Here is a 121,896-nt window from a genome sequence, read left to right as displayed (position 1 = left end):
ATGTGTTCGATTTTATTTGCTGTAAATTTTTTGTGAAGTATTTTTGAGTGCTCCTCGCACTATTGTATTGATATATTTTGCTTTGGCTATATTGATACAATATTAGACAGCAATTCCTTTTTGAGAATATAATCGTGAGAGCTGATGAAAAGATTATATCTTTTATTTTCCGGATTTTTTAAATATATTTTTCCTTTTTTTGGTTTTTTTCCTCGGATATTTTTTTATTAATATTATTATTTTTCTTTTTCCTTATATATATATATATATATATATATATATATATATATATATATATATATATATATATATATATATTTTTTTTTTATGTATATATTTTATATATATATATATATATATATATATATATATATATATATATATATATATATATATATATATATATATATATATATATATATATATATATATATATATATATATATATATATATATATATATATATATATATATATATAAATATATATATATATATATATATATATATATATATATATATATATATATATATATATATATATATATATATATATATATATATATATTTTTTTTTTTATGTATATATTTTATATATATATATATATATATATAATATTTAGATTTTTTATTTTATTTTATAACCGTCGATGAACAGCCGACCCAATTTTGGGTTTACTATTATTATTATTCAACTCCGTAACCCTGTAAATTTGAATCCATTGCAGAAGGCAAGAGATCTCTTGGATTGGGAGAAATTTGTCTTCATGGTGGACATTTTAATGGAACTAACCCGCATTTACGTTACACGGAGAGGAAAACTACGAAAATCTTCTACGGTAAGAGGACTATTTCCCATAATCATCTAGAAGAGGTTATGGTATTCCATGATCCGTCTGCCACTGAGGATATTTTGCGTCAGCACTGTGATCAATGCGAGCCGCTCTCTATCTCCCGAGCCACCACCGCTTATGATGTTAGGATTGAAAGAAAAGTGTAAGTTATACTACGCATTCGGATTGGTGACCACTAAAGTTTATGTGTTGTACAAGAAAATGTTAAAAGGTGGTCAAGTTTGGTCACAAAAGGAGGCTAGTTACATTATCAAATTTTTTATTATAAATTTATAAGGTTATGGGTATGTAGTTTTCGTAATTTTAAGGTGATCATGAATCTTTTAATGAGTTTTGGGCCAGTCTAGCTGGAAAAACTATAGATTACTATTGATATAGCTAATGAAAAACAGTAGTAAAAAACGAAGGTCGATTTGTATCGTAGTAGTATGCATAGTTACGACGAGTAATGTACAAGTTTAAAATGTTATATGTTACAGGGGGGGGGGATGTATAAATGTTGCGAAAAGTTTTTGAGCTCGTCTCTTAAATTGTCTTTGAATAATAATTTTTAATTCCTTTTTGAAGAGTGCATAAAGTTCTTAGAAATCATGCTAGATGGCAGCACTAAGAGCTCTTTCACCATGGACCCAAAAAGACCCAAAGCATTGCTTCGAAATATTTATGATAAACCTCGCAATTTGCGCCAACATATCTTTTTTTTACTATATATCATGCGTATTATTTTTTATCTTATTATTACAGGCTTTGGCTTGATCATGGAATATTGCTATTTCGGCTTAGCCCGTTGAAAGTTTCGTTCCTCGTGTTCATGAAATCTAGGATTATTCCAGCGTTAATTTTGAAAAATGTAATTTCAGAAGGGGTATTAAAATAAGGAATTCTTACATTAAATTTTCTTTAAGAAATGCAAGACCAGTTCACTAAATATGGCTTAATCATCCATGTTTATAAATTTATAACTTGAAACAAAATTATAACTTGTTTTGCTAATATTTCTTATTTATCATTAGAAGTTTGTTTGAAATGTTTACTGAAATTTTCTGAAACAGAATTTTTACATTGAAAAGTTTCAAACAAATATAGAAACTAGCGCCTTGGATGTTTTAAACTATTTGTAGAAATGTATAAAATGCTTTCATTTAATAATAAAAAATACGTTTTCGCTTCAAAATAATTAAAATTATTTTGTTCATATTGTAAAATTTACTGAATGATTGAGCAAAAATCTCTCTTATTATCACTTTGAATTATTATTAAATACTAGCCGCCTAAGGCGGCCAGCTGTCCGGCACGCTGAAGGTTTTCACAAATAAAGTTTTTTAAAACATAGCAGGAAATCTGAAGATTAGTGGACAATTAAAGTGTTCCTGTCCTGCAATTTTGTCTTCATATCCAGTTCTGCTGCAGATGTGTTATAGCTCTTGAGGATGTTTGAAATTATATAGCTACAACGCTTAAGAAGAAAAAAAACTAAAATGCTAAATACATGAAAAGAACACGAAAACGAATAAATTTTTTATGGTATCAATTTCTATTTCTATATAATTTTTTATGGTATCAAATTCTATTTCTATATCTGTTACGTCAAGCACTCAGGTATTATAATTTGATCTAGTTGTGCTTGTATAATTTTGATCTAGTTGCGCTTTCTACGTCATTTTGTTAACATCGTTTGGTTTGTTATTTCTAAGTTAACTTTCAAAAAATTGGCTGGCATCAGCATTTTTATTCTTTAAGTTGTTTATTTTTTCTTTTGGAATTCGTTCCTTTTTAGCAAAATGTTTTTCAACCTAATCGAATTCTTTGCCGACTGTTCTCTGTATATATAAAGAAAATAAAGTAAATATTTTTAAAGTGTTGTGAAAAGAATTTTTAGTTGTACAAAGTACTACAATATCGCTACAAAAATTATCGTCTTCGCTTAAGAAAAAAAATAGAGCTTGGAAAGAAGAAGAAAAACTTATTATAACAATTGGGTATAATATAGCCTACGTCACAGGTTGTGTTGTTCCTACTAAATTTAACCCATGAACGGCATTTTCTGCGAGCCTAACTTCAAGCCACAAATAAACAAACGAAGTGTTCGATCGTTTAAATAGCTGCTCGCCAGATTTTATTGCATTATAAAGAAAAGTTATTGAAACTAAATACAACTAAATAAACAACAACAACTAAAACAAATAACAACAACTACTAATAACAATAACTAAATAAACAACAACTAAATTCCATTCGTTTAGCATTGCGTCATATGTTGTTCCTACTAAATCGAAGTAGTTGTGTTTTTTTCATATTATACCCAATTATGAACAGCGACAAATATATCAAAGCGAAGCGTTCTATTTACGTATCGAATATGTTGCCACATTTTTAATACAAAAGTTAAACTTTTCTCCACTTTAATAAATGTAAACTAATGCGAACTTTACAATTAAATTATTAATTCCTTCGTATATTATTGGTTTAAGTTGTCGAAAATTAATATTTCAATTGTAAGGTTCGCATTAGCATGCATTTATAAGACTGGGGAAAAGTATATGCATTTTTTAATAGTTTTTTGAATATGGCTCTTTGAAGAAGAAAAAGCAGACGAAAAGCATAGACTTACAAAATGACTGATAACTAAATAACTAATCCAAATTTTTGAAAAAAATACTTCTTCATTATGTCAAAACACAATTATGTGCCGAGTTTCGTGCCTGGGCGAGGCTTCTGGGGCAATATATTGTGATTACAGACACACACACACACACACACACAGCTGCTTTTATTATTATGTATAGATGTTATATCAATACGAAAAAAAGTTTCGTTTTATTATTCGTTTCATCTTTGGATCAATAGATGGCAGCACAGCAAAACCAATGAAAAGCAGTTTAAAATTGTTTCTTATTCTCTTCAAACTCCCATTTATTTATTATATTATTATATTTTATAAATAGGTAAAATTGATCTATTATAAGGTTTTCTTATATTTTTCACACATTATTTTTCTGAAAACATAGTATTTAATTTTACATGTTACTTATCAATCAGATTTTTACAGCTCTAATTCAAAATATTAAATATTTAAAAAACTCTGCATTAAAAATTGTGTTTATACTATTTGTTTTTTTTTACTCACTGAATTAAATCATTTAGTGAGTCAAATCTGCATATTTCAAAGCTTTATTAAACAATAAAAAAATCAAAAGAAAGAATAAACTATTTCGACAACTTCTTTTGGAAAAAAGATAAAATATAAGAATGAAATTTTATGTGGTTTAAAATATTAGAATATTTCATTATAAACACGAAAATTTAATTATAAATGCAGAAGAAACATCTACTACTTGTCGTTTTGCAACACCGCCTTTAACTTTTGATTACTGCATATAAGCGATCTTTCAAGGATCTATTATCAAGGATCAAGATCTATTATTTAACGTATCGTGAAAAGGAAAAATTGATTAAATAAAGTTTGTTTTTGTGTTAAAAGAAATCTTGAAATATTTTGGGTAAAAACAATTTTATGTAATGAACCACTTCCCTCCCCAAAAAAGGACACTTTTTGAATTTTTTTATGCTGTAAAGTATATCATTTAAGATAATGTAAAAAAATTGAGCAAAAGAAAATTTGTTTTTGTTAAAAAAAAAAAAGAAAAAGAAAAAAACAAATTTTTGATTTTTTAATGCTGAAAAGTATATAATTTGACATAAGGAAAAAATTTGAATTAAAGAAGATTGTTTTTGTGTTTAAAAAATATATCTTGAAATACTTTGAGTAAAAACAATTTTTTATTTATTTAATGACATCCCCCCCCCAAAAAAAAGAACATCTTTTTTATTTTTTTAAGCTGAAAAGTATATCATTTAACTTAATGTAAAAAAGTGAGTTAAAGAAAGTTTGTTTTTGTGTAAAAAAAAGGAAATCTTGAAATATTTTGGGCGAAAACCATTTTTTTATTTATTTAATGACCCTCCCTAAAAAAGAACATCTTTCTGATATTTTTATGCTCAAAAGTATATCATTTTCATTTAACATTATGTAAAAAAAATTGAGTTTCAGAAAGGGCTTTTCTTCTAAAGGAAAATCTTGAATTATTTTGGTTAAAAAACACTTTTTAATTTTTTATAGGCGAAAAATAAAAAATATTGTTTTGATTTGTTTTACATTGAAAAATACACCATTTAACATTATGAAAATTAATTTATTTTCGAAACCTTTTTTTCAGCAGCTATAAAAATTCTGGAATTATTTTGGCTAAAAAGCGCAACTTTTTTTGACCGGAAAAAAAAGAAAAAAAGAGTGTCAGATTTTGATGGTTTCATTTGCTTAGATCGAGTATTGAAAAATAAAATACTAGAATATTTCATAAATATATATCTAATTTTTTTCTCTTATTGTATATAATTAGATAGCTTTCTAAGTGCAGAAATGCCAATTGATCCGGACATGCCAAAATAATTAAAAGAACGGTAAATAACTACAAACTAAAATTTGCTAGTAAATTTTGCTAATATAAAGTGGTGAATTATATAAGTCTAAGAATTATTTAGAAATAGTGGTGGATAAAAATCTACTAAATTGAATTTATTAAACCAAGAATCACAATTGATAAAATACCGCTTTAAAATATATATTTGCTGTCCGGAGCAAGTTAGCATCTCTGTAAGTGCTGTTGTATGTTTTCGTTCATGCCTCAAATTGACGCGTGTTCCTAGAGATAGGTATGTACGAAACGTCCGTATACCTAGTGCTAAAGACGAACAGGGTCATATTGTGTCCCAGTAATTGATAAAACGTCTATTAGGGGAGAAAAATGATGGTAATTCCTTCTAATTGTTCACAAAAGGCAGATAACGATAGAAGACTCAGCTATTAATAAAAAAAGGGGTGAATGGGTGCTTAGTTTTGTAGGAATCAGAATTTATAGAATGCTTGGGGTCATCAAATGATCCCCACGGGTCCTCTCAACTTAAAATAAAATACAATATTAAAAAAAAGTTATTTTCCTATTTCAAATATTTTTCGCTCACGTTTTGCTATTTAATTACACTATTATCAACAAAATTTCATATTATTTAGTTCGAACGTAAATTTGTTTATAAGAGATTCCTAAATAAAACTATTTTTTTATTTAGATTTTACAGAGATTAGATTTTAGATTTATTTTTATTTTACAGAGAGAATATAACCTTGTTTATAAATTTTTTAAAAATAAAATCTCATTAGTTCTTTGTGGGCGTTTCGCGACTTCAAATGTTCCTTATATTTGATCAAAAAACAATCATATATATTTCATATCTTATCAGCATATTTTAAATGTTTCAAAAATACTTTTCAGAGTAATGTAATAAATACTCATGATAAAATCAGAAAAAAGAACAAAAATTTTACATAAAAATTCATTAGTTTCTGATTTCAAGTTTAACTATAACCACACTAAAGATCCCATTAAAATGATTAACGATTTCAACTTGCATTATATATAGGCAATGCGTAAGAACAACGCGTGTGGCGGACTATAAATTTCCAATTATCATTTCTGAAAATCTAAAATCCGATCCTTGACCTACAAAGGGATCCAATGGAAAAATTATTGCCACGAAATGTTGGCGTTGGACATCTGAACTCGTAAAACCATCTGAAAGTGGGATATCTGGTAGCTCTACCTTTTCCTATAATATATTATTGCCGTTACCCGAACAGATGTTCTTTCACTTTTAATGGTGTTCAGCTTTCTTCATGGGCAAATGCTCCAGAACTGTTGACGTCAATCTGTTCTGAGATTAATGGTTGGTTACGAAATACGTTATATCTTTTGAGCGTGAATAATTTTGACATCACAAATTTTGCTCTATGGCTATTCAGTTCAGAGCAGAGGTTCGTAAATTGTGGTAAAGGATTCCAAGGGATTTCTTTTAGCCACTGCGGGAGTTCTGTGAATACAATTTAAAAATTAACTCTGTATTCCGCAACTTTTATTCATAAAACACGCTTAATAAAAAATTCTAGATACCCAAGACTTTATCTAATTAATATTACTTAACTTAGTTATTAACATTTATTAAAAATTTTAAATTCTGAGACTAACTAAATAAAATCTATTTAAAAATATTATAATAATGTATATTTTGAAAATATTTAAATTCCTTTTACTACATTTTTTATTCATCTGTATATTTTTATTATGCACTGGAGTTTCCTACCCGCTGCACTCTTCACTCAGCAGCCCCCACTATTGTTATTTGATTATAAAAAGCTTGTTTTATCAAAATAAAAAAAGAAAGTTTTTCAATTAAATGATCCCAGAATTTTTTTATTGTATAAATTTGCATATTATTGCAAATTTGGTGCCAAAGAATTAATTTCTGATTCAAGTAAGATTGCACGGTTCCTATTTGCATGGTTCCTATTTCAACTTATTTGGCTCATTAATTATTTTGGTTCATTAATTTTAAAGAATTTGCACGGTTCCTATTTCAACTTATTTGGTTCATTAATTATTTTGGATCATTAATTTTAAAGAATTTGCACGGTTCCTATTTCAACTTAATTGGTTCATTAATTATTTTGGATCATTAATTTTAAAGAATTTGCACGGTTCCTATTTTAACTTATTTCGTTCATTAATTATTTTGGATCATTAATTTTAAAGAATTTGCACGGTTCCTATTTCAACTTCACGAATAAACGTACTTCGTAAATTCTTTCATAGTTTTTAATTACTGTAAAAATTCATTAAATATTTTTTTTGGTCAGAGAAATTATCAAGCAATAATACAAGAAGATAATTTTTAATAATGCTTTAAAACCTCAAATAGTTATTTTGTAATCATTATTTCAATTGCATACATTGACTGTACATTTTTACATAAAATTTATCATGAAAATTAATATAACTCATAAATTTTTTTTTATCGTTTAATAATTCTTAAACGGCAAGTAAATATCTTAATCATACAATATTGTACTCTAAGGTAATGTCATACGAATAATTCATAATACTATGAAGAAACAATATTTTTAGCATTTCATTTTAGATTGTTAACAAAAAAGTAATGAAAGCAGAGAATAGTATTAAGAAGGGATGATAAGTAAATATTAATAGTAAATACCATTAATAAGATATAAATAAATAGTTTACAAGTTATAGTTATAGCTCTAAATAGTTATAGTTGTTCCTTGAGCGACATTTAACTTTAGGGCATTATTTAAAAGTTCTTGAATACCCGTTCTTTGTAAGGGGTAAGGAAAAAAAAAGCAAATAACCAAGCAGTATGCATTAATTGATACTACGCAGTCATACTTAAAACTAAAAGGTATGTACCGTCAGTTAAAAAAGTTAAAGTAATAATAATTATTATTTTTATTAATAACTGCCCTTGCTAGCTACTTTAAGTTCCTAAAAATAGAAAAACACTTTTTTAAAAGTTCAACTCATCAAAAGAATATTTAAAAATACTCTGAATCAGTTCACGCAACCTATTAAAGGGTGCATATGAAAGGCGTAATTAGTAAGAAACTATTTTCCTGAGAAAACATTTTTATACCAAACTAATCCCTAGCATTGTTTCCAGATAGATTATTTGCAAATCCTTAGTTTGATAACTGCAATATACGCAGAACATCTTATGGGGCTATTCAAATATTACGTAAGCATATTTTTGTCAATTTTGAACTCCCTCTCCCCCTTGTCAGAAAAAATAAACAAATCACAAACCTTCTCTTGAGCTTACGTAAGCAAGTCGTAATACCCCCACCTTAGATTATGTTTTAACTTTGACTTTTACTATAGTAATCTAATTTTAGTATCAAATTCAAATAAAAGATATAACTTTGCATAAAAAAAATACGCTTCAATTCATTTTGAAAACATTCCAATAGAATATTCTTTAGGAATCTTATGTGTTTTATTTCTGAGTTCGAAATTCTTGACCCCTGGAACATTTGAAATAAATTTTTCGCCGGATTTCAATTGTTTTTCAATTCGAAAATTTTTCCACGTCAAATTTGTATAGCATTTTTTTTTATTTTGATGTTTACGAAAATTAAAAAAATCAGGGGATTTTAATGCTTTATGTAAGCATTTCTAATACCTCTCCTTCCTGATGGTCAGCAAAAATAAACCAATCATAATTACTTCCTACTTTGCAATTGGGCTAACTAAAGCTCAAAAACACTTAATAAAATCACAAATAACTAAAATTCACCAGCATTTTTTGAAAAAAAATTCCGCTGTCAAGAATGTCACGAGAAGTTGAAGGTTAAAAAAAAAAAACTGTCAAAAATAAATTGACTCTTCTATTATTCTAAACTAATTTTTTCTATCAATATTCAATTTTTTTAAAAAATTTTGAACAGGAATATAATTTAAATCCTCCAGCAAAGTTCATCTGCTGAAAGAAGTTAAGTAGTCAAGAGCAATTTGTAATCAATAAATTTAAATAAATAGTTGTAGTTAATCACATTTGTAATAAAAAAATCATAATTGATTGCTAAAAATAAATAAATAAATAAAATAAAAAAATAAAAGAGTTTTTTGACCACTGGTCATGCGTTGGAGAACAATAGTTTGCATATATTTCTAAGAATTTTTATTGTCTCATTTAAAATTCCTTTCAAATAACGTGCTATGTTAGCATTTCAGCAATTCTAAGAACGCAGGGAGACCCATAAATTAAACTCATGCTAGTTAGTTTTTGTTTTATTCGATTCAGTTTTTCATGAATAGTTTGACCATAATGAATCAGCTTTGTCCCAAAGGCACGTAGGATTTGTCCTTCTGATCGCAGTATAAGGCCTGTTTGATTTAGTAGGCTGACGGTTATTCAAGGCCGAGAAGTAGGTGATATAAATGACATCAAAGAGCCAGGAAAAACCCCGTCAAAGAAAAGTTTAGAGCCTGCATTCTACCCCACCTGTTGGTTGGGGTGACTTAGGTTTTTCCAAGTAAGAAAACTTAATTCGCATCTAGGCCAAAAATTTTAAATTATGCAACTAATGAGTAATGATAAGGCTCATAAATAAATAATTTCATGACATTTAAAAAAAAAAAAAAATTATTTCTCTTGTTTGATTGGGAGTTTTATAACTGAAAAGTTACGGTTGATTTTTTATTTTTATTTTTTTAAAATAATTTCCCCCCTCCTAAACTGAGAAAGTTTAAAACCACGTTAGACGTGCAAAGAAAGACGTACTATTTACAGTCATGTTTTTTTTTTTATAAAAATTATTTACCTATAAAAATTATTTACCTATATATGTCTAGTGTTCTTATAAGATAAGCGTTATTTTCTTCAATAAGTAAAAAGTGATGATAGTACAATTTCATTATTAGTCTATCTATTAGAGAAACCATATAGTTCTGCCTGCCATAATGCATAATATAAATATTTATATCCCGATTTAAAATCAATACACAGTGCTTTTTCTTAAAGCCAGAGTGGTAGGTTACAGAAAGAAAAAAAACCTTGGTATTAGCAAATATCTGTAACACAGTGCACAAAAAGCTCCTAAGAAATCGAATTTTAAAAATACAACTTCTTTTTTTAAACATTCGATTTCTCAGGAGCTGTTTCACCGATTTCGCATGAATTTTGAATTTCGCTATGTAAAACTACATTCTTTAATATAATGTGAAACAATGTATACCTTGCTATTCAAATTCTTTTTCCAGCTGCTATTAAATAAAATAATAAAAAATATTTACTGAAAGTTATTTTTTGCATGAATTACCTTTAGATGAACAAGTTTTATGATTGTGTGCAAAACATTTTCGAGATATGGGGGAAATGCGCAAAAGTAAAATTAACATTAAGGGGTCTAAATTTTGGACCTATCTCCTTAACCAAACTATTAAGACAATATTTCCCAATTTACGGAAGCCCCTTATACTTTGGGGGTCAGTAATTGAAAAAAGGCATGTTTATTAAGAGAACGAACGTTTTTGTGTCTGATTACATGACTCATATTATCGTCTTCACTAATGAATTACCATATTCGAGGTCACCCCTCGAACCATTACGAATGAGCCCTAGAACATGAAGATCCGATTACTAGATCAAAAGTAATTCAGGGTGGTCTGTATTTTTTGTTTTTTTGCTCACTGTACAACACATTTTTGCATAGTTGTTTCTCATATATTGACCACTCTTTGTAAGTGGCCTGGATGGAAGTGGCGAACCCAAAAAGTGGTGATAAAAAAAAGAGCAATATTCAATCAAAAACGATTAAAATCGGCAGAATTCTCTCACTTGATTTTCTCAGGTTATAATTAATAAGAAATGCTCAGAGCCAGCTTAGCACACTGGCGCGAAGTAGCATTAACTGAGTCATCGAAATTAATAAGTCACGTAACATATAAGATTGAGATGGGAAAAGGAAGGATTAGGCGCCTAGCAATATAGTTAATATGAAAAGAAAATAGTAAGTACAATAGAATAGCATGAAAATTGCTATAAAATAAAATATGTACAAAAAATTAATTTTTGCCCTCTTCCAAAATTACTGTAATCTTATAAAAATTTATGTAACTAAGTGTATTTTCTGTTCTTAACAAAGTTAACACGAAACATTCCTGATCACCACTATAAATCGATAACTCATGATTATATTAAGGGTTATATTATAGTTGGGGGAATTTGTTGCATTTTAGCGGTTGCAGGCTGTTATCGTCATCCATCTTGAAGATTTTGACAATAAGGTAGTACTTTCTGTTAAGTACTTCTGTTCTAGTACTTCTGTTCTTGTTGTTCTCCCTCAAAATTATTAAATAGTTTTATAAATTTTTGTAATAATAAACTTTATTTCCTGTTTTTGAGAAGTTACCACGAATATTCCTGATCATCACAATAACTCGATAACTCATGCTAATATTAAGGGTTATATTATAGTTGGGGGAATTTGTTGCATTTCAGTGGTTGCAGGCTGTTATCCTCACGCCCATCTTGAAGATTTCGACATTAATGTAGTACTTTTTGTTAAGTACTTCTGTTCTTGTTGTGCTCTCTCAAAATTATTAAAATGTTTTATAAATTTTTGCAATAATGAAGAGTATTTCCTGTTTTTAAAAAGTTGACACGAACATTCCACAATAATTCGATAACTCAAGCTTATATAAAGTGTTATGTTGGGGTTAGGAGGATTTATAGTATTTTAGTGGTTGCATGCCGTTATCCTGAGGCCGTTTACGGCCCTTTCTTCATCCATTTTGAAAATTTTGACATTAAAGAGGTACTCGCTGTAAAATGGAATACAAACAGAAATATGAAATGTTATACGTGACGTGGAATGTTACGCATTCATATATTACGATTATTTTATTCATATGTAGTTGTGATTAAAGTTATTTCAAATTAATCTATATATATATATAGATTAATTTAGTTATATATATATATATATATATATATATATATATATATATATATAACTAAAAATAACTTAAAAACACAGGAAAATATTTTTTTACAAAGCCTTGCAAGTTGGCATCGCTGTAAAAGCATGAGATTTACTATCATTCTACACATAATTTTTTTTCCTCCGGAAAATTCGGAAGAGTTCGAACACATTCTAACCATCCTGAATCTTACAAATGCTTATTACTCCAACCGGTATTATTATTATCCAGTGTCACTGTCACAGGTCTACTATTTGCGTTGAAAAAAACTAAATAAACTTGTAGAAAGAATATGTGGTTCTATTTTCTTTTAGTAAGAAAATAGAAATAATCTATTGGTAAGTAATCTATTCATCTGTTATCTGTTAAGCTCAAATTTGAAAATCACCTATGCACTAATATATCTTAAAAATGATAAATAATTAATGCCTAGGGGAAAACTTATTTCATCTTCCGCTTTCAAAAAGAAAAAGAAAGCAGTTTGGTAGAAATACCCTAGTACCAGTTTATTATTTTTTTGGAGTTAATCTGAAAATTATTTCACAAGATTCTTGCAAGGCTGCCAACTACTACGTTCTTTTGCAAAATATTTTATAACGTGGTAGACAACTAAAGACTAAATCTTTCAGAACTTTTGATAATTTTGTTAATATTTTAATAGCCTTGCCACTAGCGAGTTGCAACAAAGTGGTATAATCTGTTGAAACATTTGCATGGAGTGGTGGGGAAAATAACTCTAATTTAAATTTACAGAACAAAGAATCAAACATTAAAACATACACTTAGCTATAAGCAGAATAAGTTTTCAAAAAAAAAAAAAAAAAAAGTACAAAAGTTGGCAGCCCTGTTGTTGGAGTGACAAGGGTTAAATCGTTTATGACCTTAAAATAGAGCTGTTTGTAACTTTGAAAAGAGGGTTGTAAAAGCACTTCATATCTTTTTTTTTTAATAAAAATAAGTTAAATATTTGACTATTTTTAATTTTAAATCATCTGCTACTGTTTAATTTTTCATATTAAGAAATAGTCCTGTATAAGCGGGGTGCCCACTAAATATTGGTACTAACTTTATAGAGAGGTAGGGCAGAAAGGATGGAGAATTGCAAAAAGGATGGCGCTTACCCAATTCTGAACTTATTCAAGTGTATTCGAAAAAGGACTTTTATTTATCTAAATTTTATCTAAATTTTAGGTGTTCTTCTTATTATTATCAAAAATTACATTAAATTAATTCTAGAAATAGCGAGAGAAGGTTCAGATTCTTCAGGTAGCTAAGATTCGAAGGCCTCTTGGAGCTAAACTGTTTGACCTAGAAACTGTCAGATTTAATCAAAATATTTATTGTTAAGTTGTGTACAATTTATAACCAAAGTTAAACAGCAGACCCAAATTTTTGGGTTCGCGATTACTAATGTTCAACTCCGTAGCCTTGTAATTTTGAACACAATCCAGAAGACAAGGGAACGCTTGGATCAAGTTTTAGGAAGAAATTTGTCGTATTAACGAACTTTTTTTATGAAACTAACCCGTATTTTCGTTACATAGAGAGGAAAACCTCCCACGGTTAACCTGATGACAAGGGGACTCTAACCCATGATCTGCCTATCATTAAGTATATTTTACGTCAGCACTGTGGTTGATGCGAACCGGGTGCGGCATTCAAATCATCCAACCATCTCTGGGATTCAAACCCGGTTCACCTCATTGGAAGACGAATGTTCTATCCCCTGAGCAACCGCGGCTCTAGTTGCGTACAATCCCATAATCATTCCTGAAAAGCCATAAATGTATAACTTTTATTGTAAATGAATTTTTTTCTAGATAAAGACAAATCATTCGTACTTGCCGCTCCACTTCGTAGACTTACTTTATAGCTAGTAAAGCTTCTAAACTAAGCTTCTAACATTATGCTTTATAACTAGTTTCAATAAAATTTAAAAATTGATAAAAGACCTGACAACATAAAAAAAATTACTCAATTTTGAGAATCCGAAAATCTTTAAAAGTAATCTTTCATTTTAAGATTGCTTTTTAAAATGTTTTGAATCATGAAAGCAATAATAAAAAGTGTTAGTATCATCGATTGAGTAATTTAAAGAAGGATTATTTAGAGTAACAGTTTTTTCTTAGATAATGCAGGCACCAAGAAGTTTAAAAGAACTATTTAACGATTTCTTCTTGATTTGTTACAAAATGAAAGACTCTTTAGGATTTATTAAGAATTTTTTTCAAATGCGCAAGAGGTTTGAAATTATTTTGTATATAAGCAGTTGGTTAAATATAAAAAGGAAATTTGATTTGGTCGTTTAGGGCTACTCATTTTCTACAATTGCTGTTTATTAACAATTGATAGAAAATTAAGCGTTTGACAAATTCTTAAAACATAATAACTCTTAATCGTATGTATTTTTGGAAATCACAATTATCTATCAAAATTATCTATAATTATCAAATCTATTAAATTTCATCATTAAAAAAGTATTTTTTGTCAGACATGAGAAATGGCCCGAATTCGAAGTCCAACCGCATAGGAAATTTCTTAACCAATTATTCTCTTCACAACCAAGAAAAAATTTAACGGGCACAGAGAGATTAATAGATTACGTTATTCGTAAAAGTAAATAGAAACCAAACATTCTTTCTACAAATGCATTTAGTCTTTTCAATAGAAATAGCAGACCTGAGAGCAATAATACTGCTGGTTGGAGTAATAAGTATTAGTAAGATTCATGAAAGTTAGAATGTGTGTCAATTATTGTGGATTTTCCGTAAAATTTTATTTTTATGCTTAAATTCATAGTAAACCAGTTATTCAGTATAAAAAACGTAAAATGTATAAGGTATAATAATTTACAGAGATCTACTACTAATGTTCGGTGCCTTTGCTCTGTGAGACTAACGGTAATTATCAAATAACTTTTATTTAGCTTAAGTTTTTTCTTTTAAATTTTTGTTTCAGTTTTTCTTCCTTGCTTTTTCTTTCACAGGTTAGCAATAAAAAAAGCTTTAATTTATTAATAGCTTTGTGCTTAGATATCAAATGCTACAAAATTTGGTCTTTATCCGACGTATGCCACACCATTTTTTTTTCTCTTAATCTTGGTGAAATTATTTCTCCTAGAGTAAGGTATACCACTGATTTTTAATTATTGTCAACATCTCGACACTTAAGGTAGCAACAAACAACTTAATAAAATAGGTAGCGGTCAAAATTCTTACCTAATTTTTATTATATTTTTAAAGTGCAAATGCATAAGTTAGTATTTTTGTATTTTTTTTAACAAAGTTGATTTATAGTGATTTTGCACGCCTAATAATATTCTTCAAAACAATCTACAATAATCTTCAAAAAATACTAAGCATTTTCTCGGCTTTAATAACTACTGCTTACAATAGAAAAATCAATTGTTATATCGTTATCACTTCAATCTCCATACCTGACAACTTTTACGCATTTGGCGTAAAATTTTATTTCTATATTTAAAGTGTTAGTAAAATGTAGGTTTCGTATATATTTCTTGTATTTATAAACTTAATTTATAATGTTTTTGACTCCAATTTTTTAAAAAAAAATTTAGCATACATATTAATAAGCAATACTGCCATGATACTCTGTTGTAGCTTATTCAAAATACAACGAATGTTTCTGCCTATAATTGTAATTTAAATTCCATTTTACTACTATTGGGAAAAATCATCCTCGAAAGGAGTAAAAGTTGGCAGGTATGAATCACCCACTTCAATAGAACAGAAGTAAAAGAGTTATGATATTTTTAGTCCCATTTTAGATGAAACGAGATACTTTCAGAGATGCCAACTTGCCCAGGATAACAAATAAATATTTTAAAGTGGTAGTTTATCAATTGCTATTCTTGGTTTAATAAATTCAATTTAGTAGATTTTCATCCGCCACTATTTCTAAATAATTCGTAAGCTTATATAATCCACCACTATGTAGTACTTATGTCAGAAGCAAAAACCTGTACCACCAGCAATTTTAACTCACTCCTAGATATAGAACTAATTGACGACAACACTAAAATTAGCCCCATCACTGCCTTTTTCCTTAGGGATATGTTGCCCTAGCACACAAAATACACTCAGCCCCAGCCGACTCACACGAACCCCCTCTCGATTTTTTGGTGCTAAGCACCCCCCTTCTTCCCATCTCCATTCCTCCTCACTACTCATCATCGATTTATTACTACAGATGAATCAGTAAATGCCGCTTCGCGGCAGCGCACCGAGATTTATGTGATTTCTACCATTCTACCAGTACTTATGTCATGCTATACCTTTTAAAAAGCAAGCAAAAATAGTCAAATATTTTCAAAATTTACTCTGTAGTTTTTTTACCGTTTTTTTAAAATTATTTTGACGTGTCCGGAGCAGTTGGCATCTCTGTACTTTCACTTTAACACTTCAAGTTATTTTACGTTTTCGAAATTTCTGCGATCCATACGAAACTGGTAGCTAAACTACTTCATTTGTGTTATGTTTTTCGAAGAAATTATCCATTCGCGATTACCGCAAACATAAATGATTTAGTATATACGTAATCAGTACGACAATCATCAGGCGTATTTTCTTTTAAATTGAAGTTGTAGCTACAGTGACAGGTTTGCTCCAACTTTTATGAAATCCTTTCAACCACTTTTTTAAAATTTTAATATTTAACAACTGTAATAAATTAGTTGTTGATTTAATTTGATCCAGCATATTGCTGTTAGCAAGACTCTGAACTACTCCTGTCTTTTTGCATTATTCTTACTTTTTTTAGCGTGAATGTAGAATATTAAAATTGAGACATAAGAAGAATAAGAAAAATATAAAACATTTTAATAGACTTTTACATCATGGTACATACAAAAAAGCACAACATGTTGGACAGAAGCATCAGTGTTTCCACGGGCAGTAAGATTTCTGTGGAATTACTTTATTGTATTCAATAGTGTCCATTAATTTAATCATAAATGTTTCAGAAATCAGACTAGCCTCTATGGAAATGAAGGAACAATTTGCTTTCTTCTTCGCAAGCCACGTGTTTTCAATGACTATTTTTTTTCTTCATCATCACGAATTTCAATGACTATTTTTAGAAGCCTCATCGAATGACTTAACATTTAAAGTAACTAAACACACATTTCTAATGACTATTTTTTGACTTCACACGTCACATATTATTTCGATGACTATGTTTTTGACTACTTTTTAACAACTTGCAACTAATTTTTTGTCTACATAGCATTTAACGACAACTCATCTAGTTAATGAATTTAATTTTTCCACTTATGTTTATTTATTGACTTTTTTTTAAATCTTTTCAGTTCTACATATTTAATTGATGACTGCTTTCTTTTAAAATTTGCAAGTCACATTTGTTTAAAAATTATTTTTAGAAATCGTGAGTAACAAATATTAATTGCTATTTTTCAGTTTTCATGAATAACAACTATTTAATGACTACTGTTTTGATACAGGTATGACTTGAACACTTATTCGAGCAGTTAATTGACTTAGTCATAAGAGCTCATTTGTAAATTATAAAATGATTTTAAATTACTAGTTTGGCGTGAAAAAGGAACCGGCGAAGAAAAAAGCAGGGACCTATTTTTAACAATAAGTTATTCAAATAACCCCAGAAAAAGATCAGCATTCACATCTGTTTTTCAAAAATACAACAAAGCCTGAACATGGACATTACAAAAAATTAAACAAAAGTATCTGAAATATTATTTACATTAATCAAAGTGTACAAGGAGCCACAACAATTCTCCTTAATCATCCGTCACTTAAATAGTATGTATATTTTCGAATTTCTACAAATCCATTTTTACAACATTCTGCATTTTACTATCACAGTACAAAATTTGATTCAGAAAGGCACTCAAAATTATTGTAAATAAATAAATAAATTTAATTAATAACAATTTCAAGAATTAAAAAATTAAGTTAATTATATGACAATTAATGAAGCTTTTTACCATGAAATAATTCAAAGCATTAGCTTTTTTTCAAACAAATAGTAATTTTTTAAATTAAACAAACATGCAAAGAGTAGCCGATTTTTTAAAAAACAAATATCGTAAATATCATCGTAAAATCATAAGAAAACATATTTAAATTTTTTTTTTCTTCTCCTAAAAAACATCATCAGAATTTTTTTATTTTATAAATTAATAATTTTTTCCAAGAAACAACAAATCTGTTCTTTTAAAAAAAATAAACAACTGTGAAGATTATGATAACAAAAATGTAAAAAAAATCATTTAAATGTAAAAAACAAATAATTAAAGTAAAATAGTTTACAAACATGAAACACATTTTTTGTGCGATTTGAAGTGTTAGATTTTAACAGCCACTCTCCGCAGATGAGATCTTTTTTTTAAAGTTCAGGAAGTAAAGAACTCATTTGCAGTTGGCTTGACCACCCTCTAGTGGTCATTGGAGTGGCTTTCTCGCTAGTTTCAGTGCTATTTACTCTGCACCAATATCTCCTAGTAATTTTGATGGTTCTGGTTCAGGCTCAGGTGCTGGTGCAACTTGTTGTGGCTGAACCTCCGAGGCTGATCCTTGAAAACCTGCTGGAGGAGGAGGCCTGTATGCTCCACTTCCTTTCAAGCTTTCATTAGGATGATCAGGGTTTTCTCTATGAGGGAATACTTGAGGTTGATTAGGTGGTTGATGACCTGGAATCTGCCTGTTGGGATACCCTGGCCTTACTGCTCCTCCTGATCCAGTAGCAACTGAAGGTCGTTGGTAATCTGGTTTATTATCTGCTTGTGTTAAAGTATTTTGAGAAGGAGAGGCCGTTTTAACTGTATGGCTACTTCTAGATGGAGTCGAAACAGGTTGGTAAGGGGCATTAGGTTGACCGAATCCAGGTTTTGGATAAACATCAGGTCCTCTTGTGTAGCTTGAACCATCTCCGTATTCTGGCTTAGGTTGCTTAGCAATTACAGATTGTTGTGATACTGATGGCTGTTTTGTCTTGACTCCCGTGCTTGCTTGTGGTCTGCGTTGTGGTTCATAGTTTGGTTGGCGAATAATTTCTTGTTCGGCTGGACGACCACAACCACCAGATACTGAAGAGCAGCCACCAGCTCCTCTACCGACTGACGGCCTTCTTACGCTTCCTGCCGGCTGTCTTCTTTCTTGACTCACTGGGTATGAACCACCTTTTATATTAGCGTTAGGGTGATCGATGGGTCTAGGACATCCTGGTCCACCTGAACCACCTGAGCAGGTTGGACGGGAAACCGGTCGGTTTTGGGATGGACTTTGAGTTTTGACGCGACCTGAACCTACTGCTTGAGGTCTTGGTCTTTCATAAATTTGATTATCAACTCTACTTGCTGTTTTTATATTTGTGGCTGGTAGTGAAGGTAGTTGAGGTCTAGAAACAACAACAGGTGCTCTGGGTCTTTCTGGCTGGGGCCGTTTAACACCCGAAGATGTAGAAGGTGATTTAATTCTCTGGGGCTGTTGGGAGGCAGTGCTCTCGTAACCAGTGCCTTTGATTTCACTTCTTGGATGATCTATGACTTGAATTGGAGGTTGATAGATTGCTTTTGGTGGCTCACTTGGCTTCTTTATTCTTTCTTGTTGAGGGACTTTATATCCCCCAGTTCCTGTAGCACTAGGTCTTTTATCACCAGTTGGCTTTACCGCGTTTACTGATACCTCGGGCTTTGGCCTAACGCCTTGGGGTGCAGATGGTCTGCTTATTCGGGTAGGTTCAAATCGGGGAATTTGGGGAGGAGGTTGTTGATAACCAGGGCCTCCTTTAATATTGGCATTTGGATGATCTGAAGGAGGTGGGAAAACTGGTTTAGGTCTTTGTGGTGGACGGGATTGTCTTCCACCTTCTGATACCTGAGGTCTACTGGGAGGTACAACTGCTGGTTTTTGTTGCTCTCTGATAATTGATGGAGCAACTGGTGGTTGAGGTCTGCCATAATCAGGATCAATAGGTCTTTGTGGTGGTTGAACGTGAGTTACTTCTTGCTGAATAGGACGTGGTGGTGGTGGAGGGGGAACATATGGCCTGGAAGGTGGTTGAACGTGAGTTACTTCTTGCTGAATAGGACGTGGTGGTGGTGGAGGGGGAACATATGGCCTGGAAGGTGGTTGAACGTGAGTTACTTCTTGCTGAATAGGACGTGGTGGTGGTGGAGGGGGAACATATGGCCTGGAAGGTGGTTGAACGCGAGTTACTTCCTGTTGAATAGGTCGTGGTGGTGGTGGTGGAGGTGGTACGTATGGTCTTGAAGGTGGTTTAACAGCAGTAACTTCTTGTTGAATTGGACGGGGTGGTGGTGGGGGAGGAACGTATGGTCTTGAAGGTGGTTGAACAGCAGTAACTTCTTGTTGAATTGGACGGGGTGGTGGTGGAGGAGGAATAAAAGATGTACTAGGTCTTGATGGCTCTTTTGGTTGTGGTGGAATATATTCTGTATCTATATGTTCTTGTTGCAGTGTTGGAGGGGGCTGATAAGGTCTGCTCACAGGTCTTTGTGGTTCAGGTTTAGGACTAATAGGTCTTTGTGAAACAGGATAACTAGGATAACCTGTACCAACTGGCCGACTTGGCTGTGGTACACGTGGCTGTTGTGGTATTCGTGGAGGTTGAGGAGGACGAGGTTGCTGTGGTACGTAATCAACATTTCCTTTAAGATTTGAGTCAGGATGGAAATCTGGTCGAATATCAGATGTAGGAACTCTTGGACGAGATATGCTGCCTTCAGGCTGGCGTATAACTGCGGGAGTCAAAGGGGGTCGTGATACACGTGGAGGAGATACCACTGGTGGGAAAACAGGTCTCGGCGTTTGTGGTCTGGGTGGTGGTGGTGGTGGAAGATATTCAGGCTGTTGAGGATTGTTGCCTTCAAATTGGTATCCAGAATCTTCTTCCTGTTGAATAGATGGTCTTTGTGGTGTTACTCTACCACCCTGACCGACAGCGGTAGGTTGTGAAGGATATTGAGGTTTCACATCTATTCTTGGAGGTTCAGGTCGGGGTTGAAATCGAGGAGGTTCTGGTCGAGGTTGAAATCGAGGAGGTTCAGGTTGGGGTTGTGGCTGAATTCGAGGAGGTTCAGGTCTAGGTTGAGGTCGGGGAGGGTCTGGCCTAAATATTGGTTGATCTGGTTGTATTCTCGGGGGTTGTGGCTGTGGAGGCTGATATTCATTAGGTCTTGGAGGCTGCACTCTTGGTGGTGGTGGTGGAGGAACAGTAACTCGAGAAGGGAAAGATCCTCCAGACGGTGGTTGTTCTGGCTGTCTAGGAAAATTTGGATAAGATGGCTGTTGTGGTTCACGGCCTTGTCCTACATTAAATACTGCATCTGGAGTTTTTCCAATATCAGCATTTACGTTATAAAATGATGGACTGTTTTGACAGTCGAAATTGTACCAGAAATCACATGCAAGAATTCTCTGATTAAAGTTCGTCCCTGGGCCACAAAGGAAGCTTTCTTGACGGTCTTCGAAGCAAACATGGTACACCTAAACACAGAAAGAAAGCAATTATTACAAGTATATCATTCTCAGCAAAGATAGTGAAATTAAAATTAAAAAATTAATTGGAGTTAGTATTTTGAGAACTGCTAGAATTCGAGTCTTATTATAACAAATGAAAGTTGAATCATACCTTTATTGACATATATTTTGAAATCTTTTTTTTTAATATACATTTAGTTAGACACAAATAAATTGAAAAAAAAATAACAGATTAAGTTTCTCGATATAGAGAGTGGTTTTTTTTGTAATGTATGCTGCAACAGCTATTGAGTTCATCATTCAGTTTCTGAAACTATCTGATACATTGCATAAGACTGGATTTCGAACCACTAACGAGTGCATTTTCCCATATTAAGGGGAAGTTTTGTTGAATTGTAGATTGTTCAAAATACATTTTTTACCCAATTCTTCTCTGTTGTTCAGCGCTTGAGAAGAGTTTAATCAAATTCATAGATTTTTTTCGACTTTATGAAAAATGACTCCATGATTGCCATGGTCCACTTTCTCTAAAGTCTGAGCAGCGTTGAATGTTTTCTTGTAACAGATAATCAAAAAATTCACCATCCAACTATACGCCTTGCCTTCATCGTGAGGCACCGAACACCGATGACGGTTCTCACTGTGCTAACTGGGTAGTTTATATTTATTAATAAATTCTACAATTCTTCTCAAAATTTATAAATAGTCATATTTTGTTACAAGCGCGAAACAAAAATCTTGTATCATGCTTTTATGTATAAAACTCAGCTGACGTAGAAAAAAATGGAATACATTTTGTGAAGAGAAAAATTAAGTTAGGTTCCAAAGTAGAACAGAAATTGTTACAATCTATTTTCAACAGCTGATTTTAGAAAATAGATCTCATAAGAAGGCAATTCAGAAACTTATTTTCGTTGTGGCGTGAGGTAAGCATTTTTGATTCAATCATTACCATTGTAGCACCAAGCAGACTATAGTACTGCCTGACATGTGTTCTACTGTACTACATGGTTTTACAATGAGATCAGCAGCTTACTACAACACTTTGAAGAAACTTAAAAGAGCCACCCAGAGGAATCATTGCGACCTGTTGAGATTACTAGTGACATTGCTGTAGATAACGCTCATCTTCAGAGTGCTTTTCGAACTTCACAGATGGGTGAGATTTGTGCCGAAGGTTTGGACAAGTTTGAAAACTTTGTAGCAAGTGAGTGGAAATAGTTATATATCGACTGTATTCAAAAATAGTATATTGAAAACTGACTGTATAGAAAAAAGTGCACAACGGTATCCTTCAGATGTAAATAAAAGTTTTTTTAGTAATCTATTCTGGTTTCAATTTACGGGAAAACGGAAGTCAGTTTCCGAATTGCACTTATATTAAAAAAAAAGCGCAAATATTAAGTAGTATTGTTTCGTAAATATAACTAGTATTTACAAAACGAACAAATTAAAATGTAATTTTGTACATTTTATGCAGCTGAAGTAGTGTGAAACACGTTCACATTCAACTACACGACTAAAATTACTAAAATATATTGAATTATTTTGCATTACCTGGCACTGTGTTTCCACATCAGCATAAAGACCAGGATTATAAGGCTGGGCTGAACAACTGAAGCTAGTTTGAGGAATCGTTGGTGTTTCGCCTTTCACATAGCCATCGTGCCTTGCGAGTACTCCATCGAAACCAAGAGAAGTAGCATCACCTGCATCACCTCTTGCTCCACCCTCGCTGTAGGATTGCTGTTGAAAAAAAAAATAAAAGTAAGAATGCTGCCAAAAAATATATAAAATATTGCGTGATTTTAATCAGTAATAAAATACGATATATATTTTAAATTTTCTTCCTCGAAAAAAAAAAACGTTTAATGAAACTATTGTTCCATTGACAATTTTTTATTCTTTGTTGACTTACTTACTTCAGCTGAGAGGGAATTTTTAGCCTAATTTCATTTGTTTTGCTTTAATAATTTTCCTATAAAAATTTTCAACCGAAATCTGGGAACCATGTTGGAGACTTAAAATAATTTGACAATATCGCGGTAAGATATTTGGAGAAAAAACTTTTTGGAGAGACATTTTAACGAAAATGCAAGCATAAGCATTTCAAACAGTTGCTGTCAGTATTTAAGAAGAATTTAAAATTTATGTTTTAAGGGTTGAAATTTAGCTTAGTGGTGAGAGAACCGAATGATTGTTCACCGAATGAATGAGCCCCACGAATTACTTCAAGAAGATAAAGTCAGCCATACTGTAAAAAATGCAGAATTTCGGTAATTCGGAGTGCATTATCCATAAAGCCATTTTTACCGTAAAATATAATACAATAATTTTTACAGTAATATTTATTTAATCAGAGTGATTCAGTGATTTTACGGTATTACTACAGGAAAATTACAGCTTAACATGTTCAATAAAACTGATTCTATGGTATCCTTTGATCTGGAATTAATTATTGATTAATTGTTTGATTCCTTAAATTAATCGTGGAAAAGGCATTCGTGTTTACCATAATATATTATTAACATACAAATCGGTATTTTTATTGGAAATTATTAATTTGAAATATCTTAAAATCAAAGTGGTTGCTAGAACTAGAAAATTCCAAATCAGTTTGAGCATAAGTGTGCAATTTTTTTTTATAATGATGCTTTCAACATGTTACAAAATGTTGCATTTTCGCAACAGTTGTTCGGAACGGGCTAATACTGCGATGATGTAAGATGTTTTTTACAAAAAAGTAGTACACATATGTTTTGTACAAAGTGAATATTTCTATCTCTTAACAACTAGTTTTAGCTTTGAAAAAACATTGTGGCTAAAATTCAGATATAAATACACATATTATAAAAATATCGTGTTTATGCAAAAAAAAAAAAAAAAAAAATGCAGAAACATTTGTGCAATTATTTTTCCTTCTGTTTCAAGTTTCTTAGTAAATTTAATAAAGTCGCAATGTTAAATTGCAACAGACGTTCTGGAATAAAAATATCAAATTTTTACACTTTTACTTTTTTATGAATGCTAAGAGATAGAATTGCTTTGCACACTTACTCTAATTTCTAAGTTAAAATTAGCTGAATTGATTCGCTCAATAGTAAGTTGGCCGATCTCTTTCACTACCAGCGTGTTAGAAACCCTTTTACAACAATAAATAGTAACGATTTAAAAATGAAGATGTCACTTTCTTACACACGAGATTTTACAAAAACGTTTATTGGGAGACTGTAACATGGCACATTTTTATACTCTTTAAGTAATAAAATTTTTTTTGAAAAAATTTCTATCTCCTTCTGACAGTTCTTCAAGAAAATTATATGTATGATCCCTATCGTGATTACCATGTATTTTTAATGTAAATGCATTTAATTTAGTTTTAAATTATGTCATGTTACTAAAGCTAAAAATCTCAGCTCGAACGAGAAATTATAAACTATACTTAAGCAATTTTTTCATAAATTTACTTCCATTTATTTTATTTCTTAATTCTTGTTATTTTTGTTTTATTGCTACTTCGCAATAAAGTCTATAAGAATAAAATAAAATAGTTAATTAAATTTGTACTTACACAGTTAACTATTGGACTATAGATGTTACCTGCAAGGAACAAAAAACACAATTAATAAATTAGTTTAAAAATTGAAGAAAAAACGCGCTAAAAATTTAAACTAGACATATGATTTTAATACATTAAAAGACATACATACTAAAATACATGCTTAGCTATTATAGAATAATTTAATACCTTTAACAATTTCAGTAGATAATTAGAAACAAACTAAAAACAGTATTAAAGATAATAAAACATAGAAATAATGATTTCTGGTTACCAAAATGAATAAGCTGTTTGAAATTTTGTCGATGAAAATGTTAGTGTACAAAATTTTTTTTTCTTCGTACGTAATAAAATTAATTTAGTTTGTCAATAGTACAAACATTAAAAGTTAAAAGTAAAAAAATGTAATCGCAATTAGCACTAAAAATTATAAATAGTAAAATCTGTTTTGAAATTTATAAAAGGTCAAAATTTTGCGTTAAAAAAAGGGTAAGGCTGCAAAGATTCAACAAAGTAAAATTTCAGTAAAAACAAATTTGAATCATTGATATTTTAACTATACAAGATTCGGTCCTTGACAGTTTCTGTCCCACCGAGCGCAAAGCTTGAGACCATGTGCTTCAAGAGATTTTGCCCCGAAAGAGATTTTGCCGCGGAAGAGATTTTGTCCTATGAGTGATTATGTATCATAAAGTAATTTTTTTCTTGAAGTGACTTCAACATCAAGAGAATTTGTTCTGAAAGAGACAGTGTCGACAGGGTTATGTGACAACAGAAGTTCAGGGACACGATTTTTTGCTCATTTAAGATCCTGCATCGTAAGAGACTCTGCCCATAGGAGATTCTATGAAACAAGAACTGCCCATGACTGATTTTGTACCAGATGAATTTATACTCATGGAAGATTCCGTGCTGCAAGAGATTCTGCTTATGAGAAATTTTGTGCCAAAAGTGATTCTGCCCATGGAAGAATTTATGCCGAATAAGATTCTGTCTAGTAGAAGTTGAATCCTAGCTTTAAAAAGAAAAAAACCACGCATTGTGAAAAAAAAGACACAACATCTTTGAAGTTAATCCAGTCGTTCTTTCAAGTTAAATATTTTAATTTAATTCAAAAGGTCGGCACATATTCTTAGGAATGCAGCTGACATCATTTTATAATCTGCTTACAAAACAAATCCCTTCACAAATATGGAAACAGAAAACAATAGCAAAGTTCCATGGATAAAGGTGAAAAAAATTTAAATAAATATTTCTCCTTCTGAAAAAAAAAATAAAATTTAAAACCCGTGGAGGACGTTTATTTTCGACAAAATTGTATGAGCCATTTTATTTTTATATTATCGTTTTATTACTCTTCATCAATTTATTGCCAGATTTCCTTGTTTCTTTTGGTCATGTGAAAAATACCACTGAAGGCCGTGAATGAAGATTGCGAGGTCAAAGAAGACAGATCGAAACAGAGATACTTTTTATTCGAATAAATTTTATAAATTGAGATGTGAAACTTTAAACACTTTTATGAGGTTTTAAGGTCATTCTGACGTGACATGAAGTTATGATTATTTTTAATCGAATTTATTTCCATGTAATAATCTCTAAGAATGGTTTTTCAAGCTTCCTGTGGAGTTTTGGTATTTGAAAATGTAGAAATTCATTTCAAATCTTAGGATTAGTCAGAGAAATGTAATAATTTCTTGGACTTTTTAATGTTTATGGATTATATTTTTTTCAGTTTGATTCTTAAGTTTCAGAATACTTTTTTGTGAATATAAGCTATTTTGCTTTTAATTTTAAGATGATGTCCCATGAAAATTTCATTAAGCAATCAGGGAATTACCATGTTAGGTCAGGAAATTACCATTAATGTCAGGAAATTACCATGTTCATCACCATGTTAAGTGTGATTCAAACAGTGATAAATCGGAATGTGATAGTAATACTATGACTCACCTGACTGCAATTATTAATATTCAGTTTTGTAATTTTACATATAGTTTAAAATTCATGTTTTAAAAAGTCGATTTTAAAACGTTTCCCGATTATCCAAAAAATTCGATTTTCTGATATAAACTTGCCCTTAAGTTTCTACTATATATAAGAGGATTAAAATTACTCATGCTGAAGAATTCCCGTAAAATAGTTTGAAAATATATTTTTTTCAGACACAAATAAAAGAAACCTCAAATTTTTTAATTGAAGTGAAATTGACTCTAGCTTAGCAATCCTGTGCCTAAAAGTAGAAACTACAACATTATCACAAATACTTGATATTTGCTGAAATTTATAAAATTGAAAACAGGCTAAAAGCTAAAAAATTGTAAAGAATTTGTTTATTCGAAATAATTTTGTCTGAGCTTATTGATTCTCTTCTATAATTGTAACTGAAAGTGTATGATCGGCATTAATGGGTTCAATCAATACAAGCGTATTATGTAGACGAAATCAAGCTAATCCTTTTTTCAATAGATGTAAAATCCTATCAATATATGACACATTCGCTTTTAATACACTTTTTAATTCTATGTTCTACATTCGATGTTGCCATTTCTTTTCAAAATTCACTTTTGATTCCACCACTTATATCATAATTAGAGACTTTAGTGAATCTAAATGAATTTCCCTGCTCTACATCAACTACAACTTTCACTTAAAAAAAGAACGTTTCATGTGTTTGCATATTTGATTGGTCTCAAGGCAGTTAGCTCTCGATATCTAAAGAATGGTGAAGGTAGACTATCCAAAGTGGAACGTAGCCCTGCTCAAGGCAACGATCGAACACCTGCCAGGGGTAGATGTCAAATGCTTTTAGCCACAATCTGCTTTTTTCTTTGTTTCAGCCATGACGAATGATAGACGTGTTTTTCGATCGCTCTAATTGTTTGATCTGGCTACTGTTTGCTGTCACAAAATAGAGAAGAAACTGTGCTAACTACTGTGCTATGAATGATATAATTAAATGCAGCACTTAAAATCAATTGGGGGTTTTCTAAGCTCTGAAGAATGATATGAAAAATTGCAATAAATAAAAAATATAGAGAATTGAGAAGATTAAGGAAATGGTAAAAGCAATATTTAAAATGTTTTTTTTAAATTTTATTGTATGATCTAAATTTAGTTATTATTTTTGTAAAGAATCCGATATAGTTTCCTCCTGTTTAAGATCCGTGATTACAATACCCATCCAGTCTAATTCAATAAGATTTCAATAACTAACTAATTGGATGCCCAACTGGCAACTGGGCAAAGCAAACCAATGGTCTTTATTTCTTAAATTCCAAATTTAATAAAATTAAGTACGTATATTCTGTATATTATGCTATAGAAAAATACGCCTATTATTCATAATTTTTAATTAAAAAAAAGAAGAAAAATCAGATGTGAGTAAAGTATTTGTTTAATTCATCCTGCTTGTTCAAAATCCAGACAAATTTCTACAAAAATGTAATTGAATATCAGTGTATATAAAAAAGCTCAAAAATTATAAAAATTTCATACTACTTACGTATACATGTTCTTACGTTACCGAAAAACAAGATTATCATTCATTATAATGAGGAAGAAAGAAAAAATCTGATTGCGCCTTAAGGTATTATACATCTATTCCTGTTAATTATGTAAATTTACATTGAACAAAGTTAGAAAAGGGTGGCAAATTGATGCACAAATAGTGAGCAAATTAAAGCACAAAAAGCAGAAGTCGATTTTGGTTAAAGTCTTTTTTTAAAGAATTTAAATGCAATTTGAAAAAGTACTTTAGTCACAAGCTTTGCATGGATTCTTAGTTAGAAAAACATTGCAAAGTGCGAAAAGTTTAGATTTTTTAAAAATACTTAATAGTTTTTGAAATTTTAGTTGCTTTTTTTTGAAGGATCAAAATTGAAACTACATTTGAAGTAACCAATTTTTTAAAACTTTAAATGAAACAAAATCAGTAAATTACAGGAGGGAGATTTTTTCCCCCTTTCTAACAATGCAAAATGAAAGAAAAAGCATAAATGTTTAAGTGTTCATCTAAGAATTTATTGGGCACGTGTAATACCAATAAATCTTTCAAAACTTAACTATTTTACCGAATCGAGGAATATTAATTATTCCAGCATAAAAATGATGGGAATCGCCGATAGAAAGTTGATTGTTAGATAGTTTCTGTTAATAACTTGCATGAATAATATTTATTAGTTATAAAAAATATAACTTAGAATGTTTGCGTTTGGTCATTACTTAAAAAAAAAATTAAATTATTATTATTATTTTTTTTAACATACATATCTTTCAACATATCTTTTTTCTATACAGGGTATCTTAAATACTCTGATTGGTTTAAAAATTTTAAGGTTGAAAAAAAAATTCTTTTTAAGAATTTTTGCAGAAAATTGCAGGGACAGAACATAAATCTTTCTTCCTAGAGTAACTGAAGAAAATTTCAGACGGATAGCTCTGAAAATCCTCTTAACTAATCTTTCCGGCTGATGGCGAATATTTCGAAAATATATTATTATGATTTTCATTCATTAACATATTTCGAATAATTAGATGTGATTTAATTGCTTTCTGAACCTTAACTATTTCCTATTATAATTTTTTTAAAAACCGACAGTCTAATTTAGAACATAAAGTATCAACAATAGGTGTTTCAGAGGTTAATGATTTTCAATCTGAAATTATAAGAATTACAATTCAATATTATGAACAAGAGCAGTAAAGCAGATAGAATAAGTTTTTAATAGATACATAATAATTCGATTGTGAAATTTATCTTATTTAAATGACTCCTAATAAGAAATTGATATTTCGAATCACGGTTTCCTCCCAATTTATCTTCGCTTTCAGATTATTTTTAATTTGGCACGCGTTTGTCTAGAAAGGATCTTATTTCAGGAAGTGTGCAGTGAAGTAATCAGTAATCTTACTTGACACTTCCTGCCTTCAATTAGCAATTGTGTTAGAGATTTCATATAATGAATTCGTAAAATATAATATAAGGACCAATAACAAGGTAAACATAGGTAAAATGTTTTGTTTTTCGTATTCATTGAAATGTATTTCTGACTAGCCCAAGTAAAAAATTTTCAGCAAAATTTCTTGTTTGATGCTCCATCAATTTATATTTTAAATTGTTCGAAACTTCATTAAAGGACTTCATTTGAGGTTTTGTAAAGATACTCTAAGCGCTATGTAACAGGAAACATATTAGTTGAAATGACATAATTTGAAATTTATAGCATTTTTATCTGACATTCCATTATATATAACATATCATTATATATAACATATAATTATATATAACATATCATTATATATAACATATAATTATATATAACATATCATTATATATAACATATCATTATATATAGCATATCATTATATATAACATATCATTATATATAACATATCATTATATATAACATATCATTATATTATACGACACACAATCATACCATACTGATTTATTTTTTATTGTATCTTTGCTAAAGATGCACAATTATTATTTAAGGTCTATAAAGATCTTTTTAAAAAAAAAACGACTTCTAGTTTTACCATTTGCATTTAAATAAATAGGGATAAAAAACTATTTCATTTGTTTTTAAACAGTTCAATATTAGGAGTCAATAAATACATAATAATTAAAAAGTGGAGAAAACATGAACTTGAGGGGTGTTGCATACAATTTTTGATTCGTTTACAAGCTACTTCATTATAAATACAATTTAAATATTTTATCCCTTTCTTGGAGATAGCAATCTATTCAGATAACATAGAGAATCTATTCAATAGAGAATATTATTATGAAGGGAGAAAAAATGACAAACACTTAAAAAGTATTGATTAATTAACAAATAAATGGAATAGTAAATTTCTTATTCATTTTTTAATCAAATGATGTGTCTTTTAAAAATTAGCATAAACCAATGACCGATGTTTATGCGGGCAAAGAAAAATAAAAATGTTTCCGTAGGTTTGACTAGTCACGTTGTAAAATCGTCTGCACGAATTTTTTTTTTTTTTTTTTTTTTTAATCGCAGTTGCTTTTTCCACGTTTTCTTTAGAACAAGAGATAACGCTTGTAGCATACTGTTGATACATATATCGCGAGATTTATTTACCATATGTTCTTTATTCAACAGATTTTTGAAATTAAGAAAAAATGGCGCCTATTGTCTTCTGTTATCTTTTGATTTCTCATTCAAAATATAATTATTTTTTCGTGATCGTTTGATTATCTCACACATATGATGCGAAATTAAAATAATAGCAATTATCAACTCTTATGCCAACGAATTCAAAGTGTGAAAAGCAGTAATTTAATAATCATGCAGCAATTAAATTTAATCAGTACGCAAAAGTGAAAATAATTTTAAAAATGTTATCGAAAATATTGCAATATTCTTTTTGCAATATGTATAAAACAATGAATAATTTAAAACTCATAATGTACAGGCACGAACGATGTTTCTAAACAATTTGCTTAAAATCTAGGGTTAAGGTTTGATGTTTGCCAACTGTAGTTCAATTTTAATTTATTAATTATCCGGTTTCATAATTGAACGCTACCATCTGCTTATAAGAAAGTACTTTGTGTCGTGAGAACGATATTACGAAACTACTTTTAAGAAAAATAATTTCATTATTCGTAAATTGCTCAGTCCTTATTCAAGTTTGGATATGGGAATTAAAATTATTGAGAATTTAAAATAGTATTTAATTTTAACAACTAATTTTAAGAATAAGTAAAAAAAGGTAAAAATTAAATTGGAAAACTATTTCTTCAACCATGTGAACTATTTCTTTTTGAGATCATGATTGAAGTGAAGAAATCAGTAGAAGTAATGGAACAACGATTTGATTAACGGTCCTTTTTTATGTTAACTTGAATAATATTTTACAAGCACGAATTCTTTTCTTTATGTAAATAATTGTGTATCGCCAATGAATGTTTTCTTTTTTTTTTGTAAAATGCACGTTTTTTTAAAAAAAATAAAATTTACGATTTTCTCTTAATTTTTTTAATTGTCTGCAAGACAATAAAGAATCATTCAGCATTTCATACGAAGTTGGAACATGGGTTTATTCGAACTTATGAATACAGTTTTTGAAGAGGATGAAAAGAAACAGGTACTGGTGTTTAAAATTTATTACTTGTTATAGTTTGATCAAGCATTTTCTAACCTAATGAAGCAGTATTTGCAAACCGCATTGGTTGCATAATGTCAAGTATGGTGTTTTTTCGAATAACTATTTGCACGATAATTGTAATTTTCGGACAATATTTAATTTTAAAGATAAGTTTTAAGAATAAAGTTGAACAAATTAAAGTTTATGTTTCATGCGTATAATGTTCTACATAGCATGTTTTTCATATATTCTATTCAGTACTCAACTGCGTTATTTATTTATTTAATTCAAGGATTTCATTTCATTATTTATGGGCAAAATGAAGTAAGTCAATGCAGAAAGAACTATAGTACTTGTTCTGATATTGGTAACGTAATTGAAATTTCGGAACAGTATCTAATATTCACAACTAGTTTTAAGAATAACGAAAAAATATTTCTGTTTTATTCGTGCAATGTTCTTCGTTGCAAGGTCTTCATGTTCTTCGTCTTCTACTAAGAAAGAGCAGCATTATGCATTTACCAAACTTCATGGAATACATATCTGGTGACATAATGAAATTAAAAAAAATGAAGAAGTTAAGTATTTTTCCTAACAATGGCATCGTCGTTGAGATTTCGGAGCAATATTTTAAGTTATAGTTTTGAGAATAAAGCAAAAAAAGTAATGATTTCATTCGCATAATGTGATATGTAGCATGGTTTTCGTGTTCATTACATATATTATTTAGCACCGAATTTACCAAATTTAGAGTAATGTTTCCCATTACTTGATGGCATAAAGAAGTAAGTACAAAGCAAATTTAGTACTAGTTTCAATTATGGTATCGTAGTTGAATTTTTGGAACAGTATTTAGTTTAAAATAATTAATTTTGAAAACAAGGCAAATTCAAATAAGATTCTTTGTTCTGACGTAGGAAATTTAAAAACTTTGTCAAATTAAATTTCATATTTAAATGGTTTTTCGTAGTAATTTACGATGCACTATTGAGGTGATGTTTATTTCAATATTTTGATACATCTCCATTTCTATTTCACGATTTCGCAAAATAATCAACGACGACAGATGGTGAATCAATAATAATTTGCAAGCACTTTCAGGAATTTTATATAATTACCCCACTTCTCCAAAACAAGGTCAGCCTCTAAAGAAAAAGAAACCACGTGATATTTAAAAATTACCCTAGGGTGATGAATAACACCCTTTTCATAATCACATGATAAATTTCTTTTCTTTTCATTCATTTTTGATCCATTCCATTACGTTAAAAGAGGACACTGATTTATAAATATGATGCAAAAATAAAATGTGTATGATACAAACGGCGAGAGTTGTTCTAAAACAGCCGATAAGGACAAACAAATTTCTCTATATTCTTGAGTTTTGATATTTTCTTTCATGAAAACTTAAAATAAACAAAATGTGAAGAGAAAGATGACCATTGAGATTGATCATGCTAAGTAATCGGAAAGAGTTTGAAAATGGCTTCAGGGTTGCTTATGAGGAGAAAAGAAAAAAGCATTTTAATGACTTTTAAAAGAAGACAAACCCGGAAGTTTTATATAGAGAGAGTTGGTGGCGCTATAAATCCTGACTTGTGTTTGAGTTATCTATCCCGTTGATCTTGTAACAATTTTGTTAGAACTGGCTCAAAGAAAATTAGTAACAATTTTTCAAAAAGTGACACATCATTATGAAAGCCTAATTTTTCTTTATTGTATTGGCGTGTATGCTTATTCGAATGCTAAAATGAAAAAAAAAATGATGCTTTTCATTATATATAAAAGCTTCTAGTATTTCTGAAAAAATTTTGTTAACGGAAAACGCAAACGTCATTACATTTTACGGCTGAATTGTTTTTTCTTCAAAATATTATGAAAGACTAGATTTTCTTTGTGTTGTAGTGTATGTGGATTGTTCACTGAAATACTGAAATGGCGCATCTGTTAATTGAAATACTAAAATGAAACGAACTCACTTTCATTACAATAATAAAGTTTTAAGCAATTCTGATAAAACGTATTGTAGCTTTTGCTTGAACAGAAACGGTCAAAAATGTAAACATTGTTAATATTTATCGAATAAACGTTTTATCTTTTCCTAAAACCTTTAAACTTTTCTATAAATCCTATCTTGTGTCTCAGTTATGTATTACATTGATCTTGCATTCTGTTAGTACCCGCTCATTAAACAATATTGCAAAATGAGGCGCATTAGTATGAAAGCCTGGTTTTTTATTTTTAATTTCTAGCGTATCTTTTTACTCAGTTGCTGAAATGACTGGATATTGATTTAAAATTTCAAAATAACAAATATCGCATTCTTTAAATTCGTGTTAACAATTCTATATTTTATTTCTATCTTAAATATAATTGATATTAATATTCTTGAAATGCGCCATTAATCTTTTTAAACTATTAGAGGAACAAAGACGGATACGTGCTATTTTTTTATAGTTTTTGCTTGTATGATTATCTTACCTATATAATTTCCTATATAATAATCAATCTAAATTTTATTTTATTAAAACATGAATAATTAAATTGAAGTAAATAAGAAAAAAATAAAGAGTAAAGTAAAATTTGAAAGAGAGGCTGCATAGTTAAGTTTTTACTTTTTAAATCTAGAGTATCAACTTAAAGTTTCTGATTAAAGTTTATGAGGGACCCTACTGTGACTAAAGGAAGAAACAAACTTCGGAAAATGTTTTGTTGTGGGGTCGCATTCTAAAATAATTCATGTTTCGATCTTATATGTGAATGTTTGAAGTGGTTTTAATTAACATTTCAAAATAGTCATGGATCTGAAATAGGTTTACGGCTCTTTATTTAGTTTGGCTGAAAAAAATCCATTTAATTGCTATTAATTGAAGTAAATAGTTTTTATTTTTAATGCCATTGATATAGCATTCGTATTAATACCAGCTTTGGTAGCTTCTGGATTTTAATCTAAAACTCAAAACAATAAAAAAAAAACATTTAAAACTAAAGAAAATCACTGTTTGTACTTCAAAAGGTTAAGTGTCAGGAAAAGTGGGTTAGCTGCCAGTCCTAGGGTGTAAGCTGTTTAGATTTACCCACAGATATATCAAATATTCGAGAAGGAAAGCAGTAAAAGAACATTTGTGAAGATGATACTTTCACTAGGTATTATTCTTTTCCGGATGACTAGTGAAACACCTTGACCCCATTTCTCTTTTCAATAAAATAAAAAAATGCCAAAAAATGAACTTTCTTTTTATTTGTTCCATACTGCTCTTTGGCAACATAGTAGGTTGTATGGAATGCTGTTCATCTTCGAATAATAGCTTAGAATTTTTTTTCCGAATGTGTGGGAGCCAAATAGAATCATTATTCACGGCAACTCACTCTAAGGGGTGTGTTCCTTAAACTAGAGATAAAAAATTTAATGAAACTATATTATGGCTATGTTATGGGTTGTTAATGGTTTATTGTGTTTCAAAACATAGGTATTGTGTTTTCTCATAATATTCATCTTGTTGATTCCATCTTTTGAGTAAGTTATATAATATTTTACATTCGAATTGCCGAACATATGCAGCTGTTTTGTTTTTATTCATACCAAACTCTCCAATTAACGATGCCAAAATATTTTAATGGTAGGGTTTGAAATTTGATATAAACGCAGAGGAAGGGTTTGTTTGAAATTTATTCAAATTTATTGTTTTTGATTTCATAGGAATGGTTATGGAATAGGTAAACTTAATCACTTCATCTATTAAGTATTAAAAATAAGTGCAGACAAAATAATTGCTTTAAAATATATGGAAATTTGCTTCTTTTTTTATTTACTCGATATTCTGTTTTTGGAAAGCACGTCATTAGATTATTAACAAAGATAATGTGGGTGATAATAAATTATGTCTATCATAAAATGTTATTATATTCCATTTCGAAGATTTTATCTTGAGAAGAATATTTACCTCAGAGACTTTGAAATAAAACTATTTATGTTTGTCGTAATGGTAAGCGTATATTTGAGTAGACTTATTTTTCGCAGTTATATTAATATTACTAATAATACTTTGGTTAGAAAAAGTAAGAATTCAAGCAAAATGCCTTTCTCTCTTAAAGAAGTAGAATTTAGTTTATTATGAAAAGCACTAGTTAGAATTCAAATATTTAATTAAAAATAGAATTTGAATAATATTATATATTATATATGTCACGCTTAGAGAGAAGTTAAAGGCAAGTTTGTAACACGGGAAGGAAGCGGATAAAAAACAAAAATTGTGAAAACAAACATTTCGGTCAAAATAAAAACATAAAATTGGTAGAATAAATATTTTTATGTTACAAATTTTTATATTTTTTTCATCTTTTTTTTTTTAAAAAATGCATATAAGTATAATATTATTATTATTGTTATACTCTCAAATGTTATTAAAATACATAGTTAAGAGTTCAAAAATATAATTTGAAATATGATCTATAATTTGTATTTATTTTTATGCGCTGCTAATATATCTTTATTTAATACAGCTAGAGTGACATGTGACAAGATGATACAGGTTATTGTGAAGTGAGTCACTTCATACGAAAGGGAATAAGGGGTCGAAAGTACTGAAAATAGTGTGACAACATTTAATGCAGAAATTACAGATTTTAACCGTTGTTTTTATTTAGGAATATTTGTGATTTAAAAATTTCTTTAATTATACTAGCAAAATGTCTTAGAATTTTGTTCAATGTCTAAAGCAAAAAAAAAATATTTTAATACTAATTCGAATTATTTCTGTGCTTTAAATTGTTTAGAATTTTTCAATAATATACGAAGGAGGATCATTGTGGTTTTGTTTATTCGTAAGTGTTAGTTATTTCACTACCGTTTTTAAAAAGTTTCTTTTTTCTGGAAAAGCACAACATGATTTTTGTTATTTTATTAAATAAGCAATAATATTAAGTTGAATACTGTTATGTTATCAAAAATTAGTCACATTTTCACATCATAATTTCCTAAAGTAGCTTTTCATTTAATTAAAATCATGTTTAGTCAAAAATGTTTATACTTACGCAAACTAAATAATTAAAGAAACATAATTTAACAATTAAAACTATTTCTTTGTATAGGCTAATTTTGTAATATTATAATTGCGCATCTAAATCTGTCATTATCTCAAAAACTGTGTACTTCTGTATTTTTTCAACTTATTAGATTATTTTTTCAAAAATAAAATGAAATTCTTTAGCGAAATTTAAAGAAATAGCACCGGTTTTTGTTGTTGCTTTGTGAAACAAACAACAAAAGCAAGCAGGTCAAAAGATTAATTCTTCAACACATGCCGTTTGTCACGTGAAACAACTCAACTCAAAAGAACCCAACAGTCGCCTAGATTCTTAAAGCACGAGTTTTTTTTTCGTTACCCTTGGAACGCCAGTTTTTCCAGGGCGTCGTTCGAAATAATTCTCAGAGGGTGGGCAATTCATCTCCAGTTTCAAAATTTTTTCTTCGACTTTCATTTATTCAAAAGAAAATGTGGTAACATATTAGATTTTCAAATATTCCCAAGAGAAAGACGTACTTTTTGACCTCTTAAAAGTGAAAGTCATTCGAAATGCATTAAAAAAACAACTTTTCGTACCACTTCTTCCAAGCTGATTTATCAAAAAATTAATCATTTTTATGTTAAATTTGCATTTTCGGTGCTGTTTGTAAGAGTTGTCATTCATTTTGATTATGAAATGTCTTAAATTTCTCGAAATGAAATAGGACGCTTAGTTTTTGTTTTTAAAAAAGAGGAAGGGACATTTTACTTTTCTTAAAAAAATTATTGATGGAAATAAAAGGAAGAGTTTGTATCTGAGTGTGTGTTCTCCAGAATCGTTAGCGATCTGAAATTTATGCGGCAGCTGAAAGGGGTTATTTTTGTCCGCGATCTTAAAAATAGCTTAGAAATTTCTGATTAACTAGGAGGCTCCGCCCCCTGCTCGCTAACGCTCGCCAACCCCCGAGAATTGCTCCGCAATCCTATGTGGTTCACGCCGTGAACCATGGCTCGCTGCGCTCGCTCGCCAATGAACACAATGTTCTAGCACAAAGACATAATATATTATCATCAAGGACATAGTATTTTATCATCAAAGACATAGTATTCTACTTATGTAGAAGAATTCTACCAATGTTCTTATTGGCTTTTAAAAAAGTATATTAGCTATTTAGATTGTACATGGTGAAAAAATCAAAACATTAGCTAAATAAGAAACATATTAGCAAAATAAATTATCAAATATTGCTTCACTAATATTCTGCATTTTAAAGCGTGAAAATTCAATGCATAAATAAACACGAAATATAAAAAAAATTCAATGCATTCAATACAAACACTTAAACGTTTTTTAGACGTTTAGGTAGCTCCCAGTAGAAAAATATCAATTCAACAGCGGCCTTTTAAAGCATTCTCACTTCAATTAATTAATTAATTCCTAATTGAGTTTAAATTAAATATTGTCATGTTTTTAGTGCATGAATCTGAATTGAACAACCTGATAATGCTCACTCTGGTTATTGTTATCTGGTTGCTCACTACGTGCTCTTGCGCGCCGAATCCAATCAATTAAAAATGAAAACTGTTGCCAGCGCGAGAAAAGAAATATCATCGGTTTTATTGATACATACATACGTACGTATTAGCCTTTTATATAATATAGATAGATTTCTTTAAGAGGGATATAGAAAAAAAAATTTCTCATTAGTTTGCCATTAATTATTGTTACAAATTAAACTGGAGACAATTTTTCAAATTTTAAAAATAACATCAGTGATATTTACTATCTCACAGGTCTATTTAAGCCAAAAAGGAGTTTATTGCACGTTTTTTAATATTTAACTATCTTTTAATTCATTTTGTCAGGCAAGCTCAACGATCAACGTAAACACGACAGTATAAGGGTGTCTGGGTAATAGATAGATGCTATTTAAATAGGTACCAAATATAAAGGTATATTGCGACCCACCTAACGGAATGAGATAGGTACCAGAAAAAATGTCCTGATTGTGGTAAATTTGGACTATTATGAGTTAGTTTCAAGCATTGGCATTATGCCTAATGATACTGATTCGATGGGATATTTGACCATTAAATAGAATTAAAATGCGATTAGAATTAAAATGTGATTTAATACATTTCTAATTATTGATAGGCGCTAAAAGGAAAAAAAATCTCTATGAGAAAAGTGCAATAAGTAAGTTATAGAGTAGGTAATGCGTCAACATAATGCCGTCGTATAGTAATAAAGTTCTTAAAAATATATAACCATTTCCTTTTGACACGCTGAAAAAAATATACAACAATTCTAAGTTTAAAATCAAAGTAATATCAATTAAAGAATAGTAACGAAATAATAATTAAATACCAACCAAAATAATATTTCCAAATAAAGCGTTTTTCATTTTCTCTATCTATGTATATATACATATGAGTGGGAAAATTATAGTAAATAGGTATTTTCATACAATATATGTTAAGTGATAATACGTCAGATAAGTTTAAAAAAGTTAAATTACTATATTGATTTATACTTGCATACTCGCAAGTTAAAGTCTAAAAATTTGAAAGATTAAATTTAAAAAATAGAATCGAAGTTTTATTACTTTGAGTTATATTCGATTGAGTTGTTTTAAATTCTTGTATAATTCAAGACTTTACAAATATTGTTTTTTAAAATAAAAAGGTATTCAATTTGCTAAATTTGAACTCAAATGAGAAATTGGTTGAAATTTATAGCTTCACTTTATATCTTCCAGTTATACTCGTTATTGCCCATTTGGTGCTTTATCTGCGAATCTTAACAATTTTATGTTTTGTCCAAACTAATATTTTCAATAATTTATGCCTCAGCGTAATAGCTAAAATTTTTTATATCATTATTTCATAAACGATGAAAAACCCAATTGTATAAAAAATATCAGCTTAATTTGCGAGGTACACTTTTGACCCTTTCGTAGTAAACCTGTAATTTGTTAGCCTTATAATTTAATTTTGTGGAAGAAAAGTATTATATTTAAATTTCAAAGGAAGTAAAGCCAATATATAAAATTAATAAAAATAAAAATATTTTATTTTACTATGATTTAACAAGCAATATAAAAAAAGTTTTTTTTTATGTACGTAAATGTATAGCGTAATTAATGTAATTATTTCCTTATAATGTATACAAACTGTCACTTTGTGATGAGTATAGTGATGTTTGTTTTGTCATATTTCATGAGGTTAAAAAGAATTAATAAATTATAATATTGATTTCCGGGTGCATACTTAGCATTGTAACATGTGGATATTTCCTGTCATTCAAACCATTAATCTTTTGATTGATTGATTAAAGTTTACGGAAAAGCAAAGTTTACTGACAAGATAATTTCCCTCCTAAATTTAACAGAAGTGATTAAAAATTAGCCATAGAATAAATAAAATTACAAAAAGAGCTAATTATTAAGCTTCTTGTAGGTTTATTGTTAACAATAATTGTTGATGGAGACCTTAATCAATTTTTCGTTCGTAATTAAGTGAGAAGCATGACAGGAGATATGTTTTTTTTGATGTATTATTGACGCCTCAGAAATTCAAAACTGCCATAATTTGTTCATTACTTATTTTAGATGAATCGAAAAATTCGTCCTTGGCGATCAAAAAAGGAAAAGGTATTTCACTAAAATAAAACGTAAGAGTTCTTGACCTTCGTGGAACATAATTTATTCTTTGAAAACTTAATGACTAGCATTACCAAAGATGAGCAAGTAGTCAAACTTCGCTGCGTAAACACGTTTGAAGCATAAGATGGAAAATATACAAAATTGGTAAAGAAAATGTTTTAATCGTTGTTACTCAGTCTCTAGAAATGTAAGAATTCTCTCGAAAAAATTTTAAACTAAAAAAGTATATTTAATGAATAATGAAAACTAATTAAAAGCATTTAATAAACATAATGTCCTAAGAGAAGCACGTAAATTATCATAAAATTGATTTAAAAAGTTTTTAAAGTACCCTTTGTTCGTTTGAGTCATTAATTTACTTTAAGAATAATCACTATTCATAAGTATAGTTATTTGTAATTAAATTTTAAAATGTGAATAATAGGTCTTATTTAAAAGATGACAAGTTGTTTTCTTAATGAACAGTTAAATGTACACTTTCAGATGTTTTAGCAAATTAAACATTTTTGAATTTTTTTCTCTTTTAATTTAATTGTTAATAAAATTAATTTAAGTTCTAAAAGTTGATGACAATTTTATGTTTTGACTTTGTTTTATAATAGAAGATGAGATAGTTTTCAGTTACTAAGCAAAGAAAGAGTAAGTGTGGGATTCCCTAATTATTTCCTTTATTTTGGACTTCCTAGTTATTCGTTAATTGGGAATTTCCTAGTTATTACATATACATTTTATTCCTTGTTATTACATGTACATTTTATTTCATATAAATTTTATTTTTAGAATACCTTGACTGTTAAGAAAAGTTGATATTAACAACTTAAAAAATGCACATTAAAATAATTCGGTTTACTTCTAAAATTGCATTTATAGTTATTACCAAAGAAAAGTTAGAAAAATATAATGTAAAGGAATTTATTAAAATTGCAGATTCTTTAATTTTTCATAAAAACAAAATCGAAAATATTCAAGAAATAAGGTGAGCGTATCAGAACGCAACTGAATTTCAGAATAAAATCGAAAAACTAAAAAAAAAACTAAATTAGGTATGAAATTTTATCAGCAATATGTTTTAAGACGAAAACACAAGGAGTAAAAATATTTATTGTAAAGTTCATATCCGTAAAAAACACTCAATTAAAGACTTAAAAAAGTCTTGACAATATCCCAGACTACACAATGAATTTATAAATGGAACAAAACATATTATTGTCAAAATTTAAAAAAACGGTAGCATTTATTTAAAATAATGAATACATTTACAATATTGCGTATATTTTGTGAAAGGGGAATAGTCGAATAGTAGATTTGGGTTCATAGCAAATAATGTATATACTTTTCAATATTATTTTATATATTATATTTCAACAATGTGTATATTTTTTAATTTTCTGCCTTTTAAATTTTAATTATGAGTAGTAGCCTAATAAAAAATTATTTTTAGGCGACTGGTTAAACAATTGTTTCAGAATTAGACTGTTATATCAAATTTTTCCTGATCTCAGTTCGATAGAGTAAAATATTGCAAAATGGCAATTTCTTACTTACAAATTGAAACAGTGAACGAACTCAAATAAATAAGGAACTAATTTTAAATATTGATTGTTTGTCTCCTGGTTAATTTAATAGTGAACATTTTAATAGGTTTAAATGAATATTTTTTAAGTATATATTTATAAAATTATTTTATTAAGTTTATTTTTAAAAAAATATATTTTTTAAAATGAAAATATATATTTTTAAATAATTGCATATATACAATTTTGAATACATACAATTGTTTAATAGTTTTGAATATAATTATTAAATAATTCATTAAGTGGAAAATTTCTCAATTTATCAATTAAATATGCTCGGTAATAAATTTAAAAAAGCACTGTAACAGAATTTAGGTCTTCGAATAATTGAAGGCTTCAAAACAAAACAAAAAACGTAACTAATCGATATTTTCGACAACAGATGATTAAAAAGTATTCCATAATTGTAATCGATGTATGAGCATATGGATTCCTACCGGAGGATGTGGATTCATTCTTATTAATAAAGTACCTGGGGACAATTTCGAAAACATTTCCAAGCTTAATTGTTCGCACAGCATTGACATTTACGTATCTGTATCAATCAAATAAAAAAAAGAAGAAAAAAAAGAGGTCCTAATGACTTTGTAAACCCGTCCTTGTGAAGGCTGTAGCGGCATGCGACCTAGGTCAATCACGTGACCTCAATGGCGGTATTAGTTGTTTCATTGCAAACTTATATGTCAACTGTTGCCTGGACCCAAAAAGGGTCATCGAAGGCATAATCAATCGATTGGGAATTTAAGCTAATGGTTCACACGAACAGATATTTCGTTTTTGCGAAATATTGACTCACTAATTGTAAGAAGACATCGTTTATTGATGGATTCAATCGATATTAGTCTGTTGATTGACACGATGCAATCCAATCGATTATTTTCTTACGATTTTAAAATTTTTATTGGTAGATTAAGTTGACATTTTCGAACTTCAAGGAATATTTAAGAGACGATTCATGGAACTAATGACCTTATCAAGAACTTTAACTAATTACTATTTTATACAAATAATTATGTAAAAATTCAGAACAACTAAATACATATCAATATGTAATCCAAAAAGGTAACTGGTCCAATATTTTCATAATCTCAGGTATTTAAAATCATTGATTACAGAAAGTAAGCTAGCCCATTTAATCTTAGCACATCAATGGTCAACGTCCCTCTTTAGGAACATTTGTTATATATGGGTAAAACTACATAATAAATTCAACGGAAACAGTGTTTAGGCATAAATTATAATCAAGTACTCTGTATTTTTAAATTTCACAAGTCGTAATTTACATAAAGTATTTGGTTAATTAAGTAACTTTTTTTTACTATTGCGTAATAGCCTAAATGAACGGTGGTTTAAAATATTACAAATTTATTTCGATACTTTCAAAACGAAAAAGATCTAATAAGCATATTTTTCTGATTCAAAAACTAAGTTTCTTTGTGTTCCATCAGAATTACACTAATAAAGTTTGTCAGTGTTGATCATATGGGATTTTGTCAAGAAAAGGCCAGTTAATTTATGTAAAAAATAATTTATTTCTTAAAAATGAATTTATTTGAACTGCATTTTATAAAAATTTTACATAAAATTTGAAAAAATAACTAATGCTAAACTTAAAATATACATAAATATGAATAAATATACATATGAGTATGTATAAAATAATACATTGATACTCTATAACATTAGGGAATGTTATTTGCCAAACGTCCGTTCTTTGGGGCGTTTAACATCTACAGGTTAAAATATATCATAAATTTATCGGAAATGATTCTCTGCATAAATTCTATTTAAGTTTTTTCGTTTAAAATTTCATCAGTGGTAACAAGCATCAAGCTTTAATGTTTGTTTAATGAAATAGATTTTTTTCTTCACATGGTTGCCCGAAGGAATGACGAATAAAAGTATTAAAAAAGTTTATCGATACGTTTAAGCCAAAAAAATGGGAAAAAAGGGATTGAATGTTTTTTTTGCCTACATTTTAGACTAGAAATTGAAAATTTCTCATTCCACCAGCACGCTGAAGTTTGTCAAAAATTTCAAGTGAATAACGTCAGTTGCATAATAGAATTGTTTTTTTTTTTTTTTAAATAAGCAAATGATTTTTCCATTACGTATATTTTCATCTCGTATTTCAATTTTCTCCAATTTAATATTTCGAAACGAACTCGAAGGTTGATGAAACTTCCCCCCCCAGCATTCTATTAAAGGTTTCAGAAATTACTCTAGAAAAATCGCTTAGCGGCTGTTTATCATTCAGAATAATCACCACCAATTACGGTTACAGAGAGGCTTTAACTGACTTCATTTGATTAGGTGACACCCAAGAGCGTGGCTGTGATGATGTGGTTAATGGAATAATTTGAAATTTGGCACTCTTTGGTCATAAAGTATTCTACGCACGTTACTGACATATAACGGAAGCCTGCGCGGGCAATAACCATCGATCAGACCAGACATTCCGACGGCATATTTTAACATTTAATTTATGCCGCACTCAAATTGAACAATAATAAGGAATAACCAGTTTTTAAAACTTGTTATTAATCTGTGCTTTAATGTTTATATTTTTTCGAGAATTAATTTTTTTCTCTCCATATGATGTTTCATTTTTATGTTTTCGAAGTTTCTTAGACGGGTATGTAAACCAGGTCGATATATAGGCGTAGCTAAGGCTTATTTTTTTGTGTAATTTTTTCGATCTTCTTTTTGGTGTTGGGAGATATAGTCTCCCTAATGTTCTTTCACTTTGAAATATATATTTAAGTCTAATAGTTATTGTAACCAATAACATGCCCTTGGGGTAGGGACGGGGTGTGGTGACGAATTGATTGTTTCAATTGGATAAATTACTTTCCATTGGGGGCAAATTGACCATAAAACGTTTTTACATAATTTTTAAATAAATATTCTCTAATATGCGATACTTAATTAAATCATGTAAAATTGTCACGCAACGTAAATAAAGTTTAGAAGTTATTAAAACCAATAACATATTCTGTGAGTAGGTTCAAAAATGAGGATCATTCATTCCGCGAAGTTGTTTCAGTTGACATGATTTGGATTAAGACTTTTAAATATTGTTAGTTGTAACAAAAAATTAAATATTATAAGTTTGCTTATTATTTATTGTAAATTAATTATTTGTGAGAATTAGTACTCTATTTTTATTTTTTGACTTTCAGCTTAAACTATAGAACCTTTTTTTTCTCTTTAAGTCAAAATTATGTAAAAATATATTTTAGACAAGTAATTAAACAATAATGCAAGATATTTTCTGCTTACAAGATAATTAGATAGAGTTTCTGCTTACAAGAAATTACAAGATATTTTCAACTTTGCCTGGAGTTTTGTTATAATCCTGATACTATTACTAAAACAGGCACTAAATCGTATGCGTTTAGAGGAGCAGCAATTAATGCCATTGAAATTTCACATAATAAAACTATAATAACTAGTTATAGACTACAGTTAATACAATTTTATATATTGTAAAATATGATGTTGTTGCTTCATAATTGTGATAGTTTTTGCTTTAAAGTGAAAAAGTATAAATGAGGTAGATTTGTGCTCTTTTCAATGTAGTTTAGCAAAAAGATGTTAAACAAAAAATTATTCATCAAGTTAACCCTTTCTTACCATGGAAAGGTAAAACTGGTTTGTTAGTAGGTGCAGTTGCAGCGTTTTAATTTTTTTATTGCTTCTACAAAAATGGAGATAAAATTTACATTTACAGTAAAGTTGTTCATGTTTTTGATGAAATAACACTACCAAAATGATTAAATTAATTCTTAATATTATTTATGATGATAGAGTTTTACAATTTTACAATAGTTCATAGATATAAAATGTTCATAAATAGAAAAAATAATGCATGGTATTAGTTGTTACAGTTGCATATTTTATTTCGATTGCCCATTTCATTTCTATAACTTAATTTTTTTAATGATTGGGATATTACCAAGTTATTTTTTGTATAACTTTAACTATTTGCATGCATAGCCAAAATTTTACAAAATTTTTTAAAAGCTTTTTAATTCTAAATATTTTAATAAGTCAAAGTTTAAAAGTAAAAGTAATTTTAATCAGTTTCACAGTTTTAATTATTTAAAATACCCTGTTTGTCACCATCTAATATCAAAATTATACCTACTCATTCTGACTTTTTTTGTCATTAAAAAAAAATTTCTAATGAAACAAGTTTACTTTATTAAGATGTTAAACTGTGATCTATAGTTAAGAATATTTTTGTGAATGTATTAATTAATTTGTGTTTTTATATGCTTGCTATGTTTACAAATGGAACTAGCTCTTACACATAGCTTTTGGTTTAAAAATATGTATAATATAATAAGAATTTATTTAGTCTTACTATCACTGGAAAAGTAATAAAAAATTTTGACACAAAAAAATTGATATAATAATAGCATTACAAATAAAAATGTTTTGTTTCTAAAAAAAATTAATACTTATTAAATCTTAATACGCATGGAAAGAATGTTAGAAAATAAGATGATAAAATAACAAAATTTAAAAGTTTAAGTTCGATTTGAAAAACAAAAACCATTTCCTCTCTTTTTCCAATTATTTTTTAAATTAAAATGGCACACTTTAACTAAATCAGAAACCACTAGAAATCTAATTTCACATAACAAATTCCTAATGCAGTTTATGTCAGACACAGCTTGGCATACGGCTACAAAGGTTTAAAACACATAAAGAGATTAAGGAAGTTTAAAAATTTTACTTTAATGAATCTTTGTCAAACATATTCTTCGAAAAATAAAAAATAAAAATTTTGCAATGAAAAAAAGATTTGATTATGTCTCTCACCAAAGTATAACAATATATTTAAAATATATTTTTTTTTCACTCGCTCTTTTATTCAGCACACATAGAAAATTACATAGTTTTTTATTGCTCTAGACATACATATAAATTACGCTTAATTACTTTATTTACTTAATTGGAAATGTCACATATTTTCATTATCCTTCTTCTATTTTCTTCCCTTATTTTTCATACAAAGCATAATTTTATTCCGCTCAATTTATGCAAACATGTGGGTGAAAGTACTTTAATTCAAGAAAATGGTTATCACCGAAAACCTAAGATCTTGGTCAATCGTAGAAATAAAAACCAATCCTTAAAATTTTTGTTTCTTCGATATTAACTTCAAATCTCAACCTCGAGCCATTTACGAGTTCTGAATCATTAATCAGCAACCTTTTATCATTACACATAGGCGTTTTCTCTGCTAGATGTTTATCACTTATTTATGTTTTTTTATTAATTTTTCAACAATTTCTTTCTTTCTTGTTGCTGTTGCAACACGTGGAAAAAGAATTGGCGAAGTAAGAAGTCCGTGAAAGGACACTTTCCATTTTGAATGCTATCACTTTCACCTCAGTCACGGTTATGAGGGAAAAATACGTGATGACTAAAGGCACAAAAGTAACTGAGTCGAATTATAACTAATGGGCGTGAGTGCACCCTTCGTATGTGTAGGAATTTAGTTATTATCACATGACTTTAGGGTTATCGTCATCTTATGTTAATGTATAATATTTAAACTCGGGCCATAACTTATGTTGCTGATGTTAACATGTTGAAAAAAATATTTACGTCATAATATACGGTTAGCCTAAATGCTATATCTAGTTTTATAAGATAGAATACATAAAATGATGCTTTCATTCACTAAGATTATGGCACATACAATGTTCAATGTCTGTACTCTTGGACACCCGAAACACTTTCCAATGATAATCTGGCCCTTCAATACATTCAATCGATATATGCCAAACTAACACTGATGTGCTTCTGTATTTATTAGTATTAGAGGCACAGTGCGTTAAAAAAAGGACCACTTCGAATAATTTTTGATCTAATTATCGGATCTTCACGTTCCAGGACTCCATCTTAAAGGTTCAAGGGAGCGTCCTCAAATACGCTAATTAATTATTGGACGGTGTTTTAAGTTACGAAATAAGACACAAAAATGCAATTTCTCGGGATGTAGTTACCTTTTCTAGTGATTGAGTTAGGTTCTTTATTATCAAAATATAGGGGATAGCCGCAATCTGAGAGGACCCCTTAATGTTAATTTTATTTTTTGCGTATCTCGCTATATCTCGAGAACTTTTTAAGCGAATTAAAAGAAAACTTTGCTCACAATTACAAGATTCGTTTGGTCAAACATAATTCTATGCAAAAAATAACTTTTAGTAAATATTTATTATTTTTTATCATTTTATCAAATAATAGTCGAAAAATTTTTCCATTGTATGGTATATAATTTTTTACATCATTTTTAAAGGAAGCAATTTTACATGGCAAAATACAAATTATGAGAAAAATTGGTCGAATTGTTCATGAGGAATCGAATTTTCAATCTACGATTTTTTTGAGCACTGTACATTAAAAGACAATATTTTTGTACTCACAATGCTATGAAGAACAATGTTTGTGAACAAATATTATGTTATGCTATGCCAGTAACACTGCACAAACGCATCATTGCTGCTGTGTCAATCATTGACGGAAACAAGCTATCGAAAATATGAATTGAATATTGAAAATATAGTGTACTATTGCGGTGTGTGCCGGGTGATCAAGACATACATATACAGCATTTGACATCAGAAATTTGGCTATTGTAATGAGCATACCAAGTTGAAACACCCGTCTCTATAACTCGCATAATTATAAACAAACAGTCCTTTAAAACTGGATGAATCATTTCAGCTAACTCTGTAATACGTTGAAATTGTGTTTACGCTAGATTATTATGTAAAAACATTTTTGGTTTAGTAAAATATTAGAACTATGTAAAATTATTTACATAATTAAAAAAGATAAAAATTATATATCTCATAAAAACCTTATTAATTTTACATTATATATTAAAACTAAGTGTGTTTTAATGGTTTGATGTGCTATGAATTTAGTGATTATCACATGATTTTAGGACGGAAGTTAACATACGTTAAAATTTTAACGTAGCTCGTTAAAATTTTAACGTATGTTAACTTCCTTAGCTCGTTAAAGTTTTTAGCTAGGAAGTTAGCTCGTTAAAATTTTTATGTAATATTAATGCGTGGACTTTATTTTTACGCTGTAAAATTGAGGAAAAGCATTTTTGTTATTATAACATATCAAAACTATTTCTGGTATGATATATTAATATAATATAAACAATAATAATAATGAACTAAAATTATTTATCTTACAAAAATATGACTAATTATATGTTATATGTTAAAAGGGCATCTGCAATCCAAAATATGTCATATGTTCAAACAAAACCTTTTAAATCAACATTAATGGTCAGGTATTATGGAATATTACAATTATTTGAGTAATAAATATAGGTTAAAATTATTCATGTCATAACAATAATAATTATTTCATGTTATAAAATAAAAAAAAAAATAAGTTAAGGAATGACAAGTTAAAATTATTTCTAGAAATTTATTTTCATGGATACAATATTTCATTATTTATTCAAATTATTTATGTTATAATAATTGATAGTTTTTTTTGCCATACCACTCTAAAATTGTTTTGCTATATTACTAATATATTTATAATGTAAGAAGGTTAAAATTATTTATGTTTTAATAAGATATATTTATTTTATTTATAACATTTAAAATTTTTAAGAAAAAATCTAATATATATAATTCTCTTACGTGGCTCCCAAATTTTGACTGTATTTCTTTTCCGCCGGTGGCAACGCTTGCTTTGTTTTATTTACGTTTTGAAAACACCAAAGCATTCTGCCTTTTAATGATGTGTTTCTGATCTGATATATATAATTCTCTTACCAGGATCCCAAATTTTGGCTGAAGTACTTTGTACAACTAAATAAGATTCTTTTCACAACACTTAAATATTTACTTTATTTTCTTCATTTATAGAGAAAGCAGTCGGCAAAGAATTCTGTTAGGTTAAAAAACATTTCGCTAAGAAAATAACGAATTCTAAAAGAAATAAAAACAAACAACTTAAAAAATAAAAATGCTGTTGCCAGCCATAGAATTTTTTGAAAGTTAACTTATCAACATAAATCAAAATGACATAGAAGCGCAACTAGATCAAAATTATGATACCTGAGCGCTTGACGTAACAAACCCTTCAATTCTATAAGTGTTGCATCGCCAAATGCCCAAATTAACAATTGTATTTTTAAAGAAACTCTATAAAAACTTTTAAATAAACAACCTACTTCTGCAGTTGCTTCTTGAAGCACTTGGCTCATTGATTAAAAATATTGTTTTAATTTTACAGTACTAACTTTACTTCTACTTTCATTATCGCTATGACCCTCTTTCATTACATTTTACAACTTCATGCTAAATTTGAGGACTTCAAGTTGTTTTGTGGTAGAATACTGACATTTAGAAATGTGTACATAAACAAAATAATATTTAGAGGTTAAGAGTTGCCTCAGAAAAATTTGAATTGTTGACATTGAATTTAACAATGGAAACAATCGTTTTTGTGAAAAATTGAATTGTATTGTTGACATCAAAACTAAAAATATTGTGTTTTAACTTAACAATACTACCTTAATTTATACTTTAGAATTGCCTCGGAGAAATTTGAATTGTTAGCAATGACTTAAACAAAAAAGTTTTATTTTAACTGACAAATACTATATTATAATTTTAACTTTTTCTATGACTATACTCATTTTCTTACTCCTTTCTTTGTTTTTTATACATTTTATATTTTTGTGATAAAATAAAAAACTTACTGTTGTTCAGATTTTGAACACTGATGAAAACTCAAAATGATGGGCTTCATGAACAATCAAAAATATATGCATTTATTTCACAAATTCCATACTAATAGGGTGGCGCCCTTCAGAGAATTAAAAATACAAAATTATCTTCATCAAAGCCGATGCTTTACATACGGCGTTCAGTGGCAGACTACTATTTCATATTGTTTTACAACACATGGCTTTAGCCCTCTGGTGGGAAAGACTTTACAACAAAACTTACAACAATTACTTTTCTCAACAACTGAAATTTAGAATAGTGTGATTAAGAAAAATATGTGAACTGTTTGCAATTTCAAATTAATATTGAAATGTACAGGTTTGGAATTTTCTACAGTGAAAAGTTTTCGGAACTTCAATATTCAAAAAAGTATACAAAAGCTAGACGTTAAGAACGTATCCAATGAGTGAGCAAAGCAAGCATTGGATTGCGAAGCAATCCGAAATGAACTGCAAAAGCAGTTCCGGGGGTTGGCGAGCGCAAGCGAGCAGGGGGCGAAGCCTCCTAGTATTTAAAATTTGTTTAATTTATTATAATGTGTTAATATTTGTATATGAAATAAAATTTTGCAATTATATATGTTATAAAAATATATTAAATCGTCTAATCTTCTTAAGATGAAATTAAAAATTATATTATATAATAATGTTAATATATAATAATATTAATTTTTATATGTTATAATCGTTAATACCACACATATCTTAAGATTTTTGTAAATTAATATAATTAATAATATATATTATTTGATATACAATTAACGTTAATTTTTAATGTTATTTTTTATGAAAATAACATTTCGTAATTACTTCTGTTACAGAAATATTCCATATCATATCGTTTTCTTAAAAAATAGATATGAGCCGCTCAGAAGCCAATGCGGTTAAGTCCATTTTTTGATATTTTCTGATTTTTGGAAATTTTGATGAAATAAATAATAATCTACTTAGTTATTAAAGGATTTACTCGTTGATTACTTTTTTCTAGGTTAGACAGCAATTTTTTTAATAGCTTCTGAATATATTATATAATAATTTCAGAAGCCATTGTGAATAAGTTCACCTTTTATCAATATTTTTTTACATAATTTTTGAAATAAAAATTAAATTCTTCTTCTTTTTTCGATATTTGTTGGTAACACTGAAAAACAAGAAATTCATAGTAAGTTACTATGCCAGACGTAGTATTTTTAATACTACGGTAGTATTTTTTCGCCAAAAAAAGGGGTATGGTATTTTTCGTAGTATTTTTTTGAAATGTGGTATTTTTATTTTTTTTTCATTTCCTAAAACAAAGAAAAGTGCCACTTTATTTTTGAAGTAAAAAACAATTTTTGAAATAATCCAACAGTTTATTTTCTATTAGTCACTGTATCTAGTGATGATTGAGAAAAATCGAAGTTCGTTTATACTAGAAGACATAAATTTCTTATCTTTTTCAGCTGCCAAAAGGTATAAGTCCTAAAATTTTAAGATGCTGTCATTATTTCAATAAATACTTACATTTTTATTTACACATCCTGTACATATCCTGTTTTTTTTATAAACCAGGATATAAATATAATCCCTTGTTTATAAAATTAATAAACCAGGAATTTTAAAAACTAATGTATCAAAAAACATTAATTTTCTCAATTGTTGTGTTTTGGACTTAACCGCATTGGCTTCTGAGCGACTCATATATAACTTGTGTATGTGCCATTAATAATTATGTATGTGCCATATAACTTGTGTATGTGCCATTAATTTCAAAAAATATTATTCTTCCATTAGCTTAAAGATTATTTTAATGTATTAAAAATATTATATATTTTTAATCATATATGCGTATAGTTTTTGAATTCATATAGCCGTTTGCTATATTAAGTAACACAGAACGGAACTGTAGCTTCAATAATTCACTGAGATTTTTTTCCTCTTTTGGATCAATTTTAAATTATTAAATTTGAAATTAATAATAAATTAAAGAGGAAAATATACAGGTTTTGACAAATAATTTTTCTGTGAATTGTATCTAAAACTTTTTTACTTTACAGGAAAAAAATGAGTAAGCACAATATTTTTCAATTATTTACTATTGTCTTTCACAATACTATTTAGCTAGTCTATAAGTTAATAAAAGAAAAAGTTTTCGATACATCATGAATTTCAACTTTAAATACAATAAGTATAAAAGATACTGTAAAAATTTAGTTTTAAACGAAAAATTTTATTGCTTTTATCAACAATTTCAAGCGTGAAATTCAATTTATTTCAAGAGCCAACCCGTTTCATTAGTCTAGTTACGTCAAATAAAATAAATATAAAAAAAGAAAAGAATTAACTCAAGATGATTTCTGTCTCATCATCTGAATACCCTCTGGGGATATGAATTAATCAGCTATCCAACTTCCTATATTCATTTCATTCTTTCATTTGCAACCGACAGCTGTTTCGTTCTTTCTCACTGTATCAGTTGAACTAACATAGTTAAAACTTGATAGTTAATTTCCTTTAAATTGCGTCTGAAATGTTCTCTGCAACTAACACCTTTCCCACGCATGAATCTTTTAATATGCGAAGCTCGATCGTAGTTAGCTTAAAAGTTATGAGGGATTGTTGAAATAGGTAAAACTAGCAAGCTACTGTAAAGAAAAGACGTGAAAACGTGCAACTTAATCGCTGTTTATTAATTTATCAAGGCTCATTAAAATGCACAAAGTACGATGATGTTTGTTTTTAAAGTCGAAAGAATTTTAAGCACTTAAATGAAGTGTTTATAAGGAAATGTTTCAACTCCTGTATTTTTAAATAACTTGACATAAAAACACGGTTATATTCAGGAAGAATTTAAAAAATGCCTATTTTTTTGTTAAATTGCTGCATTTTAATGTTTTGGAATAAGGTTTATTAACGTCTTACTAAAAGTATAACAAACATGTGGCCTTTGGATTCTGGTTGGCCCTACGATTTGTCGACTATGAACCGCGAAGTCTAAAATGAAAATTTTTTTTCCTAATAATATTTAGTTTGAAATTTTTTATATGCATTTAGGGTCAAATTTTTTTTAAATATAAAGAGTAAAATTAAATTTAATTAAATTGAAGTAAAATTAAATTTAAAACATGTTCTTTCCAGAGTATGTTCATACGGGCTAAGTTTCAAATATTTTCCAAAAATTTTAATTTTTATTTCCCAAGAATTATGCATAACAAATATCGTAAACCGATTTAAATTTCTAATTATGATTCGAATAAAAGTAATTCCTTAATGTTTCTCAATCTTGCTTATTCTTAAATATTTCAACTCATTATAAAGACGTCAGTCTTTATCATGATTGAATAAAGACGTCATGATGGAAAAGGGAATCTACGCCATGATAGAATAAAGCCATTAGTCTTAATTAAAAGGAAGTAATTTGATTAAATATTTTTTTATGAATTGTTCAATGTTTTTTCTTATTAATAATATCAACATAAGGTCTCTTTAAATTAAAGTGGCGAAAAGAATGCGGACTTGCGCGTTAGTAAACAATGTGAAGGGGTTAGTATAACCTGGGACTGGAGGTCATATTCTCAGTCAAAGTACTTTACAAGTGATAGGTAAATGTAGGAAAATGATATTGAAACTATTTAACGAAGTCAATTTTCTGTGCGTCTGGTTCTTATTTAATTGAGGATAATGTTTCGAACATGGTTATACATTTTAAATCCATTATTTATATAAGCCTATTGAAATGCAATCTTATATAATTCTGACACATATACTTCTTTTTACGTATTACTGAATTTACAACTAGAGCAATTCAGTTTTGCAAATGCTAGCTGAACAAGTACAGTAACTAATTTTCGACAACTGATTCTCCATTTTAGAGTTGGCAAATTAAAGAGACCTGATGTGTTTAGGGCATTTCTTCTGTCTTATTTAGAATCCCTTCTACTTCTCATTTCCCTCATCCAATCCTTTCAAACTCTTGTTATTATTTCGTAAAAAACAGAAATTTACGTTAAAACCAAAATTTATTCTATTTAATTACTTTTACAGTTACAGAAATGCTCAAGTCATTTTTTGCGACCTTGAATCCAAAAAATGATAATTAATGTAATAATGAATTTATGAATTTCAGAGTAAACAGCTGATATGAATTTCATTTCCTTTTAAACTTTTAACAAGGAGTAAGCAGCTGATAAAATAAAATTCTCGAGAGATAAAATACATTCTCCAATTTTTTTTGGACACAAAATTTAATGTTAAAGGGAATTGTGAGAGAAAAATTTAGACGGGGAAAAGAACATTGAGTCCAATAGCTTACAACTGTAAATGTAATAAAATATGAAAATCACGTGGATAAGTTTAATAATTTCATAATAATTTCGCATAATGTAACATTTCCTATTTTTTCGAATAAAAAAAATACTATCCTGCATAATAGTACTATTGCAATTTTCTCTTTTAATAGAGGGCTGCTATTAACGTTTCACATAACGTAAAAACCTGTCATTATATTTTCGTAAAGAGATAAACGCATTATCATGAGAGCCATTTAGATAGCTTAAATCGATTTGGTGGCACTGTCGTATCGCTAACAAAATTTTATCCTACTATAAAAAGGATTATTTTTATCCGCGGTGTTGAATTCACGATAAGAATTGAGTCGCAACGAAACTACAAAAGGGAAGAAATGGTTGGGAAAAACCATTATAAATTTTTTATGTGAATTTTTTTGTTTTGTCTCTGGATAGAAATTGCTTGTCAAAAGATAATAGTGATAAAGCACGTATTGCGGTGTATTAATGCTGTTTAAACAAGCCTTTTATTAGATAAAGTCACTCAAGCGTGCAAATCGCTGTTCTTAAATAAGTGAAAGGAAAAGATGAGATTGTTTACAAATCCCTAATTACGTTAAAAGGATGCATCTTAGCTTTCACACTTATTGGAGATTCTAGATAAGGATATAACAAAATTCGATGAACATTGAAATTATTCTTGAAATTGTTGAGGTCATTATTCATACTATATAATTTTGAATACCTAAAAACAATGTGTAATTGAATTATAAAGTAGAGGATAATTTTATGAAAGATGATGCATGTTTGCCCAAATGTGACGATGTATAAAATGTTAATTATTTAAAAAGATTTATTTTATTTATATAGTTTATACAAAAATAGTGATATTAAAAGGGTATTTAAACTTGTTAGCTATATTCGTTGCGAATAGAATAAAAATTAATATTAAAATTGAGTTTTTACTTGTGTACCAAATATATCATGCAGTTTTGAGTACATAATCTATAACTGTACGATTATTGTATCCCTATATAGATGTACCAAAGATATAATTTGATAGATATGAGAAAGATTATATTCCCGAAAGTTGAATTTTGTAAGCGGAATTAGTTTTCTAATGTCAACTATTCAAAAAATGCAATTTTCTTAAAGAATAATTTTCCGTAAATGATGTGATAAACTGTTGATCAAGACGGAAAATAAAAATGCATTTTTCAGTAATCAATGAAAAAAAAATTTTTTTTTTATGATTAATGATACGTGTGATAAGTTTATTCTCTTCTAATAAATAATAATAATGTCTCAATTCATAATTGATTATTATTATTTTTAGTTTAGTTATAAGCACTTGACTCAGTATTTAGTTTTTATATAATATTAGTTTTAAAAGTAACCTTTCTTCCTAATCCTTTTTCTGAACTTAGACTTCATAGTATTTAGAAAAACTCATTAATATCATTTGTGTTGGGTATTATTTTTTAAATAATAAAACTAAGATTGTCAAATAAAAAAATTGAAAAAAGAAATGTATGACAAATATTTTACAATGAATAAAATTTCACACTTTGTAATGAAAGAAATAAGTTTTTAGATATTGGTTTGTTTAAAGAATCTAATAATAATAATAATTAAAGATTTGAACTTACCTGCAGCAAGAAGCAGATATATCGTCCATATCCTCCACGGTCCACCCTCCTTCATCGTAAATTATTCGAGATCGTGTCGTTTTTTCCTAAAATAATAAATAATTATTTAGTAAAACAATTAGAGTTTTATTAGATTTAAATTCACTCTGCTCATATACATGTGGAATAAAATAACATTATAAATCACTAGAAAAAGAAATTCATCCAGCAGTTTTTTTGATTTTGTGTTAAAACAAATCACCATACCAATTTTTAATTATTCAAAAAAAATTTAAAATAATACGAGACAAAAAAAATTGAAACGTTAAGAAAAATTTAATTGATTATTAGAATCAATACCAGCAATTGTTTCTTTTAAGTATTATGTTTTCCTTCAGCCTTTAATAGAAGCTGTATTGTTTTATAAACTGAATTCTTCACAATCCTTGTCTCAAAAAAATGTATTTAGTGCAAAAAATGTTTAATAAATCTTCAAAAATTCAATCTTCATGGTTAAATTGTGTTTTTTTAATAAACACAAAAGCAAATTAATTAATTTTTTTAACTAATTTTCCTAGAAATTAATATTTTTTCAAAGTTTTCCAAAGGCTGAAGATTTGCATTAATGCACGAAATTCAAAGATGCATTATATAAAAAAAGTAATTACGTTATGTTTGTTACTTGATATAAAATATTGGAAAGTATTTCAACATTCAAAAATTTTTTATGCATTCCAATGTTTATAAAATTGCAGGAAAAAGTTGCAATTCAAATATTACGACATATTTTTTTTAATGCATTTAATTACAATATTAAATAGAGTACACGCCCAGACTATTACAAAAACGTATATCTTGTTATTCCTCTAGAATCACTCAAGTTAGTAAATTAGTATTTAATTAGTATTAATTTTGTTAGTATTTAATTTTGTAAATGAAATCATGAAATTAAGAGATAACACGGTGCTTTAAAAGACAAGTAAATAATAATACTAATATTTTTTGCTTACTAGATAAACACGCATATGACAGAAATGTGTAACGTTTTCATCTAATAAATAAAAACGTTATATATATTTCTTAACTGCAACTCCGTTACAATTTCTTTAAATGAATTGAAACAATCAACTTTTTTAAGCGAAGTCATCAAAACGAAAGTGATAAGCCGCTATTTAAAAAGAAATAAATCTAGATGACATTTATTATTTCTAGGAGGGAGGGTCATCTCCAATTTCGGGGGATTCATTCCTCTTACGAAGAAAGCCCTTTTAAATCGTTCCAAAATTTGGGTCATCGGACGATTTTGTTTCTCTTAAATATGTCAGGTGGACTTCCTCGAAGAATAAAAAGTTGTGGTTAAAATTAATTTTCGTTTATTGCCGCTTGTTGCTTCAGCTCTCAGAACGAGTTTTTATCCATTTTTTAATTCTATCACCATGATTTGATTACACTGGAGAACTGATCAATTGAAGTCCTTTGTATGGGCCTCATCAATTATATTTCTTCCAGAGAAGAGAATTTGTTTACCTTTTGTGGATTTGGTGAATAGTACATGTGTAGAAAGAGCTTTCACCATGACCAGAATAATTTGAATCAAACCAGGGTGGTTACCTGACCTCAAATCATTTCGTCCTTGAGGATATAGAAGTGCAATTATTCAAGTGATGAAATACATAAGAAAATTACAATTATAAAATTTGCGATTTTTTTTGTAATGTCATATATTTTCTTAAAAAACATATTCCTAACATAGATCTCAAATTATTAGGAAGTGATGAAATATATTAGAATAGTACAATCATAAGATTTTTAAAATTTTCAACTTTTTTTAGAATTTTCTAAATAAATACATCCCAAATTAATTAAAGTTATGGAATATGATATAATTATGAAATTTATATATTTTTTGTAACTTTGAAAAACTTTTTCGGAAAAATGCTTGAATAACATGTAATTTTTAACTCTTTCATTTAAAAAGGTAAAATGAAATGTAAATTACTTTGTTGAATAAAGTAAAGAGCCTTGTTAGAATATCTTATTACTTCATAAGAATGAAATTGCAGCTTCCGGACCAATTATAAAACAACTTTGATTGGTCCGGAAGAAGAATTACAAAAAGAATTATTTGACTTTTGCAATCTGAAAAGGGACTTGTTATGTTAATTTATTATTTATTCAATGATATTATTATGACGGTTAGGTTTCTCCATATTCAGATAGTTTTTGGTTGCAGTAAAAACGTCTTATAAAATAACCACAAAACATAAATGTCTTAAATTATAAATTGCAGTCGTTTACTCCCGCCAAATGTTACCTATCTGACTCACAATGAGTAAAATGTTAGCGTTAATTAAGTCATGTATCATAAAAAAATTTTGCGATCTAGGTTAGCAATTTGAACCCGTGATGCAATTTCTCATTATTTAATCAACTCTAAATTTGATTAAACTTTAACCTAAGCATTAACTTAAGCATTGCTGCTTTGATTAAACTGGTTAGATTATTTTGCAGAGACGGATTTTGAACAGTATTGCTTCGTTTTTTTCCAAAAAAATCTAAGATTTCTAGAATGAAATCAACTTGAAAAATAATAGCTGTTGAACATATAATGCGTAAGGGCTAGAAATATTGTAGCCACGAAATGAGTTAATTTTTTCTCCCCCCCTCCATAGATTTTTAAATATGCATTATAATGAGATAAAATGGAATAAAGAATGAAATAATAACATTTTTATAGTATTTGACAAAATTTGTATCCTTTTAATGTCCATTAATAGAGTTCTACATTTGACTTTGCATAGCAATTTGAACCCGTGATGCAATTTCGACTCTTTTTTGTACTATTACTACTAACCCGTATTTGTTCACGCTTTAACTTATAAGAGAGCTTGTATTTCCCTGATAGAAGTTCGAAATTCCAGAAAAAAAATCATAATCATACTTTACATTTTTGAAATAATTTTTTATTTATTTTATGAGTAAAGAATTTTTCAACTGTTCTCCGTTTGGCCACCTGCTAAAATGGTGACATTTCGGTATTGCTCTTTAGCTTACAGTTTTAAAATTTATTTTTCATATAAAATAAGATGTTACGAAGCATCTTGAATAGTAGTAGTTTTCCAAAACAATAGTTTATAAATAGTATAAAATAAGATGTTATGAAGCATCTTGAATAGTAGTAGTTTTCTAAAACAATATTTTATAAATAGTATAAAATAAGATGTTATGAAGTATGTTGAATAGTAGTAGTTTTCTAAAACAATAGTTTGTAAATTATGCTGAGTTATAATCATATTTCTAATGCATTTATTATGAAATGAATTATCTGCATAGTGTTTCTTTAATTTAATATTAAAAAACGGCAAATAAGTCTTGATATTCAAATGTGCTATGTAACATATGCTATTATATAGACTGATATGAACATTTTTATAGCGTGGCATAACACAAAGAATTATCGATATTTTTAAAGTATATCTCAACATTTTTAGCACAGTGGACAATATTTTCACTATCGAAATGAAATTTATTTCCCCAACAATAATAATATTGTAATTCGATAGTCATTGTTATCAACAATAACTACGATATTAGCATATTCGGTGTTTATCATTGTTATTATTACCGATAGTACTTGTTTTATAGTGTCCGCAATTTTATCATTGTCAAAAACAGTCGTATGCTTGATGTTTATTATAATACATGGTATTTCTGATATATCGTGAGAATATATTTAAAAAAAAAATCGTTATCTGAACATTAAAGGATTGTCAATATTTTGCTACATATTGCTCAGATCCACTAAGATACGCCGAATCAATCAGGTGCACGAATTAATTCTGTTAAAATTATCACAAATGGTCAATTATTCATTTTTTAGTTCTTATTAATATCATTATTGACACAATAGTTACTATTCATGTTTAAACTTTCCCTTTCGCTCGTCAATATGACAGGTAATAAAAGTAGAGCAACAAATTTAAAAAATAGAATCGTGAAAGCAAAACATGTCAGGAAAAAAAAGTAAAGAGTGCCCTTAAGCGAGATACTGTAAGTAACAGTCATCAAAATATTATCATCAATAACAATCGAACATTTCTTCCCCGCGGAGGTCAAAAACACGATTCTTCTAATCTGTATGAGCTTGACGTTGAATATACCTTTCATAAAAGAAATTAAAAAATAAGAGGTAGATATAAAACACAGCTCTCCCCACGTTGTTCATGTTCCAAAGGGTGTGCGCTCTTTTATAGTAACTCCTTCATCCCACGATGGCGCCATGTCTTGCTCCTTCAATCATCCTTCCCCCCCCCCCTTCTTTTCGCTCTCCAATGCATACGATTATATTGATATATATTATAATTAAATAATGAGGAGTGTTTTATTTAATGAATAATACGCTTTCTAGAAAAATACTAAGAATAAGTTAAGTGCTTTATAGATAGTATGCAAAACAGGTGACACTTGGTCCACGAGGGCTTTTGAAAAGGAGTTTTATTACATTTTTTCAATAATCAATTCTATTTTTTTTCTAACATAATAAAAAGTGAGTACATATTAGGACTGAAGTATACATTTTAGATATCAATTAAACTCTAAAAATACTGCTTATCTATTAAAGTCCATAGATATACGAATGTATTTTAAATTATTTGAATTCAGGACTCTTTTTGATTAAGTATCTGAAATTGCATTATAAAGTCTATAATAAGCATTGTAGAAATATTTATTGAATAAATTTAAATTAAATAATCTAATAACGATTACGTACCTAGAAATCGAAAAAATTATGTATTAATACAAGAGGAAAATTTTAACTTTCAAAATATAAAACTTATATAATCTTTTAACAAATAAAATTCATCAATTTTCGAGGATTAATTTAATAAAATAAATGTAAGAAACGCTAAAAAAATACTATCGAAATTAAAAGCGATTTTCTTTTATACTTTGCCCGAGGGGCGATCCAAAAGTATTAAATTTGCTTATTGCGTGAGGAATCAACTTTGTAGTAAGGTAAGTATTATAACTATGCATTTTGTGAATATAATAAGAAGTATTATGATTTCTTTTTATATTTAGACATAATTTTAAACAAATTTAAAAAAAAATTTCAATAAAATTTCACTACTGTTTTCAACAAACTAGAATTTTATACAATACAGTACTTTGTAGTTAAATATTATTTTAAAAAGCTGTTGGGGCTTACAAAAGCAATGTTTTCATTTGTTTACCAATATTATTGCATTGTATTAAGTTTTAAAAATTGTAAACATCCCCCCCCTGTTTTACCCAGTTTAAGGCCTATCTTCTTGTTATATTCTATGGCAAGAATCATTATGGCATAATATTAAAATTAACTTTATTTATGACGTATTGATCCGCTGAATGCCGTTATTATAAAATTTACTGAAATATAATCGTTAAAGCTCCTAAAGTGATTTTCAAAACATTTTAATCGCATATATTTTGTTAAAATCATAATTCTTTTCTGATAAAAACAGGAGAAAGGATTTTCGCAAAACTTTTCAAAAAACAAACTGTAAAAGACCAGATAAATTCGCCGACAAAATTTTACCGAAATTCGAAGAATTTTAAGACGTTGTCCTTATGTTCTTCTTTAATGCAAATAAAAATAATTGACTGAAAACGCGACATGTACTGTCACCATTGAAGGCCTTAAGAAGAAAAAATAAAAAGGTTCAACATCTTGCGTCAGTGAACCACCTTCTCAAGTCCGGATAGCGGTAAGTAACCTTGATCGCCCACTAAGACTGCATTTAAAACAAGCCCTTCCTTAAAATGGCAGTAAAATATGAAACAGTCTATGTAAATATTGTGACGCATTTAGGTGTTCGTTTCCAGAGAAAAGAGGTGCAACTTCTCCGTTATTTATACTAAATGGTAGCTGCTTCTTATTTTTTTTATTTAATACTCAGTACTGAATGGAAATTCAAAATTAAAATTTTTCTCTCTCGTTTTTGACGAAACTGAAACATATCTAGCAGCAAAGTAACTTGGACCATCATTGGACCGATATTGATGAATTATCGCTCAATAAGGGTTCAAAGGGTCGTTATTTTTCCAATATTGGCCCTATATGTGGAAAAGTTCAATTCATCTGATATTTTACTGCCACTTTACAACAAATATCTGCCCTATATAGAATTATCAGATTTACTCCATATTTTTATTATTTACTGAATATAGACCCTATATAGACCATTCTTGGACCAATATTGCGAAATGTAGACATCCCAATGTTAGTCCCTCGGCGCATATTGTTATAGGACTCATATTGAGCCAATTGTATGGCCTTACTACGGAAAAGGTAAAAATGTTGCTAGCGTTGGAAAAGCCCAAGTAGACATGAAAGTTGTGGTGGCTCAGGGGATAGAGCATTCGCCTTCCAATAAAGCGAACCGGGTTCGAATCCCAGTCGATACGAATTCCGCATCTGGCTTGCACCGACCACAATGCTGACATGAAATATCCTCAGTGGTAGACGGATCATGGGTTAGAGTCCCCTTGCCGTCAGGCTAACCGTGGGAGGTTCTCGTGGTCTTCCTCTCCATGTAACACAAATGCGGGTTAGCTCCATCAAAAAGTCCTCCACGAAGGCAAATTTTTCTCAATACTCGATCCAGGAGTTCCCTTGTCTTCTGGATTGGGTTCAAAATTACAAGGATACGGAGTTGAACATTAGTAGTCGTAAACCCATAAAATTGGGTCGACTGTTCAAAGACGGTTATAAAAAAATGATGTAAAAGTAGACATGAAATTATTATCTTCAGTTGTTTGTGATATTTCGTCAAAAGCAACTCATTGGTTTACGCAGTTGATTAAGAAATACTATACTAAGTAAAAAATGTCGTGAGTGACTGAGTAACTTAATATTTGTTAGGAAATTAAATTAAGAAACTTGCTTGACAAGAGAGTGCAATAAACTATGTACCATCCTGTGAATAGTACGATTTTAAAATCAGATAAAAATGTTGAAAAATTTTCAGAATGTACCAAGATGGCATGCATGCGATGAAACAATTTCGTCAAATGTTCGCGAGAAAGGATTGCTAATAATAATGAAATGCGGCTTAAGGAATCTTCAAAAATTACTGCGTGATTTTTAAAAAATCTGTAATTATTTTTAATGCATTTTGTTAATATGCCACGAAAACTTCCCACAGTTATCCTGATGGCAACGGGACTCTAACCCATGATCCATCTGCCACTGAGGATATTTTACGTCAGCACTGTGGTCAGTGCGAGCCGGTTACGGAATTCGTTTCAACCAGCCATCGCTGGGATTCGAACCCAGTTCACCTCACTGGAAAGCGAACGCTCTATGCCCTGAGGAAAATATGACCTTATTAGTTTGGTCAGGAGAGCAGTTGAAAGTTTGGACTCCTTAATGTTATTTTCCTTGTTTTGTGTATTTCGCTGTGTCTGTCGAACTAATGAAGCAAACCAAAAATTAACCCAATTAAACTTATTTATTTGCAAGTTACAAGAAATGGCGTTTTATTTTTTTTCTGAGTATTTATGATTGTTGGCACATTTATATTTATGTTATGTAAGTTTTATATTTATGTTAAAATTCTATTAAATTTAATTTTAAATGTTTAACAATTATTGCTAATTCCAAAGCAATGATGACTGATTATGAAATAGTAATGCTGAAAGTATAAAAGAAATATTATTTTATCCGTGAGTATCGCACATAAGTCAGGGATACAACTGAAGTCAAGAACCATTTTAGTAGAAAAACACGCAATAGTATTTCCTTTAAGATTAAAAAAATAAAAAGAGTCACGTGATAAAAAAAGTAAAACACCCAATCATTACTGTTTAGCACACTGACATAAAGTGAAAAGGATTTCGTGTATTGCTTCACGTGTAGGACGATTGACTATAATGACGTCATTCCAAGAATAGGACTACCCACAAGCGTTGCTGGAGACAAAAAATAAATGCCATATAAAAATAATGTAATCGTCGTAAAGGGTTAATGGGACAAAAATAAAAAAGACAAAAAACCGCGTAACACAATGACTCCGTGAGGAATTACATATTCCCATCGCGTACCCTAACATCAATCGATTTTTTAGAATTTTGAATACCTTTTTACTTTCACGAATCGAAGGGTCAATTCGAACGGCTGATTGAGAATTCCGACATTATGATTAATGATTGCATTCATAAACTATTGGAAGTATATTGAAAGTTATAACTCGTTTCGCATAATTTGTTCCCAGTCAGTTTTTTTTCCTCAAAACCACTGATGGTTTGTCTGCAGCAAGTGATGACATAATAAATGTTATTGCTGCGATTGAAGCAGCTTACATAACATTTTACAAATTCAAATTACTTCTGTTTTAAATGCCGTTTTATTAAAACATTTGATATTTTTTCTTTTAACATAAAAATGATTAATAAATTCAGGTGTAAAAAATACTTCCGAAAATCTGCATAATTTTGTTTTTGAAAGTGCGATAGGTATATTAAAATAAATAAAAAAAAAACATACATAGTCTTACAAATTCTCTTGTCTTAAGAATTCTTATATAAAATAATTCTAATTTTTCCTTTTTTAACAATATTATGGAGACGATTTCGTTGTTTACGGCTAAATTGCTACTCTTAGTTTATTAGGCAAGCTTTTTCACACACAAAAAAATGTACGATAAAATATTTAATTGTGCCTTACTTAATAAATAATCCTAAGAAATTGAAGCTGTAAGATATTACTCATTAAAAAACTTCAGATTAAAAAACGCAGATTAAAAAACTTCATTGGCTTAAACAATATGCAGATGGAAATAAAATTCTACATGTTTCAAGCTCTTAAAAATAGGTTCCAATTCTCAAGACTTGCCAAGCAAGAAATTTGCCAGTTCGCGTTTGACAAGTCATGAGAATAGGCACCTATTTTTGAGCGCTTAAAACATGTCGACTTTAATTTCCATATTCATAACTATGAAGCTAATGAAGTTTTTTAATCAAGTAATATTCCATAAGTAGTTATAAATTAATTAAATATAAATATCTGTTGGAAACAAATTTTTATTATCTTTGCTACATTATGAAATATTTAGTTTAATAAACACATTCAAGAAAATAATAGATTTTAGGTTTTTAAAATGCTATGATGAAAATGTAGTATAGATAGAAAACTTCATGCTGATTCTGAGTTAATAGAAATTTAAAAAATGGTTTTACATAGGTGTGAATTATAATTCGAATTAAGAAAAAGTGTATCGATTTTTAATTTATAGTTTAAGTTCAGCTCAATTATTTTAGCTATTTCAGTGTCGAAATTTTTAATTATTATTTTGCATAATTAAACCAAAGAAAAGTTAATGAACAAAAAATATTTTGAAGTGAATTTCAGCTTACATGTTAATATACAAATTTAAAGTCAAGCCAAATGGCAAATCAACAATTGAACTTAAATTTACCTTGAATATTTTTAGAGTTAAAAAATTTATTTGATATGATTATAGCTAAATTTGAAGTGAAATTATTTAATATTGTTTATATATTAAAATTAAACCATTCAAAATTGTTAAATTTAGAAAATAATAATTGTCAGCATTAAATATTAGTAATAAAAAGTTAGAAAATATTCCTTATAGAATACATTCATCGTCCTCTAATTTAGAATACTTTTAATTACTTTAAAATTTAGAAAACCATGAAAGTTTATGCAACAGCACTGAAAATAACAGTTAATATAAAATATTAACATTGTTATAATAATTATAACAATAATTTTTGGTAATAAATATGAGCATTAAAATTGTAGAGAATTTTTTTAAAAAAAAAGAAACATTTATTGACATTAAATTTAAAAAATAGAAAAAATTAATGTTCGTACTACAAAGTTAAAAATTTAAAAAAAAGTCAGTAATTTACATCGATTAATTCTTAAAGATAATGATAAAAATATTAAAAAAAAATCCACAAAATAGGAAGAAGAGTAAAAAGTCAATGAGTGTAAATACAATAACCGAGGGAATCGGATAACCATGCCAGGAAGTGAATCTTACATTTTTTCACACAAATTTCGCCGTAACCCTTTTCATTGAAAGGGTCAAATGACCTTTAATGGTTAACTTACGAATAAATTATCATGAGATGAAAAAAGATCACTAGGTATAGAATGATTTAGGAAGTAGTTATAGCAGATGAGGAACAAACTTAGCTTTGGGCGGAATTTTCTTTCATTGATGTAGTTGCATCCCACCCTAGAAAACTACATATTTACGTAGTTTTCAGGAAATATATATTATAGCTGATGTGTGAAGTTATTTATGTGATCAGAGGATAACAATGGATTGAGTAAATTTAAAATTGTGATGGATAAAATGAGGGGAATCTATTTATATATGCATCATTGGAAGCATAAAAAATGTTTGCCTTTTTGAAAAATAAGGATCCAAATTTAAGCATGATAACTGTTTTATTGTAAACAAGAAAAAGATATATATAATTTAAATTTTTTTAAACCATTAATTCAATTTAGTTTTTCGATTTGAATTTCTAGTAGTCTAATAATTTTTAGTTAGGGTCTTCGCTTTAATACTCTTGAATAAGTCAGTTTTATTCTCAATTACGTTTTGAAATCACAAAAAATCAACTGCAGAAAAAAAAATTAAAAATTGCTTTTTAGAAATTTTTTTTTCATTTTCTTCAATTGTAGAAGTCGTAAAAAATTTGGAAATAATTAAGTTTAAGCTCTTTGTACTATATCTTTATACACATTTTAAATGATTTATTATTAGACAAACCTAATTTATCTGTATTTAGAGTATTATTCTAAAAGCAAAGAAAATAACCCACTGTACTAAAAATTTAACTTTCGGGTTATAGTAACCTAAATATTACAAGTTTTCAGGAATAGCAAGGTTAAATTGTTAATGCAAAATGCCTATTATTTATTATTATTTATGCAATAGAAAATACGAAGAATTTCAAAATTATAAACAGTTTGCATGTAATATAAAATATATTAAAACTGATTATTTTTTGAACAAAATTGCATTGTGAAATACGTAATTTTTGTTTTAAAACATGAAGAGTATGTCTTAATTTTCAATACAGTGATCACACGGTTAAATGTTTTAGTCAATTATTTATGACAAAATTTATATTGCTTTTTTGTGAGGTGATCATATTTAAATGAAACCAACCCTTAGCGTCATTTTATTGAAAATATAAAAAATAAAAATAGGCATTTTGTACCGCAACGCTTTTGTGATGCTAATTACATTTTAACAAATAGGTTAGCAGTTAAATTAGCCTCGGGAAGAAGTTTAATGACTAGTATTTGATGTGCGGTTCCAGTTAGAATGAAAGGCTTAATCAAAACAAAGCTGATTTAAGATTCGTTGATCAAGTTTGTACTACGAAAAAACTGATTAATAATATGTTTTTTTTTTGCCAGCTCCTTTTGCAACGAAGTTTTTTTTTTCCAATCATATTAGTGAAGTTAATATTTTTTATTATTCCCTTCGGACATATTTATTAATCTTTTCGGATCGGAAAGAAAATCAGGTATTAATCATTTATGTTTTATGAAAGGTGATTTAGACAAAATGGATTCAGTCATCACTATAATGAATATACACATAAAGATAATTTTTATTAATATTTTTTTTAATAAAAAATATAGCTTCAAGCAGTGAATGTAAGCTTTCTGAAAGCTAATATTTGGATGAGGTGATTGCAACGAAATATAAATACGTCTCAAAAATAATTTTTATTATTTTAAAATTTGTATTATGTATTAATGGGAGAGCCTATAAATTAAATTATTTTATTTTAAGGAATTGAATTTTAAGAGACAGTTAAAATTTTTAATGGCGTACAAATTAAGATGTTATTAGAAATTAAAACTTTTGCCCTTTCGATTAGAATAAAATAAATGTTTTTTTTAAATAAAGTTTTTTTTGGATAGAATAAAGTTTTTTTTGAATGAGAGGTATAAAAGAACTTATAGTTTTTTGCTAAAAAATGTTACATAATATTATTTCTTATTTTGAAATTTTAAAGTTTAAAATAACCATTTGCACTTAGGTTTTTTTGATAACTATACATGTATTAAGTAAAATATTTTTAGGTGTGAAGTAGTATTTTTATATAAGCATAATAAAAAAAAATTATAGGAAAATTAATGGCAAAAAGCATTTGATCAAAACTATTCTTAAAATTATTTTTCTGTCTTCTATTAACAGATGCTATAATTATTTTGGATTAATTTTTTGAACAATAAAAAAATAATTATAGATCAGAACACATTATTATAGATAAAAGCACATTATTTTTTAGAGTGTTGGAATATTCATAGAATATCGCGATTAAATAAACTGACCATGTTTCTTGTTAGTAATTAATTTAACTATTTCAGATTTCATTTTAATAAAATTTAGGAAATAAATAAAAAATAGATAGATGCATTAATTCTTAAGTAATTGCTTCATACAGATTTTGCATGGTTCTGAAAACTTTTAATTTAAAACCTAACTTGCTGATTTCTCAATGTTTTTAACGAACCAAATAAATAAACTTAGTATAATACTGATATGAATTCAAGGATGCATGAATTTTTAATCTTTGGAAGTAGGGAAATTATTTTTTTGCACATAGTTACGAACATAAGAACAATATGTTAGCGTAAATGTAACAAGTTCCAAATAGTGCAGCATTATCACAAATACATTTATTCACATTCTTACTAATAATTAAAATAAGGAAAATGCACTTTTCAAAGGAACTAGAGGTAATTGTTTGAATAAATAGTTTCTTCAAATTACTTATTGTAGAGCGAATTCAATTTTTAATAGTAAAATGTTACTCTTTAAACTAACACTGCAAGCAAAAAATTAAAATAATTTTTGAAAATTCATAATGTTTTAAAGTATAGTGCTTATTTATAACTTTGGTAAACAACAATTAGAAAATTATTGACTAAATATGAAAAATAAAACAACTATTTTCTGCCGATAATTAATAAGATCAACGAATTCTGTACTTATAGATGATGCTAACATTTATAAATTCTTATAAACAATAAAATTTTAACTGTGTTTACTGATAGTAAGTTAATAAATGTTAATTATCATATATGAATACTCACATATCAAATGTATGAGTGCATTCATTCCTAATAAATTTCACATGAAATTTGATTGAAATTTTAATGAGATTAATATTAACAATAAAAATGACACTTTAAAATTAGAATATTTTTTGAAATATAGTTTTTCTCAAGTATAAGAATCTCGAAATGAATCAAATAGTGAAGAATTTATTTCATTATTAAAATAAATCTGAGGCGCGAAGAAATATTCGTTATGAACGTGTATATTATTATGCTCGTATAATTGATAATAATTCTTACATTTGAATGAAAAATAATACAATAGATATTTTCTAAAATTAAAATATCTCTTAAGAGAACAAACACGTTATAAACATAAAATTGCAATACTTAGTTTAAATTATAACTATAAATATAAGACCAATATTTGAACGTTGAGTTCATAAATAAAAACAAATAAGAAAAAGGTATTTACAGTTTATTATTGTATTTTAACTGTTGTATGACAATTTTCATATGCCATTACTTCCATAATTGCGTAGTGTATTGAATAAGCGTTCAATATCTCTCAATTGTACTGTAGCTTTTATATAATACTAAGCTGTATCCATTATCTTTTTCTGAACTAGATTTTAATATCGCTCAATTGAAACAAAGGAAAAATGCGTATTTACAGTTTAGCATTGTATTTTAGCTGTTGTATGACTATTTTTTATGCATCATTATTTCGATGCATGTGTAGTGTATTCAATAAACGTTCAAAATCACTCAATTTTACTGAAATTTTAACATAATACTAAGTTGTATCGGATTATCATTTTCTGAACTTGATTTCGCGATAATGGTTCAATTTGAGAGGTCACATGATACAGTTTACGTCTTAATGTCAGTTTAGTCTGTATCAAATGTACAAGATATTATGGTTCAACTTTGAACTGAATTTTTAAACAAGCGTTTTGATGTACGGGAAACTTACTACAATTATTAATGTTTTTTTAATTAAAAAATAAAAAAAATGTTTAGTTTGAAAAAAAGAAATTAAAAATGCATTCGATGAAATAAATACTCTTTTCCTTATTTGTTTACATAAAATAAATTTTTTGAGATATTTTAGAAAATACTCTATGAAGTAGAAAAGAAGAGAACAAAAACGCGAATTTTATCTTCCGTTAAAATCACTTCACTTTCTCCACTCTCCGGAGATGAGGAGAAAGCGGATGCTGAAAAGTGAGAGTGAGAAAGGAAGATGATGAAGAAAGAGAGAGTCCAGACTTACCTGTTTGGATCTTGAGTACTTGTCTCGTTTGAAGGAGTTCCCCAAATACTAATGGCTTCACGGAAGTTCCACTCTCACTAGGTCCTTTAGTAGAAATCAAAAGAACTCCTTAGCTTCTGTAGAAAGTAATTCTCTCTTATGACCTGTCCGACCGGCTGTCTATTCTCACATTTGATAGGCCGGTTTACCTTTTCACGTCACAATCTTCAACCCACTTAAAATGTTCACCTTTATTTTCTTTCTTTCTTTATTTTATATCCTTTTATTCGAACTTAAAACAACACCACATGCACTTTTACACTCGAAGATCCGCCACAAGAAAGTGAAAACGATCTGAAGTACCACCAGGCTTTTATATAAAGCCTAGAAATGGGGAAAAGAAATTGGTTGGGTTCGCATCGGGTGATGTCATGGGTATTTTTTGACGTCACAGATCTTAACGGTTGCTTATGGGTTCATTGGTGGCAATATTTCGTGGATTATTGTGCAAAGGAAATTCTAATTGTTGTTTACTCGTCTTCATGAATCTACCTGTAGCTGTGCACGCGTTCCGAATCTTGGGATTTCCACAGAAATAGCTACACGGTGACGTTTATTCAGAAAGAGAAAAGTTTGATGTGTAACTGCAAGATTACTTTAATGGTCTCAATTACAATGAAAGCTAGTGATTTTTTAAATTGAAATTAGATTTTCTTAAACTTTATTAAGAAATAAAAATTTTAAACAGATTAATTGATGCATATTTAAGTAATGGTATTAGTTGGAAAGATAGTCTAAAGTTTAAAAATAAAACTTTCTTCTTTTAATGAAAAATACTTTTTTAATTTCCCTTATAACTCATCTTCATAAATATATCTTCAGGCATGCCCGCGTTTGGAATCTCGGGATTTACGCAGAATAAGGTGACGTTAATTACGAATTCATTATGAGTCTAATTGTAAAGAGTAGTGCAGTAAATTCAATTACACTGGAAACTGATTAGGATCTAGTATTTTTTTACATTTAAACTAAAGTTTTGTCATTAAGATAAGAATGAAAAAAAAAACAAAACAGAAACAAATTCGTTAAAAATTCAGTTCTGCATAAAGAATTAATTCTACTGGAGAATAATTAATTCATATTTATCTAACGATATTTGTTTGGGCGCTAGTTTGACATTTAATTAACTTTTCTCCTTTAAAGAACATTATTTTTTTAATTTCCGCCTTTATTACTCATCTTAACTCTATCTGCAGACATGCTGTAGTTCGGAATCTTGGAATTTACGCAGAAGTATCTGTATGGTAAAGGTCATTATAAATTTGTTGAGAGTACAAGTTTAAGGAGCAATGATGTGGAGTCAGTTACTTAGAAAACTGATATGGATCTCGTGGTTTTCCACATTTAAAATGAAATTTCAAACCGTAGTTAGGGAAAAAATTCCTTTCACTTGAAATAAATTTATGCAACTTCAGATAAATATCTTGGTTAAAGCAATCATTTGGAAAATAACTTAAGTTTTTGTTTTATTTCCTATATTTTGCTTCTTTGGCAAAATAAAAATATTATGTACGGAAAATTATTGCGATATTTTGAACTTAAGATTTTTTAAAAAAAATTGCATTCTTCTTTATTGGCTGATTTAATTTAAGAAACTAAAGGTTATCGAATAAATGTAAGCATATTACAGACTTAAAATAATTCCATGCAAAGCGTTTGTATAGATTAAGCTTAAATACTTATTTTTATAGTTAAAATATAAAGTTTAAAAAATAGATTAGTCAAAAGTTGTAAGGAACACGATAAAATTTCGTTACGCTGCGAGATAAATCGCTTTAATTAATAAAATGTGAAAATGTGATCAGGGTGAAAAAGTATGATTTAATTTTTAATGCGGAGGAAAACGTAACAGAAGCCTGTATTCAGAAACCTTTCTTAATTTAAAACCCATGCTTATACTTAGATTAACATGCATGATTGCCAAAGGTTTGTCATACGTATTCTGGTGCAAGCTCTAGACTTTGCTAATTCAAGTAAAACGTTTATCGGGGAACATCGTCTGGTTTAATATATCAAATACAATCTTTTGTAAAAACTATAGGAGATTATTATTAAATTTTATGCAGCGTAAATGAAACTATTTTCTTTTCGGTGCTAAAAGATACGTTTTTTCGAGGCAAAATCATTATATTAAAAAAAAAATTATTCAATGGATAATTTTCTTCTTTTTCAATGAACTTTTTATTATTTTTATTTATTTTTTCTTTTACAAGACAATAAAACTTTTGCGCTATTTTACATTATTTATTCATTATGCAATAATTGCTGTTATATTTTTTAACAAATATATTTTCCTTTTCTGATTTTCATATCTTTTTTCATTTATAATTAATTGTAAGATAACCATGGCTTGAACATGAGTTACACTTATATTGTTGTTTAAACACAATGTAACGATTAAATTAAAATTCGTGGTTTTTCAATATCTAGTTGTACAATTTAAACTATAGTTAAAAAAAATTGCTTTTTAATAAGGTTTCGCAATCAAAAGAAATAACGAGACTGCATAAAATATACAAAAAAAGAACAATTGAGCTAGCACATTTACAAATAAAGCCTATAATATTATTATTAGATTGCACTGATTAATGCGAAACCCCTTTTAGTATACTTACATTATTTTAGAATAATAAAGCAAAATTTCTCTACATAATTTATTCATATCGACGCAACATCGACGCAATTTGCATCGATACTAAGGGCATATTAGTTTTTTCACACATCGAAATCAATACTTTTATCTCTGTACTTTTATTTAAATAATAAAGAAATATAGCTTTCGAAACTAAATAAACATTTTTATTAATGAATTGTTTTTATGTAGCGTTTTAGACAGTAAAAGAATATTTTAAATTAGCTAAAACTATACGAACTGTCACAAAGTTACATTATTTAAGCAAAACACATATAAAATTTAATAGTTTATGCTGGTATTCTTTTTCTGCCTACCACAAAGAAAACTAAATATTTGCTGCTGTTAACAGGTTGTGGGAGAAAGTTCCTCTGATGTCGGGCTTGCCTCAGGAGGATTTCACCATTCATGATTTTTCTCTCAACGTAACACAATCGGAGATAGTTTCAGATCAACTTTGCTTCTTGAAAAAACTTTTTTTTTTAGCTTTGAGATGTGTCTTAGGTTGCAAGTTAAATTGAAAAATTATTAATCTGGTGCATAATTGAAAAATTATGCACCAGAAAACCTGTAATTAATTCGTTTTTCATGTTTATACAAGATTTATAGATAATATTGTACAAGTTTGGATAAGCATTTAAAAAAAGTGAATTTTTGATAAAAACATATCATTTCAATATGTCACTGAGACCAATTTTTTTTCCTTCACTAAGCAAAAGTTTTTTTTATACTGCACCTATAAAAACAGCTTTGTTCAAGATAAATGATTTTCATATTGTAGTTCAAATTTTTTTAAAATTTTAAATAGAAACAACAATTCTTATATTCAGTAATTATTAAAATAAGTTTCTTTTTCATGTTACAACAATGGATACATATTGTTACAAAATAACTAACATATTCTAAATTAAATGATTTTTTTGTTATTTCTGAAGTTTAATTACTTGTAATTATGAAAGTGTACAAGTTACTAAGTATTACAAATTGCTAAAATGATATTTTAGCAATATTTTATTTGTTGATCAAGTTGTAAATTTGAGTGTAAATAGAGTATTTCTAAAAAAAAAATAATCAAGAATTAATATATTGTTTAAGAATTACAAAACTTGAGAATTTGAATCAAATTTAGCATTTATTACAATGATCAAGATAGTAGGAACATAAACATAATTTAAAAAAAAATTCATTAAAAAATATCTTGCAATTTGAGTATTCCATGTCACAGAAATATATTTATTAATGTTTATTAATGTACTATTGTTTTTTGATAAATCTTTAAAAGAAACTTAAAAGAACCCTGAAAAATATGAAACTTATATTGGATAATCATAAATTTGGATTTTAATATTTATAACTTATTCAATTTAATGCCCATAAGATATTAGTTCAACCGTTGAACATTTATTTTACATTTATTTTCAAGGGCACTTTTAAGTTATTTTTTTAACGCGTTAATTGAATTGACAGTAACTACTTGAATCAATTTAAGTATGACTGGTGGTCTTGACCTTTTAACTCATCTTTCGCACTTACTAGAATGATGTGGAAGATAGTGAATTAGAATGAAGGAGAAATATCATTCTACATCTTCTATTTGACTTTTCGTTGAAATCTTAATTTATCTTATATAACTCTAACTGTAATCAATACATAAAAGAACACAAAATATATAATTAGAAAGACACATTAAAGAACAGTCTTGTGATAACAATCCAATTTAATTGCAATTATCATTATGAAGCTTGGTATAAAGTACACTGTTAAAAATTTCTGGAAAAATTGGTTAAATAACTATATTCATCAGATAACAGTCAAATAACCATAAATAAGATGGTATTCAAAGTGTTAATTGCGAGAAGAAACGTTTATTAACTGCTTTTATCTAATATGGTTAAACAACTAGAGTCTTATCACACCAACTAGGTCCACCTAATGCAGCCGCTTAGTTACTTGCAGCTGGGTACATGGTACAGCCAGGAGAGCTAATTTGTCAATCTTATGACTGACAGAACGGAAGCGCGAGTCCCGGCATTGGCACCACAATATTTCCTCAAATCCATTTAACACATGAAAAGTATCCAGTGTGATCACGGACTAGAATATGATACTCTCCCTTACGCATCTCCCTTACTCTCCCTTAGGCACCATCATAAAGTTGCACAAAAAAAAGTCTAGCATTTTCTATCTCTGGTAAAACAACCAGATAAACTATTTAAATCATATTCCATGCTTTTCATGAAACACAATTCAAACGGAATTTAGCTCTAAGTCTAGTTCCAATGTCCAGTTAAATTTATTTTTTACATTTTTGAAACCATGCTAGTTGTAAATGGTTAAAAAAAACGTATAGTTTTGTATTCACGGCTTTTTAACCATACTAGTTGCAAGCGTTTTCAAATCTTAAAAGTAAAGAAAGTTCTTTACCGTATTGGATAAAGAGACCGCCCTTGGTTTTTTACCTGGTTATTAAAATTCTAACAGTGTAAAAAATTTTGGTAGTATGATCCGAAACATCTAATTCAACACAATTTATCATATTAAACGAAATACTCATGACTTTGGGTGTTTGAGGAACATCAAAGATGTGCAAACTGAAACCAAATGGCTGAAATTTTGAACAAACTAATAAAATGTCGTGAGAGTGTAAGAGTTAGAGACCACATTATTTTAAATAAGGATAGATTTAAGACAAATTTCTGTTGAGTACATTGTTGTTGTCGCATGCCATCAATAGCATACGGCAGTGGGGATTTCCAGAAATTTCCAGTGAAACCATCTATGGTCAAGATTTCTGCCATAGTATCTATGCAATATTCACAACCCGTTCATAGGGCGGACCCATTCATACATCCATTCATTCAACCACAGATCGTAATTTAGACCTGAATCAGAGAACGATCAATCTCCAATTCAGTATCCCCAGAGGTATGATTTGTTATGTGAACATAGAGGACTTTGTGCCCGACAAATTTAGCATGCACCAGTCACCATTTACTACATGTGGAATCTTCGAACGCATGACCTCTTGAACATGGGCCCAACTCCCTACCAATCAGGATATTCTCTGCTGTTGAGTAATTTAGAGAATAAAACATGTTTTTTTTTGCCTAAATAAAAAATTATGTTCACGTGAAGGCTAATTATTTTAAATATTTCGTGAGAAAAACAACGAGGTGCATTGAAATTAATGAACCGTGCTGTGTTGTGAAGCAAGTTGTTTTTAATCTAATAATCACACTCCTTCTGTTCCAAGTGTTTTTTTTTTTTTTTTTTTTTTTTTTTTTTTTTGAGGGACCTGTCTTTTTTATACCCATGAGTCTAGCATTTTTTAATAGTAGACACAGAAAAAGCACTTTCTCTGAACTGAAACAACTTTCATTCATCAGACTTGAGTTGAGTATGTTTTGCCTACAATATTTTAATTACAGTTTTAATAATTTCTCTGCCATGAATATTCAAGTCAATAAAAAAAATCATTCATTAACTTTAATGAGTCTTCATGACATAGATAAGATGTAACAAAAAATTGTGTGATAAGGCAACTGTTACAAGGTCAATCAGATGGCATAATTGATAACGTGTGTCGTGGAAAAAAATTAAGTTCGGCACACACCTTACAGCAAAACAATAATGCATTTTATCAAATGATTAGAAATTTCACCTAACAGCATACATTCCTTATTTCATTTTTTTGCCCACATAAAAACACTATTTATAATATTGTTGGTAAAGAGTTTCATTGAAAATCTATTTCAATGACCATATTTGAAAGACAAAGAGGCCAACACGGAGAAAAATATTCTGGTAAAATTACTGTACAATGTAGAAATATTTTTTCTGGTAAAAAAGAAACCATAATTTCGGTTAATAAAACCAGAATATACCGTAATTAAATCGTTCATTTACTGTTCAAACCGTAACATTTTATTGGAAATTCTGGTTTTTAAAATTTTATTAAAACACAAGTAAAAAATCCAAAACTCTAAAGTTAAATTAAGCGAATAAAAATTTTTTATGGCATGATGAAACTACCAATTTATACCACATTTATCAAATTTTATTGCATATTACAAAAAAGCATATTTTATTGCCTTTAAAATCATTATCTAAACGCTCCACTAAAAATTATCAAGCTTTTTGATGTTCAGAAACGGGGTACATTTTACCATACCCTTTCATCAGTTTGTTTCAGCACTTTACTAGCTTGGAAAAGTTTTGAATGTCATTTAAAATTTGGAAAAAATTTAACTTCTAGTGAAACTGTAGTTTTAAACAATTTGTTTTCATGGAAAACCATCCATGACATGGACTCTAGAGGAATTTTAACAAAAAGAAATATTTATTACAAAAATTTACAAGACAAAAATTATAAAAAATCGAAGCTTTATTTCTGAGAGTGTTAGTACTACTCTAACTATAAATCATTTTTGAAATTGGTTAAAATAATTATAATAAAATGATTTTGTATTTTTTAAACATTTATTTTTGAGTCTTTTAAATTAAAATTAATGAAAATATTTTTGATTTTGATTTAAATTTTTTTTGACATTGTTATATGCTACTATTATCTTTGTTATGTGAAAACGCTTAACATCAATATTTCTGTACTACAGGTAGATTACAGGAAACTATTGTAAATTTTAAATGAGAAAATAGAAAATGAAGTACTTAGCCTTCTTTTCTTCAAAGCCTGTGGAAAACTTTTTCCTGTAGTAAAATATGTAACTATAATATTTATTATTTGCCTTATTTTGTGGTTGAATTCTATTTTGTCAAAAAATGTATTGTAATTGTTTTTTTAAACTAATTTTTTAAAGAATTACAACACATTTTTATAGAAAATTAAAAAACAAACTCTTAATTTTCAAAAGAAATGAAATTCATCAAAATTTTAAACTAAATAACCATTATCAGTGTTATAAAAAATCATTAGAAAACTTTGATGAAGGTAGAAAAGATAGACAAAAAACAAACATTATTAGAAAAAAAACAGGCAAAGTTGGTTTTAAAGCCAAACGACTCATAATCTTTTATTTCTATCACTAGTTTGCTGAAAAATGGAGAAATCAAATTGTACACTTGAAAAATATTTTTATTCAAATGTTTATTCCGTTCAATGTACTAAAGTTACTACAGTTGCGTTCGTTTTTTTACAAATGCGTTTTTTTGTGTTCAGTATTTAAAATTGTGTCAATTTTTCTCAAACAATCACAGTTAAATGGAGTAGCTAAGCAGTCATGAAATTAATAATACTGATAAAATTAACCAAGTTTCAATTTTTTATATATCGTACATTAAGTAATATATAATTACAGTGTGGGTACTTCTAGAGAGGGTCAAAAACGAAATATTTCGATCTCATATCAAATTTCCATATATTACTTTCTTACTGTCACGCTTAGCCACTCGCAAAGTGCCAAACATCAGTTTATTAACACTATTTTTTTAAAATTTAAAAGTTTTTGTTTTAGGAAATGAGTTTTCTCTAAGGTAAACTTAAGAAAATGTTTATAGCGTCTATATATTACGTATATATATTACGTCTGTGAGCTTTTTATTCTCGACAGAGCTCTAAATGCGTGTTTAAGAAAATGGACACAGCTCTAAATGCATGTGTAAGAAAATAGACACAGCTCTTAAATGCGTGTGTAAGAAAATGAACACAGCTCTAAATGCGTGTTTAGGTAAATGGACACAGCTTCAGATGCCTGTTTAGGAAAATAAACTAAGTTAAGAAGGGTATTTGAAAGAATCGTCACAGCTCAAAATGCGCGTTTAAGAAATGGGCACGGCAATGTTTAAACTGGATATATAACAGATATGACTTTCAAGCGTTCCCTTCGTATTAAAATCCTAAAACGATAAAGTGGTTTTTTGAAATCTGAGTTTGTACAATTTAAGTTAAATATCACAAATATAAATTTTCAAGACCCATGACAACTTTGTAAAAACGTTAATTTTAAAAATATTTTCAAAAAAGCTCATAAAAAAACATATACTAAGTGATTTAGGAAACTGAATAACATCACACTACGAATTTATATGGACCAATTAGTAAGAGCAGTTTTTCTATAGAGAAGTTTGAAAAATGGAATCAAATGCTATAAACATTTTCTTAAGTAGCTATGTTCATATTTGTATAATCTTAAATGCGTATTTTGTACCATGTCAATTTTCTTAAAACTTTAATTGTTTTACAGTATTAATTTTATTTGTTTCCTTAAAAATATATTTTTTTAATAGTAAAATTTATTACATTGAAAACTTATAATTCTCTCTTTTACGAAAGCATAATGTATCCTTACTTGTAAATAATTCACTTTATTTTATAAGCAAATTTATATTTATCTTATACCATGAAAAAAATCGTTTCAAGCTTAGTTTCTAGAGCAAATCAGACAGGAACGTGGGTAGAATTATATTTAAAGAAGGAACGTTAATAAGTTCTAAATATTGCTTTAGAATTCAACTTTATAATTTACTTTTAGTCAAAAGTAATGTGAGCAAATCGTCTTCGTAATCGATTGAGATTCAGTAAATTGATATCCTACGCAACTAAACGTAGGCATAATCCTATATCAATGCCTACGTTAACTCCGCAAGTGTTTATTTCACTACAATTATTGGTATCCACCAAAATCTGACATTGCGTTAGTGAAGAATTGGCATTTTGAAGCTCCTTTATCTCCGTCACTCCATGACCGCAACTGTTAATTTCTTTGGTGCAATGCTCTGATAGATCCGGATTCTTTGACAAGGTTATGAGTTCTCATTTTGATCCGTCACTATTTTGAATTAAATTGCAGGATATATTTTTTTACTTTCACTAAAGCTTCACGCAAATCAAGGTTGTGGTGTTGGACTTCGGGCATGATGTGGGTTTGGAATCTATTCCATAGTTTGTATCACTATTTTGATCATAGAGTATATTTGTTTCTTTAAGCGTTACATCCTTTTTGTATAGTATTATAAATATGGGTAATGATATAGTGCTTTCTTAAAATTGCTACTCTATCATAAAGATGCGAAGAATAGATCGCTGTTTTGTTCCGTATTATTAAGGAATTTTTACAGTTTAATATTTCATTTTGTTTCGTAATAGCAGAGCTGCAAATACGGTTACATTTCTTTTGTTTGTAAATTAGAAGATGTTACGGAATCACGTATGCAGAATAATATATTTTACATATTTTAATGACTATGAGACAATAAAACTAATTCGTTTAAGTATTGAAACATATACCCATGATAACTCTAAAGTACTTACAATACTATATGAAACGGGCTATCCAGATTTGAAACTTGGTGATTATTTGTTGATTTGTAAACTTCTCCCCCCCACACAATATCAACCATAGTATTGACATATATCCTCTTAAGTTATTGGGGGTTCCACTGTCATTGAATTTGCGGTGGCCACTATTTAACAACTTCCTACTTCACCCTGAATAACTGTTGATCTAATGATTGGAGTTTGACGATCTTAATGGTTCGAGGAGACGACCTATAATATTAATTGGCGCAGATGATATTTTAAGTTACGTAATCAGGCACACAAACGTACTTTCTCTGAATAAACATGCCATTTTTTTAACGGATTTGGATTTCTGGTAGCCACAATTCGGGAATAATGGTCCCAATAGTTTGGTCAAAAGAGTGGTTCAAATTCTGAACCACACTCAAATTTTGAATGTTAATTTTACATTTTGCGTATTTCTCCATGTCTCGAGACTTTTTTCGCAAATTGAAAGATTTTTGCACGAATTATAAAATTCCCCTTTATAAAGATAATTTCATGCAAAAATAAATTTTGGTAGATATTTATTATTTTGTATTATTTTATTTAATTAAATTTTGAACCTGAATTGTTGCAAAAATATTGCATTATACGGTATGAAATTTTTATGTCTCTTAAAGTATGTAATTTCACATAGCAAAATACAAAATTTGAGCGAAATAGGTTGAATAGTTTCAGAAAAATCGAATTTTGAAAAAGTCATGTACTGAAAATTCGATTTCTCAGGAATTCAAGATCCGATCAAAAGTTATTCAGAGTGATCCGTTTCTTCTTGACCCACTGTACATCCTTTTTCATGCTGGTTAGAGCTTTCGACTAAGGCCCTTGGTTTGAATCCTGCCGGTTTTCCCCCACAAACTAAGCGTGAGAGGTTTTCCTTTAACGTAAAAGTATAGCACTTCAGTTTCCGTTTCGTCCATCGTATCTCACTGAACTCTCAAGTAACAGTTGAATATAGTGAAGAAGAAATATTTTCATGAAAATAGCAACAGCATATTTACATTTCAAATCAGTAAATATTAACAAAGACCAGAAAGGGAGAAAATTTATTTAAAATAATATACTTACACATGATCACTTTTCAAGATTAATATAAAGATACATGTTGAATTAATGAGCATTATAGCAAGTTAGTCTAAAAGTGATGTAGCAAAATGAAGCTTGAGGTGGTTTTAATATGATCCTGATGGTACTGCAACTTTTTAAATGAACTTTCAAGCTGTTCGCGAGGTTGACAAATATTTGGGGCAATAAATACCTCTTCTCCACTAAGGTAGTTCTTATCCTATGCTTGAAAGAGATGTCTGAATTAGATTAGCCTGAAAGAGATGTCAAGCCGTAATTACTTTCCCTAGAGAATCTCTAAAGCATACTGTATGTGATTCAAATCTGAAAATCTGGCTGACCACTCCATCCTCTGAATATCTTCGGCTTCAATGTATTCATCGACCAGACCAGACTTGCGTGGACGTGCGTCGCATGCATAAAAATGAAACTTTGTCAACAACACGTCTCTGAGCAATCTCAACTCTATATCTCAGGGGAGTATAGATGACAATCAGGAAGAACAGGCTGGTTTGCATGACTATACTACGTCGCGCTGGCCCATACCATAACACATCGGTCATCAGAGTGTAGAAGAAATGGTAGTAATTCCTTGTTTCTTCCCATATGTGAACAAGTCATAAGTAGTTCAGTAATATATTTATTGTCCCAAGACCTCAGATTTATTGTCCCAAAATATTGGTCAACGTCATGAACAGCTTGAGAATCCATTGTGAGACCTGCAATGTTATTAGGAAGGGTCATATCTCATATCAAACCCTCCACAAATGTCAATTAGCCCCATCATTTTTGGACTAACTTGCTGTGATGATGTTGAATACTTGTCATTTTTTTGTCTTTGTTCCAACAATGAAAAGAGCGTACACCCACTATGTCTGAGATCAAATATGTGTCAGGAATCACTGTGGCTAGCCATATCTTGTGTCTGGAGTGTTCCTTGAGAGTAGCCAGCCTTTCATTAGCCGGAGAGTAGCTTAGAAAGTAGCCAGAATTTCAGTTTGTCATCACCCTTTTAGTAACCTAGTTTTCCTAATTATAAATAAAAACCTAACATATAATAATATAGTAAATAATATCAAGAAATACCATGCAATGTAAACAATATTAAGCCGATAAAATAGTGAAATAAAAAAAATAGTATTTAAAATGTACTTTAACAGTTTGTTTAGAATTTGAAAGAAATTATTTTAAGCAGGTTCTTTGAGAGTTTTTTGAACCATCACAAATATTGTTATACAGTGTTTTTTGATTAGAATATAAAACAAGATATGTTATGAATTTTGTTATGTAAAATGTGTTATCTTTCATGTCAAATCTTTTTTATTATCTATTAAAGTATTTCTTAAAAAATTTAATGTAACCGAATACAGGCAAGATGTTCAAACGTAAATGTTAACCCAAATGATAAGGTTTACTTAATATTAAAAAAAGGGAAGCTTTTTGATTTATCTTATCTTTATATCTGTTCTAATTTCATTTCTTCACCCTTCATAAAAATGAACGAAACTGAGATTTCTGATAAAAATGCAGCTGATTTTTGCTGCATGGAATTTAAATTTTAATTAAACAGTTCAAACCTGAAATTTGATTGTGATTGCGCTATACTATTTTTTGAGTTAGTCACGTTTGAGTGCATGATAGTTTTTGTAATTTTTTTCAATTATGTTCCTAAGGAGCTTGTAACATTCGAGATCGATTTTTAATTTATTATTTTTCAAATTTAATTAACTATTTTTTTATTCATTTACGTCTTGTCTAAATCCCAATCAGTTTGTCATAGTGCTTAATTTATCAGTTAAATTTATTGCTTGGAAAGAGAAATACGTTCTTCAAATTTATTGAATTGAAATGGAAATTACGATACGCATGTTTCAGTGGTAGTATATTTTCCGTGCTGTATTTCAGTTTTAAGATGAATTTTGAGCGAGAAAGAACTCCGGAAAACATTCTTTTTATTTTATAAACGTCTATAAAATCCGCTACAAGTCAAAAATTTGAGAAAATACACCACTCAGATAACAAAAGGAATAGTAGCTTCTGCCATAGATTCTAGCTGCAAGCATTTCCATATCCAATGCGGAATTTAGTCAGATTGAAATTAACACTAAAATGAAAGATATATCACTATTAGAATAGGTGTGTATTAATTATTAAATAATTAAAACACAAATAACAAAATTTATTTATATGTCATTGTTTCGCGAATTGTTCGAAATTATTGTCCCGTGATTAGGAAAAGAGAAGGAAGAAAATACATTCGAATTCTCTCTGAAATATTACAGATATTTAGGGGTAATCCCCTTGGACGATTCCATCGCTTATCAACAGTGGGGGAAAAATCTTTTATCAATACAAAAATCAAAGAATTTTATGAAACTCTTCTTGATTACCTAGTAATGCAAAGGAGACCAATTACTCCTTAAACTGTATACTGTCGCATAAAAGTATCCCTAAGCGATTCCTTCTCTAAACACATCTCAATATCCCTAAACATCTATCGTAACAAACGAGAGTTGCTGATTTTCAATAACTTGCTCCGATGTTTTTCTATTCTATTTAGTTGCTCTTTTAAAACGGTACAGTGATTTAATACTCTTTCTGTGTATATTTATTATTCTTAAAAATATCAATTATCTTATCTAACACTTTTAAATTTTTATTTTTATGTATTTTCATTTATTTATTTTTTTGTGGAAGAGAGATTTTTTAGCAGTTAAAAGATTTATATTTTAGTATTCAATTATTGGTTTAATAAATGGAGTGCGTTTTTTATCACAACGAAAGACATACAAATGATCTAAACATATAATATAAAAGCACAATAACTATTCGCTGGTCTTTAAATTGCTGGTGAAATGAAACAGAATCAATTGGCATTTCGCTACCATCGAAAAATACTTCAGACCCAAATCACAAGAGGCTACATTCTAGAAAAATCGGTTCAATGTTAAGCTTGAATGTCGGTCCTTGAACCATAATTCACGTTGAACCATAGCATCGAGTTATTACACGGTTTAAATTGTAGGATGCTGTGTTAAAATTTGGTGTCGAATTAAGGTCGTCACATGATTATCATTTAAATGATATTTTGATTTAATGGGCTCCAAAATTTCATATAGTAGTATAATTTTCCCTATCCCAATTTTCTGTTATTATCTATTTTTGGTTTTAAAAAGATGCACTAGGCGTTTTTTATAAATAAAACAAAATGTGATGGAAGAATTGGTAATAATAACGGTAAATTTCGTGTAATTTTTAAAACTATGCCAATTTTTTATTTATAAAATTTACTTTAGAATTATAATGTAGTTTAGACTTAAGAAAATCATTTAAGTATTTTACTTAGATCATATATGATTATCAATTTGAAATTTTCCCGAATCCCTATATTCCTCACTCTTTGGATTCTTTAGTAAAATCAAAGCGATTATACACGCGTCTCCAGAGAAAAGAAAATAAGAAAATGGGTTTTTCCTAAAGTGTGAAATTATGAAAATTATATCCAATGACACGGTTGAGGTCAAGGTTTAAAACTTTGAAAGCACTCCGAAGCTATTGAACTTCTTCTAGTTAAAATTCGTCTTTTTCCGTGAAGCATTATCAAAAAAATAAGGAAAATTCTATAAAAAATATATGCATTAGAGTAAAAGTACTTAAGTGAGTAAAAAGTAGTAAATGTCTGTTTACTATCCTAACATTTGTATTTAGATGATAAGTGGTCAATAATTGGAAATGAAAAGAGTCTCGATATTTTTTTTAAAATTATGCTGGGGAAACCAGTGCTTTGAGCACTATTATTTACTACTGTATGGGAGGGAAAATAGATTTAATTTTTTATAGATTTTGTGTGGCAAAAACAAGAAAATTCTTACCTTTAGGTTTATATTTGAAAGTCTTTATAGCTATTCAATAATCTTCTATAGAAACTCATATCAAGTAAAGGGAACACTTTTACTTTGAACTGTAATATTATTACATTGAGCCTCAATACCATACAAAATTTCGCATCACAAAGTGTTAAATTTAATTATGTTTCTGAACGTTTTGAACAGTAAGAATTTAAAATTATGTATTCATAAACATGATATTACTTGTAAATATATATTTCATAAGCACTTATTCGTTTATACAGTCATAAGTATTTAAGTTCAAAAAGGATTAGTTTGAACTGGTTAACTCATAAACGTGATTCAAAATACTTTTTAAACTTTTAAAATAAATTAAATATAATTAAAGGTTTTTAATAACCTATATTATATAAAACGCTAATACGTACGTATGTATGTATGTATCAATAAAAGCGATGATATTTCTCGCGCTGGCAACAGTTTTCATTTTTAATTGATTGGATTCGGCGCGCAAGAGGACGTAGTGAGCAACCAGATAACAATAACCAGAGTGAGCATTATCAGGTTGTTCAATTCAGATTCATGCACTAAAAACATGACAATATTTAATTTAAACTCAATTATGAAATAGAATAGTATAATTGAAGTGAGAATGCTTTAAAAGGCCGCTGTTGAATTGATATTTTTCTACTGGGAGCTACCTAAACGTCTAGAAAACGTTTAAGTGTTTGTATTGAATGCATTGAATTTTTTTTATGTTTCGCGTTTATTTATGCATTGAATTTTCACGCTTTAAAATGCAGAATATTAGTGCAGCAATATTTGATAATTTATTTTGCTAATATGTTTCTTATTTAGCTAAAGTTTTGATTTTTTCACCATGTACAATCTAAATAGCTAATATACTTTTTTAAAAGCCAATACGAACATTGGTAGAATTCATCTACATAAGTACAATACTATGTCTTTGATGATAAAATACTATGTCTTTGATGATAATATATTATGTCTTTGTGCTAGAACATTGTGTTCATTGGCGAGCGAGCGCAGCGAGCCATGGTTCACGGCGTGAACCACATAGGATTGCGTAGCAATTCTCGGGGGTTGGCGAGCGTTAGCGAGCAGGGGGCGGAGCCTCCTAGTTTTTACTTATTACATTAAGATGATAAATTTGAAATTTTAGTATGTTTTTCAGATTGTGGGACATTTTTATAGTGCAATACCTCTTATTTTGGTTATGAAACCAAATTTACAAGACTCAAATAATAAGATATTTATAAATATATTTCATTATTGTCTAAAAGGTTATTCAATTCAAATTGTCCAAAAGGTTATTCAATTCATATAGTTCATATTTATTAAAAACTCCAACCGAAGTTTGGTAAAACCAATTACATTTTTAAATCGACAGTCACTTTGGGAAGGCATATAAACAGAAAATTCTTAACATAATAATTCCTAAGTGATTGAATTATATTAAATGTTGTTCAGTATATTAAACGCTGGATCTCATAAGGTTAAAGTTGTAGTTAATGTAGACCACATTATAGTTCACAGCGTTTTACATTTTTAATAGTAAAATTTGAAGCATTTAATTTTTTCTCTTTTTCTTTGCAATTTACCAGGAGCAAAATAAGCAAAATATCAATGAGAATATTTTTAACAAAATTATCTTATAATTAGAATTTTTTTTTTAACTATAATCATTCTAAAAACTTTCTGTAAGAAAAACTTAAATCATTTACTTAATTTAAACCATTGGTTCTCAACGGGGGCGATACCGCCCCCCTGGGGGCGGTGGGACTATGCTGAGGGGCGGTGAACTTGTTTTGGGCAGTAGGGGGGCGTTGGGTATGTTTTGGGCGGTAGGGGGGGCGTTGAGCATGTTTTGTCATTCAAATTTAATTTAAAAACTTACAAATAAAATTATTAAATTAAGATTAATTTAATAAAACAAATTTATAATAAAAAAAGACTAAATTAGTATAATAAATCAAGATTATCCTATACACTATTTGAAACAGCAATAAAACGAACTTATACGGCACCTATTCTTCAATCCGAACCAACATAGCTCAGCGCATGAGCCAGTAGTTTTTGTCTCTGACTCATTCAAGCCATTTGGTGCAAATTGCAGTACATGCGCTTTCAGTATGAATGTTTGATTGGACCCGTGTTTCTTATAATGGTTTTCGTTAGTTTTCTTGCGGTTTTTTCCCCAGTTTCGATTAGATCTCATAGTTTATTTGGCCAGGTAAGTACGCGAATTAGTTCTTTATAGTATCATAAATTATTTATTAATTTTGAGAAAAAGTTGATTTTCTTTCATCGTTTGTATTTCGCTGACACCAACCATGTCGGTTGACAAAAAGAAATGTCATCAATACAGTGTCACGTACATGAAGTTGGGATTGGTTCAATTGCTGTTGAACTCTCAATTACCTATGTGTTTACTTTGTAATAAAGTTTTATGTAATGAGGTAAGGAAATCTTACCGTTAGCAAGAGCATTTGCAGAAAACTAGATATAGATTTGTCATTTTTGACGAGCGTCTTTTTTCACGTTTTTGAAGGTACCTTCGATCTCAGGGTTGCTAGTAACGTCATCACAAAAATGCGACGATGGTTTGATCGCTTCTTATAATATATCGAAATTTATTGCTAAATCTGGGAAAGCTCAAACCATCGGAGTAGAGTTGATACTGCCGGTTGTCAAGGAAGTTTTGGAAACAGTTTTACATCATCCAATGTAATAAAAAACTATCCCATAAGCAACGATTCAGTGCGGCGACGAAATGATGAGATGGGTGAAGACATTGAAATTTCTTTATGCAAACTTTTGATGTCCAACGAATTTTCCCTTCAAGTTGATGAATCTACCTTGCCAGGTAATGCAGGCTTTACTGTAGGCATAGGTCCAGTTTGTAAAGGAAGGGAAAATTATTCAAGATATGCTTTTTGCAGGAAGCTTGATTGTAGATATCAAAGGTAAATCTCTTTTTAGTACTGTCAAAGATTATTTTAAAGAGAAAAACATTCCTCTTGCGAATATTATGTCCATTGCTACTGATAGGCTCCTGCAATGGTTTATCGCCCTTTTGGAAAGGGAGGTACCAGATATTTTATCTATTCACTGCGTGATTCACAGACAGTATTTAGTAAGAAAAAATCTCAGTGACCGTTTGCATCAATCATTGCAATATGCCGTATCTGCTGTGAACAAAATTCACAGTAATGCTCTCTAACATCGATTATTCAGACAGCTGTGTAAGAAAAACGATGAAGAATTCAATCGCTTGCAATATACACCGAGATTCACTGACTTTCCAAAAGCTTCTGTCTCAATAGGTATTGGAATCTTTTCGACTCTGTGCTTGAGTTCCTCGAAAACAGAAATGTAGCTCTAAGAGACAGATTGCTAGAATTTAAGAAAGACTTTGGCTGATTTACCTGTAAAATTTAATGGCATTAATTTACAACTTCAAGGCGACGAGCTCAATTCGATCCCTACAAAATAAGTTATTTTCGCCTTTCTAAAAAAACTGATTTTGTTTTAGCAGAATTTTGGTTGGAATGAGTTCAGCCATGCAGGCAAAATTCTCTCTGATGATGCACATGCACAAGAATATTGTCAACACCTTGACTCTTTGCACATGGACTTTTCTGACCATTTTAAAGATGTTTTGTTCCCTCGAAGTCCCTCAATGGGTTTATGAACCCTTTTGTAAATATTAAAACAGCAGAGGTTCAGATTTACGAAGAATTGGTCGAACTTTTAACTAACGAAACTTTGAAATGGTGATCGTCTCACAGAATTTTTACTTAACACTAAAAAGACTAAAATACATATATTTCTCAAAAGCAGTCAAAATGACTGCATAGAATAACTAATGAATAAAGAAAGCATAACTAATGTATAAAGAAATTTGTTTAAAATAAAATTTAATATTTTTGTTATTATTTTCAGTTATATAACAAGTTATTTGTAAATATTAACAATAAAAAAATTATATGTTATACAAAAAGTCACAAAATTCTAAGAAATTGTGTTATCATTGTTTTTCTAATTCAAATTAAAAAGCAGTCAAAATGGCTTCCATGGGCCATCTAGTGTTAAAGGTAACAGTCGTCTTTATCTTGGACTGTAGACTATCGTTAAAATTTTTATAATTGCCTTCCCTGCCTCCTAACTTGTCGAATGTGGATTCAGTGCTGTTACGGATCGTGTCACAAAAAGAAGAAATCGACTCGAAATTGTGCAAACGTGGGTATTTGCATCTTCATCTCACTAAAAGTATTGAACCGAGCGTTAAGGTATTGGTTCTGAACCATTAAGTACAATCATCCTACTAACATAGTTACTTGAATGTTTCGTTGATACTACTTTTTAGTGTAACAAAATTATTTTGGGTGTTATTTTAATTATCTAATTTAGAATAAATTATTCTTTTTAAGCATAGGTTTCTTAGTTGTATTTTTTTCTTCATTAAACGTATTTATTTTGATCATAACAAATAGACGGCGATTACCTGCCGTGAGAAAATTATCGAGTTAATTTATTCTTTTTAAGAAAACCAAACAAATTCAAAGCGTAAAAAAATTGCTTAAAAAATTTGCCTCTTATAATTCAGCATACATTCCTCCGTCCCCATGCTCAAAATAACAGGATTTTTATAAAGGGGGGCGTTGAAATATTTTTTGCTCCTTAAGGGGGCGGCAACGTTAAAAAGGTTGAGAACCTATGATTTAAACGATCTCAATAAAAAAAAGGCTTTCATAATGACCGATTGCAAACGGATTTTAATAATAAACATTATTAACGAACGTTTTTAGTTAATAATAAAAATAATTATATAATAAAAATTATTGAAGTTAATTTACACTTTTAACTATTATTTACACTATTTCATATGTTTTATTGGCTTATTGTTTTATTTATACGTATTACAGTAAGTGTTTGGATTTTGTGAATGTGCACTTTACCGAAATTAGCCTTTTAATCTGATTTGCCCTTATAGTGAATATTAATCTTAAGAATACATTTTCTCTTTACTTGGAGCTTATATACAGGTTAAGGTATTTTTTATTGCTAAGAAAAGCAAATTTGGTGATACATTACAAATAATATTATGTTCAAAATTTTTTTTATTTATTTTTAAGTTGGATTTTGATGTGTTTTTCTCCGTATTAATAAATAAATAAATGCAATTTATGTTTAAAAATCGTTATTATAATTTTTGCTTGCTTTTGAATATACTTAAAATTTCTTAACCGTTTGAAATAGAAGTATTTAACTGAATGAAATAGAAGTTTGAAATAGATGTATTTATTTCTTAATACTCTATTTTTTAAATAATTATTATTTTATTTCGAGCACTTTTTTTTACATTAACTGGTAGTGATTGTAAAATGTATTGCTCAGAATATGAGAGTCGTTGAGAAATAGTTTCATAGTAAAAATATGTATTTCCTTTTTGGATGGATAAACACCTTGGATGGAAATTTTTATGAACTTCTTCAATAATGTCAGCTATTAAAACGTAAATAACAATTTTAAGATTCAGAATTTAAATAGGTAAATAGAAAAATTTCGTAAGGATATGTAAATTTTCGAAAACATGTAAAATTTCGTAAAAATTTTTGAAACGAAGATCTTGAAACAAAATTCCGGGAGGGAATTTTTTCCAAAGTGTATACTGAGAATTATATTTCTTAAAATTTCGTGAAGACAAGTGAAATTATTATTCATAAAATGGTTATTTTAAAATTTAATTTTAACACTGAAATGAAACATTTTTGTTTAGAAAATTAAAAAAAAGGATATTTCTCATAAACCCGTGATATTGCCGTTAGGGAAACAATGATCTCAAGGCTAAATTTTCTGTTGAGGGAGCATTATTACCGATAAAATAGACTATTTGCAAGATTGTGTGATTACTGATATCTTCGTTTGAAAATTAAAGATTTTAAAATAAGTTTTGTGAAGCTATGGAATATCTTTGTGAAAAACGGAAATTTCATAAATTTTAGTCAAAGCATGTGATATTGTCGTTGGAAAAATGTAGATTTCCTAGATAAATCTTTCTGTATGAAAAAAATCGAAAGGGTCGCTCTAAGTATTGCTGCTTTTTTGGTGTGTTCAACTTGCTTGGTTGCGTAAAAACTGTGTGACTTAGAAACTTGAAATTACGAAGGTTTATAGAAAAATCTACAGAAAGTACAATGGAATAAAAAAAATTATCATTTGATAATTAGTTCGAGAATTATTAACTGATAAACTTGATATAAAAAATATACCATTCGGGCCGCTTTACAGATTTCAGGAATGCAATTAAAGAGCTGAAATTTGATATGTTGTAAAAACCATATTTATTTATGAACTTAACAAAAGGCTTATTTTATTTTGTTCAAAACTTATTGTACTATTTTGCCAAAAGTTATTGTAAAATGCTCTTTTTATGAATGTTTACTCACTTTTTTCTTCTTTATATTACATTTTGTTTTGCTGCACAAAATCTATAAGACTTAGAAGCTTGAAATTTCGAAGGTATGTAGAAAATTGTAAGTGAAGTTCGACGGAAAAAAAATTTAATATTTGATTATTAGTTCGAGATTTATAAATTGCTAAACTTTTGGTTAAAAAATATCATGTTTCCTGTTCATGATCTGTAGCCCGCTGAAATGGAACTACTACAGAAATGTAAAAATTTGACGAGCAGAAAGAGCCATTTTCTTTTACGAATTTAATGAAGAAAGTTATTGCAAATTCAAATGCTAGTTTTGCGATTTCTTCCTCTTTTTTTGTTTTAAATAATGATTATTTATTCTTTGTTGCAGAAAATTTTATTTATTCTCTTCGAGATATTTATTTCATAAACTCGTGCTTGACTTAATGTCAAAAGTAACAAAAAGAAATGAAAAAATAAAGAAAAAAGTGAAAGAATTTAGATGTTGTCGGAATATAAATCGAAACTTTTGAAAACATAATAATTTAAAAATATATTGAAACGCATGTGTCATCAAAATTACCTCTTGATGTGTCACATATTCTGTGTTTTTAAATTTAAATAAATAAATATTTTTTAGTACAATTTATTTTTTAAATCCAGTTATCGTTCATTTCATTACAATTAAAATATTAATAAAATTGTCTGGCACAGAATAATAAATTTCTTCAAGACATTTTACGAAATGCATTTTGTAAGAAATAGATCCTTTTCCTTAAAGAAACGGATTTTATGAAATTAGAATTATCTAAATTCCACACTTTTAAAATATTATCATTCAAAAAATTATTTAAAAGTCACTACCCATACATTTAAACATCTCTCTACTTAGCTTAGGAATAGATGGTTCTTATAAATCCTAGATATTTTTATATTTTTAATTTATGTATATTGGTTAGAGAGGAAAAAGTATAAAAATGTCGAAATTGCACAAAAAAGATTTTTAAGACACTTTTTACAAAACTCTAATGGTTACTTGCGTAAGGGAAACCTCAGTGGGCCTCGATGAAATATTTCTCAACAATAAGGACAAATTCGTATGTCGTTCTATTCGGGTCGAACCTCTTCTTTTCCTCTTTAATTCGAATTTAAAGTGATATCTGAAGGGTTTGGCTTGTGTATATCTATGTAGTACAATCAGTTCAAGGGATAATAGCTTACAAGATTGCGAAAGCTTTTAGAAAAACACAAAATCTCTTCACTTTATCCTGAAGATCATTTACTAAGTTGAGTGCTCCTTTTACTTAGATGTCGTTGCTCTAGACCAGTAGTCCCCAACCTTTTCGTACCTAAGAGCAAATACCAGAATATTGGTCGAATGGCGGGCACCATTTGTTTTTTCAAGATAAATTTATAGTTGGTAGACATAGGTAATATTACACACTACATATAGTGCACAAAAAAATTTAATTTAAAAAATTAATTTAACATATGAATATAATTAGTATTAATTTTCTTGTGTAAAATAAATAATTACTAAATTGCTTTCAAAACATATGAAATATAAAAATTATTTATAAAATACAGTCAATGTGGTATTAGGCATGGCATTTCGCAGGCCAGCGCTAGATAATTGGAAGAATATAATGCTATTTTTAAGAATGGAATTTATTCCTTCAATTATATTCCAGAATTTCTTATGGGATATAATAGTTTTGATGATAATGTCATTCTGAAGATCCACAATTTCTATCTTCGATTCTTCTCGCTTTACTTGAAGAAATTCTGAAATGTATGTTGCTATTACGGTAACGTTTATTTGGTTGGTAAAAGGATTAACAAAAAAGTTATCAAAGGCTCGATGATATTAAATTGTTGAAAAAGCTTCTTAAATTGATCTTTAAACAATTGGAGGTTGATGACAAATGTTAATAAGTCAATTTCTCTGTCACCTAACATTTTTTTCATGTTTGGAAAATGCACAAGAGACTTCATTTTCAAATGTGATATCCACAAAACTAGCTTAGCTCTGAACGAGTTTATAGCCTTTATAATTTTTGCTTTATGTTTGTCTTTTTCCTGCAGCTCCAAGTTTAAATTATTTAGTTTTTTCCATTATGTCCATTATGAAAGACAAATCTGCTAGCCAAAGAGGATCTCTCAGTTCCAAAAATGTTTGATTTTCGGCTGCAAGATAATTTTTTATTTCTCCAATTAAATGTAGAAATCTATCAAGTACTTTGCCATTACTGAACCAGCGTACCTCAATACGTATTTGCATAGCATGTATTGGGAAAATGGAAAACTGAAATATTTTATCGTTGGGCACAAGCAGCGGGCGCACCTAGATCGATCGACGGGCGCCATGGTGCCCGCGGGCATCTAGACTCTAGAGCATCGGTTCCCAATTTGTTTCGGTGACGGAACCCTAAATGCTCGACTTTTTATTAGCGGATCCCACAGACTTAATCAAGAATTTTCGCGAGCAACTCTGAACACATTAAATAATGAACGGCTATTATTATTTATCTTGAAAATAATTAATGATTGCAATTTTATGAATTATCTTAAAAATATTCAATAAATAAATGAAGAATGAAATTTTTTTAATCATGTAGTTTTATCAATACTAGTCTTAAAATTGGGTTTCATGTCAGCCAGTTGAATTCACAGTCCAGTTCTTAGTTTTATTTAATTGTACACATGAACTGAAAAAAAATGAGCTGAAATGTGGTTTTCGTTTAAATAAAAATGAAAAAGGACGAAAATACTGTGAATATTTATATGATCAATATTAAATAATTAATGGGAAACTAATTGGATATAAATTTTATTACAGGGTTTCGTAACTGATAATAATATTTATTAAATTATAACTGATTGAAAAAAGATCTTGGAATTCCTGTCACCTTTTCAGGAAATACTTGGGTTTCGTAAACACCATTTGGGAACCGCTGCTCTAGAGAGTACATTTTTGAGGAAACAAAAATGTTTGAAATTGGACAGTTAAACATTTGACGCTTTAGTAAAATCAAATCATATCGCTCATGAGCTGCAATAGTGGCACAGTAATAAAATTGGACTAAGAACAGGTGTAAATAGGAAAATACACATTCTTTTCAGCAGCAATACTCAACAACTCGTAATTCAACTTAAAGGTAATCTTCGTTTAAGCAAACTAAAGCATTTCTTATGCATTTTCCTTAGCAATGAATACTTTAAACCCACTTATCTCAAAAGATGATTTTGAGTTGTGCTGCTATTGCAGCCCATGTATTGTAAAAGGAAAGGAAAATATAAATCGTGTTTTGTGCCTTTAGTTTGTAAGCTACGGGCAAGTGATTATTAAAAAATTTTGAATTGCTACTAGTGTGTCTAGTTTTCTTTGGCAATTTGAGATCTAAAATTTAAAGGATAAAAATAAAACCTTTAACTAAATGATTAAATAAAGGATTTTAACTTATAACTAAAAGCACTTAAATGTATTTATTATAATATGCACATTTAGTTTTTATAGTATTGTGAATGTGATTGCTGAATAATTTTAAATCGCTACAAGTGTGTCTTAATAATTTTAGATAAGGCAGGAGATTCAGACTAATTTCATGCAATCGATTTATTTCGATGGGAATGTTGCTATTGTCTTTTTCAATTAAAAGTACTCAGGTCTACATCTATGTACGGTATTTTATTTTATAACCAGTGTAGAGAATCCGACAGAGTCAAAGGTTTACGACTATCAATGGTCAACTCTGTAGCTTTGTAAATATTACTCTCCCACGGTTAGCCCAACGACAAGCAGATTCTGATCCATGATACAATCACTGAGCATATTTTTACGTCAGCACTGTGGTCTGCGAGCCAGGAGCAGAATCGCTAAGCTATTGCTAGGTTTTTAAGCTGGCTTAACTTATTATGTGGCGAACTCTTTATTCCCCGAGCCACAGCTATTGCTGCTCAATGTACACACACTGGAGGAAACATTAAAGGGAATCACATATTTTACTTTGTATGCTATTATGAATTTGAGTATCAAATAATTTTGAATCGTCTCTAGTTTCTTGATAATTTCATATAATTTTGAATCAGACCAATTTCACGCGATTATTGTGAAAAGCATTTCAGTTGAATTTGTTAATTGCAAGCACTTGGCTTTAAAATATTTATTGTGCTCGCATTTCTCAAAAAAATTATGTGTATTTAGTCCGAAAGCGTTTGCGTTGTTATTATTACATAGTTTTAAATAGTGACTTGTATTTTTAATAGGGTTTGGATATTTTGACTAATTTTACTTCACATTGCTTTTTAAGGAAATAATGCCATTGTATCTTTTAACTAGCCGCAGTTGGCATTTTGGTTCTAATGAAAACACTTTTACTTTTTTATGCTATTGGAAGGACATTTCATTTAGGAAATTTATCTTTTTCCAATGAAACTACGAGGAGAAAATGTCATTGTCGTAATCAATTATTATTTAAATCTGTTGGGCCTGTAAGAAAATACACATTTTTAAATACACTATATAGCAAGTATCCAGTGAGATGTTTTTATTTGATGATGAACTAAGACGTCTATAAATATCTGAAACCTCGAAAAATGATTCGAATTTTTAAGTTGCAATCAACTACTATTACTTTATGAACAAACGCATTGGCAGAGGTTTATTATCTGCCCTAATGATAAAAATACACTAGATTATGGAATTGGCTATGTTCTTAGTGTCTGAAAACCTTAAGCTGCTTGTCAGGTAAAAAAAATCTAGTGTTGATAGTTATTTTTTGAAAACTATAAATTTAATCTTTCATTTGAAATAATTTGAAATTCAGCGTTGTTGATTTTATGACAATGCTTATATTCGTGTTTCGTAACAATGCGAAAGACGGAGAAGATCCTTGGCAGTCAGAAGGTCGTGCGGATTCCGGCGGCATCTCCAGCTAAATGTGCAGAGAAGAATACGATATAAGGTACGTGATGTCACTTGAAGCCAGCAACAAAAGATGTGACAAAAAAATAAATAAAAACTGAACTTGAATTTTTGTGGCAACGCTTGGAATGTTAATCAGATGGCGCCTCTCGTGTCCCAGAAAGGAAATAAAAATGGCTACAATTTCTCTCTAAAGATTTAAAGTCGCATTTTTAAAATTTTATTTATCATTCAATATAATCAAGCTCACGTCCGTTTTTTTGAAGGCAATTTATGTCAAGAAAATATGAGTTTTAATGACGTAAATGAGTTTGAATTGTTGAAATAGTTAAGGTGGTGGGATTTTTTCAATCAGGCTTAAATGAGTCACATTATGGACTTGCCTACGGACATCAGAAAGGAAATCCTCGATGATTCGCCCACTTTAGCTACCCACCAATGTTTGAGTAAGACCTATTGTTTCTTAAATGGACACACCTTATTATATATTGGTAAATAAATTTGAATTCGTCAAGAGATAAGTAAAAAGGAATTTAACATAAATTTAAAATAAAATGATGTTTTTCTATTTAAGAATTGAATCACTCGCAAAGCAAATTACTAGTAAATTCATGGCTATGTATTTAGATTATTACGGTTGACTTTAAATTACGGTAAATAAATTAGCACTGAGAAAAAAGTATTGCCATAACTATTGTAATATTTTAAATTTCACAGTGCTTCTGACTCTATAAAAACATAAAAAAAAGTAGGTCTTTTTTACCGAAGAGCTTTGATAATGAGTTTGGTAAAATTAACAACATGTGATTAAATTTGGTAAATGGGATAAAATTTGTATTTTTATCGTGAAATCATAGAGCATGCCATAAAACCATTTATTCGGTAAAATTTACTTTTCAGTTTTGTATTTTTTTACTGAATGCGTTAATAAGGACTATAATTTTGAAAAGCAGAATTTCCGGTTAACGGCAATCATATGAACTGAAAAATTACCTAATGAATGGTTCAAATAAAGTATTATTTTGTTTTATTAAACTGGAATTATGTTTTATTTTTACCAGAAAAGTCAATACCATAGATTAAATTTATAATTACCGTAATTTTAATAGATTTTTTTCTCCATGATATACCTAAAAAAAAGCACTTGATCCTGAAAATTTTTTAGTTCATAATAAACTGATTTTCTATTACCTTAACAAGGAGTTTAACTTTGTTTCCTTTCAATTTCAACCGTAGTATTAGTTAATAAGTAGTAATTTGCACGATAATATGACTCAGATTGGCACCGTATTAAGTTTCCAGCAAATTTAAACGACCGTATGTCTTAACATTATCCAATATTTTCAAGAATGTAGAACGCATTAGAAACTGCTTTGAGAATACGAAGCATACTCAAACATGTTATCCGAGAGTTAAACTTCTGTTATAATGCTTGTTGTGAGCATTATTGCATTATTGAGATTTAGAAATATACACAAACATACCTGTGATATTCCCCCTTCAAATTAACATAAATTTCTTTCATAAAACTTGTTTCATTGGCGGTATTGTTGAGATCTGTGCCAGTGAGGCCTTCTTTATAATAAACTAGTGGGCTGCGCCCCCTGCTCTCTAACGCTCGCCAACCCCCGAAAATTGCTACGCAATCTTATATGGTTTGCTTCGCAGACCAAGCTCGCTACTAACTTAGGTACATTGCAAATGCACAAAATTCTAAGAATTCAAAACAATCATTCAAATCCATATAAAAACTTTTTTTTAAAAAAAAATTACATCTTTTTAGTAAATACTAAGTCATTAAAATAAATTTGAATTCAAATAAATGACATGTAATTCGTTACACCTATTAGAAATGTGCTATAGTATAATTCGTGATATAAATCAAAAATCGTCAAATAAATCCGTGATATATAAATTCGTGAAAAAAAGCGCTTTCGACAAAATACTAAAATAGAGATCTATCGACAAAGACTACTCACTTCTGCCTAGCTTAATAGTGTGAGATTGCCGCAGCTGATCTCTCTGGTTATTTCGGTTTCCGTTTTTAAAAGCGCTATATGTTGAGCCACCTCAGTTAGATTTGGCATGTGACATTTTTAGCGGCAATCATTGGTCGATTCACCGTGTAACAGAAATAGTAACGTAAACAAAACAAGGCAAACGTTGCCACCGGCGGAAAAGAAATACAGCCAAAATTTGGTAGCCATGTAAGAGAATTATATATATATATATTAGATGTAAAATTGTCTCGTAGATTATAACTTATTGTTTCATTGAAGACATTTCTGAGAAATTGAATTTTTGAATAATGTAGAAACATTTGACTTTTTTAATCTTTCTAACTGTTTCTAACAACAAGAAGTTCATCAGGCAAGAAGCTACTTTGGAAATCATTTGTGACTAAAATATTACCAACGAACATTTTATGAAATAAATGATTATTTTATTAAATAAACATATTAAAAAAAAAACAAAAAAAAAAACGGAAGCACATCATTGAGGAAGGAAAATATTTAAATAAGATATTCCAAGCAATTGCGTTTGGATTTGCAATTTTACAATTGTTTACTTTTTACAGTAAATTGATGGATATTAAAACGTCCAGCGCATACTTACTCATAATTTAAATTTTCTGTTACAGTTTTGATCTTTTTAGCACCGATAGTATACCTTGTTTGAGAATTGACGGGTATTAAATAATAAAAAATATTCTGAAATTAAATTACTCCTGATGTAATCTGATAATTTGAATAAATTTGCATAAAATATTTTCTTCTGGAATGTTTCTTTCTCTAAAACCACATATTGGTCTTGACTCACCTACTGCAGCTAAAGTTGCAACTTTTACACTCCTGTAGGGGCACGATTATTCCCCCCTTTTTTATTTAAACATTGGTGACTCTCCAACATGTTCTCTTGGTAAGGCTGGCCAGGATATGACTGCTTTGCATTTGAATGCGTGCCATGCACTGTATGTTTTCTCAGACCATGTGGTTATTGGTGAGCCCATGGTCTCTTGACCTGGAGGCCAAACGATTCGTATTTGATAAATAAACATAATTTGATAAATATAATGTTTTTCTTGGTAAACTTTGACCCATACTTACCCAAATTTGCATGTTTTCTAAGGTATTCATATATTATTCGTAGCCATACTGATATAAATCTTAATCAGTTGTATACCGACTTTATACCTAAAAGGATATTATAAATACCTTTTTAATAAAAGTGGTAATATCTCTACGCTTTTAATGTAAGTGGATATTTTTTTCCTGCTATATACTGTTTAATTTTAAAATAGTTTCGGCTCCATATGGTTTGAGATTTAATCCTAGACATCTATAATATATATTAGTGTAAATAAAGGTATTTTACTTCTCGTAAATAATAACTAATAATAGGACAATTATATTACCGTTATTTAAATTTTTTGTGAAAAAAAAACTGTGCTAGAAATATGACGTTTGTCATTAACCGGTTAACAATAATTTAAAACCTGCAATAAAACAACTCTAGAAGTATATTGTACAAATCTTTATTTTTGATAACTAATCTGTATTTTTGATAACTTTGAAAACTATATTTTAATAACTTTAAACAAATTTCATTTTAACAACGAAATTACTTTAAAATCCAATGTTTGTAGCAAAACTGATGTCGAGAAATACTATCATCAAAAGTGTACTGGAGTTACCATGCAATTTTTTATGCTTTAATATTTCAAAAAAGGACTGTTTTGTGTTTACAGTTTTCATATACGTGAATTTAATCATTTATCACCTGAAAATCAATCATTATTTAACAGAAAACAGCTTATGTTGTTGTTTGCATACATTTAATTTAGGCAGCATCTAGATTTTGTTTTGCGATAATTTCACTTCGTATTAGTCATGCAACTATTTGACATCTCTAGTTTATAAACAAATTCATTTACATAAATTCTCTAGTATTATACTTCAATGACTACAAATATATGCATACGCAATCAATAAAAGGAGCCTTAATTGTTAATAAGATCTAATTTACTTAAAGATAATAATAAAAACTGTAAAATAAGTTTTGAATACATTAAAATGAAATATGCCTCGTTACGCAAATGTATAGGTTTCAATTATCTTCAGAAAGATATAAGATCAAGAGTTCATCTTCCTTGATTAACCCGCTTTGTCAAAATCAAGAAAAACATAAATGCCAAAAATTGGTTTAATAATTCATTTTTAGAGCATGTTTTGTTAAAGCTAAGATTCAAACCATGATAAATACAGCACCTATTTGTCATTCTAAAATTGAATACCATTCTATGCTAATGATTCTTTTTCGTAAATTTGATATTAGTGCAGTAGACCTTCTAGTAGAGCCTTGAATGCCAAACATATCTTGTCTTAAAATCTAAAAAGAAATTTCGGTAAAAACCCTTTTAACAAAATTATTTAAAAAACCAACTACCATGGTTATTATTCAAATGTTAGAATTGTACATAATTTTATTATTCTAAGAATGGTATTAAAAAAGTTGACAGTCAAACAGCTCGGATAAGTTAATTCTTTGTTGAAAAGCAGGGAACATTAATTTTCCTCCAAGGTGCGTCAAGGATTCTAAAGCATTTAACAAAACAGTTCATACCTAAACTTTTTTATAGGGTTCAAGTAGAAATTTGTTAAAAATGCAAAGTTATTGACGTAAGAGAAATTTGATTACTAATGAATTAAAAAAAAACTGAAATCTTAAATATATATATGTAAAAACCATGCTGTTGAGTCTAATTTCTTCAAAACTCTAAACTTTTAATAACATTACTGATTATACTTGATTTATTTCCTTTTAAGTTGAAATAAAATTTATAGCTCTAAAAAAATTTTTTTTCTCAATACCCGCCCATATATAGACATTCGTCATTTGGTTTTCAGCTGGGCAGATGTCTTGACCATTAATTCCGGAGGCAACTTTTTAGGTCTGTCAACGTTACTCCCACATTAAGAAGGGCAAATCGCAAAGAAAAGAGAGAAAGAACATCCATAACTCTGACCGGGATTCGAATCCGAGACCTTCCTGAGATGAGATCAGCTCACTGGCTTCCATACAAGTAGATCGGCTTTTTTAATAAATTTAAAACTTAAAAGATGATCATAAAAATGAAATTTAAAAATATAAATGAGCAAAAGGATTTAATTTTTTAAATATCTAGCATAGTTAGCAGAGTTATAGAGAAATTATTTTTTCAAATATGAATAACTCTAATGTGATTATTGGAAAGCTAACTGAATGAAACACAATCAATCATTGCGTTAAATTTCTGCAAAACAGTTTTATTCACCAAATAATTTTTTAAAAGCGAGTTTTAGTTTACAAAGAAGTCAGACCATCCAGATTGACAAATGAGTCAATCAGCTGCATTGTGGAAAGGTCAAGAAGGCTCCCAAATATCTCTTAGACGCTCCAAGTTGACCTCTTTGAATTTTTTGCCCATTTGTATAGATCTATGGATTATTACGTAATTTTGTTCATTGTAGAATGATGATGAGTATATTTGATATATCTAACGGTAGATCCTTACGAAGTAACTTTATTTATGTTTTTACCTTCGGCCACCAACAGTGTAGTTAAAAGACGAAACTTTATATCAAATTCAAGAAATCATGCTTGAGCTAGTTGGTTATTTTGTTTCGGATGTTTTTCGATGTGTGTTTACGTTATGTAATGACTTAAGACAAATTGCTCTCAGTTTGCACTCTTTCTACTCTATGCTGTTAGAAACAAACTGAAACATAATTTCGCTCAAATTTGTCCCAACCTTAATATTGTACAAATTGAACTTCATTATCGTTTTTCTTAAACTTGATAAAATATACTCTTTGAAAAAAAAATCCCGTAAAATGTACCGTTTTAAACTGGCAGCTGGGTTGGTTGAGCAAAACCATAAAACTTACGTAGTAAATCCATAGCCTCAATGGTTTTTTTACCATACAACAATAAGTATTTTCCTGTAAAAGTTACAAAATAAATCCTTAGTTCACAGCGTGTTTCTACAACAGAGGTACGATTTTTCTTCATAAAAATTACGAAGCAAATCTGTTGGAATTTTTTTTTTCCAAACCAAATCAAATTGTTTGCTTAAAAGCTACAAATTAGTTCTGAACTCTCAACAGATAAGGATATTTTATTTTAATACTGTGGTCGGTGATAGCTGGGAGCAGAAATCGTATCGACTAGTCATCACTGGGATTTGAACTTGTGTCATCATATTGGTAGGAGACCTCTCTGTACCTTGAGCCACCGAGTCTCTAGTGTTTTACTATGGATATTTTATGTACTGTGGTCGGTGATAGCTGGAAGCAGAAATCGTATCGACTAGTCATCACTGGGATTTGAACTTGTGTCATCATATTGGGAGGAGACCTCTCTGTACCTTGAGCCACCGAGGCTGTAGTGTTTTACCATGGATATTTTATGTACTGTGGTCTGTGCTAACTGGGAGCAGAAATCGTATCGACTAGTCATCACTGGGATTTGAACTTGTGTCATCATATTGGTAGGAGAGCTCATTGTACCTTGAGCCACCGAGGCTCTAGTGCTTTACTATGCAGAAAATGGGGAAACTGCCGTTATCTTAAAAGTCTTTCATATAAGAATTATATTTAAGCGTAAAAATATTTTAAACTATTGGTTCACTTTTTGCCATTCGCAACTTACCTTAACAAAAAATTATATCAAAGGAAAGATAATAATCAGGTAACTTTTCATCAGGTGACTTAATAATATAATAATATGGATAATTTAATGAATAATAATATGGATAACTTAAGAATCATTGAATTTTTTAAAAATTATTATTAGTGTCCTTTATTAATAAATGTGTTTCATTTTTTCATTAGCTACATTATTTTATTGTTTCAGCTACCAAAAAATTCTTCAGCATTTTGAAAATTGTTTATATTTTTTGAGAAATTAGTGGCCTGCAAAAATTTTAATTTCACTAGAATTTTAGAACAGAAATGTCCTATTTTGGTGTAGGGTTTCACCGTTATTTCTAAAAATATATGTACCTAATGTACAAAATTTATGTAAATTATTTAAAAGGTTTACTTTTCCATTTACATAAAAGTTGCTTAGTCTAAAAATATTCTCGCTTTTTATTTTATGTTTTTTTGAAAATAACACACGAAGAGTCATATTAAGCAAGTCTTATTCTAAACATACGCATGGTATATTTTAATAACGTTTAAAGAGTCAAACATTAAAGCTTATGGTGTCCTATAGTATTTGTAGATTTGAAAAATTGGAAAAGTTTGGTATTTCCTCCCTGTTATTTTAAATTTTGAACTTTAGCATTAAATGGCATGCAATTTTAGCTTTTTAATTTTTTTAATTCTTATTTCGTATTGTTGAAAGAAAATGTAACAGATGTTGTAAATAACTGCACTGATTGGTTATAAATTGCTTATGCAAATATCACATAAAATTGTAGTCTCATTTCGTAAAAAAATATTGTAAAAGTTACCCCGCCTATGGCTTCGCGTGGTTAAACCTTTAACATAATATCAGTTGCATTTGGCGACAAGCCTGGTCACTTTTCAAAATTACGTCGTACAGCATATAAACTTTAATTTTAACGAGGCAGAATGCCCAGCACAACTGAACATAAATATTGCAATTCTTCAACCTCTCCTCCAATCCCAACACCCTAATCAGGTTTAAGCAATATGCACTCTATAACAAAAAAATCGACGCACCAAGAAGCAATCATCCGATTGCTTTGAAATTTCGTATGCATGAATGTTTTGAAAAGATCAGGCTGGAATGATGCCGACTGCGGACGTATAGTCTTTAGCGACGAATCCCGCATCCAACTGTGTCCTGACGATCATCGAAGACGTGTTTGTAGACGCACAGGGCAGAGGGGAGATCCTGTCTTTACTATTGCAAGCCACACCGGCCCTCAACAAGGCATTATGGTCTGGCGTGCCATTTCCTTTGACAGCCGGACCCCTTTGGTCGTCATTAGAGGTACACTTACTGCACAGCGGTACGTCGACGACATTCTAAGATCTGTTTTGCTACCGTTCCTTTCGCAGCTCCCTGGGCTGGTTTTTCAACAGGACAGCCAGACCACATACGGCACGTGTTGCTATGAACTGTCTGTAAGCTTTTCAAACTCTTCCTTGGCCTGCCAGATCACCAGATCTCTCTCCCATCTAGCATGTCTGGGATATGATGGGAAGGCGATTGCATCTGGCACGAAATGTTGATGACCTCGTTCGACAATTGGATTGAATTTGGCAGGAAATACCGCAAGAGACCATCCGAAAGCTTTATCGGTCTATGCCCCGCCGTGTGGCAGCTTGTATCCAGGCTAGAGGCGGGTCAACGCCTTATTGAACTTGTTACTGTAACTCTGCAATAAATTATTCACTTGTTCTGAAATTTTTATCATTTACTATTCTGTACATTGTCTTCCTATCCACTAATTTTCGTTTCAATCGGACAACTCCTTCTTGGTGTGTCGATTGTTTTGTTATAGAGTGTATATACCAAGTTTTTTCACCATCTAGATGTGGCGCGGATGTACTTTGATTTCAAATTTAAATATTTTCATTGATGTCCATGATATTGTCAAAGTTCCTTGTATACTGAATTTTAGTAATAATCTGTCTGGAAGCTGTTAAATCATACAAACCACCCTAAGTATGATTTCGGGATATTTCAGTACAGTGCGCAGCATAAATACTAATATTATTTCTATTCTCTCCATTTCGTGCTGTACTACTTCTTCACGTGCCTCTCGAGCTATAACTTGGGTATCTTATAATATAAATCTGTTATTTATCTAAAAAGGGAAGTTCCGCCACCAATAATTGGTATGTCAGTATGCGTAAATCTTAGCATTGCTTATGTTTAAAATATCTTCATCCATTTTAGAAAGGATCAAAAATAAATCTTAACAATTACTTCGTTGTTGTAGTTGTAGTTCATTTACGTCGCACTAGATCTGCACAATGGGCTATTGGCGACTGTCTGGGAAACATACCTGAAGATGATCCGAAGACATGCCATCACAATTTTGATCCTCTGCAGAGGGGATGGCACTCCCGCTATGACCTGCATGCGAAGTCGAATACTTTAAGGTAGAACAGTTCAACGAAGACCAATACCGTACACCCTCGTTCTCTACGCAGACTGATCCAAGTGGTCACCCACCCGCACACTGACCGCAGCCAATGATGCTTGGTGATCTGGTCTTATTGATCAGTCGACTGCGGGACTCTCACAATTATTTTTGCAATTATTCGAATTTTTTTACAATAATTACGAATAATTTAGCAATTATTTCGTAACCAAATTTTTATTTCAAGAAAAATACAAAATTATTTTAAATAAACAAATCATTCAATACTGCTTGAATTATAAGTTAAAAAAGCCTTTCGAAGTGAATTAAAAGTCAAAGACATCAAGGATTTCTTAAATTTCGTGAAACATACTGAGTGTTTAGATGTGTGCTCATACAATGTGATTGTGCTTTCGCGTTTTTCACATGACTATAATGGCTGATATTATAAAATTTTAGGCAATACATATCTTCAAACTAAACAGGTTCTAGTTTCGTTAACATTTCATCCACACAAAATTACATAATTGTAAACAAACAATATTCCGCAAAGGACCTTATGGTCAGAAATGCATTCCCATCCACTAAGATTTTGAAATCTCCAACTAAGAAAAAAAAAGTTAGAGTTTAAAAGATTCATCTTTCGGAGAAATGAATGTGATGGCAGGTTAGGCTATTTATTTTCTCGTTGTCAGTGTCACAACAATCGTAAATATTATCGCCATGACGAATGACACAAGTTGAAATCTTGGCGAACTTAGAGGTTAAAGATTAGTGTCGCGAGTGGAATGATTATGACTCTCCAGAAGTTCTTTTGCGAACAAGAAGCGTTATTACAACGAGGCCCTTTTGCGTATGTCGTTCAGTTGTTACCGGATATGGGAAAATATTGTAAAACGATTGAAGTTCTACAGTTAGTCTAAAAGATATTTAGTTTTTTAAATATTTTTCTGCATGCTTTTGTTTTTCCCTTCTTGTCATTTGTCTTTATGTGTTTTAAGAGTCTTACGAGTAAGTACTTGACAGTGAGTAGGAAAATTTGATCCACACGAAAGCCTGATCCTCGGTAAATCAGAGAAGAATCATTTAAGAATGAAATCATTTGAGAAAAAAAAATCGAAGAATTTTATCAATCTCTTCTCAGTTACTCAGCAACGAAAATGAGTTTGATAAAATTTTCCTTGATCAATCTTCAACAAAATTTTTCCTAAACTTCATGAGAAATTTTTTTAATTCATTCTTCAGATACTTTTGTTAGTTAAGTTTGGATTTTTTTATATAATTATTGAAATCGATTTAATATTGATTAAATAGAAAAACTAAAATTCCTTCGGAGACAAAAAAAAAAAATAAAATTTTTGATTTAGAAATATTTTTATTTAGATTTATGTGTGTATTATTCTCTGAAACAAAGTATAAATTTAAAAAAAATTAATAAATTTATTTTAGGGAAATAAGTGGAAAACTGGTAAGAAAAGACCACATGACTTTTTTTTAAAACGTATATGTAAACTTAATTAGTAAAAAGGGCTAAAAACTGAGATTAATTATTTTTATTTTAGCTGTAAAATATAAAATAATTGTTTAATCAATTAGCTCGTTGTTCATTCTCTAGACATATGTATAAAAACATTTATGCAAAATTTAAAGTAATATTGACTAAAAGGTTTTACGATATATCCTTTAGAATGAAGGAAACCAAAAAATAAGTTTTGCGAAAAATGTTAAAAAAAAATCAATTTAATAACTAATTTATATTTTTTAAAATCTTCATAACTTCAGTTCTATTTGACGAATAAACAAAACTCTGACGAATAAACAAAACTCAAACAGTTTTTGAAAGAGAAAGAACCATGATTTTATTTTATATAAAAAACAGAAAAGGATATTTTGGTCAAAATTGATTTAAAATAAGTATTAGGGTATCTTAATATAATTAGCTGGATTATTTAAAATTAAATCTAATTGAAATTTTTAAAACGTTTCTGCTTTTAGAATAATAAAATTTAATTCATTCGTTCTTAATTTAATTTCAAATATATTTCGCAAATGTTGAATTATTCCAATTAGAACTGGAAAAGGGACTTAGTGCCCTGACTTTCGGGATGACTGTTTTCCCCACCCTGTCGACCTTAAAATGACGTGGAGATTAAAAATACATATTGCTTCACGAAAATTTTTTCTTGCTTTTTAAGTTTTAAGATTATACACCTTATAATCAATGTAAGAGAACTGTGTGAAGCATATGTACATACACCAATTCATGTTCACATGTACAATTCAAAATTAAGACAATCTTCAGATTTGCTCAAGTATTTCAAAAAGCAACGGACTCTCATACAGCTTGTTTGCAACACTGGTTAACGTGATAACATAAAAAATCTAAGGTTGTAATACATCCCCATTATCGTGTAACACTTACCAGAGTTGGAAAACCTGAACCATTGTTTTACTGAATCAAACACAAAATAAGATTAATAAGTGGAATGGATTGCTCAAACGGATATACAGATCTCAAAACGTGGTTTTGTACTAGAAATAAGGTAGTGTAGAAATTTTTATGCTATATTCAGGATTACAGTGTACTCTCTGGTAGATTGCAGAAGAGGTGTTTCATATTTCAATTGCTTACCTCTGAATGGCCAAGGCATTCTAATATGGGCAATAGGGTTCAGATCTAGAGAGCTTGTTTGCAAGTCCATCAACCTTCATTTTAAAAGAAAATCGTTGACCACACACATGTATTCTACATGGCTGCGCGTTGTCTTCTATTATTATTCCCCGATATGAAAATTAATCAGGGAGAACTGCTCTCCAAAAGACGTAAATAAAAGATTCCAAGACTTCATCTCCATGCTTTACAGTAGTCAAGGTTCCTTTTTTAAAGATATTCTTCTTAAGACCATCAAACCATACTTGCAACAAAGATTCTATTTCTTCTTCTTTTCTTGAGATTGAAAGACTGTAAGCTAACACCTGTTTTATATAGTTTTTGTTTTCAAATGAAGAGTATCAAGAGCTCACTACCTCCTTAATGTTCAAGACATCGACCAATGTAACAGCGGAGATCATACCCTCAGTGCACGAATGTAAATTACGTAAATATAAAATACATAATTACATACGTCAATAATTTTAATGCTTAAAATGACAAATTGAAGTTTAAAAGATAATGTTTGGGAGTAAATTTTTTAGGATATTGTTTTCAAACGTAATTATTTTGTTGCGAATGTTATAAGAGAAATTTTTCTTAGAGATTCTCATTAAAGTGATGATTTTGATGTCCTCAAAAATATTAAATTTATGAAAGAGTTATTAAACATTCCCCGAAACTTTTAACTAAACGTGATTTATTTCGCTTTGCCCATAAAATAACAAAATTAATATAAAAAAAAGAAATTAAGTAACATAGATAGCTTAAGGTGTGCAATTTATAAGACTTTGAGCTTTAAATGATAATTTTCATGCGAATAGATTATTAGTCTATTCGCATTTATTTAGAAATTAAACATATAAACTTGATTCAGCCGACTAAGCATAACTTATTTGCTCAGCATTATTTGCTCATAAAGAAATTCTTGTGTCAAAAACACTGCTTTATTTCTCAATTTCTCATTAAATATCGACGGTACACCCGATTTCATTTGAATACGAGTGTATAATACTCCATAGTGAAATTCGAAATAGATTTCAGAAATATCAATCTTTGTTATTGACTAACTAAGAATTATTTTATTCCACTCAATCAGTTTGAAACAGCGTGAGTTATCTTAATCTCCGCCAACTTTTCTCAGAAAAAGGATAGCTATCATAATAATAAAAATCCAAAGTCGCATTGTGAGGTGAATCTTAATTTGTAGCTATTATTCCCCTTTTTGCCAGCAGTGGACTTAAGTAACTGTCTAATGGTAACAGTTGAAATGACACTGAAAACTAATATTTGGGTTAATGGGTCGATACTGGAAACAGTCTTAACCCGTGGGCAATGAGAGAGAAAGTGACTTTTGGGAGTTCTGAAAAAGAGAAAGTGTAATTTAATAGAACTGTTTTTCGAGATACATGCGTTATTTATTACATATTTTCTTTTCCGCCCCCGGTATCCAAGGGACCTGGTTTTGAAAAATAACTATCGGAATTGGGATATTTCCTGATTAGTATTTTATTCAATTTTAATGATGCAAAAATATTTTTTGTTGTCATACTGGTTCAATTGATTTTTCCACTCATGTTTCAAGATAAAGATATTTTTTATACTTTTTCTTTCATTACTATGGAAATACTTTTATTTTATAATATTACCGGGATTATTTCAAGTCAATATTTAAACATTAATATCGCAATACATCGTTGAGTAATATCGATATTTCATGACATATAACAGATTTTCTGGTTAACTATTATATTTTTTTAACTATTTGTGTTATTACTAGGAGGCTTCGCCCCCTGCTCGCTGGCACTTGTCATGTTTTTAGTGCATGAATCTGAATTGAACAACCTGATAATGCTCACTCTGGTTATTGTTATCTGGTTGCTCACTATGTGCTCTTGCGCGCCGAATCCAATCAATTAAAAATGAAAACTGTTGCCAGCGCGAGAAAAGAAATATCATCGGTTTTATTGATACATACATACGTACGTATTAGCGTTTTATATAATATAGATAGATAATACTATCTGAATATATCTGTTCTTAATTTTAACGTACGGAGTGAAAAAAATAATCAACAAATCAGTGCTGAACAACATTACAAAATTGAGCACAAAACTGAAGTACAAATAAAAGCGCTAAAATAATTCCAATAATTTTATTTATGTTTATTATTATTTGTAGTCGTTCTCGGTGTCTTTAGGTTATTATGGACTAAACAGAAAACGTATTTAGAAATTCATCCCATCAAAATAAAGATTATTTGTATACAGTGTCATCTGCTAATTCATATTTAAAATTTAATGCAGTCTAACAACTCTCTGTTGAACTTACATTTTCGAGAAGCAGTATAAAAACCTATTTCCCCTGTATCTATCGCAAAAATGCACAGTATTGGTGCAGTTGTAATAAGCATCACATTTTCTCCTAAAATGCTTTGTGCTTATATTAAAGTATATTTGGTAGATATTAAAACTGTATCGATTTCCATAATACCAATTGCCTACTACCAAAATTTACCATCGTTGGAGTCAATAATAGTATCACGACTGTTTACGGTTCTCTATAACAAATAAGTACATTTTTTCCATTAATTTTGATTTTTAGTTCATAGCTTATATTTTTATTTGAATTACTATCTACAATTAAAATTAATTAAGCATTAGTGACTTCAATAATAATGCACCGATTTTTTACTCGTTCTTTAACGAATTAGTACCATTTTTCCATTAATTTTGCCTTTTAGTACAAAACTAATCATTTTACTTCAATTAGTAAGTAATTGCCAAAACTAATTTTCATTGGCAGCAATAATAAAATTATCTTTTTTTTTTTACGTTTCTCCTCAACGAATTAGTATTACTTCTTCATAAATTTTGAGATTTAGTACTGAACTATTTTTTTAAAATTTCAATTGTCGTTGATTTTAAAATTATTTTTTATAGTAATAAGTTTTGAAAGCATCACTGTAAACAAAATAAACACGTGATTTCAGGTAACCTTAGGAGTATTAATTTGGTCACATAGACCGCCTATGCTGCAACGATCATGTTGATCATTCATATAACCTGGCATAAGGAATGAAAATAATTAGGTATTACAGAATGCGCAATAAACAGCTTTTTTTATTAGAGCTACAAGCTAGCAAACATTATAGATGTAATTTTAAAATTTTTGTCAAAACTCAATCTTTTATAGTTTATTCTGAAACAATTGTTTCCTATAAACAAATTAGGCAATTACATTTTTTTAAATGTCTCTGCATAAAAAATATATTTAGAATATCGAAAATAGGGTTTCGTAATTTGCTTACAATTGTACTCATTTAGTTTCATGTTGAATGTCGTATTCTTAGCGCCAACGGTTAATTCGCAATCCAGTATGCAGGCACACAAACCGGTATTTTTAGTTTCATACTGGTTTAATTGATTTTTGATCTCATGTTTCTAGATAATGAAACTTTTATAATTTTTCTCATTACTAGCAATTTTTTTTTATAACTACCTTATACTATAGGGAATATTTCAATCTAAGATTGAAACATTAATATCGTTATATATCGTCGAGTAATATCAATGATTTAAGCCATATCAGGACATATTTCTGGTTAGCTATTTAATATTTTTATTTCCTCTCATTCCAATTCATGCATGAACTTTAGCGACTTTAATGATAATATCTTGTTCTATAATATTCGTTAGCGAAATGAACGAGATATTATCGTATACAAAACTCATAGTTGATAATGATTACGATAATGTTGTAGGCGTAATGACGTCAATGTTAATAATTCATTATTTTTCGTTTTCTATAATAATTCCGACATAATCATCGTGGACGGTTTTTTCATAATTATTATTTATCATAAAACACAATATTGACAATATTTCATGGGAATACCTTTCAAAATACCTCTATTGTTACTTTAAAAAGTCATCGATATTTCACGATGTGTTACTTAAATAATTAATGAAACTGTGAATATATGAACATTATACAATAATGTTTCATATATTCACAGTTAAAATAACTTTTAGAACAGTTAATTACAAATATTCTTAATGGTAAATTCATGGCTAATTTATTTTCGACTAATTTATATGAAAATTTATCACTAATTAGTTGTATATTACTGCAATTATCATTATTCTGCCAATTCTTCTTAATTTTTTTTTTTTTTTTTTTTTTCTAAAATGGCGGAGTTTCATATATAAAAAAAATATAAGTCATGGGTAATCAGTTATCAATTCCTTTAAAAGCTATGGATACAATTGAAAAGTAAATAGCGTCGCTGTTGATTTAAGTCAACTGTTGATTAAGAAACAAGCTGTTGATTTAAGTAGACTGGACCGAAAAATAAAGTTATTTCCCACAAATGTGAAATATGCTGTTTTGAGAAAGTGCTACTTAAAATAGGTTTATTTTAAAGTTCGCTTTAATGCAGTATGAGATTCTCAGGTGCTCATTTCAAATTTTTAAAAAAAAATCTAGCAGAAATGAAAAACATGGCTTTGAGAAAATGTTACTCAAAAATTGAAAAAAAAAATTGCTTATTTTAATTCTTTCATCGTGACGGACGAGATAACTCTCTTTCCAGGAATAATCTTTGGGCTCCATTGTTGTATTAGTGAATATGGTTATTGATTGCAATTGATTAAAAATTTTTTTAAAATAAACAAGTTTTAAAGGAATTTACGTTTTATTTCAATTTTAGTGATGCGGGAGAACTCTAAGCGCAGAAAGCCGCGTCATTGCCGCAATGAAAGTGTTAAGTCTGCGTTAATACAATATGCTCTGTTCTTTTCTTATGTCTATGAATTTTAGCATTAAATATCTTTTTGAATACACATGCTGACAAAGAGTGTAAAAATTGGGAAACAAATTAATTTTTGGAAAATTTTCTTTTACTTAAATTTCTTTCCAAGTAAATTTGTGATTAGTTTTACTTGTAAATAAAGCTTATGCCTTCTTATGGACTTACAGCAATTCACATCTTGCAGTGAAATATTTTAAGATCCGATACAGTATCTGTTCATTTAATTTTCGTATCTCTATTTCCGTGATTGTAGATTTTTTAATTTATGAACCAGAATTCCTGGTCTTAATGTATGGCAGTTGCATGATGTGCCATCATGTGGGCAGTTGCAATACTTGATGTTGCTTTCTCACGACTTTAGTCTTGTTATCTTCTATAGGGGAGAGGGTTATTAGATTAAATATTAGCGCCACCCATTGGAGAAATATTGTATTCAATTTAAACAGTTTTTACCTATAACAAAAGGCAGTATTTTATGCAATAGTCACCATTTCATTTTTCTGGCATGTGCTGGAGAAATATGGTTTATTTTCTTTAGTTGCTGAGCAATTTTTTACTTACCAATTCAACTGTAAAATAAAATCCCACAGTACTTACATTTGAAAATAGAACTGAAGTAGATGAGCTCCATAATGTAACTTTAATGTAGCCTCTTATAAAGAAGATACTAATTTCTTGAGAAGATTTATTATATAAATTTATTTTGGTCAGTCCTAACAAAATCAAAAACAGTGTGTACTTTTATATTGTAACCAGCTTCAATATTGAAATTTGAACAAATAAAATGGTCTGAGAACAATTAACGTAGTCAAAGTTTGAGCCTTGAGTGAGCAAGTTACAAATCTTCTAAATTTCATTTATGTATTGCGTTATTAAGTATAAAATATTTGATTAATTCAAAGATAACTGTTATTTTATCCTATTTAAACAGAATAGTCAAATAACCATAAATAAGGTGGTATTTAAACTGTTAACTGTGAGAAAATTGTTCATTAACTACTTTGCTCCTAATACGATTAAACAACCAAAATTTTATCGCACCAACTAAGCATACCTAATGAAGCAACTTAATTCCTTGCAGCGAAGTACATCTCATGACTGACAGAATGGGAGTTCAAATCCCAGCTTTGGCACTGCCACAATTCCTCCATTCCTTCAACATATGAAGAGTTTCCAGTGTCATGCACTCCCCAATTTGTGTCCTGCACTGTCCATTACCTAACGAAAAGCCTGCATTCAATGTACAGTTAAATTTCTATTTTACGGTTTTGAAACCACCATTCTAGTTGAAAATAGTTAAAAAAGAACCGTATATTTTGGTGTTCATGGTCTTATAACTATACTAGCTGCAAACGGTTTCAAAAACGTAAAGGTGAAAGATGTTCCTCAAATTGTACGGTTAATCCGATGGACAGACTGCTACCGGTTATTTTACCATAATTTCAGAATAAAAATTCTAACAGTGCAGAATATTTCTGTTTTTCTTAATTTATTTCAGGAACGTGTTAATATATGAGTCATATTTATCAAACAAATGAAAGCAACAGCACCTGTGGTCAAGAAATATAACCCGAGGGTTAATGTAATGGCGATCCTATTTATCTCGTCACCTGAAGTGGACGGTCACCGCTTAATCATGTCTTAACAAAAATATAAATAACAATCCCAACATCAACATCAACGAAAAAAACAGGAATAACGAAACTAAAAAAGAAAACGAAATAACCGAAACGCGTGACAAGCCGGAGAGAAAAGTCGATGGCAAAAAGAGGGAAGGGTGAAAGTAAGCTGGGAAAAAAAGAAAGAAAAAAAAAGGCTTTCAGACTAGTTCAGAACCAGAAGAAAATTGAGGTTTCTGCATTTTTGGCCCTTAGCTTAAGGCTTTCCTTTTCGTAGTGAGGGGGTTATAGGGCAATTCTGGTGACCTTGTTTCGTCTCTCATGCGTCCGATTACAGTTGTGGATGAGATAGATCTATTTGAGAATAATATGAATAGGCAGAAACACACATCATCCAAGGGCAGGGTTGATAAATTGGGAATGGGTAAGAGGACGTTTTCTGCATTTTGTTGTTGTTGGTTTTTGTCTTAGTTGGTAACTTAATGTTTTAAGAAAAGTGAAAACATGAAATTCAACCCCGGAAGTGAAAAGGATACTATTAGTCAAAGTTTGCATTGCAAGAGAACATCGTGTCGAACAAGAATTGTTTAGAATGAGAGTGACATGATTTATTGTTGTCATTGGGAAAGCTTAAGTTCACCTTGTTTTAAACATGATTTGTCCAGAAAACTTTTTTCAATTAAAAAAAAGTACATTTACATTTTAAAAGGAAAAGAACACTGAAGACACATAACTAGGTTGAGAAGCGCCAAGGTATCTATTTTCATCCGGTTAATTTTAAATGTAAGGTAATTATTTGGGAAATTTTTTAGCTGTGGAAACAAATAATAGAAAAATAAATCAGAAGGTAATTACCAGAACAGTTACGGTTTCGCTTGTGGAAGAGATAGATCCATTTGAAAATAAGGTGAACCAGGGGCAGTTTTGATAAAGTAGAAACTGATACGACGCAGTTTTCTTATCTTTTTTTTATGTTGTTTATGATGGAAAATTAATGTTATAAAATTGAATTCAACATGGAAGAGAAAGGGCTAAATTTAAATTAGTGAATATGAATGAGTATTTGCATAAGGGAGCTCCACTTCCAGGCTCCCAGATGTATCTTCTGCAATTTATTACCCACTTCCTCTTTCTTTCGAGATCTGATGGAAATCTTAATATTAGAAAGCCTTTTTTTAAAACTGTTTGCCCATTTCATCGCTGCACAATTATCCATATCAATAATTTTAAGTAAAATGAACTTCAAACTCTCCCCCTAATGTTAACACTACGTAACTAGCTAACTTGTTTGCTCCATAATGGCGGACAGCTCAGCTCCCACTATAGAGGAGCCTTAGCTTGTGTCAATAAAGCAGATTAAGTGGTAGCCAAGATGCGTATAATCATCTAACTATTTTAGCAGAAAATATGTTTTCTCGTGACAATAACTTATATAATAACGGGACCTTATATTTATCCTTATATTACTGCTCTAATCTAAGGATATCAAAACTTAACCTCAACCTATTCCTATTTCTTTTCCTCAAAAACAATGTCTACAATTTTAACCCTCTCTCCTATTTATTGTTCATTTACTTCTCCCCAACAGCAAAATAACTCTAGAATTAAGCTTTCAATTCATAAAAGAATTCAATTTATAGTAAATTAGCAACTTTATTTGAAGTTTTCTATAATAATAAAAAAAAAAAAACAATCATAAAAAACTTTTAAGATTTGCTTTTGGCTAAGAACTTTAAAATTTGGCTAATAAACTTTTGATATTTGGCTAATTTACTGCCTAATAATTTAAAAGCTTCGGAACGGTCTCTGCATTCGCGTACACTTTAAGAAACTTTTTTGTTAGGACCTTTAAGAATAAAATTTAGCGAGGCTGACAAACACAAGGAAAATAATGAAACATGAAACGCCAATATAAAAAGAGCGAAATGGAAAAGATATTAGTTTTAGAAGAAAAAAAACGAGACTGGCTTTAGTTTGAAGTGGTTGTAAACTGTTTTGAATGTACTTAAGAATGTGGTTTAATAAATAAGTACGCTTATTAATTGTCCTTCCTATTTTCCAATTGCACTAATCAAATTTTGAATTAAATCATTGGTAATTCTGCAAGTTTAGACCCAGAACTCCCGGCTGTTCCCTGACAGCTTTTAATAGATTAACTAGGTAAAAATATACTTGAGGGTACCCCTTGGCGAAATTGGCGACTTATGTTTGGCGCCATTCCTGTTTGCGTGGAGCACCGTGGTAACAGGAATGGCGGCCAAAACATAATGATATTTCAATAAAATATTGGAAAATTTCAACAAAACATCGGCCAAAATTTTATAAAATTGCAATTAATAAACACAATAAAATGCATTTTGAATCGAATCAAAAATTAATGGAGTAAGCACCGAAAGAAAAGGAAAAAAACAACTCATTTCTTCATTAAGATTGAATATCCTCAGATTTAGGTGCGCAGAATTCTCTAGTAGCAGTTAGATACCGTCTAAATTAATTATGAAGAGAATCCGTGAACCTCCATCACCACTTAAATTTGGCGAAATACGAATCGAAAATGGCGTCTGTTTTACCGGACTGGCAGTGATATTTTTTTTCTTTCCTTTTATGTCCCTATTTATGACTGCCCTCATACCTTCGATCTTATTGACCTGAAGCAAAAGTAACCTTACAAGCCGGTATCCAACGTAGAACTAACGGACCTCTGAAATTACATATAGTGTTGAACATTTAAAAATAACGCTAAAATCTAAACCAATCAGAATCACGATTTTCAAAGAAAATATTGGATCTTCATAAGCATTGTTCTTTGAATACTCCCACAAAAATACTAGAGAAGTTAAAACTGAAGAAAAAAGATAGTCAAAGATTCATAACAGGAGATAATTACTAAAAAATCTTGGAGCACTCTCATTGTTTCTTCTCTTACATGCAAAGTACGACATAAAATGTTATCAACAGTTTATGTAGAGCGGCAATAATCTTTTTGCGTGAAGCACTCAAAGGCATAAATTTAGCCTCATAGTGCTATTGGCGATAGAAGAAGTTCAATTCTCATACAATGCATGAATCCACTTTCACAATTTCACACCTTTTATTAGAATAGTACAGTGGTCTTAAAAATGGTGTTTAGTGGAACCCTAGGGTTCCATAGAAGAGTGGAAGGGGTTCCAAGAGTTAGACATTTTCTGTAACCAGTAACCTTTGAAACCTTTAGTTATTGTTATATTCAATCTATAATTCATTATTTGTAACATATTTCGGTTGCCCCCGTGGAATTATTTAAGGAAAAATGCCATTGAAAAAGAAAGAAATATAATTTTTAACAATCAAGATTTTTCTAATAAAAATATACTAAGTATATTATGAAAATATCATATATTTATAAAATTTCCATTATTATTCTCTATTGCGCTTTTCAAATGATAATAAAATTACCAATTTGGTTAATAAAAAAAAATGTTTCCCTAATAACAATTTTCAGCACTTGCAGCAGTTAGTTTTATTTTTTATTTCCAAGAAAACCATACTTTGGCTTATTTTATTAATTTTTAGCTGAGTATACACTACACCAAAAACAAATTTATAACTAGACTAGATATAGCCCCGTGATTTAAAATTTACCTGTCGGATGTAAAAACTAATTTAAGAGAATTATGTAGGGGTTCCGCCGAAAGAAGGTTAATCATTTAGGTGTTCCATTGGCGCAAAAAAATTGGGAACAGTTGGATTAGTGTATGAGAATGGTATACGAAGTTAAATTCTATCCAAATTCGGACTGCATTTCTATATAGTGGTTTTTTTAATGTGTTTCAGTGATTTTAATAGAACAATCAAAATGTGAAAACTAATATACTTATAATCTTGCATATTATTTTAATCACGCCATTTTTGTTATTCCAATTACGAAATCAGCATGGAATTTAATACCGCTTATATTATTTGTTTATTATCTTTTGAATGGATTAATTTCAGATCGTGTAATAATTATGGGAAGATGTATTTAAATCACCAAAAACTAAGACATCTTCTAACTATCATTTCTGATATTTGGGTCAAGGATTGGGGGCAATACTGTTATGCAAAAACAAATAATAGTTGTGAGAAATCAAACCTCTCGAAGAAGAGGATGAAACAAGCTATTGTTAGTATTGCATTGACCTTCGAATCTCACATTTAATTAAAGCTTTTCTTGAGATTTTTCAGTTATCGAATCGAATTCGAATTCGAAGAAGAACTACCCGTGAGATTATTCATATCTGCGAAGAATGGGTGAAAATATTTATTCATTTATTTGCTTTTTTCAAATTCGTAAAGTAAACCTTTAGTACATTTTTTCCCACGACTTGTTGCCTTATTCCAAAAAAAGTCAAAAAACTTATTGTTTAAAAGTAAAAAAAAAAAAATATTCATAGAATGAAAGCTAGTAGTTCTTAAACGCATTTTAATTTTTATGAATATTTAAACATTTCACACCACGTTAACATGACTTTTTAACTACATGATGGATTATTCTATTAAATTTTCCTTTCAAGCAACGTTGCTAATCTGTTAACATACTGATTCATTCTGGTTTGTTGTGTTTGAGATTATTTATTAATAAACAGATATTTTTGAAAAGTTGTCGTTTAGAAATCAATATAGACGAAAGCGAAAGTTAGTTTTTTTAATTTAATTTTATTTTTTAGTTTCTACATTTCACAGTAATAAGTAAGGCAAATAAGTAAGACAAGAGAAAAAGAATTAATCATTTTTCTTTATACTGAGACACTAGAACTGCGGTAGCTCAGCTGGCAGAGAGATCGTGCCACAATGATTTGATTTGGATTCGAATCCCAGGGTCGACTGGTCTTACAAATGCCCCTGTCAGCTCACACCGACCACAATGCTGATATTGTTATTTTATATATATATATATATATATTTGCTAAAATAACAGAGTTTGTTTGCTGAAATAGGGGAGTTCGTTAGTGAAATTAATCGTACTTATCTGCTTAAGAAACAGGTGCCTGTTTGAAAATAAGAATTATTTTCTGTGAAACAAGCGTTTTATGCTGAGATACCAGCTTTCAGTTTTTTCTGTAAATTTAACAGATTTTTTGTGTAGTGTGTAGTATATTTTCGTGAATGGTAAACATAAACTTTGGAATGGTAAACATATACTTTAATGGTAAACATAAACTTTGAAAGGATAAACATATATTTTTAACTATCTTTTCTTTTAATAAGGTAAAAAATAAACACGATACAACATTTAAAGACCATTAATGTTGCAATTGGTTACATTAATTTGCCCGGTTGGTTTCCGGAAAGCAATATGATCTCATTTTCAGATCAAGAAATGAAAATTGGCGTTAAACGAAATGAATGATAATGAACAAAACACCTCGTTTAATCTGTCACTTAGATAAGAATCAACAAAGTAGACGTTGTCAAGTATCTGCCAGTGGCAATTGCTGGTAAGCAACGATACAGTCTTTTCCATCTTCATCAAACGGATGGTTATAACATTAAGATGTGTTCCGTGGTATCATTACGAAAGATAGCCATCGATGTTACGTAACATGAATTATGTTTACCTGATGGTGCTTTGTGTAGATGTGATCAATAATTATACTACAAATGGTCACGATACTGTATAACTATTGAAAAAATATAAGTAAATACTTAATTAAAAAATTCGCAGTCGTGTATCTTATAAATTTTTCTTTTATTCAGCTCAAAGGACTTCCTGTTTGCTTACAACCTTT

General features: G+C 29.2%; 1 protein-coding gene across 1 annotated transcript; it reads right to left on the bottom strand.

Annotated features, from left to right (window-relative positions):
* Positions 1–17,055: 17,055 nt before the first annotated feature.
* LOC107446124 (uncharacterized) lies at positions 17,056–72,038 on the bottom strand. Its single transcript, XM_043039094.3, has 5 exons — positions 71,715–72,038; positions 57,358–57,443; positions 25,310–25,338; positions 23,296–23,484; positions 17,056–21,744 (listed from the first exon to the last, which is right to left on the bottom strand). Exons 2-5 carry the CDS (start codon positions 57,410–57,412, stop codon positions 18,715–18,717), a joined length of 3,303 nt encoding a protein of 1,100 aa, XP_042895028.2. The 5' UTR covers positions 57,413–57,443; positions 71,715–72,038; the 3' UTR covers positions 17,056–18,714.
* Between the last annotated feature and the right edge of the window lie 49,858 nt (positions 72,039–121,896).

Source organism: Parasteatoda tepidariorum, chromosome 6 (assembly GCF_982258835.1).
Source record: "Parasteatoda tepidariorum strain Cologne lab strain chromosome 6, Ptep-v5.0, whole genome shotgun sequence".
In the NCBI taxonomy this organism is placed as follows: Eukaryota; Metazoa; Arthropoda; class Arachnida; order Araneae; family Theridiidae; genus Parasteatoda; species Parasteatoda tepidariorum.
The sequence above is the reverse complement of the archived record's forward strand: the minus strand, read 5'-3'. Positions and strand labels throughout refer to the sequence as shown.

Coding starts and splice junctions, on each gene's coding strand:
- LOC107446124 (XM_043039094.3), bottom strand. CDS start 57,412: ATGAAGGAGGGTGGACCGTGGAGGATATGGACGATATATCTGCTTCTT. Junction 23,485..25,309: donor ATAGTCCAATAGTTAACTGT/GTAAGTACAAAT, acceptor TTTTTTCAACAG/CAATCCTACAGCGAGGGTGG. Junction 21,745..23,295: donor ATGTGGAAACACAGTGCCAG/GTAATGCAAAAT, acceptor TTCTGTGTTTAG/GTGTACCATGTTTGCTTCGA.